At 50.3% G+C, this 113,997-nt stretch overlaps 1 protein-coding gene and 1 long non-coding RNA gene across 6 annotated transcripts; both read right to left on the reverse strand.

Annotated features, from left to right (window-relative positions):
• Nucleotides 1-994: 994 nt before the first annotated feature.
• Nucleotides 995-42,787, reverse strand: LOC120101602 (uncharacterized). Its single transcript, XR_015683663.1, has 3 exons — nucleotides 42,667-42,787; nucleotides 2,846-2,934; nucleotides 995-1,830 (listed from the first exon to the last, which is right to left on the reverse strand). It is a non-coding gene; the product is annotated as an uncharacterized LOC120101602 (long non-coding RNA).
• An 8,114-nt stretch (nucleotides 42,788-50,901) lies between these two features.
• On the reverse strand, nucleotides 50,902-95,291 carry Cd82 (Cd82 molecule). 5 transcript variants are annotated; one of them, NM_001429482.1, is given in 10 exon segments: nucleotides 50,906-51,745; nucleotides 52,040-52,123; nucleotides 52,325-52,525; nucleotides 53,613-53,714; nucleotides 61,241-61,315; nucleotides 61,431-61,555; nucleotides 65,162-65,234; nucleotides 69,126-69,208; nucleotides 74,415-74,490; nucleotides 95,265-95,291. In NM_001429482.1, coding segments are annotated over 8 exon segments (801 nt in total). In that variant the 5' UTR covers nucleotides 69,189-69,208; nucleotides 74,415-74,490; nucleotides 95,265-95,291; the 3' UTR covers nucleotides 50,906-51,667.
• Between the last annotated feature and the right edge of the window lie 18,706 nt (nucleotides 95,292-113,997).

Here is a 113,997-nt window from a genome sequence, read left to right on the forward strand (position 1 = left end):
TTCTCTCTCTCTCTCTCTCTCTCTCTCTCTCTCTCCACACACACCACACAAACACACAAACACACACACACCACACAAACACACACACACACACACACACACACACACACACACAGTGAGCACAGAAAGCCAGAGAAATTATGTCAGCTACATATTTTCTCCCCTAGGGAAGTGTTCTGATGGTGCTTTATCCCAGTGTCCTCATCTGTGACATGGGATGTGTTGGACAGACACACACCCAAATGAGATTACGGAAACAATCTGCATGATCTTTCAGCAAATACTGGCTGCTGTAGTTTGTACTCAGATTATCACTATAATGGTTATTCAGCCTGTGGGTTTTGAAGAAGGAATGTATAGAGTGATGGAAGGTTGACTGAATGAATTGATGATGGATGAATGGGTGATGGATGTATGGAAAGATGACAGATGATGGATGGAAGGCTGAAAATATGAATGGTGATAAGAGGGGAATGGTGACTAAAGGATGGATGGATGGATGGATGGATGGATGGATGGATGGATGGATGGTCTCAGGGTAGGTGGATGAATGCATGAGTAGATGAGTGGGTACATGATGGGTGGATGATAAATAAATGAGTAAGTAGATGAGAGAGTGGGTGAATGTATAAATAACCAGCACACGTAGTATGTACGGATGATGGATGGATTAGACATGCATGGATAAGAAGATGGGTGTGTGGATAGGTAAGTAGATGGGCAAGTGGATGAATGAGAGTGTGGTGGATGGACAGGTAAGTACATAGATGAAGATGGACAGATGGAAGATGGATGGATAGAGGAATAGATGAATAGGTGGGTAGGTGGATGGATAAGGTGCACACACGGGTGGATGGTAGATGGATAAATGTGCTGCATACTTGAATGGCTCTAGGGATAGGCTTGACTGGGGCAGTGAGGGAATGAAGAAAAAGTAGACATAGAGAAACTGGAAACAGATGAACTGGACTCTCTGATGGAGAAGCCGCAGCACTCCAGAATATCAGACATGTCTATTACATAAAGGGGGTGGGTTTACTTCATAGCGCTAAATCAAGGAGGAAGGGTTTACAGTATAGAGCTGAGTAAGAAGGCAGGAAGTACCCAAGACATTGAGAGCCACTCCAGATCTCCATTTCCAGCCTCAGGCCCTGTGGTTGATGGAAGAGAGTCTGCCAAGTCTCCTTCTGTCTTTGAGGCTCTGGTTATCATCCCAGGGTCCCTGGTCTATGGAGGGAACAAGATGGCAGTGTGCTCCTTCAAGGCTACAGTCACAAAATGCCTAGTGGAGATTCATGACCAAGCTGAGGATCCCACACTCCTCTTGTGTGTCCAGCATTGAACTCTGCAAAGTTGCTTCCTTCCTGCTGTCTTATGGCAGCAGAAAGCTAAGGAAGAAAATCTGAGTGGAAACTGGAATGTTATGATCACAGGAGGATGGGAAGAGGATTCTCAGTGTGTACGACCTACTTGGGGTTGTGCCTCTGCACCTTCCTCTGAAGCTCCACAAACACAAGAATTAGTCTGGAGGGAAAGAAAACACAGTAAGCTCTTTAGGTCTCATAAAGCACTGCTGGGGGCCTCCTATGTGGAGGACAGTGTCTGCTTGGGTTTAAGCCGCACAGATATCTGAGACAGTGCAGAGACAGTTCCACACCCAAGAGAGCCCAGGTTTGGAGGAGCCTGGGTGATGTCATCTCTCCCTCCCTGGCTCCGGAAATTAGGGAAAGTGATGCAGAAGAGGCAGGCAGCAAGTTCATCCAGGAGCTCAGCAACCCAGACAGTGACCTTTAGGTCAGCGCTCCAGGCTGCAGTCCTGAGCTGGGGGCTCTGAGAGAAAGAAAGAAGAGGTTTACAATCAGCATGTTGGAGGGCACCAACCCCCATTCCTCTCTGAAATCCCACACTGTCTCCTTCATGGTCACCCCATAGCAATAGCTGGCCCTTTTCCAAGATGAGTAATCCTCTCTCTCTCTCTCTCTCTCTCTCTCTCTCTCTCTCTCCCTCCCTCCCTCCCTCCCTCTCTCTCTCTCTCTCTCTCTCTCTCTCTCTCTCTCTCTCTCACACACACACACACACACACACACACACACACACCAGGGACTTGAAGAAAAGCAGAAGATGGTAGTTGAAGTATAGAACAAGGTACTCCCATGGACAGGATACGAAGGGATGACAGTTGGTCTAACCTCTTTGGTGACCGACCCATCAGATATGTGGGTCCCATGAGGCACAGCCAAGATGACAGAGAAGGGAAAGTCAGTCAGCAGCACTCTAGAAACAAATGGAAGCAGAAAGAGATGTTTTGAAATGAATGACACATTGAAAATAGAAAATTGTAAGCCTGGAGAGATGGTTCACTGGGGAAGTATGCTTGCCACCAAGCCTAAGGACCTGAGTTTGAACTTGGCAGGCTACACCGTAGAAGGAGAGAACCAGCTCCCACAAGCTGTCATGTGTGCCATGGTGTGCGAGCACGCACACACACACACACACACACACACACACACACACACACACACACACACGCCTTAATGCAATGAAAACTAAAAGTAAGACAATAATAAAAAGAGGCGCTGTAGGCTAGAGAGATTATCAGTGGTTAGAGCTCTGGTTGCTCTTCTAGAGGATCCAGGTTCAATTCCCAGGATCCACACTCACTGTCTGTAACTCCAGTTCCAGGGAATCTGGTACCCTCATGCAGACATACATGCAGGCAAACATCAACACGCATAAAATAAATAAATCTTAAAAAGAAAGAAAGACCAGCAAGCCACAGAGATCTTCTGGTCCCATCCCACCCGAGACCACTGTTGGGATCCCAGTGCACGGCACACCACTATACCTGACATTTTCATGTGAGTTCTAGGGGCTGAACTCGGGTACTCAGACTTCTGCATCAAGTGCTTTATTGACTTAGCCATCTCCTGGCTTCTGAAAGAGAGATGAGTGTGGCAGTAAGACATGGACTCTAGACCATCAGTATTCAGCACCACATTCTAATGAATGTGAGTTTGAGGCTAAAGGAGGAATTAGTGAGAACACCAGGCTGAAACGTCCCGGGAATGCGGCCTTGAGGGTCATGTGGGTTTTTTTCTAGAAGCCTATGATTTGGGGGTAATGGGCTACATGAGGTCCCAAAGGATGAAAAAATGTGAACCAAGAAATTGACCAGATGTGTTCTTTCAAAGAGACAGGCATCAGGCAGTGTTCTAGTTTGGTTTCTGTTGCTGTGATCAAATACTTTGATGAAGAGCAACTCACAGGACAAGGGTTTGTTTTGACTCACAATTCCAGGCTACAGACTATCATTGTGGGGTAAGTCAAGGCAGGAATTTTAAACAGTCACATCATACATACAGTCATACATACATGCATACATACATACATACATACATACATACATACATACATACAGTCAAGAGCCAATGAAATTAATGTTTACATGCTTACTTGCTTATTTATGCTCAGCTCAATTTCCTCATTCATTTCAGTTCAAGACCCCTTGCCTAGGGTATGGCTCCCCTCACAGTCTGCTGGGTCTTCCCGCATCAATTACCTTAAGACAACACCCCATAGACATGTTCATGGGCCAACTCAATGTAGACAATTCCTCAAGACTCTCTTCCCAGGCGATTCTAGGTGGTATCAAGTTGACAATTAAAGCTGACCATCAACAAGTGGACATGCCCATGAATGAAAATTGTGAGGAAAAAGTGGTATTTTGTCTTTCTACAAACAAGCATACTATTGGGCAAGAAAATCCAGTTGGCAATGGGATTTGTCAGAACAAATGGCAGAGGATGGGGGAGCTGGGTAGTGCATTAGTCATAAGATCAACTCCATCAATACAGAAGTGAGACTGTGAGTGTGGTGTATATAACACGTCGCTAATGTTATAAACATCAACACTAAAAGTCGTAGAAATGTGCTAAGACCCAGGAGACAGATGAGAGATGGCAAGAAGCAGTATGAACCTGCTTATTTCCTTGTTCCTCATGGTGACAGTCAAGCAATATGATGCCAAGTTGGGGAAATGTCATGTTGAAAATAACGCAATAATTATATCTCCTAATTCCCATTTTAAATATTAAATTTCTTACCTTTAAAGAGCCTGGTAGGAGGTCAGGTTGCTTGTGGTGAAAGATTTTTTTTTCAAATATTTACATGAAAGTTAGCAATTTCTTCCATTTATTTTTCCTTAGGCTTTTGATTTTGAAATAACTTTATTATTGAAGGGCTGAGAAGATGCCTCCAAGAGCTAAGTCACTTGCCACTAGGCCTAATAACATGGATTCAATACCTGAGACCCACATGGTAGACATAGAGAGCCTATTTCCTCAAGTTGTCCCCTGACCTCCAGATTCATGCTGTGTTAAACATTTATATAGTATAATAATGAAAACTAGTTTAAAAAGAAACATTGAAAATACACCCTTTGCTTGACTTCCTTAGTCAACCCACTGTCTAGATGAAGTTGCTGGCTTTATGTGATATTATGAAATCACCTTAATTCAGATTTCCCCAGTTCTTCCTTGATCTCCTCCAGTGAGTGTCAAGTCAGGAATGCCACAATATAGTGGGACTTTCTTGACCCACCAATAGTTAAATAAAGACACAGGGACTTATTAACAGTTATCACTGCTTAGGCCCAAACACCTCCACATCCCACTGGTGAATTCCACTTCTCAATTCTTCTCTGGAAGTCCCAGTCTCTGCCTGGAAGTTCTGCCCTCCCTTCCTGTTTCAGCTATTGGCCATCGGATCTTTATTATAGCCAATCAGCAAGGATGAATGCTTACAAAATCTGAGGCCAGTAATGGGCCATAGGAACAACAATACCAAGATCTGGCTAGGACTTAGCTCTCTGCTGGTACAGCAATCAACAATTGGCAACACAGAGATGGTACCTTCACACAGTGTACCCTAACACCACGCTGCCTCTGAGGTAAAGTCTCCTGGATCTCTTCCAATCTAAGACAGTCTTTTGGTGATTCCTTGTCTTTTGATGACCTTGGCCCTCTTGAGGATTCCTGGGCAAACATCCTGTAATGGTCCTGATGTTTTCAAATGACCAGACTAAGGTGAGTAGGGAAGAAAATATCACAAAGGCAGAAGAGCCCTTCTTGTTGTATCCTATCAGGAGAGGTGTGATGTCTATGTGACCCGCTATGGATGCCATTAGCCCTCTCTCCTTTGGTCAAGAGCATCTCCTGTAAGATCACTACCTTTCTTCCTCAACATAAGCCACATTCTTTAGCTACTTGTCTGTTCAGTCAGCCCCTGAATATCTGTAGGTTCTACACTCATGGACTTAACAAAACTTGGATCAAAGATATTCAAAAGGAAGAAATTCATCTCTTTCAGAAAATGTAGGCTTTTTATGTTGAGACCTAGGTTGACAAACACCACACAGGTCTCTGGTTGAGAAGGGCCCGCACGGGAGACAGCTACCGACTTTGTGCCCTTGGCCATACATTGGCTCTAGGGAGAGTTTATTCAGGGTTGGTGACACCAAGAGCCATGGCAAATGCATCAGAGTAGCCAGCCAAAACGGAGGCAACAAATGCCAACAGACCACAGAGATGGGTGAGGCAAATGTGACCAAGTTTTGGCAACTCCATGCCTGGCCACAGAGAGAAGAGGGACTAGACAGGCCTGCAGGCCAGCAACAGCAGCACCCCTCAGACCTCCCTTACCAGGATAGGGCCAGCAGACAAGACAAAGACAGCAGAGCTAAGAGTCAGTGAAGGTCCCCAGGACACATTCCAAATGTTAAAGCGTTGTGGTTGGACAGTGGCTGACAGAGATGCATGGCCTGGCTAGGGAATGATGGGGTTGGATGGCGACCCAACCTTGGCTTCCCATTGGCAACCTAACTCAGCCAGGGCAGAGACACGGTAAATCAAACACCACAGACAATGTCCCACTCTCATCTAGAAGGCAAGGACCAGCCAGGGCCTAAGGGAGGAAGGCAGAGGGACATCAGGACCTGGAGGAACACAGAGTAGAGTCAAGGCCTGAGTTGGAACATACCTTTATCTCCCCCATCCCCCTGCACACACACACACACACACACACACACACACACACACACACACACAACTTTCATCCTCTTTTCCCCTCCCGCCCTCCCTCCCTCACTCTCTGTAATACATACATGCTAACATGGAAGCCAGAGGTTGGCACTAGGTATCTTCCTCCGTTGCCCTCCACCTTTCTGAGATGAGGTCTCTCACTGAAACTGTAGCTCATAATCCAGTAACACTATCTGCCCACCTCTGCTTCCCGAGTACTGGGATTGCACCATGCCCGGCTTTTTATCTGGGAGCTAGGGATCCAAACTCAGGATTTTAGGTGTATTCAGCAGGCCCTTTACCCACTAAGTCATTCTCCTGGACCCTCCTTTCTTTAGAGGACTGGTGAGATGGATGGGTGGGTAAGAGCACTGACTACTTTTCCAGAGGGCCTAGGCTTGATTTCCAGCACTACATAGCAGCTCGTAACTCTCTGTAACTCCGGTTGCAGGGACTCTGATGCCCTCGTCTGGTCTCTACAGGCAGCAGGCATGAAAGTAGGGCACAGACATACACTCAGGAAAAGCACCCGTACACATAAAATTGGCGATAAATACAAACATTTAACATTTCGATTACATCTTGTGTAATGTGTCTTGTGTTATGTGCACATGCTACTGCACGTGTGTGGCCGTCAGAGGACAGCTAGTCACTTCCTCCTTCTACCCTGCAGTCCTGGGGATCGAACTTGGGTGGTGAGGTGCCGGCCCCTGCTGAGCTATCTCACTGACCCTCCCAGTGTTTCCTAAACACAACAGCCTAACCACGATTTACGAGGCATTTGCATTGCGTTAGGTGTTAGAAGCATCCTAGAGATAATCTCTGCAGGGAGGCGTGGCTGGTGTGCAGGTTACACGCAGATGTCCGGCAGTTTCTATAAGGAGCTTGAGTTGAGCATCTGTAGATTTTGGAACCTGAGGGTTTTTGTGTCCGTGGCAGGTCCTTGGACCGTTCTCCCAAGGGAGAAAAGTGCATTAAAACAGACATGACTTCATCGTGTGTTCATCTAGTGTTCCAGAATTCACCGCAGCCCCGCGCTTACTCGCTGATAGCTGCTCGCTGAGAGAAGCCTGGCTCTCGTTACCCACCATATGGGGACTTATTTGTTCAACCTAGCAGACAAATAAAGTCATTTTAAGATTCCTAACCTGGGCCGGCTGAGAAATGAATGAAGGAACTCAGTGTTTGCGCCTGGCTCTTTTCCTCTTCAGCTTTTACTGTATCCAAGCAACGCGCTGTCGACTGGTTTTCAAAGTTACTTACTTCAGCTCTTTTTCCTCCTCCAAACTTGGTCTTCATGCAGTTTAGAAAGACGATAGGGGCTGGCGAGATGGCACAGCAGGCAAAAGGGCTTGCTGCCAAGTTTGACTACCTGGGTTCGATCTCAGGAACCCACAGGATAGAAGGAGAGAACTGACACAAATTAGCTTCTGACATCCATATGTGTACAGTGTGGCATGAATGGGCCTGCTTACACTTACACACACGATGCAAAAAATTAAAAGTCTACAAAGTTCAATTGATTATCCCAATTTCCAACAGGCTATTGTTAGCCTATGATATTATGGCCCAGCCCTTTATTGTTGCCACTGTCTGTCTGCCTTTCCTTCTGTACGTCTGCCTAAGGCTATATTTAAAAGTATGTCAGTCAATCAAATGTTAGCTATAGTTTTTCTAGATAATAGACTTTGGTAACTTCCATTGTGCAGGTCCATAGATTATCATTCATTCTGATTACAAACGGACAGTTTTGCAGAAAAGAATACAGTGATTGTTCTCTATTGAAAGGGAGGAAGTGGCCATCAGGTTGAAGATTGCTGGGGTGGGAGCTCCTAATGGACTGAGTGATGTAAGGGTCACCTTTGGAGCCTGATGGAGCCAGACCGTCCCCTTAAGGACAGTGGCTTGGGTGGGTACCTCCCAAGAGGTCATAGCATCTTGTCTTTTTTCTTTTAAAGAAATACTGGGCATTTAGTCTAGAGCCTTAAACATGCTAGCATGCTCTCCACCACAGAGCTATATCCTCTGCCCTCTGTTTACTCTATGGGTAGAGGTAGACACAGGCGTGTATCTGTGGAGGGCAGAAATCAGCACTAGGTGTCCATCAATAGAAATGGTCTCTCTGAACCCCAAACTCACTGATTTGGCTAGACTGGTCAGCCTATCCTGGGGATGCTTCTGTCTCCGCTCCTCCAGGGCTGAGATTGCAGACTGAACATGCCACATACCCTGTTTTTATGAAGTTTGTGGAGAGATTTGAACTCAGGTCCGTATGTTTGCAAGCCAAGCACTTTACAAGCTAAGTCCTTTCTCTCTCTCTCTGTATCTCTGTCTCTGCCTGTCTCTCTGTCTCTCTTTCACACACACACACACACACACACACACACACACACACACACACACACACTTAGAGACAAGGTTTCACACACACACTTAGAGACAAGGTTTCACAAACTTACCTGAAGCAGCCCTGAACTTGCAGTCCTGCCTCAGCCTCCCTAGGATCCCACACAGCAGATTATTTTGCTCCATCTCACCTCAGCCTTCCCAGAAGTCTGGGAATTACTCAGAGCAGAGCCTGTTCCAAACGTTTCAGTTTGTTGCTTTTCTACCAAGACCCCAGATAACACTGGGGCTTCGAGACCTCAGAGGGCACTGAGCAAACCAGAGCTGACTAGTTCAGGTTTGGCTGTGCAGGAAGAAGGTGAGGGCAGCAGCTAAAATGGTTCTTTTTCTTTTAGTGAAATACTGGGCATTGAATCGTGGGCCTTAAACATGCTGGCATGCTGTTTCAATGATTTTTATCTTGAAACACATTTTTATCTTGAAACATTGTCTTTTCTGTGTACCTGATACTATATAAGCAGAGACAGAGAGTGAGAGAGAGAGAGACAGAGACAGAGACAGAGACAGAGACAGAGAGACAGAGAACAAAAAGAAACAGATAAACTATGCTTAGGTGGAGAATTTTAACAGGCGTATCTCAGTAACTTACTGAATAATCCCCCTGCCTCAGTATACACCACCGTGCCTGATTTGGTTCCTGCAAGCTCTGTAGGGTGATGGTCCCCAAAAGGTGTTTTACTTCTGCCTTCCTGGTGTGGGTAAAGAGAACCCACATAGTTAGGACTGGAATCTAAAAGAGTAGTGGAAAGGAGGGAAGAGAGGAACTCAGGCAAGTGGGGGTGACGTGCCAGAGGGAAGAAAAGTAAAGGACATCCCCCACCCTAGTCCCTGACTCACAGAGGACACTTGGAGCCCAGGGAAGCTGTCCTGGTTACCAGGAACCAGCAGCCAGATGGTGGCTGAGAGGTGGCCTTGTTGACACCAGTGGGCAAGGCCCATTTAAGCTGTGACAGCTTTCCCTGCAACAGAAGGGCTGACTGTCTCTGGTTTCAACCTTCCTTGGTTCCTTACACGCGTGCACGCTCACGCACAAACACAAACACACACACACACACACACACACACACACACACACACACACACAAAAGCTCTGTAGATGCTAGAAAGGACTGAGGAGAGATGAAGGGGTGGGTGGATGGATGGATGGATGGATAGATGGGTGGGTGGGTGGATGGGTGGGTGGGTGGGTGGATGGGTGGGTGGGTGGGTGGGTGGGTGGATGGATGGGTGGGTGGGTGGATGGATGGATGGGTGGGTGGGTGGGTGGATGGATGGGTGGGTGGGTGGGTGGATGGATGGATGGATGGATGGATGGATGGATGGATGGATGGGTGGGTGGATGGATGGATGGGTGGATGGGTGGATGGATGGGTGGATGGATGGATGGATGGATGGATGGATGGATGGATGGATGGGTGGGTGGATGGGTGGGTGGATGGATGGATGGGTGGGTGGGTGGTGGGTGGATGGATGGATGGATGGGAGGGTGGGTGGATGGATGGGTGGATGGATGGATGGATGGATGGGTGGATGGATGGATGGGTAGATGAGTGCCTGGGTGGGTCTCAGAGTGTAAAGGGAAGTCTGCCATCCTCCCAGACTGGTCATATCTGCTGAGCCCACCACAAGGGAAACTAAGAGGCCAGAGAGATCAGAAGTCCTTGCCCAGGGTCACACAACAGATAACCCTAGGAATTGCAACTTCGAAAAGATCAAGGGAGAGAGAAAGAAAGAGCTGGAAGAAAGCCCCCACCCAGTCTGGTGGGTGGGTGGGGCAGGGGAATGCTCCGGAGAACATTTGGCAGCCTGTTAATTTAATCCTCACCAGGATGGGGGCTGGCCTGTCACCTAGTTTCCCATTTCCCTTTCCTGACCAACCTTTCTAGGCTTCTGGGGAAACAGCTGGGCAGGCCCAGCTGTGTTTGCCTCTTTTCTCTCTGCCCCACCCCCACCTCAGCAAGGAAAAGGAAGAGGACAATTAAGAGGAAATCCAGGAGAGGCAGTTTTACAAGCCAGAGCAGGGGCGGCCCTGGGAGCAGAGGCAGAGGAAGTCCTACAAAATGGATGTTTATTTTAATGAGAGGTGAAAAGACCCAGGAGTGAGGCCAGGGAGTGGGAGGGCAGGTATGAGGGATACTACGATGACAGAGGTTTGTGCTCACCTGTTAGGGTTACGGTGGCCAGTGAGAAGGAATCAAGACCAGGATGTAGTAGGCACAGGCTTGGTACTGAGGCAGCCATCTGAAAATGTGTGGCAGGGGCACACGGCTGCATAGGTTGCCGGAGAACCAGGGCCAAAACTCCAGTACACACATACCCAGTGGTTGCATCTACCTACCTGGCCAGATGACCTATTCACTCACTCACAAAAGTATTCATTCATTCATTCATTCATTCATTCATTCATTCATTCATTCATTCATCTATTCAACCCACCCACATTGTCTTCCTAACTCTTTACCCAGATGACCCTTTACCCTTTACCCTTTAACCTTCAAGGCCCCTGAATTCTAGATACCTATCCAGCCGGCTGGGCAAGCACTGATCAAGTAGCCTCCTCCCTTCCCAGGGAGCAACGCACAGCTCAGCTGCTCAGACACGTGGAGCTCTCCTCCCAGATCCTCTGTCCTTTCCTGAGTCTGGTTCAGGGGTTCTTGTTACCCATGGTAGAAGTGGGGACCTTCTTCATAAGCAGCCAGAGCTAGACACACTTGAAGAAAACTCAAATCCATCCTCTCCTTTCATTCAAACCACAGCCCTTCATGAGTCCTGTAGGTCAGCTCTAACAAGGTCAAGGCCGAACGGCTACAATCCCTCCCTCACTGCTTGCTTCTTTCATTCATCCAACAAACTCTCACAGCTTCTCCTGTGTTGGCCACCGTGCCAGCTACTGTGCCAGGTCCTGGGGTAGTGAGAAAGCTCATGAGAAACCTTCCCGGGAATGTGTAGGGCTGTGGGTCCCTCGTCTGCTCCACCACAGGACTAGGCCTCTCCAGGAGGTAGGATGTGGGAAATTTAACTGTTTACCCCACTTCGTCCTGGGTGGGTGTTGGGCTCTAGGGAAGCCGCAGGATACGGTTCTGGGGGTGGGGAAATGCAGTCTGAGGTGCAGGACAGTCAGAGCTGGCTCAGGGGTCCCTGGGCCTGCAAGGAGGTTGGGGATGTTGGGTTCTCAGGCTCGCAGACACCCAGGCGCGGCTGGATGACTCAGAAGAGCTGAGAACAGAGTGGGGGCCCGCAGTCTGGATCTAGCCTGGGCCCCCACTCCGGGGAAAGGAGGAGAGTTGCAGCTGCTCCTTTGGGGGGAGTCCTTGGCTTGACAGTGGCAGGTTTGAGCTTGGTTTGGCTTGGAGCGCAGAGAGGCCTATTACAGGAGATTAGGCGGCAGCTCTGTAGAAGTCCTTTTCCATGGCTCCCCGTGGCGGATCCCGATGAAAAGAGGCAGTCCATGGTTTTAAGGTGTTTATTGTCATGGTGGAAAATAGATGTGTAAAGCCATATCCCACTTCTTAGGGTGGGCCTTAGATTAAATACCTTTTGCAGGGAGGAGTGTCTGGGAAGGGAAGCACTGGCTAAGACTCCAGACCTTTAGGTACCTCATTAAAACTGAGATCTGTCTTGAGCCTATATGACCTGTTGTCACGTCCTCTACCCATGAAGGGTCTTGGGGTATTGTCCTTATGTGACTGATGGCCCCTTATTATGGGGGACTGTGGCTAGTGACAGGGGCCTGTTGTCAGGGACTTAGGCTAAGCGCCTACCATCCCTTCAGGGTTACCAGGGATTCTAGCCTTAGTTCAACTAGGAACCAGGCTGCCTTTCACGGTCCCACAGGAATGTGCACAGAGAGATGAGGAACGGACTCAGGATGTGATGTGGTTCAGTTGGCAGGCTGCCTGCCTTACATGTGTGAGGCTGTAGGTTTGATCCCCAGCCCTATTGAAACTGAACATAACCCTAGCACCCTGGAGGTGGAGGCGGGAAGATCAGAAGCTCAAGGTTATCCTGGGCAACACACTAGGTTTGATGCCAGCCTTGAATATATGAGAGCCTGCCCTAAAACTCACGGTGTCCCACACTAACGGGCTGTGGAGACGAGGGAGGCTGGGGAGAGCTGAGGGGACGGTAGCAGCAATCTTATTTATGCTAAACCTTATTGAGTGGTACACCGGATGCCATCGTCCCACAGATTTGCCCCCACTTCAGCATGCCGGTCACCTGAAGCTGGCTCTGTGGTCCCTTCAGCTCTGTGAATGACAACAAGGCCATCTAAAGAGGTGCCATAGTTGCCAACAATGACAAGCCAGTTGGAGTACAGCCAAAGCTCAGTCTGCACCTACCAAGGAACGAGGTGTCCCCTTGCCATCAGGATCTTCCCTTTTAGGAGCCACCCATGGGTTCCTGCCTCAATTCTGACCCATGCTGAGTAGAACCTTGTCTGAGGAGGGCTCAAGTATTGCCTGTGTTCCAGGCTTCTTGCTGTGTGCTCAGGAGAGAAGACACTGCCTAGTGACCAAAAGGTGGGACTCTGGGCTCTACCCTACCCAAGTGGATAGGAGAGGATGCTAATGGTCACCTCTTTGCCTCTCACCCTCCTGAACTGTGGGTTATCCAAAGCAATCCCCATAGCCCCTGAGCATTCACAGTGTAGTGTCCCAGTCAACATGGGATATCTTGGGGACAGCAGATGATGATGGCTTCTCCTGTGAAGGCAGGACATCGAAGAGGAAGCTCTCCTGAGACTGTTCTCTGACTTACACACACACACACACACACACACACACACACACACACACACACACACACACGTTAAAGAAAGTTTTAAACCTAAGTCCTTCTATACTTCCTTTCCTTCCATGAACAGAAAAAAAATCTGCTTAGTAAGTCTGAGGCGCCTTACTTGATTTGGAGCCTATCGAACTGGTGACAAGCACTAAGGGCCTGGAGTGCACTCCTGTGAATGCTCCCCCAACCTGCTTCCAGCAGGTCCTGTGGAGCATAGAGTACTCCTCTGGGTTCTTCTGGAGAGCCCTCATCCAACCATCAGTGCCCAGTCAGACATGCACACAAACACACTTGTGTGTACACACAGAGAGATGGACACACACAGAAATTCCCAGACAAACAAGCACACCCCCTCATCCTCGGGGGCACTTTACAAATCCCTTAGCCAGTGCTTAGGACATATTTGCTAAATAGTAAATGGATGTAAATTCTCATATCCAGGAAACCAGAGAGCAGGGCTGGGTTCTGTCTGTCTGCAGCAGCCCTCCTGCCCAAGCTGCCTACTGTCAGCTCCAAGGGGGAGGGCAGCCGAGTCCAGCTGGAACAGGGGAAACCGCTGAGCTGGCCCATCTCCCGTGGGGTGTGCGTGTTTCTCTGTAAGTTGCTGAGAATGGCTGGTCTTAGAGGAGGGGGACTAGAAGGGAGGACACCGAGGGAAGCTCCTGGGTGATGATCTGTCTTGGCCTGGGAAGCCTCTGCTCCACATACCACCACCTCCAAGGGCCCTACATCTGTCTTTTGGGCCTGCAGGGCCTCAGTAGGTGGAAGGGGCTTCCCAATCATGTGTGAACCATTTTCCACATGTGTGAACATTCTCAGCCTTTAGTCTTGTCTTCTGTGGCCTGACCCACCCAGCCCAGTGGAGATTGAACTTAGGCTTGAGTCTCTCCAAACACAGAACACTCCCAGAGACCCGTCGTCAGCCCATGCTCCCTGTATGGAGCCGTCCTGGGGGATTGCTGTGTGGCTGGTTGTAAGATCCCTGAGAGAGTGGACATTGTCAGTTGAGCTGAGGACAAAGGAAGGGTGGATCATCAAATGCAGGGTTGAGACACTATGTGAGGGGCCAGGGACTGCACTGGGCCTGAGAGGACTCTGCCTGCACCTACATCCATAGGGCATAGAAACCTCTAGGGACAGAGAATAAACTCAAGAAGGACACAGTGGCCATCAGGTTTCCATCAGAGATGTGGGGACAGAAAACACTCTGAACGGCCTTTCAGAATTGGCTTGTATAGGACTTCATAATCGAAGGTTCTTTGTACCAGTCAAAATTTACAGGAAGAGAGCCGGAGAGCAAGCTCAGTGGGCAGCATGCTTGCCACAGAAACATGAGGATCTGTGGCATCCATGCAAAAAGCTAGATAGACAGTGTGGATGTGTAATCCCAGCACTAGGAAGGCAGAGACAGGAGGGTCCCAGAGGCTTGCCAGACAGCGGACAGCCAAATCAGGAAACTTCAGGTTCAGTGAGAGACTCAGTCTCAAGTAATTAATAATGATAATGATAATAATAATAATGATAGTAATAATGATGATGATGTTGGTGGTTGTGGTGGTGGTGGTGGTGGTGGTGGTGGTGGTGGTGATGATGATGATGATGATGATGATGATGATGATGATGATGATGATGTGGAGAGTTAACAAGATGGCTCAGCAGGTATGGAAGCTTGCCACCAACTTGAAAACCTGAGTTCAATTCCTGGAACCCACTTATCAGAGAAAGGGAATCGATTTCCCAAAGTTGACCCCTGACCTTTTTATTACAGTACAGTGTGCCTACCACTATAATCAATAACTAAATATTTTAAAAAGTAAGATGGAGAACAACTGATGAAGATGCCTGAACTTGACCTCTGACCTCAACATGTATGTGTGCACGTGTGCATACTCATGCACATTCACATGTGTGCACAAACACACACACACACACACACACACACACACACACACACACACAGAGGCAGAACCATCCCCCAGCCAACCCTTTTTCACAGAAGCACAGAGTACTGGCTATCTTAAGCATCAGCCTTGCAAGTAGAAGGTGGGCCTGACTCCCCCTTGGTGAGCAGTGCTTCACATTGAGCACCTTGGGTTTCTGAGCATCTAATCTCCATGCTTTGTGCTGTGCTGTGCTGCTAAGGACCTCATTACCAGCATGGAAACTGCAGAAGGCCTGGAAAGAAGGCTCTGGAGGCTGCATAGTATAGCCATGGTCACTAGGGCTGAGGGTCAGATCTCTGCACCCCAAATCATCACTCTTTTCCTTGGGCTTGATGGGGGAGCTAGTGGGAAAGAGGACCCTGTAAGTGATGGGAGCCTGTCCCTGCTGGTGGCCCCAGGACTCTGTCATTTCCCAGTAGAAGCTTGGTGACTGGGCTGAAGGCATTCTAATGATGTTTGGCTAGCCCACAGCCCTGTGGACAGACAAGCCTCCACCCTATTTCTTCCCAGCTCAGCTTCCCGCATGGCCCAACCCATAGCCAGGCTCCAGGCTGTCACTTCAGTGCTGCCTCCTGCCTGCCTGCCTGCCAGTTCCCTCCGGGAACGCTCTGTGCCCTTGACTGCCAGCATCTCCAGCATGACAATTCTCTGATGCCAGGAAGAGAGGGCCACATGTTCCCCATATGCCACTGGGATAGAAAGTTTGGACCAAACAACTGAGCTGGCCTCTCCTCCTCCTCCCTGGATGGAGACCTCCCTACTCTTCTTTTTGTCTTTCCCAAGGGACCTTCTCCTCTGACCAAGCAGGAGAAAGACTGTGGGATCAGGTCACGGTACATGCCATGTTGGGCAACACTGGGTCCAAGTCAATAGCCATCCCAAGACTCAAGCTAAGTATTCAGGCACCTCCAGTCAGGACTTGTAGACCTGGGAAGCTGCTCTGAGGGGTGGGGATGAGCAGCCTTCTCCTTCCAGACTATCCCACACTTACCAGTCTTTCACTGTTAGCCTCACTTCACAGATTTCTCCCTCTGTCTTTCCCCCAACCTGCCTCCTCTCTCTGCCTCTCCATCTTCCCCCAGGTTCTCCATTGGCTATGTCTGATTGTGCCCTCTGACATCAAGTTTATGTATTGGGGACTCTATCTCCGGGGCTGTTAGTATTGGGAGGTGGTTAGGTGGGGGCTCTGGAGAGCTGTCATGGATGAGCTGATGTGAACTCACTGCAGAGTGGCCAGCGACTCTCGCTCTCTTGCCTTGTGACTCCCCCAATCTCCGTTACAACACATCAGGAAGGCCCTGCCTGAACACCTTCTCCATATTGAGTCGAATACATATATGCTTGTTATAAATGACCAGCTTGCAGTCATTCCTTACAGCAGCATGAAATTGACCTCATTCTGCACCATCTATCTGCCTTTCGATATCTTAATCTGTCCATCTCTCTCAATCTGCCTTTCTGTCCTTCCAACAATTGCTTCCTCAAGACTCAGCCCATTACCAAAACCATTATCCAGCCAACAAGCTTTCCCTCCACCACCCCATATTACAACCATGCAATCAATCATCTACCCACTTGGCCATTCACCCATGAACACCCATAGCTCCATTTCTCCCTGAACCTCTCTATCCTTCTATTATCCCACCCAATGTCTACCCTTCCATCTCTTCATTCACCTCTCTTGCTCCATCTACCCCCTCTCCCTTCCTCTTTATCTTCTGTTTTCCTTCCACCTCTCTCTCCATCTCTTTGTCTTTCACCCAGCAAACAAACTCCATCTCTCACCCCCACCCCTCATCTCTCGTACCTAACAGAAGTAACTTAAGGAAGAAAGATTATTGGAGCTCATGGTTTCAGGGGATTTCAGTCCAACATGGCAGGTAAGGTGTGGTGGAATATCTCCCCATCTGTGCTTCAGAAACACGTGGCTGGGCTCCTCGCACGGTGACTGGGCTAGGAAGCAAGAGAACTAGACCATAACCAGAGGCAGAAATAACCTTCCCACCCATCCACCTCCCCACATTCTCTGTCTACTTAATGAGAATTCTTCTTGGCCTGGCCTGGGACCAGCATTGCCTCTTCTCAGATCAGCAGGTTTCACACAGTGGTGTATCCATCACGTTTCTCTGACCTCACGGTGCTGCTGCCTCCCAGAGCTTCTGCATCAGGGAGAGTTCAGCCTGCTGGTGAGTTCAGTGTCACAGGGTCTGTGGTTAGGATGAGATCTGTGCTTCGGAAGCAGCTGGACAGCAGAGAAACACCAGGGTGCGGACCCCGCTGCTGTGAGCACATGAAGGAGCTGGGTGTCTCACCCACCTCTGTCTGTGTCCTCCCCGTGAAGCTATAAGGAAACTCTGGTTTGTTCCATTCAGTCACTGAGGTACAAGAACAGAGTCTCTGGCATGGTGGGGTTTGTGTGTGTGCCTCTGTCGTGGCAAGGTGTGTGTGTGTGTGTGTGTGTGTGTGTGTGTGTGTGTGTGTGTGTGTGTGCCTCTGCTGCCCTGGCAAGGTGTTTGTGTGATGGGGGGACTGTGGGTGTGTGTGGGTGTGTGTGTGCCTCTGCCCTGGCAAGGTGTGTGTGTGTTCGGGAGACTGTGGGGGGGGGTGTGCCTCTGCCGCCCCACAGCCCCACTCACAGCAGATTTTTGTCAGTTACTTTGCCTGTATCTTAGACTGACATCCTTACAAGGGCACTTATTTGACCCCTGAGTATCTGAAGGCTTGATACATCATGGTGGGGGACAAATGAGAGTCTGGCTTTCTACCTTTGCCAGGGAAGTCCATGGCAGGGCTTCCCACATGGTTAATAGACCAGGAAGAAGTGAGCTCCATTATGACCTCCCACGCTGCACCCTAGTAGACCACACCCACAGCTAAGCTTCATATGCCAAGGGTTTCATAGCCTCCGAGTATAGCACAGACCATGCGTTTAAACTCAAAGTGTAGAGGGGTTCTAGCAAATGAAGTCATCAGCTTCACCTTTGACCTCTCCTCCAGCAAACAGCCCTGCCTGCACCTATGTCTCCCACCACTTCCCCAAGCCTGGAGTACCCCAGTCTCCTCCACCAGGAGAAATCTGGTCACCAACACGCCTCTCCAGGGACCCCGCCCCTGAGTTCTCCTCAAATTGCCTGCCCCTGTCAACTCCAGAAGGGGCCCTTATTTTGAGAACTCATACAGTGTGTTTGCCTTCCTTCATGCATGGCTCCTTCTCTGTCTTGCCTGAAGCTGCATTGAGTGAGGATATGTCTTCTCTCTCTGAGCAACACCAACAGGGTGGGGTTTCTCTGTCAGTCACCAGTCCCCTCAGATATGCAGTCTAGAGCCAGAATGAGCTCAGTGAACAAAACGACGATAAATACAGTGAGCTAGATTTATAGCTGGGAAGGTCCTAACGTCGTCTACCAGCCAGCAAAGCATCGACTGAGACCAGGAAAGCAATAAGGGCCAGATGGGCAGGGTCCCTGACTGCAAGTCTCCGGTCCAAATACTAACCCATCCTGACTCTGCTTAGCTTCTACTAACCAGACCCGCCCCTGCTTAGCTCCTGAAATCAGACAGGATCAGGCTTCTTCAGGGCAGTATGGCCATAGACCCTGTCTGCAATTCTCAAAGTGCACCAAGCTTGCTCATAACCCCTCCTGATCAGACACCCATTGTATAGGTATTTCCTCTGAAATTCCATTAAGGAATAAACCAAACTTCTGTCTTTAGAAACTCCTGAAACTTCTAAGATTCCCAAGACCCCACCCCAAAGTTATAATGAGCAGTAAGGGCTGCTGGGAAGGGGGCCTCTGAGAAGCTGCCGAAAGTCATCCAGGAGTCCCAGTTTGCAACTTTGTGAGGCTCTCTGTGCTGGGACGTATAGCAGCAAATTAGTGAGACCTACTACACACCACCACCACCACCACCAGCAGCAGCAGCAGCAGCAGCAGTTAATTTGTGGTATGTTGTGACTAGCTCAAAGGCTGGGCACTCCTAAATCTTCCCCTGTTAGCAAACACTCCCCTCTGGTACTCCTGAGACTCCTAAACCTTCCCCTACTACTACCCCAGACCCAGTCTGGGAAGTGGCTGGTTGGCTTTCTCTCCTGCAACTTACATCCCATTCTTTCCTCATGGTGAGTCTCTGTCTTTCCCTCTTCCCAATTCCTAGCCCATGCAAATCTAAAGTTCCCGCCTCAGTCTACCTGCCCAGCCATTGGCTATTGGCTCTTTATTGATCAATCAAAAACCATCTGGGGACAAGGCACTTTAGCATTTGGACACACAGATTCCCAATTTTGGAGACCAGATTAATTCAAAGCATTGGAACCGATCCCCAACAGGGGTGTGAGAGAGTGATGCAGCTGTCTTTGAGTCACCAAGTTCCTGTTAGTGACCCTTCACCTCCCCTCCTGTGAATAACCTTTCATCCATGTTCTGATTAGCAAGCACTCACCCAAACACCTGTAAATTACCTTCACCTACACTCCTGTAAGTAACCCCAATAAATTCACTGGTTCACTGAGTTAGGCTTAGGTGAAATCACTTCTTCATCTCTATTTGAAGTACATAGGTGTAGCATGTTATTATAAAAAACAACCCACATTCACACTAATGTCGGCTACTCACCGGCTATTCCCAAGTGGTAGTCTGCTTAATTTCCCTCATCCGTCCCCTGTGGTTAGTCTACCAGGACTGGCTCTAAACAGGAACCCTGGATAAAGAAACCTCCAGAGGCTTATAATTTATCAGTTAGGTTTATAACAGTAAATTTTTAACCCCCAAAATGCCCACACAAAGAACTCAAACCTCAATTGATACAAACACAAACTGCACACATAGATTTGGCGAATGCACCCTTCATCACTCTATGGTCCTTCTGTGACTCTTTCAAGCCACGTGGATCAGGTTCCTCTTCCTCTCCTACATCTTGTCTCTTCGTCTCTGTCTCTGCTTTCTGTCTCTCTGTCTCTCTCTACCCTTCTCTAAAACTCTCAGCCCGCCTTCTTTTTCCACTGCCCAATCACAGGCTCTAGCCTTAACTTCACCTGCCCTCAGCTGCACACAGACAGCAGCAATCTACAGAGAGGTCCTATTCACCTCTCCAGGTTCACCCGAACCTGCAGAAGAAGCTGATGATTTTTGTATCTGGGAAGGTAAACGGTGGGCACACGCTGGCTCTGAACTTGATCTGATCATCTCCGATCTGAGCCTTCCTTGTCTTGCCTTTCTTACCCAAGCCCAGCTCTGCCCAAACTCCGGAGCAGTCTAGGAAAGGCTGTGGGGAATCACAGGATGAGCTGATGTCTTACAGGTTAAGTGTGTCCTCAATGTGGAGCTGACCTGATCCATACCGGCCCCATGAAGCAGATAAGGAAAGTGGAGTCTAAAAAGGTAAGAGGATTCCCCAAGACTTCCTAGCCAGGACAGGACTGGGACTAGAATTCAGAAAGTCTCAGAATAAGCAGTAGCCAGCCACACCCTGTACACCTTCTTGAAAGAACTTACCTAATCCTAAGCGATGGGTGTGGCCTCCTGGAGCTGGATGCCAGGCTCAGGGTGATCACTCCTGGTTGTGGGGTTTGTGTTGCTTGTGGGGTTTGTGGAGCTGAGATGGCAAAGGCTGTTTGGAAAAGAAGCCCATGTAGTTTGCAGAGTCTGACTTTGCCAGCATTGTGTCAAATGATGGCATTGCTTCCCTCCCTAGCCCATGTTCCTGACTATAAGGTGGGCATAATGATAGTTACACTTGTTGAGAGGAGAGTGTGTGGTCAAGCTCTTGCTGGGACATGGAAGGATCACAATGATGCCAACCCTTGGCCTCCTGCCTCCTGGGCAGCCAGGCTGAGTGGACAAATGAAGCTATAAATGTAACTTCAGCCCAGTGTGCCTAGCAAGGTAGCATCCTGTGAGGTCCCTGGATGGCTGGAAGGGGCAGAGGCAGCAACAATCCACTGTGTCTTCCTAGGCTAAGCCATGGACGGTGTGTTGCCTCCGGTGCCTGTAAGGCAGCTCTCCTCAGGGGCCTGGTACATAGTACACCCTGGTCTGCCCAAGTGCCCAGGTAACCATTGCCTGAGGAGGGGAAGAAAACTTTGCAAACCATCCAAGGAACAGTGGGACACAGAGATGGAGAAGCGGTTGAGCCCCGCCCCCTTCTCCCTGAGCTTTAGAGCCAGCCCAGGCTCCACCTCTCCCAGTTTAAGGCCCTGTGGATCTCACAAGCAAAAAAGACAGGGAGAGCAAAGCTGCCTGAGCATGAAGAGGGCCCCACACCGCTCACTCTGATTCAGTCAGGAGCAAAAAGGGCATAGTCAGCAAAATCCTGCCCCTACCCCCTCCACCGGCCTCCGCCATGCACCTTCATGGATTGAACATGAGGCTCAGCATGGGGGTTTCTCTAGGAAGTCTTCTCTTGGCTGATTGCTCCCGGTGGTGTGGAGACACAAAGAGCTGGCCTTCAGCAATCCTTTCTTTCGACAAGTACTGAGTGTCTTCTTAGGGGGTAAGTAGTATGTGGGTGGGAGACCCCCACACCTTTTATACAGATGCCAAGATTCAGGTAGGAGTACCCAGCTGAGGAGGATAGGCTACACCTATACTTAAATGTGTGCCCCTAATTGGTTTGCACAAAGCAGTGTGTGTGTGCACATGCATACGTGCAAACATACTCAAGTACATGCACAAGCACACTGCACACATTGGAATATGCAATTCGTGTTCATGCTGCCCTCTTTTTTACTTTCCAAGTGCTGTCTGCTCTTGGCCCTGGAAGGACTGAGTGAGTTTGATGGCCCAACTTTGAAAGTCCCCACCTCACCCCAGTGCAGTTCACCAGCACCCACTCTGGTCCTGCGCTGTGTGGACTGCATAGGTGGCCTAAGCAGATGCTCCTGAGTTTAGCAACTGCTTGGCCTTGAACTACAGGTCAGAACCCTGGTTATTGGATGCTGGGGGAAAGCCCAGCCTAACCACCCATAGGCATGTTCTCCCTGTTATATGTCCTGGGGCAAGCAGATAAGCAGACGAGGCTGGTGCTGTACGTGTGAGATGCCAGTGTCACCGTCAGGACTTTTCTATAACCACACAAAGGAATTCGTGCTGGTGTTTCCTGGAGACGTGACTTGTTCGCCTTATGGACTCTCATTCAGGTACCCCACAATCTTCATGGCCCTTACTCTTCTCCCTAGCCTGTTTTCATGAGGAGGCTCAGAGACAGCACATCCCTGCACATCCCCCAGTCTGGTGGCGCCTGTGTCCTTTGTTCAGAAGCAGTCCTTGGTACTCTCCACATTAGCCATGACTTCTGATAGACTTGTGTATTTTTTTTTTAGGGTTGGGCTGGTCCCTGAACTCACCTCGGTACTCCGTACCACAGGTCTGCCTGCATTGCAATTCTGTCTGCATTGCAATTCTGTCTGCGTCACTTTCCTGCCAGAGTGCATTCGAGACCCTGAGCCATAAGTGCACTCAGGAGAAAACACAGCACATTTTATTCCTGTTCTGACAAATCCCCACCAATGGACTCCCAGGCAGCCAAGGCCCCAGTGTAAGACAGGGCAGGATGGGCATCTAAGCCTGGAAGCAGGGAGGAAGAGGGGAATGGACAATCCACCCCAGCTGTTCAAACATCCAGGCCCCCTTTCCTCTTCCTTCCCAAATCCCCAGTCAGCACTCCAGCCTGGCTCTGGGCCACCCTGGCTCCCCTGATCTCTACAGTAAACACCTTGTAGAGATTTCCTCCTACAGCCAGAAGAGGTCTCTAAGCCCCCCAGGCCAGAAAACCACCACCCCAGTGGGGAATGGCAGAGGGGAAAGGACCAAGTCAGGTCGTCAGAGCAGGGAAGAGATAGGATGTCTCAACTGAACTCTGAGGCCAGCATAGGGTGGGTGAACCATGAGAGAGCAGGACACTGCTGCCCCAGGCTCCTATCCTGTGTTCTCCCACCTGTGTGGTAGATCCCACCATCCATGACCATCCCTTTGGTGCAGACACTCCTCTGCATTACATTCAGCTGTGGTGGATACCAGTCCCTCCCTTCCCTCTCCTCCAGCCCCAGCTGTAAACCCAGCACCTCAAACCTCACCACCTGTTAAAGGCCCAGGAGCAAGCATCAAGTGAACGGCTCACCACCTATGACCCATTCTGCTGCCGTCAATTCTGCCTAATGTGATGATGTCTATGTGAAGCTTCTACCTATGCTCTTGGAAGTCCTGGGACCCAGGGACCTGAGTCTGCCCCGGTGGTCTCTCACTGTGTTGAACCCAGAGCTATAGGGACTGACCTCTGATGAGATGACCACTCTACCCTTGGGACAATTTACTTTCCCAAGTAAATTGATGGTCACATGGCCTGGGAAGTAGACATTGCCATTTAGTCTGTGGAGAGGCAGCCATTGTAAGCGTGGGCGTCTGTGCTCTCTGAGCTTCTCACCCTTGGTACTGAGGCTTACAAATATGGTTGTGTTAATTCCATTATACTTTCGGCCCTTTAAAAAAAGAACTGGGGAGGAAAGCTGGAGAAACGGCTCAGCAGTTGACACACTTTCTGTTCTTAGCATCCACATGATGGCTCGCAACTGTCTGTAAATCCAGTTCCAAGGACACCTGACATTCTCTTCTGGCCTTTGAGGGCACTGCACACATGTGCACACATACACACATACAGGTAGAGCATTCATATACATAAACTTAAAATAAAAATAAAAATAAACCAGTCTTAAATTTTTTGTGGGTTTTTTGTTTGTTTGTTTGGTGGTGGTGGTGGTGGTGGTGGTGGTGGTGGTGGTGGTGGTGGTGGTGGTGGTGGTGGTGGTTTTTTGAGACAGGTGGGGTGTGTGTGTGTGTGTGTGTGTGTGTGTGTGTGTGTGTGTATACATAAGAAAGAGAGTCAGTTCTTCCAGGAGTCAGTTCTTCTGTCTTATTGTTTGAGCAGGGTCCCTCTTATTTCTGCTGTGCTAGCTGATTTATAAGCTTCCCAGATACTCTCCTGGCTCCACCCCCCATCTCACCTGAGGACTGCTGGGACTACCAATGCACGTCCCTGTATCAGGCTACACGTGGGTCCTGGGGATTGAACTTGTGTTCAGGTCAGGGTTTGACCAGCTAGTGTTTACCCACAGAACTACCTCCCTGGCTCTTAAATTCTTTTTTTTTTTTTTTTTGGTTCTTTTTTTTTCGGAGCTGGGGACCGAACCCAGGGCCTTGCGCTTCCTAGGTAAGCGTTCTACCACTGAGCTAAATCCCCAGCCCCTTAAATTCTTTCTTAATCCTAACCATACACCTATGGATTCCTTTGAACTGTTCATGTAGTCAATCATGCTGTTTACAAATCAGATTTTTCCATTCCCGTCTTCTGCTGTAATCATTTATTCTACGGCATCAGACCTGGAGTGAATGACATCTTTTGTCCTGAAGTCAAAGTAGCCTTGCACTCCTGAGATAAGTTGACTTCAGCCATGAGAGAATGTGGCTTTCATGAATTCCAAGATTCATTTGGTCTACACTTTACCCAGAATATTTTGTCAATTTTGGAAAAACAAGAAGGGTGTATGTGTTCTTTCTGTGCTTATGGCTTGGACATTAGGGTTATGCTAACTCAGCACCGTGTGTGGAGGGGTCTCCTCTTCTGTTCTGACCTCTTAAATGTGTTACATGTGCTGTGTAACATCGGAATCACCCGGAGCTGCGGTGCTTGGCGGAAGTTGTCTGTGAAGCTGTCTGAGCCGGCTACCAACTGTGGAAATTTTGAAACTTCTGATTAAGACCTGAGATCATTGGGTCATGATTCCAGGTGGGACCTCCTAAGGAGGTATTTTTATATCATATTACTTAAGTTTTACTTTTATTTTTAAATTTTAATTGAATTATTATCATATTATATTATTATTTTGGCCTTTTGAGACAGGCTTTCTCTGCGTAGCCCTGGCTATGCTGGAACTCACTTCATAAAATAGGCTGATCTCAAACTCAGAGATCTGCCTGCCTCTGCCTACTGAGTGCTTGGATTAAAGATGTGCACCACTACACCCAGCAATTAATATTTTATGTGCAAAAACATTTACTTACAAGTAAGTCTATGGACTACATGTTTGTCTGGTGCCTAAGGAGCCAAGAAGGAGGCATTGGGTTCCCTGGAACTAGAGTTACAGACAGTTGTGAGCCACCATGATGATGCTGGGAACTGGATCCTCTGAGAGCAGAAAATGTTCTTAACTAAGCCATCTTTCTAGAACCTTTTTAAAATTTCTAATTAAACTGTATTTGGGGGTTGCACTGGCTGGTTTTATGTGTCAACTTGACACAAGCTGGAGTTATCACTGAGAAAGGAAACTTCCTTGAGGAAATGCCCCCATGAGATCCAGCTGTGAGGCAATTTCTCAATTGGTGATCAAGGGTAGGAAGGCCAAGCTCATTGTGGGTGGTGTCGTCCCTGGGCTGGTAGACCAGGGTTCTATAAGAAAGCAAGCCAGTAAGTAACATGGTCTCCATGGCCTCTGCATCAGCTCCTGCTTCCTGACCTGCTTGAGTTCCAGTCCTGACTTCCTTTGGTGATGAACAGCAATGTGGAAGTGTAAGCTGAATAAACCCTTTCCTCCCCAACTTGCTTCTTGGTCATGATGTTTTGTGCAGGAATAGAAACCCTGACTAAGACAGGGGTGTCCGTGCCCCAGCAAGTGTGTGGAGATTTGAAGGTAACGTTTAAGAGTCAGCCCCTCTCCTCTCATGTGGGTCATGTGGATTGAACTCCGGTCATTGGCTTGGTGGCAGGTGCATTACCCACTGAACCAGGCTGCCAGTCCTAAGTTTCATATGTCTAAAAATTTATGGAAGTCACGTACTTTGAAAAGCATGTTTGGATAAAGTTAATAAAGTCCTGATTATTGTAACAGCTCAAACAGAATCCCCATGCTCTCTTGCCTCTCTCTGCCTCCTGTTCTTCTCTAGGTCACTTCTGGTCACCCTTCCAGACTTCAGTCCTTTCCACGTGGCTTGCATTCTCCAGCCGGTCATAAAATAAATTCATACAGCTCTGCGTCAGGCCAGCCTCGTTTAACCTTCTGTTCTAATCTATCCTGTTATCTTACTCTACCCTCAGGGCTTTCCTACAGAATGGATGCTACATTTGACACTTTTCCTATACTCGTTCGGATGATCTGATGGCGTCCTTTACTCTGTTAGTACAGTGGATTCCTTTGATGGGTTTTGTGTGGTGCACTAACTTTCCAGTCTGTAAGAGAATTACGTGGTCATGAGGCACCATCAATCCTGCTGTATTGTCATGTTTTCTTTCTTTGGTGGGACTTTAGTTAAGGCTTTTGTACCTGTGCTCATGAGGGCATCTGCCTGTATCCCAGATATAACCTGATTCTCATGTCTTTGGCTTCCAGTAGCCTCAGAGTAATACCAACCCACCAGAATGAGTTGAAAAGCTCATTAGTTTGTGTGTGTGTGTGTGTGTGTGTGTGTGTGTGTGTGTGTGTGGTGTGTAAGAGTCTATGTATTATTCATAATAATTTTTTACTTTAAAGTTTTTGTAGAATACCCCTGTGAAGCTACCTGAACTTGGCATCTTCCTTGTGGAACATTTTAAATATGCATTCTTTCTGTTGTTGTTGTTGTTAGAATTTGAGTTATTCAAGTCATTTTTTTCTGGAGTGAGCTTCAATAGTTTGTGTCTTTGAAGGAATATTCATTTAATTAAAGTTGCCGGATATATTGATGTAAGGTTTATAATATTCCCGTCTCATGCTGGTAGCCAAGGAGCTTAAAGCGTTGCGTCTTCTCTGGTTCCTGATCCTGGCAGTGTGCTTCTTCTCCGGGTGGAAGGTTATTGATTTGATTTGTCTTCTCACTGACTCAGCTTTGAGTTCACTCTTCCCCATATGCTTTTTCTATTTTTAATTGTTATCACCTTTCCCCCCATCTCCGTTATTTCATTTCTTTTACTTTGAATTTAATTCCCTTTCTGTTCCAACTTTCTCAGGGTAAAAACAGGCGATTTATGTCAGACTCATTTTAACTCACATATGTCCTTAATAGAATAAATGATTGCTTTTATTTCTGTATTGCATGCATCATAAGATATTTATCATCTTATTTAAATACGTATTCAACTCAAAGTAATTTCTAGTCCTCTTTTTTTTAAAACACTATTTTATTTTTTTAATTATGTGGAAGTATGTGTGTCTGTGAAGGGTTATATTCATGGGTATAGGCACATACAGAGGCCAGGAGAGGATGTCATATCCCTTGGAGCTGAAATCACAGGCAATTGTGAGCCGACTATTAAGGGTACTGAGAATGAAGTCCGTTAGAAGAGCAGTACATGTCCTTAACTACTGAGCCATCTCTCCATCCTCAACCCTCCCTTTTTGAGAAAGGATTGTATACAGCCCAGGATGGCCTACATGCTATGTACTTTAAGATAGCCTTGAACTTCTAATCCTCTTGCTTCCAACTCCTGAGTATTGATATTTCTGGGATGTGCTGCTATGCTTGGCAGCTGTCTTAGTTAGGGTTTCTATCCCTGCACAAAACATGACCAAGAAGAAAGTTGGGGAAGAGAGGGTTTATTCAGCTTACACTTCCACATTGCTGTTCATCACCAAAGTCAGTCAGGACAGAAACTCACACAGGTCAGGAACTTGGAAACAGGAGCTGATGCAGAGGCCATGGAGGGATGTTACTGACTGGCTTGATTCCCCTGGTTTGCTCAGCTTGCTTTCTTTTAGAACCCAAGACTACCAGCTCAGGGATGGCACCACCCACAATGGGCCCACCCACCCTTGATTACTAATTGAGAAAATGCCTCACAGCTGGATCTCATGGAGGATTTTCCTCCTGGGAGGCTCCTTTCTCAGTGATAACTCCAGCTTGTGTCAAGTTGACACACAAAACCAGCCAGTACAGCAGTTTTGGAGATTTTACGCAAGACTTCATGCATGTTAGGTAAATTCTACCAATGGAGCCACAGCAGCCTACCTTTGCACCTTTTGAAATTCTCATTATTAAATTCATAAACATTTTGGATTACCTTTTTGTAATCAATTGACTTATTGTTATAAATTTACAATGTTACACAAGACTCATATATGGTCTTTGTTCTGAAATATACTTTAAATTAGTATATTCACTCTAGTTTTTTTAATTAATACTAACTAGCTTTCTCATCCTTTAAATCTATTTGTATATTTACATTTATAGGCAATGTATTACTGGGTCTTGATTGCCTCTCCATCTCTTAATGTCTTCATTCCTTTTAACTGGTATGTTGTTATGGGAGTTTTTGGCTGCCTGCTCTGTATTCCTGGCTGTTCACAAGCTCACACCTACCCAGGAGCTATCTCAGATCCATGAATAGAAAACACACACACACTCCAGTTACTCTTAAAATGCCTTTGCTAACTCAATTACTGGGGACTCCTAAATCTTTCCCTGCTACCCCAGGCCCAGTTGGGGAAGTGGCCAGAGGCCACTTACCTGAAACTCACATGGCTGTGTCCCACCCTGTGCCCAGTCATTGGCTATTGGCATCTTTATTGCTAGATAAAAATCCAACTGGGGGCAAGGACCTTCAAGGTTAGTAAACATAGATTCCTGGTCAAAGCATCAGAACCACCCTCTACAGAATGTTTAAGCCATTTACGTTTAATGTAATTATTGATGTGTATATTAGAGTTTCCCAGAAAAACAAAGCCAACAGATCTGTCCGTCCGTCTGTCCATCCATCCATCCATCCATCCATCCATCCATCCATCCATCCATCCATCCATCCATCTCCATCTCTATCTCTATTCATCTACTTACTAAAGGATCAGATTAGCTTACAAGATCTGAGGCTTAATAGTCTACAGTAGCATCCATCTGTCAGTAGTTACTCAGGCCAAGAAGATGGAAGCCTCAGGATCAGAATGAGGTGGGTGAGACACCCCATCTTGGCTGAAATCCACTAGTATTTCCACTGGACTAGAAATCACACTTGATCCACTTGGCTGTGCCTCTCCAACACAGTAAGTTTGAAGGAGTGCACCAGCGGCGGCGGCAGAGCCACCAGTACACGTGTATCTTCAAAGGTCCTGATGGTCATGATCAGCCGCAGAAACCGCACCTGGCCAAGCAGAGGTCGTGTGTTCCTGCCTGTGTTTTCCCTTCCTACTCCTCATCCTAACCCTTACTCAGGGGTTCACCTCAGTTCACAGGCCCGTATATCTCATCTGGAAATACCTCACAGAGAATTCAGAAGTACATTAGATCGACAGCCAAAGTAGCATCACAATAAGGTTCAAACAGCACCATCTTTATTTTCTAAATATCTTTTATCCTCTTGCTTTTCTGTTTTTTGGGGGTTATGTTTATCTCACTTGCTGAACTTATTCAATATTTGCCTCGTCATTTAGTATTTTCTATATTTGTGTGTGTTCATGTGTACCCATATGCACTTGTGTCACGGCATGTGTGTGAAAGTCAAAGACTAATCTATGAAGGTCTGTTCTCACCTACCATGTGGATTTTCAGGAATAAACCCAGTGGTCAGGCTTGAGAGAACAGACTCCAGAAATTTGTTCTCTGGTCTCCATATGTGTACTGTGGCAAGAATATATGTACACGTGTTACACACACACACACACACACACACACACACACACTAAATAAAAAATAAATAAAATATAAATTTAAAATCTGTTATTAGAAAAAGAAACAGGTAGACAAGACAAGCTTGAGGGTTCAAAGATCAAACCAAACCAGCTGGCCAGGTATAGGGGTGCACTCCTTTAAACCTGCACTGGAGAGACACAGGCAAGTGGATCACTGCGATTTCTAGGCCAGCCTGGCCCATATAACAAGTTCCAGACTAACAGGGGACACATGGTGAGACCTAGTGTTAAAAACAGTAATAATAATAATAATAATAATAATAATAATAATAATAATAATAAAATTAAACAAAAAAACTAGCTTAAGGCTTAAAGCTGGGTATTCATGTTGAATGGATTTATCTGTCTGAAAAGCACACTAAAGGAACGCACAGCCAGCAGAGTAGAGGGCCATGCTGACCAGTGATGCTCAGTGACTAGCAGCAGTCATGGCCATCTGGACTGAGATGTGCCTGCCCCATGGGGCTCGTAGGCTTGGACGGCCAGTTTGAGACAAGGTCGGAGTTTGCATGTGCTTGATTTCCCTCACTCCCTAATGGCTAACAGCTTTATTTTTCCTGCACGGCCTTTTGCTGCTGTCTTGAATATCTCTCTACTCTTACCCAACAAGGTTGAGGTCAGCATCATTTTACTTATCCGCTAAACAGTGTGAAGAGCTCCTGCACTTTCAGTCCACCTGTTCTGCTTCCAACATAAGTGCAACTCTCGCCCAGCACTTCCCTTCTCCTTCATTAGGCAGCCCCTCAGCAGCCATCATGACTGTGGGGTAGGCAGTCATTGTTTGGATCTTAACCACATGTGTACAGTTACATTTTCCCACCATGCTCTTGCCTCTCAGGCCTTCTAAATGAAATGTTTTCTGTCCTCTGTGAAGAACAAATAAATGCCTTAAAAAGCCAACAATTTTATTTCTCTGTCATTTTAAATTCATGAAATCCACGCATTTAAATGGCATGGCCCAGTGACTTTTATACGTAATAGCCAACCTATGTTTTTAATCACCTGCCAACCAACTACAGAACCATTAGCTGCTCCACAGTGCTTTCTGGATCTCTCAGCTCCTGGCAGCCAGTAACGACTCTGTTTTCTACTTTTTACAGATTTCCCTGTTTTAATCATACAATCTATGGTGTGATCATATGGTATACAGTTTTTAGAGGCAGTGGTCCATTCTAGTGGTCCATTCCTGTAGTCATAGCACTCTGAAGGTAGAGGCAGGAGGATTGGGAGTTCTAGGCCATCAACAGCTAGATCATGAGTTCAAGGCCAGCCTGGGTTACATGAGACTTTGCCTAAAACAAAATAAAAACAAAATAAGGCTCATTATCTTGTCCCATGTAACTACCCTGATATTATTTTTATTAACAAATAGTTTTCCAGTGTATGAAATATACCACTTATTATTACTTAATCATTTTTCAACCAGTGTTCAGGTGTCTGTTAAGAATAAAGATATTGAGCAAAGGGCTTATCTGGCTTACTCTCCTACATCACAGTTCATCATCAAAGGACGTCAGGATAAGAACTCAAGTGTGGTAGAAACCTGGAGGCAGGAGCTGATGCAGAGGTCATGGAGGGGCGCTGCTTACTGGCTTGCTTCACATGGCTTGCTCAGTCTGTGTCCTTACAGAACCCAGAACCACCTACCTAGGGATGGCACCACTCACAGTGGACTGCGCCCTCCCCCATCACTTAATGAAGGAAATGCCCTACAGGCTTGCCTATAGCTCAAGTTTATGGATACATTTTCTAAATTGAGGGTCTCTCCTTTCAGATGACTCTAGCTTGTGTCAAGTTAACATAAAACCAGCCAGGACATAATGTTCATGTGGTTGTGTTTTCATTTAAATGAAATTTGTATCCAGGAATCCAATTGCTGTATCACGTGATAAATTCTTGTTTAGTGTTTTGAGAAATTGCCAAACTGCTTTCCAAAGTGGCTGCATAATTTTGTATTACCACCAGTAGTATGTGAGCACTCCTGTTTCTCTATATCTTTGCTAATAATGTATTTCCTGATCTTCCTCCTCTCTTCCTCTGTCTTAGTCACTTTTCTATTCCTGTGACAAAACACCATGACCAAGGCAACTTACAAAAGAAAGCATTTAACCTGGGGGTTGGTGGTTCCCAAGGGCTAGAGTCCCTGCTGGGAAGCATGGCAGCCGGCAGGCATGGCCCCGATCTAAAGCTGAGAGCTTTCCATCTAATCCACAGGAAGGAGGACAGATAGAGAGCCAACTGAACCACCATGTATTTTTTGAAACATTAGAGCCCGACCCCCAGTGACACACCTCCTCCAACAGGGCCACACCTCCTAATCCTTCCCAAATAGTTTCACCAACTGGGGGACAAATATTCAAATATATGAGCCTATGGGAGCAATTCTTATTCAAAACACCACACCCTCCTACCTCTCTTCCCTCCCTTCTCCCTGTTTCCTTCCTTCCTTCCTTCCTTCCTTCCTTCCTTCCTTCCTTCTTCCTTCCCTCCTCCTCTCTCTCTCTTTTTTACAGCCATCTTACCAGGTGTGAAGTAGTAATATCTCATATTAGTGTTGATTTGCATTTCCCTAATAGCTAATAATGTTAATCCCCTCCCCCATGTGCCCACGGACATTCATACAGCCTGGTCAAAGAAAAGGATCTTCAAATCTTTTGCCTGGCCTTCCAGCACACCACCCTGCACACACCCATCACCCCTCTGCCTGCTTGTCAGTCTGGTGGTCCCCTCCCTGCTGTCTGGCACTAACTCTTGTGTGTCTGCAGACACATTTTTCAGGAGCTGCAGTCCCCTGAACTGTCTCCTAGTGTTTGTCACGGCACAGACATTTTTGTCTGCTTTTCCTTTTGATATCCTTTTGGGGTTAGGGTCTTCTTAGGATTTCATCTTCCCTCCTACGCATTCTGAGGAGGGTTAACATTTTTGGTTGATATAGGCTTGTGATCGATTTTCAGATAATTTTAGTACTCAGTGTGAGGAAAGAGCCCGACTCCATTCTTCTGTGTGTTGATACTCAGTTGCTTGAGAACCATTTGTTGAAAAGAATATTCTTTGCCCACCGAATTGTCTTGGCACCTTTTCTGTTCCTGTCGGGTTTATTTCTAGGATCTCAGTGCTGTTCCATTGATCCAGGCACTGCCAAAGTCATATTGTCTTCATTACTTAAAAGTGTCATGGTTGGTTTAAACTCAGGGAGTGCCAAGCCTCCAACTTTGTTCTTTTTCAAGTTTGTTTTAGTTCTTCTTTTTCCCCTAAATTTCCATATTCATTTTAGGATGAGCCTGTCACTTTCTGTAAAAACAGCCTGCTGGAATTCTGATAGGAGTTGCACTGAGTGTGCAAATCAATTTGCACTGTATCGTCCTCTGAACAACGTGAAATCTCCCAGTGGATGGAGAAGGAGACATTTCCATCTATTTATGCTCCCTTTAATTTATGTCAGCAATAACTGATGGTTTTAGGAAGAAATCTTTGCCTTTCTTTTGTTAACTGTATTCCTGAGTATTTTACTCATTTTGATGCCACGGAAAATGGTGCTGTTATCTTAAGTCCATCAGGGTTAGTGCTAGAGAAACAAGAGGGGAGTTGTACACTGATCTTAGCCCCGGCATCCTTGATGAACATGTTTGTTGACTCTTTTTAAAGACTTTTAAACTTTATTATAAAAGACTAGCAAATGTAAAAACATCGCACATCAGAGTCAACCAGACTCAACGTCTATATTCCTCAACGAGCATCTAAACAGTTAGAATAGCCATTTGGAATGGAAGCTGTAACACTTCACATTGTACCTTACACTCTCACTAGCAAATGTAATTTTGGACTTATCCGCAACTACCACAAAACAAAACAAAACAAAACAACAACAAAACAAAACAAAACAACAACAAAACCCAAAAAGCAGACTCAGAGCTAGAGGAACACTATGCCCAGAGAACACAGGTCCCTAACAGAGGTATTTACAGCCTCGTGCTTGTGGCTGCCATCTTCCCAACAGCAAAGAACTGGAATCAACCTTGCTGTCCACCATTAATTTTTCAGGAATTAAGTGAGTCACATAATCGCAGAAACAAACCACCTACTTTCCCTCATATGCAGAATCTAGCCAATAATATATGTAGATGTGTAAATAAGTGTGCATGTCGGAACGTCAAAGCAGGTAGAAAAGAGAGCAAGGAAGGCTGAATGTCAGGGGATAATAAAGAAACAAAGGTAGGATGACAGACATGATTTATGAAAAAAGATATAAAAAGTAATTGTTAGTTCTTTTTGTTTTATTTTATTTTATTCGAGGCATGTGTGGCACTGGCTGTCCTGGAATTCTCTCTGTAGCCCAGGCTGACCTTAAACTCACAGAGATGCACCTGCCTTTGCCTCCTGAGTGCTGGGATTAAAAGAGTGCACTGCTGACACCTGGCCTATTAATACTTTTTAATATTTTATTTTTATTCATGTGTATTCCCCCCCCCACTGCTTGCATCAGTTAACAGTGGAGGCCAAAAGATGGCATCAGATCCCCTGAGGTTGGAGTTACAGATGAGCCACCATGTGGGTACTGGGAGTTGAACCCAAGCCCTCTGCAGGCATAGTCAGCACTCTCAGCTACAGAGCTGCTGCTGTCCGAGTGCCCGGAGCACAGTCTATTAGTTCTAAGATAATCCTTAGGATTTTCTGACAGTGTCAAGGGGACATCTACACGTACAGCCATCTTCCTCCTTTTCAGTCTAGAGTCTCTCATTTCCTCTTACTTGATTGCCTTGACTGGAATGCCCAATGCCATGATAAGTAGATCAGGACTATGGGCATCCTGGTCTCGCCCTTGGCCTTATGGAGGATAACTATGTCCTCAGAGTACCTGTCAGTCTCCTTCTCACTACACCTTTACACCATAAACCTGGGTTCATGAGATAGAAGCTTCTAGATTAACAGTTATGTTCTTTTAGCCACACCAGTTTCTGAAATGTTAAAACACCACTCCCCTGTCTTATGGATTGGACTAAGCTGTTAAGAAGCCACTGCCTACTGGCTGTTGGGTGATGAGGCAGGTAGTTCTGGCCACTCCCACCAGCTCTGTCTTGACTGTTGCTCATTGGGCTGTGATGTGTGCACACATCCACATGTGTAGATGCAGTTTCGTTGATGTTTGTCTGCTTGTTTGTTTAAGACTTTCTATCATTTTCCTTTTTCTTTTCTCTTTCAAGAATTAATTTTATTTTATGTGCACTGATGTTGTCTATTGCTGTGAAGAGACACCATGACCACAGCAACCTTTATAAAGGAAAACATTTAGTTGGGGTTGTAGTTTCAGAGGTGAAGTTCACTGTCATCATGGTGGGGATCATTCACCATGTAAGCAGACATGGTGCAGGAAAGATAGCTAAAAGTTCTACGTCTGGCTCTGCAGACAGCAGGAAGAGGGATGCTGGAATAGACTTTTGACAGTCTCAAAGTTCATCCCCCAAGTGGCACAGTTGTTCCAAAGCTATACCTTCTAATCCTTTCAAATATCACCACTCTCTGGTGACCAAGCATTCAAATCTGTGGGCCTATGGGGGCCATTCTTATTCAAACCACCACAGGTGTCTGCCATGTGTGTCTGTGCGAGTGTGTTGGATCCCTGGAACTGGAGTTATGGACAATTGTGAGCTGTTATATGGGTGCTGGGAATTGAACCTGGATCCCTTGGAACAGCACTTACTGTTCTAACTGCTGAGATGTCTCTCCAGCCCCAGTTTTTGTTCTTTGTTGTTTTGTTTTTTAATTGGTTGGTTGGCTTTTGTTTTGAGATTGCCTCACTGCGTAGGCCTGGCTGGTCTGGAACTTACCAGGTAGATCAGGCTGGCCTCAAGCTCATAGGGATCCTCCTGCTTCTGCCTCCAGAGTGCTGACTGGGTGACCTGTTCTAAGAAGTGTTGGGTTTTCTGGATCTAAGGTCTGATGCTTTTCTTCAATGTTCAAAATCTGCCAGTTGTCACCTCTTCAGGTATCACTTCCTCCCTGGGCCCTCCCTGCTGTCTCCTTAGCCCCACCTTACTTCACCCATCCTTTCTCTTGGACCCATGGTCAGGACAGCTTTGTTCCTGTTCCTTTGACCTGCACTCTGAGTCCTGACAATGTAAAGATTTTATCCCCAGAGCTCAGTTCCCCAAGCCATTTTGTTCGTGTGACCCCTTGTTAAGTGCTCATTTTTCAAGTCTCTCTTATTTTTTTTTCAAGAACACCCTGAGCTGGGCACAGGGGTGCGCACTTGTAATCACAGCACAGGGGAGGTGGAAGCACAAGGAACAAGAGTTCAAGGTCAGCCTGGGCTGTATGAAACGTGTCTCAAAAAACCCCCACAACTCTATCAATTCTGCCTCCGAATCTAATCACAGCGCCATTCATTGCCCCTGGTCTGCTTCTGCTACCCATGCTTCTTCTGCGTTTGTTTGGACTGTTTTCTCTGTGTGTTTTATGATTTCTTTTTTAGCAGGATATCATATTTCTTGACACACTTTCTGTGAGAATCTTTAATGCTATATTCTTCCAGAGGAACTATTTCTGGTTTCATTATTTTCTTTTCCCCCAATACCAGGGATTGAACCCAGGGCCTCACGCATGGTAGACAAGCACTCTACCCCTGAGGTTTAGTTAACCCTCTTTGTTTCATTTTCCTAACTTTTTTAAAAAAATGTTATTCTGAAAGTCACATTTGAGTGTTACCAACGATGGACCACATGCTCCTGGCATCTCTGCCAAGCTCATGGTCCAGTGGCTACATCCATGCTAAGTATGCTTACCTCAGGCTGGCTTGTGCTTCCACATGCTTGCTTCCCCTTCCCGTGATCAGTTCCCCTTAGTGTGGTGGGCTGTTCGTCAGCTGCTCTTACATGAAGGGGACAGCCTTGTGAGACACCCTTATGCCAGGCTACTTTGTGGGTGTGCTCCCTAACAGACCCCCCATGTTGGGGAGCCGAGTACCCTCAGATTCTACTCTTGGTGCTGTTGGTGAGAATAGTGTTTGCTCTGTGACAGGCCTTGCTGCAGCAGACTTCTGGCCAGCACACCTGAGAGAAGTGGCAGCTGTAGGGCAGCCTAGTGGTCATCCTATGGGGATGTGGACAGAGCCCTCCAGCAGGGACCACTCCTGTTCTGGTCTCCTGCTTAAATGGAGGCAGACTTCTGCAGGCAGACAGCCCTCTAGGTTCTGAACTCTGTGCTCTCAGACTCCAGGAGGCAGCGGGTGAGGTGAATAGCCTGGTTAAATTCTGAGGCTGATCCTCCATAAACCTCTACCCAGAAATGTTTTTGGCTGAGAGGAAGAAGAGCTCACATTGGGAGTTGGGGTGGGAGCTGTTGACCATACTGAGGGCGCAAGATGATGCTGGGAGTTTTCATGTGGAAACCTGGGACCTCCGTCCCAAGCTTTACCCCACTATAGGGGATGACCTTGATGGTTCCTGGAAGGCAATGCTGACCTTGTATGGTAAGCATATTACTGAATGGTCTTTTCCCTTAAGTGAGCAGGACAGCAGTAAGAAGGCAGGAGTGAGCATCTCACAGGCAATCAAAGTAAACAGAGGGGTCCATGTACAAATAGAGGCAGAAGCTAGGCTCCTCCTGTCAGTCTGGAACCCACTCAATAAGGACCTATTGCTGCTCCCTATTATACGAGTTCAGGAGGTAACCTCTCCCATCCAGCCATTCATCCAGTAAGTGAAGGCATCCAACTTTGCATTTGGACTGGATATGATGGCTGGAGCCTAGTTACTCCACTGGAAGAAGGCAGCCCTTGGTCTGCATGTGCTGAGCTGAGAGAGGGGACCTTCTGTAAATGCCCTAGGGAAGGGATGGCCCCTCCCCCACATGGGATGTGTCATCCTCAAAGGGTCAGCCAAGAGTGAAGGGTAAGCTATAAGGGCGGTGGGGACAGAGAAACATGACGTCACCACAGCTTAGTAATTCTTTGGCAGAGCCTGGGTTCCCACCTTGGGAGGGGGAGGGAGGAGGAAGGGCAGTTCGTAAGCTTCAGGCAGGAGGCTGCCAAGTCCGAATCCTCAGACATGGCTGGGCAACCAGCCAGGACTACCTCAGACCCTAGGAGCCTCCTGAGTGAGGGGTGAGGGGGAGTGCTCCAGAGAGGACATCCCCCTGGTGTCTCAGGAGGGGACTCTGGAGAAAGGTGACCAGATCATGCTATGTAAAGAGTGATACTCAGACTGTCTGACTGGCAAGGCTAGTGGCCAGCCATATTCTAATCGATGCCCGACTGACTGTCTGACTGTCTGACAGTTTGTTGGTTCATTCCCTCATGGCCTCAAAGATTGTCTAACTGATTTACATGATTGACATATGGAGATGCCAGGAAAGATGGGCTGAAAGCTCCTTCTGTCTAAGATCTTGGCCTACCCCTGACCCTCAAGCCACCTCCTCAGAAAATGCAGGGTCAGTGGAACGCAGGAAGATCATGTATCTGGCCCTGGACCCTAGGAGTGCACACTGGCTGGAAAGGCACTCACGTGTCATCACTGAGTTGGTTTGTGTTGGGTAAGCTGGACCAGCAAGCAGCTGGGGAACATCAAGCTGCTTTCCAGTGTCTGTCACCTCATCAGTCCACCTTGGGAAGTTCTCATCCCTGCTCAGGGTGGAGGTCAGCAGTCCCAAGATGCTTCTGATCACTGTGAGATGACCGAATGTGTCAGGTTGCTCTCAGTCGCCTACACTGACTGACGATGAAAAGTCTGACTGGTACCAGGGAATGGGTATAGTGCCAGTACTTGCTGCCTCTGCTGTCCTCTTCAGGCATCCATCTGAAGTAATGGCTTTATACATGCATTAGCTCCTCTTCCTGAGGACACTGGTAGCAGGGGAGAAGGCTCACACAGTTCCTCAGGGCCTAGAAATATTGAGCTATAGTCACACTGAGGATCATGTGTGACCTCCCAGGAGCTTCTCCCCCCACCCTCGAGCTTCCCACAGCCACCCTGCACATGGTCTGTTAGAGTGCCCTCAAATATGCTTGACAATGCAACCCTAGGTTATGGGTGGGGGACAGAAGGAGCAGGAGAAGGAGGGGGGAGAGGAAAAGGAAGAAGAGGAAGACAGTGAGTGGGGCAGAGGGGGAGAAAGGAAAAGGAGGAAGAGGAGGTTGAAGAGGAGGAAGAGGAAGAGGTGGAGGAAGGAGAGGAGGAGGAAGGGGAGGAGGAAGGGGAGGAAAGAAAGAAGGAGGAAGAAGAGGGGAAGAGGAGGAGGAGCTGTGTTTGGGGAAACAACTTGGTAGGCCAGGCTCATCTTTGAGCCACAGAAAACCATCCATGTCTTGTACTCTAACATGCTCCTGGGGATCCTAGTCCACCCTCCCTTTGGAGCCACTTTCTGGTCCTGGATCTTTTAGATGTTGCAAATAAGTACCAGATCTGTCCATTCCACCATATCCTCAACCTGCTGACGACACATGCTGTCATCTTCCACAGTCCGCGGGGAAACCTGACCAAATCCAACAGAGAGACAGGTACTCATGTGACTCCCTCTTCATGGGGCTGGACACTAGTCACTTCCTGGGGGGTACCCCAGCTCCCCCAACATAGACATCCTTCTGGCCATCCTTCCTTTCCTGTTTGCTAGCCGTGGGCCCCATACATCTGCTCCCAGAACTCACTACGAAGTTCCTCAGCCCAGACTTCTCTGGGACTCCTGTGCCATGTGGCCTCTTGTCGGCCAGCAGCTATGTTCTTCCTTCAGGGTTGCCGAGCCCTAAAGGAGTCCCAACATTGCTGGAACTTGGGAGCATCCTCAGAGCCCAACTTCCTCATTGATGCCCCACTCTCCTTGATGAATTCCTTTATTCAGGATCGCCAGCCCATCGCATGGTCAGGTTCTAGTGGTGATGCCTGGTCTGTGAAACTAAACTCACTGCCCTGACTCAAGCCCCACCAGGAATCACAATATAAAGATGCTCACTGTCCCCTCGCCTGCCCACACCTCTGAACTCTCTTCCTCAGCAACTAGCTTCTATTCCTCCTGCTTTGAGCTCACTTGCAGGAATGGATCCCAGAAGTCTCTTCACCTCCAGGGAGAAGAGATATTGCTCCTTACCCTTGGAAACCCTTGTCAGTGCAGAACAGCTGTGGTCTCTGTCCCCTCTGTTCATGAGCTAGGAGTGAGAGTGATCCAGTACAGAGCCCAGAGGCTCTCAGTGAGTCCTCCAGACCCAAGAGTTGGATGGTTCTGTGCAGTGCACTGGACACTCTTGATTGCTAAGCATCTACTTAGGTTGGAGCTGTGCCGGGCATTCACCACACAGAAGTATCAATATTTCTGCACAGATTCAAGAGCCATGTGACACACATATAGACTCAGGCTCATGGGTACACCTTGCACACGTGCACGCATGCGCACACACACAGACACACAGACACACACACACTTTGGAGAAGTTTTCTTAGATGCTGTACTCCATGACACTCAGGTTTATAAGGGATGTCTAATGCTCTCACACTTCTCTAACACTTTTCTCTGCCACGTCCACAGCCTCTTTCCTTTCTGCAGTCTCAAGAGGCCTTCACTGAGTTCAAGCTCTAAGACTGTAACTCCATCTGTGGCTTTAGCCGACCAGCTGTCTCGATAGACCTCAGAGGCCTTCTGCATGGCAGACCTGGGCTGGCCACAGGTCATGACTCTGTTCTAAGCTGGGTTAGCTGGGAAAGTGTTGCCCTCTGCTGGACCTGGTTTAGGGTTTCCCTTGGGGTACCCCAATACACAAGACTCTGAACTTCTCTCTCCTCTATCTCTTCATTCCCTGGCAGACTGGCACCTCTCCTCAAGGCTGACCCTCCATGACACATCCTTAAGAAGCCCCCCAGGTCTGTCTCCTAGCCTCCCACTGAGGCAGGAGGGCATGCTGGCACCAAGCTTTGAAAGTGGACAGAACCCAGGGCCTCTCACATGCCAGGCGATTGTTCTACCACTGAGCTACATAACCCTTATCCATTCAAACATTTTAAAAATACATATATTTTATTTTGAGATAGTCTTACCAAGTTTTCCAGGCTGACCTTGAACCTATAATCCCCCTGCCTTAGCTTCTAAGTAGACTAGCTGAATTTATGGGCCCGAGCCACCAGATCCATATGGTGGCATGTCTTAAAGTCACCTGTATGCCTATACCGATGGGTGCTTATTAAAGGCTGCACTCCCTGAGCCTCTCAGTCAAGGACACAGATCTCTAAGAAGAGGCTGAAGGGTGATTAGGTCAAGTACAGGACTACTCCACAAGAATTCCCTGGTGCCTCTGCCTTTTCTGAAGTACCTTATTCCACTCTGGGACACATCTCCTCCCTCCCTCCCTCCCTCCCTCCCTCCCTCCCTCCCTCCCTCCCTCCCTCCCACTCTCTCTCCCACTCCCCTCCCTCCCTCCCTCCCTCCCTCCCTCCCCCTCACTCCTTCCTTCCCTCCTTTCCTTAATTCTACAACGTGTATTAAATGCTCACCACATGTCAGTCCCTGTGCTACAAGCTCCGGACAGGGCATAATACAAACCACAAGCCCTTTTAGCCTCCAGGGAATCTAGATTCCAGCAGAGAGTACAAACCTCCAGAGCAAGGCATGAGGAGAGCATGATTGACTGGCTTTGCCCTGAGCCACTCTTCTAGACCTTTCTTGGCCAACAGCCTCAGGAACTCACAGTGTCCTGTGGTAGCCCTGCAGGGCAGGGCCAGGGCTAGGCCCAGTTTTGAAAGGAGAAACCAATATGCAGAACAGAGCTTGGATGTGAACCACTGGCCCACTGGGCAGACAGACTGAAGGCACTCACCACAGGGAGGCCAGGCCATGCTGCTTATATACTCAGGGGTAGACAGGAGCTCCTCAAGGCTAATCTGTAAGAAGGAAACTGAGGAAGATTGCTATGGAGCCAGGGTCTGACATGTGGCCCAGGCTGGCAGGAAGCAAGACTTGAGCACTGTCTGCTCATTTACAAATGTGGCCTGTTGGGGAAGGGAGACTGGCAGGCACAAGGCTTAGACGCTGAAAGGGGGTCAGGATGGCTAAGCTCACAGTCTGTGGGTACTTACTGAGCTGTGCAACCTTTCTCTCTCTCATCTATAAGAAGTGAAGGTTGCCCAGAACTGTGCAGGAGTAGATTAAGCTGTCATGGGGAGTAACTACAGCAGTGTGCATAGCTCACACTGGGAGTGCCTGCTGCATACCATGCTTGGGAGTTTAAAGATAAGCTAGCTGGGTGTGTGTGTGGGGGGGGTGTTGCTCACATCTCTAATCCCAGCACTCAAAGGCTGAAGAAGGAAGATTGGTACAGAGGATTTGAGGGCAGCCTAGATGTGTAACAAAGTTCCAGGCCAGCCTGGGCTACATAGTAAGAGGCTGTCTCAAAAATGAAATGAAACAGGAACGAAGGTCAAGAGTACAGTGGCTTAGCTGAAGGCTCTACACTACCCAAAGGCCCCAGCATCCCAGGGTAAGGTGACAATATGTAACTGGGACTTCCCTCAGTACTTAGAAAATCCTCAAGCTCCCAGCCTCTTCTCTGCACCTCTTTCCTGCCCTGGTACAATGCCCCAGGGACAGAGGCCAGATTCTTATTGGCAGGGCACCTTGGGCAGGGGCTTTAATTGGCTAAGCACTCGGGGTAGGCACTCTGGATCCTTAGAGGTTAAGGGTTAAGTACCACCCCCTAGTCTCTCTCTCTCTCTCTCTCTCTCTCTCTCTCTCTCTCTCTCTCTCTCTCTCTCGATGTGATCACCTGGAAAGTGAAGGCAGCCTGGACACCCTCTGCATCTCCCACTGGTAAATCATTGAGGCAGGAAGGAAGGGCTGGTACCTGGGCCTGTGGTGGAAGGTGGCGGTGAGAGCAGCTGAGCAGCGAGCTGGCGTGCAGAGGGGATGAAGGATCGCTCTGTGTGCTCCTTCCAGCTGGCAGGCTGGAGCATCGGCTACTTCTCACTCTTCCTCAACCATGAAGCTCTCTGTGCCACCCTGCAAGTCAGCAGTTTCACAGATGGCCAGCTGGCACTTGAGGTCAGGAGACCCCGTCCAGCAGTGTCTTCTCCTCTCAGCCTTCCAGCCATCTAACCGCAATGCACACAGTCTGGGGAAGTTTATCTGTCTGTCTATGTATCTATGTATCTATCATGTATGTATGTATGTATGTATGTATCTATGTATGTACCTACCTACCTATCTGACACAGGGTTTCTTGTAGCCCAGGCTAGCCTTGAACTTGCTATGTAGACAATCATAATGTTACATATCTGCTCTTCCTGCCTCTTTCCCACAGGCATATGCCATCACATCCAGCTTATACAGCACTGGGAATCCCACCCAGGGCCAGACAAGCCATTTACCACACAAGCTACATTGGAACTACAATGTCTTTTTCAAAAGCCATAGCTATGATGACCGGGGGAAAGACACCTCCCTGAACTCAGCCAAGCTGCAGGTAGAGCCTGGGATAGCCACTTTCGTTATGAGGGCTCTGTACCTCTCTGGAGCATCCCTTTTCTTACTTGTAAAGCAGAGCGATCCTAACCCGCCCAGCCTGGCTGGGAGGACCTCGGGGAATGAGAGTGGGCGTGGCACATATTCGGAACACAGCAAAGTCATCACTAAAGAAGGAGCTAGGTCTGGTGCTGCGTCCTACAAGCCTGTAACATGTGGAGGCAGGATGATCACACCAATGTGAGGCCAGCCTGGATTACATGGCTAGTTTCAGGCCAGCCAGGGCTACACAGTAAGATCCTGTGTCAATTCTCTCCTCCACCTCCCTGCTCTGCTAGAAAGATTAAAAGCTAATAAAGACCATTCTAGCAATGAGCCCTGGATAGATAACCTGCTATCAAATAGGAGGTGGGAAAGGGAGCAAATGGCCCTGTGTCTCCCATGCTTTCCCCACAGCATTAGAGGCCCAGGCTGGCCACTGGAGTGCAGGAGGTGACTCGGAGTGGCTGGGGAGCAGGAGGCTGAGAGCACTCCAAATGACGTCAGCTCCCGTGTCCAGAATGCATCCACTCCCACACCGCTGACATTAAGGCTTGTCAGGAAGGAGACAGACAGTGAGTCTGTTAGGATGGGCGCCTCGGCTCCACGCTGCCTCTGTCCCCCAGTCTTGCCCTGGACCACGGTCCCCTGCCTCCATCTGCCTTTCTATTAACTGAGAGGATGTGCCTACAAGGCTGAGATAGATCCCCTCTGTCAGGGCTCAGAAGCTACTGTCAGTTATGTGTTGTGTGAGGTCACCATCAGATTGGTTCGTGACCAAGGTGGAGTAATTCACATTCCAGTTCTAGGCACAAAAAGAACCACAGTTTATGCGGATTAGCTGCAGGCTCTGCTGGCTTTCACTTGTACCTGTGCTTAGCCACAAGTGGCTGTGAGTGAGCTGGTAGCTCTGTGGGGGTGGGATGTTGCTGCCTGGACTGGGTGATGGGTACCCTACCTCTAATCTTCTACCATAATGACCTAGGTTTCATATAGCAATGCCTATAGTGCTCTCTCTCTCTCTCTCTCTCTCTCTCTCTCTCTCTCTCTCTCTCTCTGTGCATGTGTGTGTGATATCTCTGTCACCATGTCTCTGTCTGACTCTGTCTCTGTATGTGTGTGTGCATGCGTGTGTGTGCATGCAAGTGTGTTCACAACCATTTGAGACTCTGGCTTAGGGTCGGCACACTGTCTCTTCCCCATATCCTGATACCCAAATCAAGTCACAAGCCCAGTCAAGCCTCAGAGGAGCTGACCAGAGTCATTGTGCTGACCCGAAATGCAGAACTGTTAACTTTTGCCAACAGCTGAGCACAGTACCTGACACAGGGTAAAACCAGGTACCTGGTCCGCAGGGTAGACGCCCCACAGTCTACCCTGAGACTACCCTTTCTACCCTCTAGTCTACCTTCTCTGCCCTTTCTCTCCACTGCCAGTAGAACCCTTCTAGTGCCTTCCTCCATAGGAGGTGGAAAGCAGGTAATGTCACAGGACAGACATGAGCAACCCCCAATGCAGTGGTGCAGTGGTGGGGACCCGCTGACCCCATCCCTCATCAGTCAACTCCAAGCTCCAATCCTCAGAAGCAGGATGTCTATACAGCACTCCTGGATGACCCTTGTCCCTAGTTGCTGGATAAGTAAAGCATTATCCTGGGTTCATCCTGAGCTAAGCAGTTCCGCCCATCAAGCTGCAGACAGCTCCCCTGGCCTCTTGAGGAAGGTCTTCCTGCCAGGTGCACAGAGGGGAGGCCCAAATCAGGAGCCAGCTGGGAATGGGGGCAGGGAGCTGGAGAAGCAGTAGGAAGTGCCTCATTTGCATTCACATTTTGATTGGTGCATGCTCCCCCATCCCCATCTTGATAGAGTAGCCTGAAATGTCTTAGGCCACGGGGCGTCAGGTGACAGCAGCCAGTCCAGGGACTGGCCTCCTCCATTTATCATGCACACTTACAATCAGGGAAGGATAGTTTTAATTCCCAATGCTGCCTTATTTGTCCCCAACACACGGGCACTTCCTAGTTTGTGTTTGTATTCCTCCTCGTGTCCTTGGCTCCACCAGACTGTGAGTTCAACAGCTTCCTGGACCCCGCTCTTCTGGATGAGCTGGGGTTCCCTCCGGGCTGGTCACAAGTAGGCACCTAGCAACAGTTACTGCCCCGGTCCATGGACGGAGAGCTGGACCTTACTAGGTGTGCTGCCTCAGGAAAGGCCTAGCCTCTCCGCTCTTTATCTGAACGAGGTCTTTAATTCCTGCTGGACTTGAGGCCTCATGAAAGGGGCAGTGACCCTGAGTTCCAGTTACCAGGAGTCAGTCTAGCTGGGATGGTGGGCATAGGGCTATCAAATACCAAAGCATGGCTTCTCCAGTCCCTAGCTTCCATCCACCCCAGCCCTGGGCTTCAGACTTTAGCTGTTCTTTCTCCCTAGCATCTTGCAGAAAGGTCTATCCTGCTCCAGATATAGGCTGTTGCCCGAGCCATGTGAGGTGACATGGGGAGGAGGGCTCTGTTCCATCAGAAGCCTTTGCCTCTGGAACCAGGGCTCCATCTCATGAAGGTCCACAGCTCCATCTTCTCCTTGTAGACCTTATCCAGTCATGGGAGGGCCACTTGCAGGAGATGAGCCACTGGTGCTGAGGCTGGCCATGGGGTTCCTGGGAAGCATGTGTGGGACCTCATGCGCTCCCTCAGTCACACTGGGTTACAGCTGTTTTCCTCACAAGACCCAAGCAAAATGAATCTGCTTTTCCTGTGAGCTCTGGGAACGGGGGCTCTTTTGACCTAACTGACTTGATTTCAGTATGGGGACGGCATAACTTATGCTTCCTGCTTGTTGCTATTCTCCATTCTTCTATTTCCTTCCCCAGGATGGCCTGAGGTCTCCCACTGTGCACTTGGCTTAGCCTGTGCTCACAGCGTTTGGCAGTTGCATGCTGAGGTATATCTTTGTTCATGTGGGTGGCTGTGCCTGTCACACACTTGTGACATGTGTGCATGTGCTTGCCTGGGTGTGCATGTCAGGGTCCTTCTGTGGGTCAGGACGGGGCCATGTGGGCTGGGGTAGGGCTTTTTGCTTCTGTGGTTTGTTATTTTGTGGCATGCTGGGAAGGGGCCCAGGGCTTCCTGCTAGGCAGAGGCTGTCACTCTACAGCCCTGCACCATCTCACAGCACTGAGGTTTACATTTATTTTATTATTTTTACGTGTGTTTTGCCTGCATGTATGTCTCTGCATCTTATATGTGCAGTGCCCTCAGAAGCCAGAAGGTGGCACTGGATCCCTTGATACTAGAACGGCAGACAGTGTGAGCCACTGTGTGGATTGAAAAGAGCAGCCAGGGCTTCTCCCCCTCCCCCCAAGATATTTTTTATTGATTATTTGAGAATCTCACATCACGAGTGCACTCAGATCACACTCACTTCCCAGTGCTCCCAGGTCTGCTCCCCAACCTTATGACCTCCCCCCAAATAGAAGAAGAAAAAAAAAACAAACACCAAGTCCAATTTGTGTTGCCCACATACTCACTGGAACATGGTCAAACTCCCGGTAGCCAGCTGCTTAAAGAAAACTGAGCCCTTCCCCATCTGCACACCACCAGAAGCCATCAGTTGTGGAGAGCTACACTCCAGCATCTTTATCCTAATTTTTAAGGGTTTTCTTCTATGGCTTCCTGTCTAGGCTGTTACTTTTTGGGGTGGGAGGTAGGGGTTGGCACAGAAGCCTTCTATGTCCCTCTCTCTCTCTCAACTGTGAGTCCACAGTGAACAACCACTGCAAAAGTAGCTATGTTGCTTTTTATAGTCAGCAGCGGCAGGGATCCTGGACTTCGACATAGTCCCAGGTAGCAGCCTGGCTCACGACATCAGCATGGCCATTGGCTACATAGGGTACAGGCACAGGTCCTCCGTGGCATCACAAGCCACAGACATCAATATGGCTTCCTGCATCAGCACAGACTGTGGACAACTGCAAGAGCAGCCAGTTCTCTTAAGCACTAAGCCAGCTCTCCAGCTCCTATGGGTTTTGTTTTTTAACATAAAATGTATTATCAGTGTGTAGGGGCACGCACACAAGGTGGCATATTTAATGCCAGAGTTCAACTTTATGGGATTTACACTTTCTACGTCTGTGTGAGTTCCCAGGGATCAAACATGGGATTGCATCTTTGTTCAGTCACAGGTGTGGAGACATCTTGCAAGCCCAGTGACTATATTCTTAAGAGACTCAAAGCTCTATTAGTTTTGAGAAAGCACTCATGGGGTGAATGGATTCATGTTAGTTCATGGGTTTGGAAAACCCCTAAAGAACAGCCAGACACTCCTGAGGCAAGAAGAAGTGCCAGCCAGGGAGATGGCCCAGTGGCCTGACGGCCCAGGGCCTATGTCCCACAGGTACCCTGTCATCCCTTTATGAAAGTGACTGCCTGAAGAACCCCTAAACTAGAGCAATCTGGGAACTGAGCAGCATCTGGAGGAATCTTCAGCAGGGCCTTCCCACCCCCATCCACAGCTTGGTCTGCAGGGAGGCAGGCTGTGACTTCACCTAGCCGAGGAAAGACTAAACCCTTATGGAATCCGCGGCCTGGCACACAAGTGTGGTATGTGTGCACACACATACCCTGGCCTGGTATCTAGAGCAACTCTTTCCCACTTCAGCAGTTAGTCAAACTGAAATAACTCTGTACTGGCTACTGAATTTCCCCCAACACTCTCTCTCAGCCCCTGCATCTCCCTCCTTGTATATGGGTTATATACAAGAGCCAATCCTAGATTGGTCATTCTCTGTGCCTATCATCTCACCAGTCTTTAGGTAGAACAGGTAGGTAAGAGCTACCGGCCTGGACTGAACCCCTCTCCTGCGACCTAGGCCTACTCTAGTGTTTTTCATTGTAGAGCCTACCATAATCTACAGTGGCTCTCAGCTCCCTGCTAGCTGACAGCTGCCACTCCCTTGTGTGTGCTTGCGTAGGTGGGATGGGCATGGGGGTTGTCTTAGCTCCCTAGTTCAGTACCTACACTTTCCCTATACTCAGGCCAAGGAGAGATTGCAGCAGGGAGCAAGAGATTCACCCTAAGTACTGACTCCAACCTCAGGGGACCAAGGGATTCCTGGCAAAGACTCCAACATGGAACCCCTTCCTTCCCACAAGCACTGTGGGGAGGAACACTCTGCCCACCTGGCAGCTACCCTCCAGTAACCCCACAGACCCTAGCAACTGCTATGTCCTACCTCCCACAGACTGGACTGGTCTGTTCAGCCTGGGGAACTGTAGGATGGGTGGAGTCAAGGGAAATGGGTACATCCTCTGACTGGGGTTGCAAGCACCCCACTGAGGGCCTCACACTACCCTACTAAATCCAAAGCTTCAGGGGTAAAGAGAACACCTCCCCCCCCCCCAGGACTGAGAACCGTGCTCAGGGTCCTGTAGCCTCCCAAGTTGAGTCAGCCCCTTGTCATGGCATCAGTGGCTCTTTCTCTGAGTGGGATGGGCTACCCCCAATCTCCCAGAGGCCCCTAAATTGATAAGATGCTTTCCAGCCCCACACAGACCTGAGACCAGCTTAACACTCTACTCAGTTCTCCACATCTGATGCAGGTCCCTGACGCATGCAGCTCAGGACTGAAGGTGTGCCGGTGGAACTAACACCCTGCCCTGCATGCTCTCTTACAGAATGGCCAGTGGGCAGGACACAGGCCCCAGACACTCCTGACTAGCCTTCTTTCACCTGTTACAGGGGACAAGGCTAGATGTTCTTGGTATGACTCCACTATGCAACAACTCCATCAAAGCTCCTGCCCCATGCCCCCAGCTCAGGCGGTAGGCGGAGCTATTCACCTCAGGCTCCTCAGTATCTGTGAAACCGGGCTCCGAGCACATGCTATTTCAATACTAACTGCTGAGTAAAATTGGGACCCATTGCATTAGACACTGGCTTCCCAGGTCATCCTTAGGAAGCTAAGGCCACAATGAGTGATAAAGACCATTAAGTATGTCCAGAGAGTGCCTAGGCCAAGAAAAATGGGATTGGTGATTGATTGGTGATGTCTGCTGAGGACGTAGCTGTGTAGAGTAGTCTAGGTATGCTGTATGCATTTGCTACCTAATGGGCCACTCAGGCTGTTTATTCCACCCCAGCACAGAATTCCTCAAAGATATAATTTGTCTTGTAACATTTTATGGCTTCTGTTTGTTTTGTTTTTTGAGACAGAATCTCACCATGTAGCCCTAGCTGTCTTGGAACTTGCTATGTAGACCACTTTGGTTTCAAGCTCAGAGATTTTCTCGCCTCTGCCTCTTGAGTGCTGGAATTAAAGGGTGCCACAGGGGTTGGGGATTTAGCTCAGTGGTAGAGCGCTTGCCTAGCAAGCGCAAGGCCCTGGGTTCGGTCCCCAGCTCTGAAAAAAAGAAAAAAGAAAAAAAGAAAAAAAAGGTGTGCCACAATGTCCAGCTTTATATTTTAATATGACACTTTCTAGGGCAGCAGAGGTGGTCAATGGAAAAAGCTAGGACAGCATTACTCAGAGATACCAGCCCTGGAACATGGTAAGTGCTCATTTCAGGTCTTAGACAGGGCCCCACATTGCATGGCTAAACCACTGACTTGGAGGAGGAGGAAAAGGAGGAGGAGGAAGGAGAGGAAGAGGAAGAGGAGGAGGAGGAGGAAGAGAGGGGCAAGTCCTAGTGGCTGATATTCTCAGGGAACCCAGGCTTCCTGGGGCCCTAGCCTGGTGCAGGTTGCCATGGTGGGCCTAGCAGTGAGCTTACACAGATGGCCTCGGACCACAGAAAGTCTCTTGACCGTCTTCTGTTCCAGGAGCAGGCCCTCTGGCTGAGCTCTATTCATTCGTACCCTCTTTGGCTCACACCATGGCTCAGTCTCACCAGATCCTGTTAATCTAAATCAACTCAACTCAGGAATCACTCCTTGATTTGCACGAATGCAGACTCCTTGTGCCCTCCAGCCCTGCAGCCTCAGTCCCACCTCAGCCCCAGCCCAGTCCCAGCCCCCTCCCACACTGCTCTTGTACTCTGGAGTTTGCATCTTCTCAGGTGTCCCCACTGACCAAGAGTAAACAAGAACCACTGATTCCCTGGGCTCCGAAAATGGGGCAGCAGTGCCCCCTGGTGGGTACTGTTGAAGCATACCCCTCCACAGCCTAGAGAGCCACTCACTAGGAGGGAAGGAAGGTCTTCCCAGTCCTCCAGGGCCCCACAGGGGAGTGGGAGAAGTACCCACTGGCCGTCCCTCTGTCTGCTCCTGTGTGAGTACTTCCATCACGTCATGTGGCTCTGGGTTCTCCTGGGCTAAATGTGCAGAGGCTGTGAGGGATAGTCCATTTCAAAAGGCCTAAGTCTGCACGTTCCACTGGCCTTGCCTAGTATGAAAGTTTCCTTCTGGCTCTCCAGCCCCCTTCTCAGCACCTGTACCCAGGCCTCTGAGGAGGAAAAACAGCAATTATGAACTGGCATCAGCTGTAACAAGGAACCCAATGTCAAGCTTTGAGGTTCATCGAATGGCTCCCTGCTGTCACCCCACATCCTCTCCACCCCATAGTTCAGGACACGACCTCTTCAGGCTGGATTGTTACAAATCCTCCTTTAATAGTTGATTTCAGAGATGAGCATATGGAAACCCTCCCCCACCCTGCAAGGCACAGCCTCACCCACCCTTAGCCCAGGGGACAGGGGACAGCTGCCAAGAAATACCAGTCCAGATCCTCCTTCTCTTGTCCAGACAACTCAGGGTCTTATGCCAGACCTGAGGGACCCATGCCCCTAAGCTGTCAGGTCCCTCACCAAGGAAAAGCTCACTGGGGGCTACCTGGGCCAGTCCCCCAGGCAGCCTCTCCGTTCAGTTCCCTGCTGAACTGAGCTTGGGGGGAGTATTCCAAGTGTGTACAAGAACTGCCTACCCTGTCTCCCACAGAAACATTGAAAACCCATAAAGAAAGTGTCACAGTGGGGAAACCACTAACCTTTCCTGTGGCCTTTCCCTGGGCAGCCATGGGTGCTAGCCCACCCTCCCTGGTTTTTAATATTATATTGTTATAATATGACTTCAGGGTGGGGACCCAGCTATCCTGTGTACAGTAATACTGGGAGCCATTTCAAGCTGTTAAAAATATTCCAGGCAGTAGGAGGAAGAGCTACAGGACAGTAAGGGCCCCATATTGGTGGCAGAAAGGCAGGGAGAAGGGCCCAGGCCCAGAAAGTTCCTACAACCTTCCCAGGGTGGGCCAGAGGCCTCAGTAGTAGATGGAGCACGGCTCATGTGGGAAAGCTCTAGAGGCCCTGTGGGAGACTGAGGGTGGAGAAACACAGGACAGTGGGGACGTCAGCAGCCTCAGTACTTGGGGACCTTGCTGTAATCTTCAGAATGAATGTACCGGCACAAACATATGGACAGGAACAACCCCAGCAGCTGTGAAGGACAAATCAAAGTCAGAATGGCCAGCCCAGGTCCTAGAACCCTGCCATCCAGCTCTACCCTGGGTTCCAGTTACAACCATCCTGACAAGACAGGCAGGCTGCTAAACGAGGCCCAGAGAGGGACAGTGTCCAATCTGACATCACACAACCAGATAGACTGAAGTCAGGGCAGCTCTAGAAACACATGGACCACTCAGCTCACAGGACAGCAGCAATGCAAGGTCAGTGGGGGAGGGGTATGTGGGAACCCAGGGGAAGGAAGGCTGAGTAGGAGGGAGGGACAGACCTCAATGACAGCAACACCAGCACACACGCCCAGAAGGATGCCGAAGTTCTCCTGTAGCCACGCCTGAGCCTTCTCCATGCACCCCTGTGGAAAGATCACGTCAGCCACTACCCAGCTGCAGCGAGCCTGCCCAGAATGGTCTCATGAGGAGACCCCATGCACCTGTAGAGGAAGGTGTGAGCAGACTGGAAGGAGGGATCTAACAAAGGAAGGAGGCCTGAGTGACAGACCACCTGCCTCTCTGAGAATGGTAGAGTCCAGCTCCCGGCTGCCAGCCCCACATACCTCCGGGTGCACAGGCCAGTCCTCAGGACTGTTTTCACTTGCGGTGCTGTTGTCAGACTCACAGAACCCTTTCTTCACAATGAGCTGGTTGTCCTCCTCCTTCGTCTTCTCACAGGAGCATGGGTAAGTGGTCTTGGTAGAGTTCTTGAGCACCGGGTTACGTGTCCAGTTGGAGGGGCTGACCCAGCCACAGCACTTCACCTGTGCAGTGGGGACAGGTTGCTTGACCAGCCACTCAGCCTGTCCTAAACAGCCCACCTCCAGGTGGAGACTCAGGCTGGCCACTTCCGTGCCCCACTGGGGTGCAGTAGATGCCCATCACCCATGGTCTGAACTTCAGTGCTGTGCATCAGAAGGGACTTCAAGAGGCCTCTGAGACACAGCAAGAACTACCAACATAGTAGAGAGCCAGAGTTGGAAGACTCAGAAGCCGTTAGCATATGCATAGAGGGGAGGAGGCAAGTTCAAGTGAAAGGCTAGTCAGCATGTATACAGAATGCATGCAGGGCTGTCTGGCAGGTGGCAAAGGCTGAGCATGGGGCTCTAGGGTCAGGTGCTGGGTTCAAACCTCAGTTCTGCCACTTCAAGTTGAGCTGAGCTTTCCACAAATGAAGACTAGGAACTCAGGTCCCTAATAGGGTGAGGCAGACAGTGTGCCACATGGGTCCAGAGAGCCCAGGGACAGACTGGTCAAGGCCAAGGCTACCTGCCAGTGTTGAGCACCAACTCTGGGGCAGAGCTGCCTGGTCGCCAAAGTGAGGAACAAGACAACATCAATTCCACTGTTTCCAAAGACAAAATACTCTATCCAGAGGGCAGAAAGGCCTTCTGGGATGGAAGCTAACACTGCTCTCCATGAGTTCCTTGGGTAATCGAATCACACGTGGGGGTAGGGGTAGGGGGGTATGAGCCATCTCCTGTGCCCAAGCTTCATCTGCAACAGCCAGAAGGGGGCGCTCTAAGCATGTGTAGGGAAGCTCAGCTCCAAGCTGTTACCCAGCTGCCAAGAGCTCAGACTGAAAGGCAGAAGTGTAGGCACCACAGGCTCTGCCCCAGTGAGTGAACAGGCAAGCCTCACTTGCTCTGTGACACCAGGAAGGGACAACCTTTCCAGGGCCAACAAAGAAAAGGCAACGCTGTGAGCCCAGGAGCTGTCACCAAGGCTATGCTTAGGGGCCAGGAGCACTTGTGTCTTGTCTCCAAGAGTAGTAGCACAGCCACACCACCTCACTGTCACCCAGACCTAGGACTGTAGATGAGCCATCTTGTCACCAACAGCCGTCCTTACCTGCGCCTGCACATAGTCCCAAGCCTCCTCGCGGCTGCTGCTGGCATTGACGCTGTAGTTCTGAATAATGTCCATCACTGTGTTCCCCATCTCCTGCTTCAGCTGTAGAGAGAGTGTGAGGGTCGGGGCTGGACTTGAACCTGGGCCTCACGGCTGCTCATGCTCACACACCCTGCCTCCTCCACCCCAGCACTCCGAGGCTACACTCATGGCTGCAGAACATCCACCATCCTGGTAATCCCTAGTGCACATTGCTCAGTGCCAACCCTGTCAGCCATGGCCTACCCCTTCACCAGGCATTTTCCCTTTCGATGTGGAAAAGCCTCCTGTGGCCTCCCACAACTTTCAAAAGACATGTCAATGTCTTCTCAGTGACTTACAAGGTCCCATACTGTTTGCCCAGGTCTCCCCGGCCCTGGCTCCCTGTTCTTTAGAGCTGTGCTACACCACACAAGGCCTCTTGCTGCCTCTATCCTGTTCCTGCTGCTCAGAATGCTGTTCCCCTGGATGTGGACGTGGCTAGCTCCTCTGTCAAACTTCGTCTCCTCAGAAAGGCCTTGTGGCCTCTCTACAGAAGTGTTTCTCCTACCCCTCTGTCGTCCTTCCTTGGCCATCCTTGCCCAGGACTAAATGATGGCACCATAGCTCATTCACTATTTGGGCTTAGGTCTCTTCTCACCTGGGCTCTGGGTGTTGGCTAGGGGGCAGCTAGGTGCAGGTACAGATAGTAAACACACTTTCCCCATGGTTAGCTATCACAGAGGCTGGGCATGAGACCCATCTCCTAGGGACAGTGAAAATAAGAGGCAGAGAGTGTCAAATTTCTTGTTTTAGTGGAATGGGCTGTGGTCTCTCAGGAAAGCTCCAAGACTGAAAGGCAAGCAGCCCAGGAAGTCCAACCAGAAGACCACCTCAGCCTCAGCCATGTGACCAAGCTGGCTTTCCCTAGAGTCAGTAGCACCACATGAGGCTGAGGTCCTCATAACTGTTAGAGGGGGCAGGGTGAAGATCTGTGGGAGCTCTCCATGGCTGCCCTCCATGGTTGCCTTTCATGGCTGCCCTCCCTGGGATTTAATAGTCCATACCCTGACTAATAGTAGTAGTTGCCACCAGCTGGGGAAACTTGTGGTACCTGTTCTCTGAGGGTTTCAGAGAACAGAGGACATGGCCTCACTGCTTCTCACCAACAGCCAACTGTGAGGAGAGGAAAGATCTGCAGCTAGGCCCCAGAGCGAGGTGAGACTCACAAAGGTGGGAACATGGCCTCCCCCTCACAGCCTAGACAGGCTGGCCACCATCATCGCTTACCCATGAGAACCAGAAGGATCACTGTGTACAGGAAGGCCACACACTTGCCTCTCTTCCTGACATAACCATGCTCTCCAGATGCAGGATGATCTTCCTTAGCCTCCCAAGGGAGCCTTGAGCAGTGTATCCAGGACGCTCACCTACTCCAGCTAGGCCAACTATCTGGGCTCCTAGCTACTTCCCTGCTTGGCCTGGGGAGCCAGTGCAGGCCTCTCAAGTCAGCCGAGTTCCTAGCATCATCTTCAAGAATCCTCATGGGCTTGGGTGTGGCTCACTTAGTATACAACTTGCCTAGGTCAACTCAAGGCCAGTCACCAGCCCTGCATACACTGGGCTTGGCAGGACACACCTGTAATCCAGCACCCCACTCAGCGGGTGGGAGGGTGAAAAGTTCAATGTCATTTTTGGTTGTATGGGCATCATGGGACCAGCCTAGACTACACAAGACCCAGACTAAAAGACAAACCCAAAACTCCCAAGCAAACAGAAAACAGGCAAAGATAAAGCAAAGAAAAGCATCATCGAGTTCTACAGCTCCCAGATCTTTCCAATGGACAGCTCAGCAGTGGCTGACTTTCACAGACTGCCCTTACTGAAATATCTCAACTGACCCTCCCACCTGACCTGTGGCCCAGGGACTGGCCCTGTTCCCTTGCCACAGGCCTAGAGAGGCTTGTGAACTTAGCCAAGCCACACAGCCTTGTGCAAGAACTAAAGTTTGAACTTGAGCTTGTCTGCTCCCCAACTCAGATTGCCATCGGCCTGTAAAGTTCCCTCAGAGTTCAACCACATGCCCATCAGAAGAATTTTAACTGGGGCCAGAGAAGCTCCCATGGTTTGCACACCCCACAACTGGGCTGTCTGCCGGCAGGTCTTGGGTCTGGCTGCCCTGACCATCTGGGCCTAGCTTCTAGTCTCTAGTAAGCAGGAAGTCCCCAGGCCTTGAAGACACATCTCCCCATCACTTCCACATCTGCCCCTGGTAGTAGGTCCCTCTTTTGTAGCCACAGGGCACTGTATTTTCCCAGTGTGGTTGTCATGGCAGTTGGACTTCCCTACCTCCTCCACAACCCTGTCACAGATACCAACAGGTAAGAGGCCCTGGGTGATTTCCACCAGAGTGGGTGATTCCCACGGAAAGCACTCAGCATCCTGTAGTCCAGGATGTGGCTGACACAGCTAAGGTCAGAGACCCAGGCTGGCACCTGGTTCTGTACAGCCATATATGTGGGTTGACAAGCTCCCTGGGGGACAAGTTTCCTGAAGAGGAAGACCAACAGAGGAGTAAAGCCAGCAGTCAGAGCTTTAGAGACTGAGATTCATGGCTGATTAGGGGTCTCTTGTCCCCTTGGTCAGTCCCTGGGATGGTGTCAACTCCACCACCCTCCCCAATTTTTCAAATTATCCCTCCTAGTGAAACCTCAAAGGGCAATATCCCTGGCTCCCATCTTCCCAGGGTATCAGACCAGGCACAGATCATCTGAGAGCTCAGATGACTCCACAGGTCCTACTTTCTAAGAGAGCAAGCCTCCTGGTCACACAGCCAGACAGCAGCAGATTCCATAACCCAGATCCCTGTGGCTCCCAGGATCCTGGAGGCCTCTACCTGGTCAGTCCCACCTCACCTGAGGCTGTCCTCCGCCGAAGCCTGCACTGTTCTTTTCCCAGGTTCAGTGCTAAACATTCAGAGTGTGAATGGCCCAGGACCTTCAAGGGCAACACAGCATCCCACTTAAGACTCTTTCTGGGCCTCTCACGGGAAGTGCAGAAGCCCGCAGAGGCGAGTCACAGGGTGGGGCCTCTCAATGCCAGCAGCTCTCCACAGCTTACTAGTCCACACTGTCTCCTTGGTAACGGTACCCTTAAGCCCTAGCTTAAGTATTTCCTGGACCAAAGATGGCCGGTGTCCTCTGTCTTCCTTTCTGCAGTCCCTCCTCATTTCTGCAGGACAGTGCAGTCTTCTCTAATGTGTTAGAAGAGTCAAGCACTGCTCCCTAGGGTCCCACTGAAGATGCTGCCTGGTACTCCTCGAAGGGCTTTCAAGAAATGAGGCTCTCCACCTGGGGCCACAGGCGGGGCCTGTCGCTTCTAATCGGCACCCGGCACCCCGAGTGATTCAGGAAGCCCGCTGCTCCAGTCTGCAGGAGTGTCATGCACCCAGCCACCATAGACTGACATTCAGCTTGTATCCCTGTGCAGAGCACAGGGGCTCTAGAGCTCTTGGCTCCCTAGAGAAACTCCACCCACATCTCTATGACCCTGGGCAACCAACAGCCAGCTGCCTTCTCCCTTCACAGCTGGGAAGAAAGGGCCATCTGTCCTATAGCTGAGACATTCCATCCCAAAGGAGCAGACCACTCACACGGAAGGATTTTGTCTCTGGGAGCCTGGCCTACCACCTCTGCCACACAGGCCTGAGCACACTCGTGACTTCAGGCTTCCTTAACACCATCTCTGAAACAATCTTCCCTCCACGTGAAGCCCTTTGGCCGCAGGCTGTAGCTCTAGGCCCTGCACTCCAACCTAATCCATGTTCTTAATACCTCTGTACATGTTAATGGGAAGCTAGCACACAGCTGTCATTTGAGGTCAAACTAGCATGCCAACAGGGAAGCAGGAGACCTCATTTCTTTCCTGGCTCCCTCACTCCCTGCTGCCCTAGGAAGGATCAGCAGAATCCTTCCTAGACATCTACACAGCTCAGAGAGTGTATATAACTTCACCTAAGCCACACAGCGACCAGCATCGGAGCTTGCCAAGGAGCAGGGCCCCTGAAGGCCAGACCTGGTCTCTTTATCCAGCACTGGCTGGGTGAAGGCACAGCAGCCAGCAGCCCATGGATGAGGACTGCACCCCGCCCGAGTCTGTGACTTCACCCTGAGTCCTGTTCACTCAGCCTATCCTAACACTGACCACGGTGGGTGCAGCTACCCACCATGCTTACCTGTTTACCCCGGCCCAGCAAAGTCTCCACAGCAGTGATGCTTGCTTACCAGCCAAGGGCCTGGGCCTTGCATCCTCTACCCACCACTGCCCAGTGTCCACACGGCACTGGGAAAAGGCCTTTGGGGGTTCTGACGCATTCAGATCTTACAGAGGGACTGGGAAGTCTGAGGATGTGGTTTGGTGACTCAGTGCTTTCCTGGCACACACAAAGCCCTAGCTCTCATCCCCAGATGGAACAAAACTCGGGGGTGGAGGATGAGGGGTGGTAATGACTGTACCCCTAGCACTTGGGAGGGGGCAGTAAGAAATACCCTAAGTTCAAGATCATCTTTGGTGACGTAAGAACTCCAAGGCCAGCCTGGACTGAAGGGTCTGGGGTATGATTATGTGCACTGATTTCCCCAGGGACACTGTCTACAGGGCACAGGGGGCCCAATGTCCTGCTTGTGGGCCACACTGTCACTGAGTGGCTGCAGCTGCTGTCTCAGAGGACATTTCTGCTAGACACACAAGGCCTGAAGCATCCCTCCACAGAAGAGGAAGCTGAGGCAGAAAGAGACTGCCTTGCCTGCCCAGAGTCTCAGAACCAGTTCTGAGAGTGGGTCTTTGAGGAGTTGCCAGCCATCCTCTAGAAGGCTTCTTCCTCTGCCCTGAGAAGCCCTGCCCGCCCCTGCCCCCTCCAAGTTGGGCCTCTCTGCAGAAATAAACATCACCAAGAAATGTTTAGTCTCCTGCTGTGATTTACAAAGTGCCTGGGGGCCGTGGGTTCTGTTTCTTCCAACTCAGGGGTAAAGGGAAAGAACCTCACCAAGCACAGGGGATCCCCCATTCTGTGCAGGAGGAAGGAGCGGGGTGTGGAGCCTGAGGTAGTCGGGTGGCAGAGGAAGCACTGTGGGGCACACAGCACTGGAAAGAGTCAAGGTCTGACTCTCCCGCCAGCCCTATCAGGGGCTGGGGGCACCCAGAGGCTTCTCCTGAGCTTCTACCACAGATGAGCAGCGGCAGGCAGAAAGACCCTGGGGAAGTCACTCAGAGGCTGCTGAGTGTGTCACTTTGGCCAAAGTCACTTGGCTCTTGTGAGTTTCTGTTTCTTGAATGGAAAGTGTAAACCTAAAACACGTTATGCTCAAGCTTGGCCCCTAATGTGGGGTTGACGCCAACCCAGAGGGTGGTGTTGTCCTTACCAAGGGATGATGGCTCCACTAGGGCTGGGGGTGGCTCTGATCCCCTGCAAAGACCACCAGCTTGGGGTTGGGGATTTAGCTCAGTGGTAGAGCGCTTGCCTAGGAAGCGCAAGGCCCTGGGTTCGGTCCCCAGCTCCGAAAAAAAAAGAACCAAAAAAAAAAAAAAAGACCACCAGCTTCCTACCTAATGACATTGCCATGTACCCTGACTGGGTCCCCAGAAAAGCCACAAGGGAGAAATGAGTACCTGACCCTACACCCTACTGGGTAAGGAGTTTCCCTCCCCTAACCACAGGCTTCCTGCCTGACATCCAGGCAAGCTTCCTTTCATCTAGTAACTCCATCATTTCCTCTTTTGCCTTGGCCACTTGGAAGCTCAGGGCTCAGGTCAGGTTCAGCTATCATGGCGGCTCTGCTCCCGGAGCAGGCTCTCTTCTCACTCATTTTGATTGCAGCTCATGCTGGGAGCCAGCCCAGCTCACCTGGAGAACAGGCTGGGTGTGCGTTACAAACCAAAGTAGACTGAGGGAAGGAACCACTGCAGTGAGTGTCTTATCAGCACGACCAATAAACCAGGATGCCTGGGCTCCCCTCCTGCCTCTGCTGCTCATTGGCTGTGTGAACACAGGTAAACTGTTTAACTTCTCTGTGCTTCAGCACCCACATCTGAAAATAAGATTCCTCTCTGATCTCCTGCATGGTTTCAAGAAATGACCAAACTCGGTGTGTGACTAGCACAGCACCAGGCTCTTCAGTTCTTCCAAGGGCTGGCTGATGTCGGACCAGAGTCTTAGTTTCCAAGAGGAGCCTATGGCTACACAAGCCAGCCCCATTCTGTATAGCAGATGGGAGAGAGGCTCCAGGGCTCATCTGGGCCCCAGTGGGCCTCTGAAGGCAGCAGGGGAGCCTGGGCCTCCCTGACTCTTCCACTAGCAATAAGAAGGCCTGAGTATGATCCTGCCTCTCACATGACTGGGCTGGTGACTGTCGATGCCATGGGTGTGACGGGTGAGCACTGAGCTTGGTCTATGGCCTGTGTGTGGACCCAGCAACAGAGACACTGGTGTCTGGGTGACTGTGACCAATGTTCTTTCTCAGCATCCACTTCTTCAACATGCTGGCATACGCCTTCAATCCCAGCATTTAGGAAGCAGAGGTGGGTGGATCCCTGAGTTCTCAGCCAGCCTAGGTTACAAAGTGAGCCCCTGTCTCAATAAAAAGCATTTGTTCTTGTCCACATGGAACTCACCCTGCAAGGCTACTGTCCAGAGCTCACGTGTGTGAAGCTTCTAGAAGGTGCCACACAGCAGGTGCTCGGACCTGAGCAGTGGGCAGTCATAGTTCCCAACAGCCAGTCTGAAGGCTCCGTGCTAAGCTTTCTCAAGTGCCTTCGTGATCCTTCCCTAGCAAGAAGAAGGCTATCTTAGCAAATTGATGACCCTGGCTGGCACTGCTCTTGCTTCTGGCCACAGCAGTGCAGATGTTCTGCTTGGTGCTGTGGTAGCCATCCTGTGACCACGAGGTGCCATGCTATGGAAACTCCATCCCAGTGGGAGGGCTGACCAGACTCCAGGCTTCTACAGGAGGCTTATGGGGAAACCAGCATCAGACATCCTTTGACCTTAAGCTACAGTAAGTCTGACTTTTCTATCCTGAGAGCTGAACAGTGCTCTGCCTACAAAGGACTAACATCTGTATTATCAGTTTCTTCCCTGGGCTCATCTGTGGCACTTTTGACATACACTCAAGAGCTTTAGTAACGAAAAATGCCTCCCATGGATCAGATGCTCACCGAGCCATGTACTGGTGTTCCCCAGAGTCCCTGTTTACTGAGGGTAAGGCAGGTTCAGAGAGGGAAGTGGTCAGTCTAAGGCCACACAGCATTCTGATTTCCATCTCAAGCTCTAACCCTCCCTTTACTGGTCCCACTTTCAATTACAGGTGCCACCAAGCCCCCACAAACACACTCCCATACACACCAGGGGCAGAGGGCCAACCCTGCCCCGCCCCTCACTAGGGGAGACAAGTCTGGCTGGCCACTCTCACTACCTCAAACACCTTGGTGTCCTTGTGCAGAAGACTTTCCATGACCTCCCAGGCTGTCTGTGACAACTGAGTGGCTTCCTGCCTGCCCCAAGGATCCTGCCTTAGAGGACCTCACCTGCTGGAAGCAGGAAGAAGGGTGCTTACCTTGTCAGCATTGAAGTAGAAGAGGACCCCTACAGTCACCTGTGCGATAAGAATCAGCAGAAGGAAGACGAAGTACTGGGGACAAAGAAGTACAGAGTTAGCTATGGGCCTTCAGGTGTCTGCACCCATCCCAGGAAGAACTCCCTACCCTGGAGACCTGGGTTAGCACAGGTTCAGGGCCCTGACTCACCAGACCCAGCAGGCAGCGGACCTCATTGACAGCACCAATACAGCCCAGGAAGCCCATCAGCATGGTGATGGCGCCCACACCAATGAAGACGTATGCCCCCACCTGCAGCGAGCTGGATGAGGTTTCTAAAGATAAAGAAGGATAATGTGCCCAGTGAGCCATGTACTGTAGGACAAAGGCCGACTGGCTCCAGGTCTACTGCCTGACTCCCCAGAGCTAGGGTTGGGGCAGCCATGTTCCTACCCTTGCCCTGTCCTGGGTGCTCCCTCCCCTCCAGCCTAGGGCTCTTCTTTCCCCTTTTGTTCTCTACACCTCATGTCTGATTTTCCCTGAGATTGAATGCAAGAGGGTGGAGCTGGGGTTGTATTTCCTAAGGTGCCCTGCAAGCCAGGCCTGACATCAGGAGGAGGTGTGGGTTAAGAGGCAGTCACCACAGAGGTTCTGTTGAGGGCCCCGAAGACCTACAGGTACCCACGCTACCAGGGACTGGGGCGGGGAGAGGCTGTGGGGTGGGTAAATGTCAGCTGGTGCAGGATCTTGTGTACTTTAGGTAGCAGAAGCAGGTGCAAAGGCGAGAGGGAGGAAAGTTTGGAAGACTGAGCCTGTGGAGAAAGGGAGACCCACCAGGGAATGGCACTGGGGGGGGGGGTTGGGCAGACCACATAAGGGACTGTGGTCAGAAGGTGGAGGGCAATAGTAATAAAGGGCGTTTTGTATCTTGTTTTGTGTTTTGAGATGGACTCTCTCTTATGTAGCCCTGGCTGTCCTGGGACTCACCATGTAGACCAGGCTAGGCTCCAACTCACAGAGCTCATCCTGCCTCTGCCATGCTCACCAAAACAAGGGGACTCTTTCTTTTTTTGTTTTGTTTTGTTTTGTTTTATGTTTGAGAGAAAGTTTTCTTAGAGCCTAAGCTAGATTAAACTAGCTCGGTTTAATTCTAAGTGCTGGCATGCACTAGACCCTCTCAGGGATCCAGTTCTTAAATGGCCTTTGGGGCCAAGCTCTGCTGGAGCGGAAATGAATCCTTCATGTGTTTCCCAGGGATGAGGCAAGCCAGGGTCAGCTTGGGCCCTCCAGCGGGGGTGACACAGGCCTACTTGGTCATTTTCACTGCTTGCTCACCAAGATGGTGGCTGTGGGGTGAGGTGGGGTGGGCTGTGTCCTTGGATAGGCACAGATGGGAGGTGACTGACAGGAGGCCCTGTTCCAGAGCTCAGGGAAACCCAGGGCCACCTTCCTTGCTGCCAGGCTCTCTGGCACTGTCCCGCTCTGCTCAGCGCACTCCTGGAGCTGAGCTCCTCATGCTGGCCTCACATTCTGGGGATAAGAGAGATGAGGTGAGGCCAGATGCTCCAGTGCCATACACCAGCCCTGAGTGAGGCCCTTGGACTAAAGCCTTTTACACACTCCAGCACTCTCTGAAGTCATATCCAGGTCTCCCTTGGAGCTTTCCTGAAACTTAGGGAGGCTGCGGTGCAGGGAACCTGATCTGTGAGACCCCAAGACCTGCTGTCCCCAGGACAAGGCCTCAGGATACTTGAATCTGTCACTGATTAGTACCTGTCCTAGGGAGTCCCCTGTACTGTCCACAGCAGCAGAGTGTATCTGACTTAGCCAGCAGGGAAACAAGAAGGTAGAAAGCAGGCCACAGAAACTGAAGGGACCCTAGGCAGGTGACCAAGTTCTGTCAGCCTGCCATGACCAGTGGCAAGTCACTTCCTCCTTCCTCCTCTGGAAAATGGGACTTTGTACAGCGTCTCACAGTACTGCACAACTCACCCAGAGCAGTCCTAAAAGCTTCACATGGAGATGAGAGATTCTTTCTGGTGTACTTGTTTGAGGCAGGGTCTCATGTAGCTCAGGCTAGCCTCAAACTTTCTCTGTAGCAGAGGATAGTCTCGAACTTCTGATCATCCTGTCTCTAACTCCAAAATGCTGAGAGTACAGGTGTGTGACTTCTGTGCCCCACACAGAAGTGAGACTCCATGGTTTCAGTCTCATGAGGAACACTGTGGTCATCTCTATTTTGTAGGTGAAGCAGTACAGAGAGGTAAAGTAACCTGCTGAGGACCACACGGCTGGCAGGCAGCACATCTAGGATGACTGACACCCCTCCCCCAAACTCCAGTCCTTCTTAACCAAGCCTGTCTGCTTTCTCTTCTGAAGATCCTTCCATGATGCCACAGAAGTCACGTGGTGCAAGGGCCAGGGCTCCCATCTCTCCTCCCTTGCCTTCTGTGTGCCTTCAGGCAAATTACCCCTCCTCCTTATGCTTAGGGCTTTCTCCTCTGTAAAGGCAGATGATGGAGGGAAGAGTGGAGCCCAGTATCAGGGACCCACAAGGTGCCTAGGTAAGGGGCAGTTGTGGCATACAGAAAGTCCGGAGCCCTGGGTCCCATTCTGACACTCCCTTACAAACAGTATCTCAATGGGCCTCAGCTTTCCAAGTGCCTGGGGAAGGTTTCTTTTCTTTGTATTATGACCTAGATTATTGTCTTGCTTGTATGAAATCAAGTTTTACCCTGTAGCCCACGCCGGTCTACAGCAGTTTACCTGCTCTAGCCTCACGGATCAGTGTTTCTGGGCCCTGGCTGTCTGGGAGCCCCTAGAGGCTGCCATAAACATAGAACAGGCACTCTAAGTGGGTGTGTGATGGGTGTGAACTGGGCCTGGAATTTACACAGTCAGAGCCTTTAAAGCTTGCCCCTACAGGGCAGGGTACAGACAGGAATAAGGTGGCCAGCAGACTTTGCACCCTGGCACGGTGCCTGCTGGATGTCAGCTGGACCCATCAAGCCAGAGTCAGTTCTAAGGAGGGCTTGTCCCTGTTGGAGGGCACTGGAGTGTTAGGGTGGGCACAGAAAACCCACTCAACCCTGATCCAGATACTGAGAGCTCACGGCAGGATCACCCCCTGGAGCCTGGCCCTGAGGACCTGGACAACAGCTGCAGACCCTTCTCTCTATGTCCCAGCCAGGTTCTGTCTTATTTAAATCAAGCAGCTGTCAGAATGGCCAGAGTCCAATCCAGCTGCTTGGGACAGCTGCTGGAAACGAAGAGGGTCAGGGCCTGCCACTCACTGGGGAATGGCTGGCACAGAGCGCTCCTGGCAAGTCACTGCACTCCTCCCTGCCCAGAACTAGGATGGGAGGGCAGTCATGAGGCGGGGCTCCTGAGGGAGGAGGCAAGGTGGTTAGGCCCTGTGCCCTCAGTCAGACCATGCTGGTCAGCTCTACTTCTGAAGGACAGGAGGGAAGCTCATCCCACCCTGTGTTGTATTCAGGACCAGAGCTCCTGGAGCTGGGTCTTGCAAATTACTATTCAGGATCTGTGTGAACTTCAGCCAGTGTCTTAATGGCTCTATTCCTTCACTGTTGCAATAGGCATAGAACAGGGTGACTGGGATTAAGGGCCCAATGTGCACCTGACTGTCCATCACTCCTGGCTCTCTGAAGTGGGAAGCGACTGTAGCCTGCATTCCGCTGCACAGTCAAATGTGGGAACAGAGGGTATGAGACACTCTTCTGAGGGTGATGAGAATGAGTCCCTCCACCCCCATCCCAGTCACCCAAGAATCTGCAGATAATGGTGGCTTTGTCTCTGGGCAGGAATTTGTCTGTCCTAGAACCCTGGCAAGGGCCCCCTGTGTAGCAGTCAGCAACAGGAGCTGGCCATGTCCCTCCCCTCAAGAGCAGGTTGTCTGTGGGGCGGGGTGGGGGGTGCCTTACGTAGGACGGAAATGAAGCTGCTCTTGTCTGCAAGAATCCACACCCCAAAGCCCAGGATCACAGCACCCAGGATCTGCAAGGAAAGAGGCAGTCAGTCAGCGGGAGCCCAGGAACAGGGAGTCAGAAAGCTGCCGAGGCACAAGCAAGGGAGAGAAAGGTAGGAGGACACATAGGTGTTACTTCCATCCTGAGAATGTCTAGGGAACCTCCTCTGCCACACACACACACACACACACACACACACACACACACACACACTCTCACACACACTCACACACACACACTCTCACACACACACTCACACACTCACTCTCACACATACACACTCTCACACACACACTCACACACACACACACTCACTCTCACACATACACACTCTCACACACACACTCACACACACACACACTCACTCTCACACATACACACTCTCACACACACTCACACACACACTCACATACACACTCACACACACACACACTCACTCTCACACATACACACTCTCACACACACTCACACACACTCACATACACACTCACACACACACTCTCACACACACACTCACACACACACTCTCACACACACACTCACACACACACTCACACATACACACTCTCACACACACACTCACACACATTCACATACACACTCACACACACACTCTCACACACACACTCACACACACTCACACTCACACACTCACACACTCTCACACACACTCACACACACACTCACACACACACTCACACACACACACTCACACACACACACACACTCACACACTCACACACACACACTCTCACACACACACTCACACACACATTCACATACACACTCACACACACACTCTCACACATACACACTCTCACACACACACTCACACACACATTCACATACACACTCACACACACACTCTCACACACACTCACACACACACTCACACTCACACACTCACACACTCACACACACTCTCACACACACTCACACACACACTCACACACACACTCTCACACACACTCTCACACACACACACACACACACTCACACATACACATACACACACACTCTTACTGCCCCCACTGGCACCCTTCTTCATGTGAACTCAAGTTTGTAGGAAAAAAAAGCCACACTGAGCTGAAGTGCCTCCAAGCTTAATTAGGCCGTGAGAACTGTGGTGAGGCAGAGTTGGAATGTTGCAGGTTGAGAGTAAATTACTGTGTTGTCTTTAGACCTCTAAATAGCCCTTTATTGCATACCGTGTGTGTGACCTAACGTTCTTGTGACTTTTAGGAAAGTCTCTTTGGAACTTATAAAGACTAGCTGCCGCCAACCCAAACACTAAGAATGTCATCAGATAGCATCTGAGGCCTACAACAGAGATCCCCACCCTCTGGTTTACTGTAACCTACCTACAAGATGTTTCTACCAATAATTTTGAAACGTTTCTTGAGCTTGCCTCATGTCTGCTGGTCCAGTCCCCCTCCCTCCTCCATGCTGCCAATCAGCACCCTAAAAGTTCTATGTATAGGAGCCTCTGAATACCAAACCTGGGCTGACCTTGGGCACTGTGGCCTTCTTGACCCCAAACAACTTGAAGAAGATGTTTCAGAATGTAAAGGAAGAAATGGGTTGAAATAAAGTTTGGACATGTGTCCTAGTTAGCGCCATCAACTTGACACAGCTTAGACTCATCGGAAAGGAAAGCTCCATTGGAGGAAATGCCTAAATCAGATTGGCCTGTGGTCATGTGGGGAGGTTGTCTTGGTTGTTAGCTGATGCAGGAGAGCTCCGCCCTCTGTGGGCAGCCCCATTCCCCAGGCAGAGCATAAGAAAGCCTGAGGGGCAAGCTCTATGAGCTCGCCTGCAAGCAGCATTCCTCTATGGTTTCTGTTTCCAGTTCTTGCCTTGAATTTGTGCTCTGGATTCCTTCAGTGATGGACTGTGACCTGAACGTGTAAAGGTTAAGGAACCCTTTCCTCTCCTAAGTTGTTTTTTGTTTGGTCATAGTGTTTATTAGCACACTTGCACCCCATCCTAATATACCCATGCATAATTGCAATGTGGCCACTGTGTGGACAGCATTTCCCATGTCAAGTGTCAAGCATGACAGGATATCTAGGGATGGTTTAAAGTGTAGAGGTGGCTGGTGTCCCTATGAGAATGTTCCATATGGTGACCACATCTGGACCTGAAACTCTTTTGCTGTGAACATTCTAGAAAACTTCTAAATCAGGTCAGAATTTGCTTTTTATATCATTAAATGAAGAAATAAAAATACTTGGGATTTTTAAAAATGTGCTTACATTTATGATTTTCTTTGTTCTTTTACTACAAAAACCTCCTGAGGGGAAGATGGATCAGTGGGTGGGTGAGCTTGGTCTGTAAGGTGAGGACCCGAGTTCAAATCCTCAGCACACACATAAATATCTGTGCTGCAACCCTAGCATTTGGAGGCAGTGATAGGATAGGGAGATCATGAAAACTCTCCAGCGCAGCAGAAACTAAGCGTTTACCTCAGTCACAGACCCTCTCTCCCCAGCTATGGGACCACAGCCTGGCTGGCCCTCCCTTTCCTTTAGTCCTTTGTGGTTAGGACCTAGCACTCTACCAACCAAGGCCAACCCCGCCTCACCCCTACACTTCAGTCACCTCTGCATGCCCTGTCACGCCTGACACTCCACAGGGGGGTGCTGTTCATATGCCATATTGTGATATCTAGGGGACGGTGAGCAACAGCGCTCTGCACATGCTCAATAACAATACAGCATTTTGGAGACATTTTTGGCCTGTCCTGAGTAGAAGTCACAAACACAGAACCCTGTGGCCTTGTGCTGGAGAAGGAACGAATAAACGCTGTCTCCATTCGCTTCTCCTGCCTGGCTGGACAGATGGACTCTGAGGCTCGTGCCCTTATTGCAGGGGCCTGAGGCCTGGTGAACCACATGTTAGCCAGAGGTCCTTGAAGAGGCCTAAGGTGGGGCATGCCAGGACAGTCCACCTGTGTGTGCATACATGTGTGCATACATATATGAATGTGTATCATGAACAAATCTATAAGTATCATGTTCTAAACCAAAGTTCAGAAAGGGAATTTAGAATGATTCTTTTCAAATATTCCAAGTGCCTATAAGCCTATGCACACATGTAACATTTCTCCCTATAAGTAACTCATTTATACCTCAGAGAAACCCCAGTGCAAACAGCGAGAGGATCATCTCTTGTCTCTCAAAGATACTCATGTCTAGACACTATAGAGCATGAAACCCGGTTGTGGCAAGTACCTGCTATATAATTTATGTCTTAAAACTATTTAGGGTGAAGCAGTACAGGGAAGCTATAACAGCATTCTGAGGCAATGGAGGTCCATTCAGGCTGCTCACACCCTACCACATACAAGCATGCACACACCCAAGCACACACCCATTGTACACACATAAACACACACCCATGTGCACACACTCATTTATACATGAGCACACCAGGGATTTGGCAACACCAAGACAGGACTGCTGATTCCAGGCCAGAGGGGAAGCCTGGGGCCCCAGGAAAACCAGCTCCAGATGTGCCAGGAAACTCACATCTGGGAAGGTGGAGGGTGGTGGGGGGACTTAGTCTGTAGGGGGTTGTGGGGGAAGAATGTCCCCTGTGGCCTCTGAGAGGTCAAGGTGGGGTGTTGGGGGCCTGTTCAAACTGGAACTGTAATAGGCAAAGGACTATGTGGTGTGGTTGAGAAGAAGAACAAAGCAGAGACACTAAGGGGCTGTCTTCTACCACCTTCTTTAGAGGGAGGGACAAGTCTACCCCCAGCCCAGGCTGCAGGCTCTGGGGAGGAACTTTTGCATTTTCAGAGGACCTGCTGGGAGAGGTGACTCCTTTCCACTATCCCTGATCCTTTTAGGGACTGTGGCAACCACAGCTAGAGCCCCTGGGCTAGAGAGGTTAGAGCCTTCAGGATCCGCATACTTACAAAGAACAGCAGATTGAAGAGGAAGAGGAAGTACTTGGTGACTTTGACACAGCCTGCCCCCATCCTGCAGGTCCTGGAGCTCCCTGGGGAGAGAGGGAAGGGTAGCAGATGAGGGAGACAGGTTAGGTGGAGGGCACAGCGGGGATGGGGGGGTTGACAAGGCCATCGTCCCCAGTCATCTCACTCACAAGGAGCAGCTAGCACTGTGCCTGCTTTACATGGTGATGAGGCACAGGGAGGTTGGATGCCTAGCACAAAGTCACACAGCTAGGAGACATGATTCTCTGGTCCAGAGAGATGTCACTACCCAGGGCAGGGAGACCTTCACCTCTATAACATCAGGCTGGAGGTCTCACACGGGGAGACAGTGGCAGAAATTACAGGGCCAAGAGATCAGGGAGGGGCTGACAGACCAGACTGAGACGGGGCTAACTCCCGAGCTTGGTGCGCCTGTCTAGGACCAAGGTTGGGACTTTTAGGGATGCTGAAGCTGGAAAGGTCTCGGTTTCTCACAAAGGAAATAAATAGACATCACAAAGTATCCAACAAACGCAGAGACACAAACATCAGACATAGAATCTTACTCCTGCAGCCCCAGAACAACCACCACCATCTTAAACGGCTACTTCCTGTGTATGCCTGTGCTTTGTAGCAAAACTGTGTTCATGCGGGGGTGGGGGTGGGGGTGGGGGTGGGGGTGGGGGTGGGGGTGGTGCTGGTGCTGGTGGTCGTTATCGTGGTGGTAGAATAATCTCTGCAAGACACGGAAACACAATCTTAGACGTCTCGTAGGAGCAGCACCTACTCATATTTGGGGGATATACATTCCTCCTGAGAATTCATGTGTAGGTAGCATTTTTAGAATTTGGTTGGGGGAGGTTTACAGATCCCGGGAAAATCATTCAAGAGTTCCTGTGATGCCTCATTGCAACCCCTAGATCATGAAGCACGTGGTTGGCAGTCTACACTGGGATGCCCAGGTTGTTGTCTAGTGTTCACAATGGTCACCCTGACCCAGCCACACTTCTGAAGTGACAGAAGCCAGTGTGAGGCGCCATGCCCCTCTTCAGCAAGGGCCCCCAACTCCCTGGGAGCAGGAGGGCTCAGCTGGGGCAGGAAGTTGGCCTCCCTCTCCTCTCCAAGGCCAGACAGGACCCGTGGGATGCAGGGGCCAGCGCCAAGCAGCTGGGCTAGGACAGCTGCATGGGTAGAGCCAGGCTAGGGTGGGGCAGTATAGGCCCGACTGTGTTCCTGCAGTCCTGGGGAGGGGAAGAGGGGGACCCAGGGTAGAAGGAAAGAGGGAGTGGAGACTATTCACACCCTTTCTCCTCAGAATCTCCACATGCACACATGGGTCCCTCACTCTTTTCTGGACACGTTTGCACTCTACCCTCCATGCCAAGTGGAGCTCCACTTCTTCCTTGCGGGTTACACAGACTGGATATGGGATTGGACTAAGAGAAAGGCGTATGGTCTCCCTAGAGAACCCCTTCAGCCATGTGACAGCTCTGCTAACGGAAAGTTTAGATGCCCTTTTGAAAGGGCAGCTTTGGGCACAGGTTGAAGCAACACCATCCAGGGAAAGGAGAGGCTGCTTGAGGGTGGTGGCCTCCCATCTCAGGTAGCACACAAACAGTGGGAAGTAATGCTCACCAGGACATAGGGACTCTAGAAGATGAGAGGAAAGGAAATGGCTGCTCTGTTGACTGAGGTGTCAGGCCCGGGTGTGAGAGGGGCAGGAGCCTTCCATTGTGAGGTGCTTCTGGTCTCCACAGCTCCCACACAGTCTCCACAAGAGGAAAAACAAACTTTGCATGCTTCAGAGAGCTGGATCTGAGATGTCACAGCCCGGGCCTGGCCCAGGGAAGGTCTGCCCGGATACTACAAGGGCAGTCATTGTTTCTCCTCCCCCGGGCCTCCCAGGACAGCCTGCCACCTCCACAAACATGGTAGAAACTGCAGGGTAAACAGCCCAAGAGTAAAGCTAGCTCCCAGAGCAGGGAGCTGCTCTTGTCTATCAGGAACTGCTTTGCTCGGGCCTGTCTATGTTTCCTTCCCAGCACATTCCTAGGAACAGCTGGGCCTAGTCAGGCCAGAGACATTCCTTCCTTCACAGGAAAAACGTAATGTAATTGTGTCCAGAAAGCAAAGTGTCAGGTGCTGGTACCCACTGCCTGTTACGTTAGGACTCCTGGCGGTGCCCCTGAGGGAGACCTATGGTGCAATTCCAGAGTCTCAATTGTCTTCTGTACTGTTTGGCTCTCACATTCTGTAGGAGGTGGGGTCTCCAGGACAGGCTTCCAGGGGGCAAGAGTGAGATCCAAACAATGGGGCCTGCTAAGGGACAAGGAGCGGCCACAGTAAACAGCACCTGCTGTGGACAGCCACCCTTGGTTCTCATGCCCTTTAATCCTCCCAACAGCCCTGGAGGGCCTGGGTCAGGCAAGCTATGAATGGCGCAATGCCCAGGACTGAGTGAGAACTGAGCTCCTCCCACTGAGAAGCACTCCCTTGGGGAGGAGCCCAACTAAAGAATTAGTTCTCACACTCAAAGCATTCACCTGCCTCTACTTCTGGGTATTCCAAGCTAGCCAGAACTTCGTCCTTCCCCAAAACAACCAAAATAAAAACAACAACACTACAAAACGACAATAACAAAAAAATGCACAGTTCTATGTGGAACAGATTTCACACAGCCAAAGACTAGAATGCATGGGCAGACAGGGCAGCTGGCTAACACCAGTGACCACTATGACAGTGACAAACCTAGCTGAGAACTGCCCTGTGTCCCCTTAGCCCATCGTGGAACCACATGACCACCACACCAGTTCTCACCAGGCCCAGGCAGAGGCAGGACAAAACTCTGTTACTTTGGAGCTCCGTGCAGAGTAGGAAGCTGTAGGGCCTGAGAACCTACTCCCTCTCCAAACGTTCACCCGGAGGAGATGGCCCTCCCCTCAGGTGCCTGCCTCTGCCACCCACCACCTTGGCCTCTTTTTCAATGGCTCTACCTCTGCTTTCAGAGTGGTTCAAGTCTGACTGCTACCCTACAGGAGACAAACGATTACCTGGGTGCTGACGGGTGGTGAGCATCCAGGGTTGCTGCTTGCAGGAGCTCTGGATGGGAGACCAGGACTAGACCTCAGGTTTAGAAGCACAGGACCACCCTAGGTAGGAGGCTGGCTGGCGTTCCCCCAGTATCCCAGCCTTAGAAACTGTGGCGGCCTCACACACTGGGCTGAGTCCTTCAGCTTTCTTCAAGGAAACTGAGACCCAAAGGAGTAAAGGGCCATGGCCAAAGTCTCCAAGAGCAGACAGGCAAGGACAGAACTCACTCTGGAGGCAGTGGGTTCCAATCCTGAAACAAGAGCCAGGCTGACTGGTGGGCAGCTCAAGCGAGTGGGATTTGGGAATCACCTTAGGAAGTATAGAAACTGAGAAGCAGCTTTGGGGCAGAGGGTGTTGGGCGGCCCTAGCATGGCTGTCACAGGTCCAGGCCACAGGTCCTTGTGCCTGTGCAGCAGGCAGCAGAGCAAGATCACTCTCCATCCTGTGCATGAGACAGGCGAGACTCTCCGTAAGAACAGACAAGCAGTTCAGCTCTGGCTGGGGATGGGCAGGTGGCCCCATGACGGGAAGTGGTACCAGCTTCAGAGAACCCACAGTCACCATGAGACCTGGAGAAGACCCCAGTGTCTCATTATGGCGGCACGGGGTTCTATCTGGACACGCCTGGCCATTTGAGAGGGTGAGCCGCAGTTATTGCCCAGCAGACAGAAATAAGGGTTGGTGACAGGCAAGGCCTGCCCAGCCCCCGCTAGACCCCATAACAGCTGGGTTCTGAGTACAGACTGACTGCTTTAAAAGAGTTAAAAGGAAAAAAAACCTGGAATATAGTTTAGTTGGTAGAGTGCTTGCCTAGAACATGAGCGACACAGCAAGTTTGAAGCTAGCCTGAACTTGAGGAGACCATGTCTCAATAGAACAAAATGAAAAACAGAACAGAACAACACAAAAACCCAAACAGACATTTTGGCATGCACAAAATGACATATGAAATTCAAATTCACACCCACCAGCCCAGTACTTAATCTCTGGCCCAGCCTGGCCAGGAGATCAAACAGCAGGATCTGTAGGAGGCAGCAAGGGGCATGACTTAGTTGAGATCTTAGATAGGAAGGGAGCAGTGGGCTGGGAGAAGACAGGCCCGGTCCCTAGATGAAAGTTTAGATCTTGGCTCTGCCGTGGTCATGGGGAGGAGCTTCCTGGGGGTGGCTCTCCTCTATGCAGCAGGCCCTTCATGGTGCTGCCTGACAGGAAAAGAGGAAGTCAGGACCTAGAAGCCCTGGGGCTGGCACTCTGGATACCAGGAATGGATGTGGAAGTGATACAACACTTGAAGGAGTCAGGGTGAAGGTCACTTCCCAAATGGACTACACTCAAGATTAGATGCTTTTCTGAATACTTTAACCATCCTCCTGCCAGGGTGTGTTAAACAGGAGTACAATATAGGGACAGAGCTGCAAGCACATCCTATAGGAAAGTTCTGGAGTGGTTGTGGGGAGCCATGCCAGGGGCCTACAGCAGGCCCATTGGCCATTTCTAAGCAGGTATAATTTAACCTGATTGAATGCACAGTTTTCTACCAAGTCAGTTTATATAACAAAATGAACACACCAATATTTCTCCCTTCTGCTGTCTTATGATATTCATCTTAGACCTCTCCAAAAATGATGAATGATGGAATGGGGTGTTGGATGATGGATGATGGATAGATGGGATGGATGGATGAACGGATGAACTCTGAAGAAGGAAGGGCTGTCACGAAGAGTACACAACCTCAAGTGTCAGACACCTGAAAAGTGTCTGAGATGCACTATCCCGGAGTCACCTATTTTCACACACACGCTATGTCTCTGCCATGCCTGATGGGCAGTCTGAGCCAGCTCTGAGTATGTTCCATGTTCCTCTCCACTTCCCCAGAACCCCTGGTGTGGTAGTCGGGGCAGGGAAGGACAGTGTCTCCAGGAGGACATTTCTGTGTCTCCCTCTCCTGTGCATTTGCACTGTGTGTGGGGAGGGGGTTGTCACACACTGGGGCACGGGAGTGTTGCCCTCTAGCCTGACCCGAGGGCCCACACCTGTGTTCCTGAGTAGATCTCAGGAGAATAGTGTGTAGGGAGCACAGTGCTCTGTGGTCCAGTGTTGGGAGACTGAGTTCCAGGGTTCTACAGGGCAGGCCATGCATGACCTGCACAGGAGGCTGCCCAACCCCCACTTCCTCCTTACCTTTTCAGTGACCAGACTGGAGCAGAGCAGCACTTCCTGTGGCAGTTTCTCAGATGAGTTCTGGACAATGGACACACTGTGAAGAACAAACAGCTCTGCTCTTACCTGGCCTGAGGTCACAGAGTCTCTCTCAAGACTCACTGTGCACTCACAACCCATTCCCGTTCCCAAGATGCCCAGCAATGGACAGACACCTCCAGCTGAGCCACTCCCAACTTCCATGAAACCCTCTTCGTTTAATGGCTCTGAATGCCATGTCCGCCGCCTCTCAGAAAGTACCCAACTGTAATCCCAGCTTGACTTTCCCAGGTCCCTTTGGGGGCACACTCCTGTCTCTAAGTGCTGTGGGATGGAGAGAAGAGGAAATGGCCCCTCACTGAACACTTAAGAGTCACACAGTTCTGCTACCCTGCAGCTTCCCATTTTCCGGAACCTTCCTGCCTGGGCCAGTCCAGAACTGAGCTGGGACTGCCCCTAGTCTGCATTTGTTTATCCTCACTGCAGAGAGACGCGGCAAATACATTGTCTGTGCTCTGCAGGCAATGCTCCTGCTGACACACTGGCTATAAACTCCAGATGATGCCTGTGGCCCTGGGCCCTGTCAGGCCGCTCTACCTCACTCTTGTCATCCTGGTCTTTCTCCCACATGCTTATCTGATCTCTTTACTGTTGCCCCTGTACTCTGAGGCCTGTCTACACTAGGACCTTTGCACATGCGGTTTCTGTTAGGATCCCTCTTTTCAGAAATCCCTAGTGTGAATTTCTGAGACTCTCCCTCTGTGGGTCTCACTGCTAGTGCACTGCACAGTCAGCCATTACCATTGCCCAGTCCCAGCACTGCCCAGTTTGCACCATTAGAGGCTCTAAGGGTGAGCTTGGGCCCCCAGGTGACTCAGGAATGGCCCACGTGTGTCACACACCTTCCCACTGCAGTTTCCCCTCCACATCCTCCCTAAAAGGCGTGTCCTTTGTCGTTATCCTGAAATTGTCATTTTCTGCCCAGGACTCTAAGAATGCCTGTGGGCTCCTGGCACACGATCGTGAGAACGAAGTAAGATCTGGCTGTCTGGAGAGCTCAGGAAGGTCCCTTACAGACACTTGGGTTCTGCAGGGGAAGCCACTGAACACCAGAAATGACATCACTGAAGCTAGCATGGGGCACAAGCTTGGAACTCCAACACTTGGGAGGCTGAGGCAAGAAGATCACATGTTCAAGACCAGCCTCAAGTTACATAGCAAAACTGAGGCCAATCTGAGCTAAATGAAACACTATCTTTAAGAGAAAAAAAAAGCCGGGGAAGGAGGAGGAGGAGGAAGAGGAAGAGGAAGAGGAGGAGGGAATGCTGGGTTATTGCAATGGGAGTCAGTTGACTCCCACCAGACTTAGCATTGAATTTCCTTTGAGTCTGAAAATCTCAGAAAGGTTTATTCCTGTAAACCTAACACTTGGAGGCGAGGCAGAGGCAGGAAGATCCAGAAGCCTGAGGCCAGCCAGCTCTACATGGTAAGTTCTAGGCCAGCCAGGGATACATAGTGAGATCCTGTCTCAAAAAGACATACACAGGATCCGTGCTTAGCGGTTAAGAGCGTGCACTGCTGTTGCACAGGGGCAGTGCAGTTCCCAGCACCAATGTGGGGTGGCTCACAAATTAACGCCAACTCCAAGGGACCAGCCACTTCTGTTCTCTCTGGACCCTGGCACTCCCATGCAAACATTCACACCGAGATAAATAATGAAATATAAAATAAATCTTCATACATCAGGAAATAAAATAACGTGGTGAGATGACTCACTGGGTACAGACACAGGCTGCCAAGCCTGACAACCTGAGCTCTACCCCAGACCCACACAGGAGGAGGAAAACCTGACACCTGGAAGTTGCCCTCTGACCTCCGTGTGAGTGCATACAGTGGTGCTTGCACACACAATAGAAATAAAGAGATGTAAAATAAATCAATACTAACTGTCTAAAATGCTTGAAGGCACACTTCCACTCACTTCCAAGGGTTGCCAGCCCTGGGAAGCCCCCAGGCCAGCTGAGTACCTGTCCTCCCTGTCACCCAGGTCCCCTGGAGCTCTGTGTGGTTCCATCCTGGCTACACACTGGAACTGTCCTGGAGCACTAAGCTCGTGGGCATTTGATCACCGTGGCCAGAGACCCTGATGAGCTGCTGCTCAGAGGGAAGCAGGAGCTAGGGTTTTAGGCTCTCAGGATGGGACACATTGTGGGGCTCGCTAGAGGCCAGCAGAGACATTCTGCTTCTTGTGGTCCAAGCCTCAGTTTCCAGTGCCACAGAACCTGGGCAGGAGCAGGTGACCAGAGAGTGTCACATGATTCTCTCACACCTCGACTATTCCATACCCTTCCAGAAGTTCTTCCCCTCCTGTCACCTACCTCAGGGCATTGTCTGACATGGGGGCTACTTAGGAGATCACTGTCTTCACAGCAGCCAGACAGAGTAAGAGATGACCACATAGGCCAGTGCACAGCAGACCATCAGAGCACAAGTCTATACATGAAGAGGCCACATGGGCCTCCTCCTGCCAGCTATGGAGCCTAGGCCAGTCCTTGCTTCTGCCATAGATTTCCCTGTGAAATTAACTGACTAGTGGGAGCTACTGTGAGGTGCCTGACACTTTGTCAAATTGAAGGGCACTGCCCATTGGTATTGGGAAACAATCAGAGGCCATCAGACACCTGCAGAGCCCCACAAGTTCACACTGCTAACCCTGCAGGATTCTGGCCTGCTCTGAAGCAAGGCCATGGGAGAAAGGTTGGGCCCGTGGGGAGGGGGGCCTCTGTCAATGAGGTCAGGCCCTGAGTGTCACCTTGAGGCATCTGGAGGCTGGGAAGTCTGGCAGTATGGCAGGTAAGCATGGCCTGTCACACAGGGCAGGGTGTGGAAAGAGAACTGCCTGACTTCAAGGTTCTGGAGACCACCTGGCCCAGCCTGGTCCAGCGGGCTGGCAGGTGACACAGATCTCCAGCCTCCAGACTTTGACCTGATCTTGCATAAAAGGAGGCTGACCATGGTGGCTGCTGTACTCTCCTATGCCGTAGCCGTCTATGACAGCCGACTGAGGACTGCTGGATTCTTGACCTCACACTATCTTATTTTCAACCTCTGTTCCTTCTTTCGGTTTGTTGTTACTATTGCTAAAGAAAGGGAAAAACAAACAAACAAACACCCGTTCCTCTGGCAACAGGAGAAGCGCAGGGCCATCAAGCAGCCTGGGAGTTCAAGGTTCCCTGGGAGACCTCTTGGGAGTTCTGCTCTGCTTCCTAGCTGCTGTGTGACCTTGAGCAGACATGTTGCCAAACAGCTCTGAGCCCTCATGGGCCTCACCTCCGGCAAAGTGGAGCTGGTGGGAGCCTGTCCCATTGAATTGCTGGAGGACTAGGATGAAGCAGCCGCAACCTGAATACAAGTTACAGTCCCCCTGTAGCATCCCACGTTTAGTCACAGGATTTCCAAGTCTAGTCACATGACCTCATCAGCTGGCTCAACAGGTTCCTACTCTCTGGCACCTCAACACTGTAGCTAGGAGGTGACAAGCTTTATTTAGCCTGTCACCTGCCATCACCCACAATTTCTTATTGAAGCTCCATAACAAGCTCCTAGGTAAAGTACCGTCCCCATTGAGCAGATGGAAAAACTGAGGCTCAGAGGCTCAGTGACTTGCCTAAAACCATTTCAGCATTCTTTCCTTAGCTCATGCTAAGTAACACGTCGGTGGAGGCCACCCACTTAACCTTTCTCACTGGACTACCGACAGACCCTTTCTGTCCTGACCCAGCCCCAAGGTGTGACTCTTGGCTTCCTGTCAGGGTGTCCCTTCAATTTGGCTGATGTACTTACAGAGGTTTCCCTTCTTACAATTTTTCATGAAACCCAAGCGGCATGACTGGAAAGGGTGACTGAAGACTGGTGGCCACCTTGTGAGAAGCACCACAGTGGGAAGCAGAGACACTGGAGCCAGCCTCCCGGCCTGCCCCAGGCACTGAAAGAAGCTGAGCCATGGTCCCTGAGCTCCCCAGGCTTCTGTTACTCCCACACTCAGATGCACTGTGCTAGGGAGACCCCGCCACCCTACTCCAGGCCCCATCTCCTGGGAAGAAACTGAGGCCCAGATGTCTGCATGCTGAGGTGTGTGTTGGGGCTGGAGTTGGCTAAGGTGGCTTCATACCCTGATGGATGGGAGAAGTGTTCACATTTGCTCCTGACATAGGGATCTGCAAACTGCTGGGCATGGCCTGGAGCGTCCTACCCAGGGCTCCGCCCCATCTCAACCTAACTGTAGCTCATGTGGAAAATCAGATAGGAAGCTGTAAGTCTGAGTGACATTTAAGATGCCTATTCAGAAGTCTCAGATTCTGGGGCCTCATGTCAGGACCTAGATACATCTCAGGAAGCAGCTACCTTTTAAGAGCCTCTCCTCACCCCAGTAAGCCAGGTCATAGTGTGGATTCTGAATTGAGAGAGACCTTGATTATAACCTCACTACTCAGAGCTGTGTGACCTTTGACACACAGTTGCCCACTCCGGACCTCAGTGCTCGCTGTAAAGTAGACTATCATGGATGTCCAGGAAGAAGCCAGTCCTGACTTGCTGACACCTGAGGCCTCATGAACTGACTCTAGGAGGTCCCTTGGTCCCTTGAGAGGTGGGACAGGCCTGGGGTTTCTGGTCTGTAAAAGTCAATAAGTCCTTGGAATGAGTTGGGCAGAGGACAGAAAAAGAGACAAAGGGAATGTGCTCACTGCAAATGCACCTCATCCAACCCAAACCTAAGTAAGACCATGGGGGCTCAGGAGGCAGTCAGGCAGCACTTGCCCTGTCTGTCACACAGGGATGGTGGCCTCCTGGGCCCACAAGACTCTTTGACTCTGCAGCCCAAGGTCCTGCACACTTTATGATGGGAAACCAGGGATGACGGGGTGAGTGGTCCCTGAACCTCTAGAATCTGAGCAGATGGGAGTTCTGTGCAGCACCTTCAGGGGCAATGGCACAGCACCTCACAGTTCCTGCCTGCCCTGTCCCCTGACACACAGGGCTTGCTAAAACCCCAGCATAAGACTCAGAGGTAAAAGGCTCAGGGGTCTCAGGGGAACCCCAAATGACTTCCATCCTGAGCCACTGGAGTCTACCAAACCCTACCATGGGCTAGCCTCAAGCAGGACACAGGACACAGATGGGTGGAACCCCTCCTTGCCCGCAGGAGCTCACAAGACAATGAACCATTAAGTAACAGGACAGCTGGGCGGTGGGAACACAGTCTAGAGACTGACTGACCACAGGTGGAGCTTCTGCAGCTCTCCTTGCTGGAGACACCTGCCACCCCCTGCCCCATGACACAGCTGGCAGACTGTACCCCAAGGGCTGATCCAGACCCCCTATGCTAACAGTCACGCTCTGTGGCCAGTAGAAACTGTTTTTTTCACAATAAGGAAGTGAGATAACCCAACCAAGGCCAAGTCCAGTTAGGGTTACAGCCCTGGCGCCAAACCTAACCAGCAGCAAAAAATTCAACAGACACCGTGAGGTCTGGGGAAGAGACTCGCTCACCCATGCATATGGCTGGCAAACTCTCTGGGCCAGAGCCAGGGTTCCTAAGACAGAAACTGGGTGTGGACCCTGAGTGGGTGATTAGGGGGCGGGAGGGGACTGTAATCAGAGAACCCACATGGTAACAGCCAGCAGGCTCAGGCAGCTCTGCCCCCCCCCCCCCCATGCTGAGCTCAGGAGGGAGGAGAGGTCCAGCTACAAGGCTCCTTCTTGGAGGCAGTCCTCCCAGACCCTTCCTACACAGCCCCACCATCTCCACAAGGGTTCAGACAGGCTCAAACCCAGCTCCTTCTGCACTTCCCAAATGTTACTTTTATTAAAAGATAGGTTCTCAATGATCTGAGCCCTGCTGTCTTCAGACTCAGATGACCTTGAATTCTAATCCTTCATTTTCTGTGTGCTGGGAACTTGGGCATGAGCTTCCACACCTGGTCTATATGGTGCTGGGGACTGTACCAAGACTCCATGCACACCTGAACTCTACCAACTGAGCCACACCACCAGCCCCTGTGACTTATCTGAATCTCCACTTCCACCCCTGCAAAAGGTCCAGAATCTCTGCTCCCCCTCCCTTTAAGAGGTGTTTGGCCTGTTGGCGGAGACACAAGGGGACACAGCATTACACACAGGGAGCTGGGGTGAAGGCTGGGGTGATCCTTAGAGAAGATCTTCCTGACATCCAGCTCCAAGCACTGGCCTAGGCTGGGAGAAGAGGAGAGGATGGAGCCCACTCACCTGTCCCCCCTGCCTCAAACCCCCCTCCTGTCCACATACAACCACCTCCCCCCGCAGCTCCTGTATACCTGCCTACAGGTTCTTTGAGCCTCCTCTACCCCTTGTCTCTGGGACCTCCTCTCTGGCAACCACAGAGCCTGTGAATACATGGGTCAAAAGCCACCTCACCCAGCAGATGCCTCAGAGGCCATTCACATCGGTTCTCTGCAGGGCCGGCACCAAGCTCTAGAGAGGTGGTGGCCCAAGACACCTAAGGGTAGCAGGCTGCCCACTCTGGAGGCTTGAATGAGGGCTGTCCCCATCTCCAGCAAGCAGTGACAACTGACACAGTACAAGCGCTCAGCTGTTAAGGCAGAAACACCGAGGAAGCTAGCACTGTACTTCCCCACCGGGACCCCTAGGGCTCTTGGGTTCTGTGGGACAGCAGGGGCGCCAAGGCCAGGAGACTTATCAAGGGTGGCTGTAGGGTTAGCCAGGATAGCTGGACACAGACAGACCTCTCCTCACACAGGTACAGAGGAGTCACTGCTAGGGATAACCAGGAAAGTAGGAGGTTAATGAGGCAGAGAGGTGAGCTGGGAAGAGTGGGGAGGGAGGGGGAGGGGGAGAAGACAGACAGACAAAAGCCTCCTCTTTCAGACTTTAGGTACTTGTAGTGCTTGTGGGAGTCACTCAGAGGGAAAGCATGCAAATCCCAGGCCTTGTTGGTCTACCAGGAGTCAGGCCCCAGGCCTTGAGTTCCCATTTGTACCATGTCTTGTAAATAGGGGCCTGTGTGTCTCCTTGGGCTCCTAAGGGCCTTGTGCCTCTGGCTCTACCTCTCCTCTGCTCTCCCCCATGACTACAGCAGCTAGCTACCTGCCCCCCCCTGCTTGTTCTCCTCTCTCCAGCTTCCTGAGTAGTCCTCTGGGCTCATCTTTATCACCAGAGAGGGCAGAAGGGGCTTGGAGCCTAGCCATCTACCACACCCAAAGTAAGGAGAAACAAACGACAAGAAGGAACGTTTTTTCGGGGTCAGGAAGTTAGGACAGGATCTTGTCAGACTGCCTAGGCTAGCCTCAGACTTGTGGCAATCCTCATGCCTCAGCCTTCCAGGTGCTGGGGTTATAAGCTTATGTCATGTGCCTGACTGGAAGAAGGAGCCCAGTGTCAGCCAGCAGCAGGAAAGACAGCAACACCAATCCTAAAGAGCCTGTGGGCTCCCTTCCATGCAGCTGTCAGGACTCCAGGGAGGAAGAAAAGACCAGAAGCCAGCTGGACCAGCTCTTCCCTTCATCATTTGTGGTCCCCAAACCTTAGTTTACCAATGTGTGACACCCTCTACTGAGCTCCTAAAATGGGTGGGAATCCAGGCCCTCCACCCTTACTTCCATGCTCGTACTCTGCTGTCCTCACAAGACCACTGCTTCCCTCCCGCCTGCTGTCAGGGTGTCCGTGCTCTAATGACCAGCATAGACCAGAACACTTCCTGTCAGCCTGAGAACACCCCTCCCCACTCAGGTCTGTAAACTGAGGCCTGAGAGGTCAGGACTCGGCCTACCAAACTCCCAGGTTAGAACTGGCAATGCCAACGCACAGCTGTAGGGCTAGCATTCACCCTGTCCTTCTGTCCGTGTCCTGACTCCAGTACCAGGGAACAACATCCTGTCCTAGGGTAGATGCAGGGTAGGGAGCCACTGGTATTTCCAGAGAGCCTGGACAACTCAGGGGTTGTTAGTATTCACCAGTGCCCCAGGGGCCTGCAAGTCACCAGAGCAAAGCATCCTCTTCCTTAAAAGATAAGCGATCACTCAAGGCTAAGACTTGAGAGTCACAGGTCTGAAGCTGACAGTCCCTGGAGCACACTCGACTGTAAACACTGAGCCCCAGGCCCTGGCCCAACATCTGCTCTAATGCTGTGCTCAGGCCTGGCTGGGGAGACCACTTAGACTAACCAAGTAGCCAGGCTAGCCTTGTCACCAGCTACTTGTGCTTGGGATTAGAAGCTTATGCCACCATGCCTGGTGAGGAGAGAAATTCAGTTGTCAGCCTACAGTGGGGACATTGTAACAACACCAGGTCCTAAGCTATGGACTCTCTTCCACTAGGCTTCAGGGCCCTAGGGAGGAGGAACAGGAACCAGTTTGACCAGCTGCTTAGTCAGAGGAACAAGGTTTCCTCTAGGGAGGTCAGTGGCCTAGAAGGAGGAGGACAAGAGGTGACAGACATTCAGGCAGAGCAGTAGGCCCCGAACCCTGATGTGTGAAAGTCTGCAAAATCCTGTTTACAGGACACACAGGTTCTAGAAAAGGCCATGGGTAGAGGGTAGCCAGAATCCTGCCCCCACCCAGGGTTTCACATGCCAGGTCTGGGGACAGCCAGGACCATCACCTTCCCTCTACATGATTTCCACACCAAGTGATGATCCTAGCCTGGTTCTTCATGGCCTCTTGGCTCTCTCACATCCCGGCCCTACCAACTCAGTGCAGAGCAGTCTCTGGGGCTGAAGAGAGAGGGTCCCAAAGTCCTTCCTTCTTCAGGAGGCAGTGTGGTGGGGGAAGGGCAGGTACCAAACAGGGTTGGCAGCATAGCCAAGTCCTCCTGAGCTATGGGATCTGGGCAGCTTGCTCAGCACACTGTCACTGTGAGAACAGACTATGTAACACCTCACCTCTTTGTCCGATTCCCAGGGAGTCTGAGGGAGTGTGTGAGAAACTATCTGTGGTCAGCAGCTATAAAACACAGGGTATCATTATAAGAAAAGGGGAGTGGGCGCCCCAGGGGAAGTGTGGGATTGGAGTGCCCAGCCCCACCCCCTTCAGTTGGTCACCTGAGCAGGCCCTTCCACTCTCCTCCCTCAGATTTTTTTTTTTTTTTTTTTTAGGTGAGAAATGGGCACTGGTGACCTCTACCTGGGAGGTTGACCAGGTACAAGAATTTCCTGAAAACAGCCTCAGGCAGGCCTGGCTTGCACCAGATGCTTACAGAAGCTCAAGCCTCCTTCTGCTGCGTGTGACTGGCAGAGCCCAGGCTGAGGGAAAGTTTCTGGCTTCCGGGAGCACATACCAGCTGGGGAACAGGAGACGTGGACTTAGATCACATTACTGAGGAGTCAATGGGGAAACAGAATAAGGCCCTGCCCTAGAAACAGCATGGAGATTGGCTTTTCCAAGTATGGCTGGTGTCTCCCTGGGTAGGCAGTGCTGGGAAAGGTATGGCAGCTTTTTCCTACCTAGAAAGAGAAGGTCAAGGCAGGTGAGTGAGGGGCATGACAGAGGTTAAAGTGTGCTGTAAGCCAGTCTTCATCAGGCTTGTGTCCTTACACAGACGCCCCACCAGCATTGGGCTCTCTGGGGCTGAAGGGAGAGGGCATGTGCCAGGGCCTCAACTCTCCTTTCTGTAAAATGAGGGCTCTCCTGTTTATAAACTTCCTCACTCACATAGTGTCCATATGGGAGAAGGGATGGGGGAGGGCAGTCATTAGGCATCACTGGGTGAGCCTTTATTAAACAGGACACAAGCCCCACCATTCCACCAAGCTGGCTTCAAGGGCTGCCCTGCAGGATCTCCTGGGAGGATGGTGTGTTAGAAGTGTCTGTCAAGTGGCAGAGGACTTGTCGGGCATGTGCAAGTGCCTGGGTTCAATCTCCAGTGTGAAATGGGGGTGGGGAGAAGCTGAAATGCATATTCTCAGTCCAGTGAGAAGGTTCAGCAAGTGAAGCTGTTTGCGGCCAGGCCCCATGTGGTGGAAGGAGAGAACCAGATTTCCACAACGTATCTATCCTCTGACCTCCACACAATCCTCCCAGCCTTCATACACATACTAACAAACAAATTATAAATATGTAATAAAAATTAAAATGTACACTCACAGACTATATCCCATCCCAGTCCCACCAAAAACAATGAAGCAAAGCTCTCTCAAACTTTCGAATGACTGGCACACATACCAGTGACGCTGTGAAAACTACAGCACCTGTGGAGGCCCACCTCCCTCTCCCAAGACGTCCTGCCAGGGGATCCCTTCCCGGAGTCCTTGTTTCCAGAAGGAAACAGAAAGGAAGAGTCACTGCAGGGGCAGGGCAGGGCATAAAATAGTAAAGCGATCCCATGATTAGTCAATGATATCACAGGCTCCATGGGAGGAGGGTCCAAAGTCGCACCAAAGACACCTCTTGCAGTCTCCTGTCTGTCCTTTCTAAACACAAGCCAGTGTCACACACTGCCCTTCCTGTGACCTTGAATCCAGAGACCACCAGGCCCAAAAGCCACCTGGAGGATTTTATTACTCTGTGGTGGTCAGGAGGGCTGAGAACACAAGGCAGGTAAGCACAAGGTGACTACCTCAGCCTCAGAGGTCAGTATGAAATATTCAACCGGGGCCGGACAGGCAAGGACAGCCTCTCTGCTTCTCACTTCCCAGACCTGGAAGTCAAGCTGTGGCCAGCGCCCCCCTCTACGCCTAGGCCAAAGCAAGCAGGGGCCCAGGCTCACAGGAAGCCACTCCTCACAACCTCAATCTGAGGGTGTAAACACTTCTTTTAAAAGTGCTTTTAAAAGCCAAAGCACCAAATTGTTCACAGTGGTTATCTCTGAGTAATTATTTCCTTTAGTATATGGTTCTGTGCACTGCAAATTTTTCCAGAAAAACCTCTCTTCAATTATTAGAAAAGTTTTCCAGTTTTGTTTTCTACTTGGTTCTGACAGTACCAAAGTTCTTTTTGTTTGTTTGTTTGTTTGTTTGTTTGTTTGTTCGTTTGGTTGGGTTTTTTTTGTTGTTGTTGTTGTTGTTGTTGTTGTTGGTTTTTTGGGTTTTTTTGCCACTGTTGTTTTGGGGACACATAGGTGTACTATGTTGTGACTGTGTGTATGTGTCTTCACACGTTTATGGGCACACGGGTGGAAGCCGGAAGTTGAAGTCTGGTGTCGTTCTGGAATCACTCTCCACTTTATTTACTAAGATGGTTTCTCTCTCCCCATTTCCAGCCAGTCTACCTGACAGCTCACCCGGGGGATCCTCTATCTCGGTCTCCATGTGCCGTGGTTACAGGCAGCTGCCATTCCTGCCTGGCTTTTACATGGGTCCTGGGAATCCTCACACTTACAGGGCCCATGTTTTATCCATGGAGCCATCTCCTCAGCCCATGAGATTGTTTTGCTTTGGTTTTTAAGTCTACACAATCATCCCCACCCCTTTTAGTGTTAGAATAATTACTGGGATCCTCTCCACACCTGAGTCCAGGCCGGGCTTACTCAATCTGAACACTGACTGAGTCCACGGAGGTTCAAATCCCCAGCTGGCCCTTGCCATTTCCAGCAGCCGTAGTGAGCAGCCTCCCTCCAGCTCAGGGCTGCCTGGCTCAGCCCTCATTTGCCACTGTCACCAGCTTACCAGCTCCTGGGTCATGAGGGTGGCGGCATTCCTCACTCGGCTCACCTGGAAGCCAAGGCTACATATTGCCAAAGTGCTACAGGCAGGCTGGGTATGACAGGCCGAGGCAGGAGGATCTCTGTGAGTTTGAGACTAGCCTTGTCTACATAGTGAGTCCCAGGACAGCCAGGGCTATGTAGAGAGACCCTGTCTCAAACAAACAAACAAACAAACAAACAAACAAACAAACACCAACCAGTCGCCTGGCTACCATTTGGGGTCCCAGGGTCTGGAAGAATCCCATCGTGGTATAGGGACCTCCTAATAGTTCTCTGCTTACTTCTTACAATGCACACGAAGCAAAGAACAAGGCACCATGGTATACCATCTCCTGGTAAAAAAGAGGTCTCTACTCTGCCCATGATGATACAGCAGAGAAATGGGCCTGGGGATCTTTTGGACAGACTAAAGCAGAGCACATATCCTCCTTTTCCTGGCTAGTATACGTGTGCGTGTGTGTGTGCGCGCACACACACACACACACACACACACACACACACACACACAGGCCAGGGTTCAGAGAAGTAGACTGTCTGCATGACAGAGCATGACTCAAGGCCTACACCTACTCACTCACTCTGTGACTTCAAAGACATCCTCTTCAAATGAGTCTGCCGAGTTTCTCTGCGTTCCCTCTATAGTGAAGCCTTGGCCATCTCCCTGTAGGCACACTGATAATTCATCTCCTGAGACAGCCGGTGGGAGATTATTTGGCTCCCCACAGATGTGCAACTGCTAACTGTTGTTACTACCAACATGTGGTGACTATGTGTGCACCAAGTACTTACTACACACCAGGCACTGTTTTGAAGGGCCATGTATGCCTGTGTAGGAACACAAATCTTCTCGCCACTTGTTTCACTGTGGAGAGACCTCTATTGAGCACACACTTCTAGCCTTGCCCCCACCCCCACCCTTCTTCATTCCCTGCCCCAGCTCCAAGGGCTGCTTATCTGATGGGCTCCTCTAGGAGACACACTAGGTCTGCTAGGCCAGGCTTCACCTGGTGCAGAGCCAGTGCGCCTGCAGAAAGCTGCCATCCTGCTGTTGTCTGCAATACCACCTGGTCCTGCAGCGAGGCAAGATCTGGACAAGTGCCATCTGGGGTCAAACAAGTGACTCCAGCAATTCCATAACAGAAGTGTGCACGGCCCTTGCCCAGATCTGAAGTCAGTCCTATCTTAGGTGTGCACGCCTGTTAAGCTTATTAGGCCCTCACTTGATGCCCTGGTGTAAGCTTTATTAGCCCCATCCCCATCCCACAGGTGAGCATGTTGAGGCTTACAGAGGCAGTTAAGCTGTCCTTGTCAGATGCTGGTGACAAGCTCTAGGAACAGCACCTAGTTGCTGGCTGGGTCACATCTATGCTACCTAAGACACTCTCCCATATCTGTTGTTGGTTGCCCAATCAGGCTGTGACCCAGGCACTCCCAGGGAGTCTCCTGGGCCTTGACAAGCTGATATGTACTTCAAACCAACACTCCACCCCTCCTCTGAAAGCACAGGATTGGTTTATAACCAAAAACCCAATGTTCCTCAAGTTTACATAATCCATTTTCTTCAAATATGTTTCTTTTGTAACTCTTGTTGTGTGAGTGTGTTCCCTTTTCAAATTAAATATCAAAATAATTTGGGCTTCTGGCATAAAGTTCAGAAAAATAAGGAAACTTTAAAAGACAAAAAATGTCTCTAATTTGCACATTTGATTATAGTAATGTACATATTTATTGGGGAGTTTGTTTGCCTTTATGTATATAAATGTACTGCGTGTGTGTCTGATGCTCGCAGAAGCCAGAAGAGGAAGTCAGAACCCCTTGGAACTGGAATTACAGGTAGGTGCAACCTACCATGTGGGTGCTGGGAACCAAGCCTAGGTCCTCTGTGAGAGGAGCGGGTGCTCTTAACTGCAGAGCCAGCTCTCTGATCCCTGGTTGATGGTTTTCTTCTTGCTATTATTGCATCTGTCTATCTGTCCATCTGTCCGTCCATCTGTCCTTGTGCGTGTGCATGCATGTGCATGTGTGTTCGTGTGCGTGCGCGTGTGCATGCATGTGTGTGTGTGTCTGTGCATGCTGTGGCATACATGTGGAGGTCACAGGACAACTTTTGAGAGTTGGTGGCCTCCTTCCACCACGTAGTTCCTGGGGTTTGAACTCATGTCATCAAGCTTGGAAGTGAGCGTCCTTACAGGCTGAGCCACGTCTGGGTCGTCTTGCACACATTTCAGCAGGTGTTTATCTGCACTGGGCCTTGGCGAGGAGCCAGGGAGAACAGCCCGTACCATTCAGTGCCTGCAGAGCCCCTGGCAGCTGCTGGGCACTGACAATCTCCATCTTCCTCCTGGGCTGGCTGGATACAGGGTAGGTCCAGCACTCACATGTCCTCTCCCCAGGAAAAGCCCTCATCTGCCTGCCCATGGGGGCCTCCCATGTGCCTGGATGCCAAAAGGCACACACGGCAGCTGCAGGATGACAGTTACAGCTCTGCAGTCTGGGAAGGGCTGTAACGGGTCTGAGGTTTCACAACAGCACTGAAAGACAAGCTGAAGTAGGAGCCCGGATGCCTGGACTTGAGGTTCAGTGCAGCCTCAAGGCTCCAGCCTCCCAGGGACGAAAAGCCTGTTTCTTGTCAACAACAGCGGCCAGAAGCAGCGAGTATGTAGACAGCTCGTATGTAGATGCCCAGGACTGTCAGAAATCTTTTCACAATCATTAGCTCCTATGTCACTGTCAGACAGCACAGTGGTCCCTTGGTTCTTGGAAAGGACATCAAACCTGGGGATGGCCAGAGTCCCTTATGAACAATAGTGTAATGTTTGGACTATCTAAGTACTTCTGGTGTGCTTTGAGTCATCTCTAGTTGTCACTCTACGTCATTAGGAACTAATGACAGCTCCACAAAGCCTTTCCACATGACAGTTTTCCCCCAACCACACTGTGTCTATAGCTTACTGATTGCAGATGTGGAACTCCTACTTGTGGGATGGCTAATCCTAGCTACCAATGGGACATGATCTAGGTCATCTAGGAGACCAGCCTCTGGGATTACCTGTGAAACATTAGCTAGACTAGGTTAATCGAGGAGAGAAAATGCACCCTGAGTAGGCAGCTCCAATCAATGGCCTGGGGTATCAGACTGTGCAAAAGGAGAAAGCTAGCTGAGCATAAGCAATCTTCTCTCTCTGTTTCCCAACTATAGATATAATGTGACCAACCACCTTAAGCCTCTGCCCTCACAGTGTCCCCTACCACAGCAGACTGTGTCCCTTCAAATTGTGAGCCAACACCCCCCCACACACACACATAACAAGTACTCTGCTTATCAAGTATTCTGTCTCTGCAGTGAGACAATAATGGACACACTGTGGACAAGGAGAGCCAACTCTGTGGCTATCTCCTTCACAGGATCTGACACTGGCACTAGGGGGTACAGAAGCTTGCCCAACCATGCATTCAGTTGGCAAGCAGCAGCAGTGGCAAGCATCCTGGGGAAGTTGGATTCCACAGTCTCTGACCTTGCCTAAGATTCCTGAAATCCCCCAAGGGTTCTGGGAAGTTTCCAGAGCATATGCTGCCTAAAGTAAAGAAATCAGTTAGAAGTTCTCTCCCTGCCCCAGATTCCTCAAGAGTCCCATACCAGAGCTACGATCTAAACCTATGCCCAAATGTCCACCCTCCAGCACCCTGTTCAGAGATTGCAGGCCCAGAACTCAGAGCTGCTCCATTGTGGGACTCCTAGCTTAACAAGGAGAGTCCAGCTAGGGTCCAAAAGACACAGAAGCTACATCACAGGCCAAGAAGTTGGGAGGAGCATTTTCCAAATGTCCAGGTGGTCTGTGGATAATGCCTGGCCTAACCATCCTGGAGGGCATCTTTGCCTCGTCCTGGCCAAAGACCCACATATAGTAGCTGCCAGCTGCTTCCAGGAACATGGCTGCTGCTGAGTAAGGGTTCACTGAGGGATACAGAGGTCCCTCACCAGGCTGGGACTGTAGGAAGTCATTGTTTCCCTCTCTGTAGAGTAAAGGCCAGGCTTTATGGGGAAGCAGAAGCCCTGTGTGAAACCATAAAAGTCTAGGCAGCCTATTTACCTCCTTGTGCAGGTTCTAGGCCCCGCTTCCTCAACGTGTGGTCTCTCAAAGAAGTCACCAAGGATCTCACAGGGAGCTGAATCCAACTGAACCCCCCTCCCCCGCAAAAAAAAAACTTTATTCAGTCAGCTGTCATTTTCTGAGTGTGCACTGTAGGCTAAGATACATAAAGGGACAAGGTAGTCCCTCCCGGGAGGTTTCTTTTTACCACAAACCAGCAGGACCAAAGGGAAGTTAAGTCATGGGGGGACCCAGGTAGAAGAGCCAAGAATCACCCAACAGTTAGAAATGACTGGTGTCATGGACATCTCATGCATGTATATCAGAGGGGCACAGGCGGCGAGGCAGAGGGCACACTGAGGGAATGTCCTTGGTAGAACTGTACAAACCAGTCAGATGCAGACCCTGACCATAGCTTTCAGCCATTGAGCATCTGCTCTATGACCAGTATGAAATGCTGTTTCCCATGCAAGTGTTTGTGGTGTCTTACACCATCCCACAAAGCCATAACCACCATTACCACCATTTTCCCAATTCATAAACTGAGTCTCAGAAACGGTTACAGAGCTAGGAAGTGAAAGTCTAGAGTGCAATGTTGGGCTGCATGCCATACATACTATGGGCTGGGCCATGTGCCATACTATGTGCTCAAGCTCTATTGGGCAGACTGAAGGGACAGAATAGGAAAGAACACAATTACTCACACTAAGGGCATTGCTCGGCCCACTGCACTGAGTCCCATGTGTGCATACGCGTGTCACCTGAACACCAAGGAAACACTGGCTAACAGCAGAGCCAGGAAGGGACTCCTAGAGAGAAGAGGGAACTTATCTACGTTCACACAGTGACAAACGCCAGAGCTGGACTTTGTGACAAGATCAGAACGCAGGTCTCTGATCCTCTCAGCTGTTTCTGCGTGTCTGTCCTGTGTGTCTGTCATCAGCTGTAACAGGAAGTGCGCTGTGGTGCAGGGGAATCCCAGGAGTGAGTCAGGAGTAAGTCAACTGGACAATCCCAGCTGGACCCTGCGGGGCACTGGCTCCAGGATTGACTCCTCTCAGGAAGACAGCATCAGTAGCTGAGGGGAGGGGAGGAACACATCCAGACCACTGGGCCCTGTTTACCTTTGAGCTTTCCCTTCTGACTTCTCAGACCCAGGCTGGCTCTTTCCTGCTGAGATTAAACAAGTCACAACCCCATCTTGTACCACAGAAGGGTCCAGGCTGAGCAGCCTGGGTTCTACCCACCCTTCCTGCTAGCAGCCTTTTGCAGAGCCAAGTCCTGGCTGTTTGAAGCTACTGATTATATCATGACTACAACCCAGTTTCCCACACAGGAAGTGGGCATAAGAGTTTAGAGCAGAGGCCTAGGCTAAACTCTTGATGCAGGAGAACCAGCAGGCTTCAGATCCTCTAAATCCCAAACAATGCTCAGGGCTTAGGCTGCTGGGTCAGCTGCCACTGTCTTGAGATTCCCCCCACCCCCACCCCCATCGAATGTGTGAGGATCTGACATTGTTTGGCCCTCAAGGGAAAATGGGTAGGTCTCCAAAGTGAAGGGAGTTGCCAGCCAGTGGGAACTTCCACTTCTAAAATAAGGGGCTCTCCTGCATGTCAAACTTCAGAGTAGCCTCAGGGAACCAAAATATACCCCTTGTGGGAATCTTGTGCCCAAATGATCAGTCCTTCACTCCAGCCTTTTCTGGGCTGAACAGGGAAGCCTGGGTACTTTTCCTGCCCATCCTGATCAGATACTCACAGCTAATTGGCACAGTCTCCCTTGACTCTGCCCAGACCCCACCCCTTCATGGTGAACATAGGTCATTCTTGGAGGCCACCATCCTGTCACTCAACAGCATTCACCCTCCCTATGACTACCACCCACTTAGTGTGGTCACCTTCTGAGCCCTACTTGTGTTCCACTGGCAGGGCATAGCTGGATTCCACCACTTTTGGCTGTCTGTCATTCCTAACCTGTAGGAATGACACCAAAAGTCCCCTGGACTTCCTCTACCCCTGCATATCTTGCACACACAGTGTCAAGCTGTGCACCACTCCCCTGCCTTAAACCCTTCAAGGCTCCTCGATTCCCAAGACACAAGCCCAAGCTTTTCCCTCACAGAGCTCTTCTGGAGTTCATCCCTTCTACCATTTCTACTTTAATACTCTGAGAGCCTTAGCTAGACCAGTGGTTCTCAGCCTGCGGGCTGTGACCCCTTTACAGTCAAAGCGGCCCTTTCACAGAGGTTGCCCATGGTCACGGAAAACACAGTTATATTTACATTACAATTAACAATAGCAGAATTGCAGTTATGAAGTAGCAACAAAAATCATTTAATGGTTGAGGGTCACCATACAAGAGGGATTGTATTAAAAGTTCCCAGCCATTAGGAAGGTTGGGAACCACTGAGCTAGACCAGCAACCCAGCCATTTTTCAAGAGCTCCATGGACAAGCTGACCTTGCCTTTGAGCATCTCCCTCTGTCCAAAAATCCTTCCGGCCCACCTTTCTAGTCCTTAAGGCCCCAAAGGTCCCTCTCATCCTTTCCTCAAGTATCTTGTGTTACATCCCTGACTCAAGCTCCTTCCCAGATGCTGACTGAATGGTGTGGACCCATCATTGTGCCATTGCTTGACATTTCATGTCACAGAATGGGAGGGGTGATGGAAAGGTCCCACATACACTAGGCAAGTTAGTGCTGAATGTCTCCTCCTAAAGGTGCTCCCTTCTCACTGTAGCAAATTCTCATCTAATGCCACTGAAAAGCTGACATTCATGGAGCAGGCAGTGTGTGGGTCAAAGATTAATCAGGACTGGGGAGTCCAGGCAGAAAGTCCTGCTCAAGTCTAAACCCCATCCCTGCTGCTCACTGGTTCTCCAGAGTATCCTCAAAGATTCTGTGCTCCACCCTCACCTCCACACGCAGTCTTTTCTCCACATGGTCCAGCCTTCAGCCAGGCTTTCCAGAGTACTTTACGGCAGACTCTACAGCACGGTCTCACCTCTCCCCAAATTTCACATGTAGCACCTTCAATGCCTTCTGTGCCCAACCCTCATCACACTGAGTTTGCAGTGAAACAGCCCATACCAGCCTCACAGACACTAAAGCCTCACAGACTACTAGGACTTACCCTGAGCTAGCCCAGGCTGTGGGAGAGCCTCTCCAGGAGGGGGATGGGATCAGGGAGCCTCACACACCTCAGGATGAGGGTAATGCTAGGCCCACGTGAGGATGGACTCCTTAAGCAGGTTTTCTTGGGGGGGTTGTTTAAATTCAATACCCATCATCCCCAAGCAATGTTATGGACTCAGACCTTCTTTTGTCCAGGTAACATACTTTCTGACCCACAAAAGAACAAGATGACGTTGATGGCTGGTGTCAGTTTCCGACTCTGATGAGGTCAGGGATGGGACAGCTGCAGCTACCCGTCAGTCATCTAAACCAAGCCAAACCCCAAAGATGGGTTTATTTCCCAGAAGGAAGACAGCACCACCTGCCCACTGACATCATAGGACACTTTAAGTAAGGCTTCTGGGCGCTCAGTGTCCTGTCAGGCATGGTACACACATTTTCACTTAATTCTTGCTACTACTGTTAGGCCACTGCTCCCCAAGTCACAGATGGGGAAACTAAGGTTTGAAGGGGAGTGGAATCCAATGAGGCTGAGTCTCAAAGCCTAAATCCTTGGCACAGCCAGGACCCAGGACACCACCACCCCCAATCAGAAGTGGAGCCCCTTCTGCATGAATGCCTATTCCCTGGCACAGCAAGGAGCTCTAGGGCTTGTCTAGATTCTGAGCAGGTTTGGAAGTTTCCCTTTCTTTTCTCCATGTACCCCAAAAGAGAGTTGCTTCTTCTGCTAACCCTCTAGGCGCCTCTTCCACCAGCTCACCTGGAAAAGTTTGGCTAAGTTTCCACTCCAAGTCCATCCAGTTCAGTGGTGTGCTCAGAAATTGAAAGGAGGGAAAGAATGGAAACCACCTTGCTTTGGTGTCCCTTCCAATAATCTAGGGCAACTTAAATCTTTCTCTCAGTGACATTTTACAAAAATCTCTGAGGTCTAGCTATGCAATCTGAAAGCGAGTGTCCTCACACACCACATTGCCTGTCACCTATTAGCCCTCACATTCCTGGCTTTTGTTGAGAAAGGTCACTCTCGGGTGATCGAAGCTCATCTCAATCAACTTCCTCCTTCTGGAACCGGAGGAGCTCTGGACTGGGGGCAGGGACAGGCCCAGAGTCACAGGGCTGGTGTGTGGCGCAGCCAGATCTAGGGAGTTCGGGACTGGAAGGTGAACGATCCTTCTCAGCTACTAACTGTTCTAATCTGTTACCTGTTGTCATGCGGGGCCCCACAGGCTCGGCGGAATAGGTCCTGCTCGGAAGTCGGGGCAAAGCTAAGTTTGCTTCCGATTATCCTGTCCCCTCCCCCAGGCTTCTCTTACCTGCTGCCTGGGTTCTGGCTACGCGCTTTTAAGTTGGCGTCTTCAGCTGCCGCCCCAACCCGTGTTTGACTGCGCAGCTTGGCTCTGTCCCTTTGCTCTCCCCGGCAACCCCCTCCCGAAGTCAGTCCAGAAGCTCAACGGCCTTGTCAGGCCACGCCACGCCCCCCGAGACCACGCCCTCGACACGCCCCCTACACTGCTTCTCTCCGGGCCCTGCGGGAGGTAGCACCAGACTCCGCCCATCACAGACTCCTCGTTCAAACGGCCACACCTCTTAGCACAACACTGGGCTGCCCTTTGCCAAGTCTCCAACTCTGCCTCCGGCCCTACAGCTTGGCTCCAAGAAGGACCCATACCGACCTACTCCATCCTAGCGGCGAGGCCAGGTTTGCGCCTTGCTCCTCCTGCTTTGGGCTTCCAGTGGATGAGGCCGGCCCGGGACCCTGATTTTCTGCCCTTCCAGTCTCTTACATCCTTGTCTAACTGTCTCACCCGCTGCGGTCTCCCTCTTCCTTTCTACTTCCCAATTAGGCCGCCGGCGGTCCTCCGAAGCCCTCCCGTTCACCCCTTTGCCTCCAGCACTTTCCCCAAAGGGGCTTACCCAACTGGGAGGCAACTCTCTGGCTCCGCCCCTCCCGTGGATTCTCTGCGCCGCCCCGATCCGCCGGTTCCCCTTAGCAACCTGGCTCAGGGCCGTAGTCCTGGGGCCCCGAAGCTGGCATTCTAGAACGGGCGTATCCTGGTGCAATCCGGGAATGGCGTGGGAGCGTTCGCGTTCCAAGACCAGGTCTCCATGTGGAGGCGGCTGGAGTCAAGCACTTTCTGAAAATACTAACAGCTACCAGTGGTTGAACTTTCGCTCGAAGACCGGCAGAAAGCCAAGAGCTGTGAAAGCCCCGATCTTTGAGTTCCTACCACTCATGGGCTACTTTCCTTGCGCCCATTTTACAGATGCACAGCCCAAGCTTTAGAAAGGGGAAGTCGTGGGCTAACAGCGGAGTCGTTCGTGAACCATTCCAATATCTCGACTCATATTTACGCTTGTCATAGCTTGTCTGGATTTTGGCCCTCGAAGAAGTGGCTCGGGTCAGCCAGCTGTGCTACAGCAGGCTGGTGTGGGTGTGGCAGGAGAGGGCTGAGGGCCGTGGTCGGCTTCTTCTTTGAGAAGGTGGGCTGCCAAAGATCTCCAGATGTCTGCACACACCACCCTGCACTTCCAGACTGTGGACCAGCCTCAGGCAGGTTATCAGGTTAACAACCAGGGCCATTAACCTGTGAGCTGCCAAAGTTCTTTAGCATCACACTATCTCACTGCATAGCAGAGCAAGCCACTGAGGGGAGAGTAGGAAGAGCTTGCTTTGCAGGTGGAACCTCGCATGCAATGCAGCCCAGTGGTTCTCAAAGCTGTTCTCACCCTAGAAGCCCCACCACTGCCTGGGAACTTGTTAGGATCATGTTGGGGGTTTGAGGCGCCCCAGAACAACTCAGTGAGAAACTGCAGTGGTTTGTTTTCACAAGGGTCCCAGGTGACTCTGAGTCAGCTTTGAGATTGAGAGCCACTGCTAGGCATAGGTGAAGACATTAGGGTAGGCTGAGACTCACTCACAGGACCTAGACCTGGCAGCTCTGTAACCCAGGGCAAAATAAGGTAATTAGAATGAGCCTTTAAGAAGGGACTCACAAAACCAAAGCCAAAACAAACATAAAGACCCTACCCTAATAAAAATCATATTATTGGTTTATTAAAAAGGGGTGGGTGGAGACTAACAGCCGGGTATGGTGGCTCACATCTGTAGTCCCAGCACCCAGGAGGTAGAGTCTGGAGAATCAGGAATTTGATGCCAGCATGAAAAGAGAAACAATCCAGAAAGATTAATAATAAAAATATTTTGAGGGTAGCCATAACGTTTGGAAATAATGTTTTATTTACTTTTGTTTTTTGTGTTTTTAAGACAGGGTCTCATGTAGCCCAGGCTGACCTCTATTTCCTGCTGCTGCTCCTCCAACTTCCTGAGTGTGGAGATAAGAAGGGATTGCATTTACCAAGAGCTCAGCCTAGTGAAGGGACTAAGCCTGGGATGATAGTACAGACTGAAGTCCCTGCACTTGGGAGGTAAAGGTGGGAAGATCGGAAGTTCAAGGTCATCCTTGAAAATGGGTTTTCCACCAACGAAATATAGGCCAGATTAAAATAGATAAAGGCTTCTCCTAGGCAGGTTCATCTGCCCCAAGGAAGGGAGGCCGGGGAAATCAGGCAGCAGGGCTCTCACAAGGGGCTTTTTTAGGTGAGGGATAAGGTCAGCTAGGAGCTAGGATCATGCCCATATATGGTCAAAAGCTTAGCTCCTGGGTGGGATATTCTTGGGTGGGTTGCAAGAAATGCAGAGTTGAAGTGTGATGAATTGGGCCAGAGTTTTCTCCGAGCAGGTGGGGTTGAGGAAAGAGAGCAGACAGGCCAGGGTGAGCAGGGGTTCCAACCACACATTTAGCGATAGGATAGTCCCGGGCCACTCAAAAAATAGATAATGAATTAATCAAACAATTTATATCTAAGTTTAGGAAGCAGGCTAGAGAAATGGCTCATGGGATAAGAGTGCTTGCTGCTCTTCAGAGGCCCAGAGTTTGTTCCCAGGACCTAAGTTGGGAGGCTCACAATAGCCTACAACTCCAGCTAAGTTCAGGGAACAAAAACTGTCCTCCTCAGATGACAGCCATTTATTCCATAAGATGCCAAGATCTCGCCTTGTTCCCAGACACTATGGATGCTCGGAAAACAGAGCCACGGTGAGAGAACAGGGCAACAGAGCTGCTGCTGTGTCCTGGGCAGGGCGCTAGATCTTGACCTTGTCCAACTTTGGTCAGTCAGCCATAGAATACCTTCCTCCCCACCCTTCTCTGAGTCCTCCTTGACCCCCAAGCAAGGATGTTTGTGGTGGTGACTCACAGATGGCTCTTGTGTGACAAGACTTTTCCTGAGGAGATTCAGTGTACACGTCAACTCTCCCCAGATTGGGAACCCACAACAGACAAAAGCATGGATACAACCCAAGTCCAACTTGGTGAACCAATGAATCTCCAAAGCACATCCCAGGTACAAGTGAATCTCACAGTAGCTGGGAACCTGAAGCACAAGACACAGCTTCAGTGAGCTCGGCAGGTTGGCCTTTCCAAGTGATTTAGTTGGTCTAAATCTCTTCCAGGCATCTCAGCCTGTTTCTTGGTCGAGTCTTCTTTGTAGTCAGTCAACTTGTGTGAAACTGTGAAGGTTTATTGCTTACTCTGGGAGGAAGGGGCTTAGTGAATCTGATCGGTTTCAGGGACTTCCTGAAGCTATTTTGAGTTGCTTATCTTCTTGCTTAATGAGGTTTCCTGAAAGATGGGATGTTTCAACCTCAGAGGAAAATGCCTGGGTCACATCAGCCCCACCCTAGCCGAGATAGTTCCTCCTCCACCAATTGCCCCTCCAATTTAAATCCTGTTCATACGTACCCTTTTCCTGTTCAGGCCACTTCAAATTGGAGCTGGGGGGTGGAGGGTGGAGCAGCGGTGGGAAACAGGGAAATAGCATGCAGCTTCTAGAATTCCTGCCACACAAGGCACACTATCTTCTGCACTCCTGCTGAGGTTTTCCCCAAAGGCACTTACAGCCTGGGGTTTTGGTCCTATTGTACAGGCCTCATTTAGCATAAGAAACCCAAGTTTAGAGCACAGTTTCAATGTGCATCCTCTTATCCGGAGCAGTTGACAGACCAGACAACAAAAGATTCAACCTCCATCCTGAGTGTCATTTTTGTAACCGTCAGCAAGACTCCAGTTTGGACTTCCTGGATTCTGCAGCTTTGGGCTGAAGTAAGAACATGTGAGGAGGTCAGTTTAGGTCCATAGCGAGGCCCACCCACCTGCTTCTCTTCCTGTCCTCATCTTGGTCTAGTGTCAAAACAATACAAGACTCAGTCATAAGAACGCCCCAGCCCATCTGTCCAAATTCGCTCTACACAGCCACTGCCTCCAGGAGTTGAACACCTGTGTCAGAGCCAATTATCTAGGGACAGAGGAGTCAGGAGGCTTGGGTTGCCCTTGAGGCTGTCTTTGGCTCAGCTAGACAGAAACCCCTGGTGTTTCCACACTGGGGCATGGTCAAGATGACCCCATAGATATGGGTGCCCCTCTGAGTCTTAGAACTTATGCACAGTGCCTGAGACCTTAAGGGCTGGGCCTGGGTGGATATAGACCCAGCTACTTGCTAGCTGAAATGGACGGATGTCCTAGGAATGTCGACTCCCTTTCTTCCAGTCTTACCTGGGGGCATTTTGCCAGGAAGAAAAACAAACTTCTAGTGAGAGACTCCCATCTGGTGGGAAATCCTTAGGCCATTCCAGAGGCAAAGCCAAGGGAACTAAAGAGGGGCTTGGGAGCTTAGCAGAAGCTCTCAAATGGCCAATTGGAGGGTGTGGGGTGGTGACTAAACTTTTAAAAAAGTATGGCTCTGGGGTTTCCAGGCCTTAGAAGATTCCACTGTCCTCAAGGTAGCAGAGGAGCAGAGCAGCAGAAGGCCTGCAGTCATGGACAAGAGTGTGCATATCAGGTTCTTTTCTAGGCCTGGATTCAGCAAAGAACCCCCACCCCGCCCAAATTCTGCACAGCTCAATATGAGAGGAAGAGATTCTTTGTCTCTCATTGCTATTACTCCTTTAGCATTACTATATTAGTATTATGATACCTAAGTCAGGAAACTTATAAAAAACTGTTTTTCAGGACATGGTCCACATCTAATGATGTTTATTCTTGACAGGGTTTCCACTAACACAGGGCATCGCGGTGCAGGGCAGAAGATGCACTGCGTGTTGTCTGGGTCAGTGTTCTACTGCTGTGAAGAGACACCACAGCCATGGCAGTTCTTGGAAAGCCTTTAATTGGGGCTTGCTTTCAGTTTCTGTCTGTTATCAAAATGGCAGGGAGCATGAAGGCACACAGGAAGACATGATGCTGGAGAAGTAGCCAAGAGTTCTGTACCTGGAGCCACAGACAGCAGAAAGAGAGGGATACTGGGACTGGCTCAGATTTGTGAAACATCAAAGGCTACTGCAGTGACACACTTTCTCCAACATGGCTATACCTCCTAATCCCTCTTAAGTAGTGCCACTCCTGATGACTGAACATTTAAATATAGGAGCCTGTGGGGCCATGCTTATTCAAACCACCTCAGTACACTTAGTCACAGTACTTGCGGGGTAGAAGCTGGAGCATCCGGAAGTCAAGGTCAGCCTCAAGAAAGGTGGGAAGGGGAAGAGAGGAAAGAAAGAAGGGAGAGAGGGAAGGGTGGGACAGTCACAGTGCACAGCACAGGCCTCCCTTCCTGAGGCCTCCAGGCAGTTTGGCTTTCTCATAGCAAGGCTTCTGGTTTCTGAACACTTGAAGGATGAGACTGAAGCCTGTGAGATCCAGCCTTGGAAGTCAGGTGTGTCTTCCCAACCATGCCACAGCCGAGATCGGACAGGAGCACTATGTTCAAAGGGAGAAGATGGTGAGCCTCCTCTGAGAAGGCAGAGTTCTAGGGTAGGTGTTGTGAGAAGCTGCTGCAGGCTTCAAGTGTGTCCTCAGCGAGACGGAGTGGAATTTCCTTTGACGAGAACTGCGAATTGAAATGAAGTTCATTTAAAGCAAGAACAGTCTTCAGAATTTTCTAGACAGAGGAAACCCCTCCTGCTCCTTGGCCAGCCCTGTTGCCTTAACATTGTGAACTTGAACAAATTTGTTTTTCAATCTCCCTAATAATGTTCATTCTTAGAATGCGTGCATCCTGTGTGTGGGAACAGAGGTACAAAAAAGCATTTGCCCAATGTCAAGATGATGAAGAAAAGGGAAAGGCCAACTCTGTAGCATCTCACAGACTTCTGTCAGTTTTAGCTGCAGAAACTGTACCCCAAGAAGAGCTTTGAATTGAGCCCTATCCAGAGATCCAGATTCTGAGCACTCAGTACAGGATAAACACCCTTCCCCAAAGGTCCACTTGGACTAGAGAGCTTCCCCAGGGGATGCCAGCAGCACCGAACTGTCATAAAGGATGCTGGCCCCAGAGCTCGCAGCATACCTCTGTTGCACTGCTTCTGTGCCTACCCCACGTCTGAATCTATGAGTTCCCACCACTACCACCTCCACCTCCAGTCTGTGGCATGGGCCTGCTCAGCTGAGACACTGACCTGTATTTTCTTGGCCTGTGGAACCATAGCATTCTGACCTCAAAACCCGTCCCAGCTGGGTCACAGCCAGGGCAGCAACCTTGTGTGCACTGAAGAGCCTGGGTGCACTCTAGCAGCAGTGATTTAACCAAAGCTTACCCAGACCTGACTTTACCTACTGTCCCTCTGAAGGCCCAGGGGAACCACCTACCTTGGCCTGAGGTGTGTGGTTATTAGCAGTTCCAGGAAAGTGATTGTGGCAACTGTGGCTTTAAAGGTGACGAGTTACAGAACCTAGCAGCCCTGCTTTCTGTCTGTACAGGGGTGGAAGCCTGAACCTACCACACACTTGACTCCCAACTTCTGCTGTGCTTTGGTTTTTCCTATTACCTTCTTTTCTCTTTTAACTTATTCTTCTCCCATATATACCTGAGCGCAGTTTCCCCTCCTTCCCCTCTCTCCCCTCCCCCTAGTCTCTTCCCCATTCTGTGGTCCACACTCCTTCCACCTCTGCTCAGAAAAGAGCACCACTCAGGAGCCATCAACCAAACATGGCACAACAATCACAGTAAGACCAGGCACATGTTCTCACATCAAGGCTGGACAGGCCGCCCAGTAGGAGGAAGAGTCCCAAGGCAGGCAGAAGAGCCAGGGAGAGCCCCTGTGCCCACTGTTAGGAGTCCCACTAGAATGCTTTACAACCATAGCAGAGGACCTAGGTCAAACCCATGAAGGCTCCCTGATCTCTGTAAGCCCTCATGAATCCTGGTCAGTTGATTCTGTGGGCCATGTTCTTATGGTGTCCCTCATCCCTGTAGCTCCTCCAGCCCTTCTTGTCCTTCCTCTGCAGGATTCCCCAAGCTCTGTCTAGTGTTTGGCTGTGGGACAATGCATCGGCTCCCATCAGTTGCTAGATGACATCTCTCTGATGACAATTATGCTAGGCTCAGGTCCCAGCACATCCTGCAGACATAACAAACCATAGATCAGTGTTGTGTGACTGGGTTTGTGTCCCAGTCCCTCCACTTGAGGCCTTGGTTGATTGACGAGAATGGCCAGTTCGGGCTTCGTGTCCCCCATTAAGGGAATCTTCTCTAGTGTCACCCTCATAGATTCTATGAGTTTTCCATTGTACTAGGTTCCACCTCACTCTGGAAATGCCTCCCATTTCCAGTCATCTCTCTCCCCCTCCAACCTGATCCCTCCTGTTCCCATCCCCTTCCACCCACAGTCCACCCTGGAGTCTATTCTATTTCTTCTTCCCAGGAAGATCCTAGCATCGCCCACTAAGCCCTCGCTGTTACTAGGGTCTCTATCTGTGGATCGTAGCATGACTGTCCTATACTTTACAGACAAAATCCACATATGCGTGAGTACACAGCGTGTCTGTCTTTCCCACCAGGGACTCTTGAATGCTTAAAAAAACAGAGGCGTGTAATAACCGGACGCTACTCCACATTTCACATTTCATTATTTGGCGATCTCTGCATCGAGGTCACTAGATCATTAATACTTCATTCACAATTTCCTGTCACAACTGTTTTTTCCCTTTGCAAGCATCAGCTCCTCTCCAAGATGGGGGATGGGCACTCCAAACATGCATGAACCTACACCATAGTAGCTGTGAGTTTATTTATTTTTGTTTGTTTTTAGACAGGGTCTTTCTATTGTGAAGCTCTGGCTGTCCTGGAACTCAATACATAGATCAGGCTGGCCTCACAAAAATCTACCTTCTAGATGCTATTCTTTTCGTTTTAAAATTTATTTATCTACTTTGTTATTTTATTTTATTTTATTTTGGTTTTTTTTTTGAGATCTCACTACATGGATAGAATTAAAGGCATGTGTTAGCATGCCTAGACAAGATCTGTTTTAATTATTTTTATTTAATACTTTCGTGTGTGTGTGTGTGTGTGTGTGTGTGTGTGTGAATGCTGTAAGTGTGTGGGCTCCCAAAGAAGCCAGAAGAGGGTGTCTGATCCCTTAAACTGTAGTTTTAAACAACTGTGAGCTATAAAGTGGGTGCTGGGAACTGAACTGGGGTCTTCTGCATGAGCAGAACAAGGTTTGAACCCAGGAGCCATCTCTGCAGCCCCCTATGTACTTGTACTATGTACTGTGCACTTTTGTAACTGACATTCCTATGATACTTTAATGGTTAAACAGCTGATTGTGAACCATGCACCAAAGTGAGTTTTAAAAGTATCTGTAAAATCATGACTCCAAAAACCCAGATTTATTCAATAACTACAAAGAAGTCCTGTCGTTTTCTGCAGTAGAGCACACCGGAGGCCATTACCCACAGCTCCCATGCTCCCTTGTAAGGGCTGCTGGGGAGGCCAAGCCCACATAGAGGAGACCCATGGTTCTGTGTGGCTTTTTGTGGGCCTGTGTGAGCAAGCGTCTGTTTGCCTCAGTTCAGGCACACACAATAGCAGACTAAAGAAACAGATCCAGGTGTCTAGCTGGGTAAATCCGTGGGTCTCTTGGAGTTACTCCAGGGAGCACAAGTGACTCTCAGGCACCTGGAGCAGCAGCCAAGCCCTTCCCAGCAGGGGAGAAGTCTCATGAAGGCTGCATCCTGGAGCTCCTAACACATAGGCAGCTCTACTGGAGTCTCCTCTCCCTGGCAAAGCTAATTTATAACCGTGGGGAGGAAGGGGCCCTGTGAGTCCTGTACACTGCGGAGCACCAGGAGCCTTGAACGCTTCCTTAGCTTTCTGAATCTTTCCAGCCTCCTTCCTCTCCTCCCTCGTATACCCCCTTCGGAGGGAATGTTTCATTTCAGAGGAAACAGCTGCACGAAACTCCTCTAAACAATGTCATGTCCAGTCCCCATCCTCCCAGAGGTGGATGAGAAGGTACGGGAGAGGGAGAGGTGGGAAGGACAGTCCCCACACCTGAGCTGGAGTGCACAGGGCAAGAGAGTCTTCGACAAGCTAAATCCAGGGTCAAACAAAATCCCCTCAGCCTCAGGCTGGACTTGCTAATACTGGTGCTCCAGAGGGGGTTTGCCAGCCCGGTTTACATTGGGACTTTCAGGCCAATCAAAACAAAACACTCTAATAGCCCCAAAAGTCTGTGGTGGGGCCATATAGACGTCCTCTCCCTGACTCTTGAGTTGGGAAAGTTTTGAGTCTGTTGCCAGCGTTTAAAACCTGGGAAATGTCACATTAACCTTCAACTGTATGTTTTCTGCTGTGAGAACAAAGAAAAGGAAGAAAAGGAAAAGGAAAGAAGAAAAGAAGGAAGGAAAGAAGGAAGGAAGGAAGGAAGGAAGGAAGGAAGGAAGGAGTCTCTTGATGTGAGTTGGAACTGGGTAATACCTGCAACTGCTTAGTAGACCCGGGCTGCAGCTGGACAGACAGAGGGGGCTGCAGTTGCCCACCCCAGTTGCAACATCCAGCATCCAGATGGCCACAGCTTCTGACTCTGTCACTCACTCCACCCATGTCTCCCCTTTAGTTCCTATAGGAATGCATAGATACAGGCTACCATTCATACAGTGTTCTGGTGTGAGATGGCTCTAGCCCAGGCTGTTTTCTTATCATGTTACCTTGGTACCAGCCCCTTTGAGGACCTCTCAGTGCTGGTTTTCTCACCTTTGAGCTCTCATTTTACGCATTTTACGGGAAATGTGAAGGAACAAGCTTACTCCTTGCTCTAAAACGAGGTCATCTATCGCCCCCTAATGTCCACACTTGCCGGTGCAGCCAATCTTCGGGCCTGAGAGAAATCAGAGATTGTGTGTGTGTGTGTGTGTGTGTGTGTGTGTGTGTGTGTGTGTGTGCATGCGCACAAGAGAGAGATATGGGGGACAGACAGATAGAGAGACAGACAGAAAGACACAAAAGAAGTAAGACTGAGCTTGTTTCCTGTGTGCATTGTCATCTCCTCAAACCAGTCAGGGTCTCATGTTAACTCCCTGTGGTTGGGGACCTGAAGAATTATTTGGACCTCACCTAAGGCCCCAACTGCAGACATTCTCCTGACTCAGACCTTGGTCACACAAGTCAGTGTTGGTCGGTGCACAGGACAGTGACCTGTGCCTGGAGGTAGCTGTAGTAAGGGGACTGCAGTTACAGAGTAATAGAAGACACTTTGGAGTCACTGAGGGGAGGAGTGGGCCTGGGCAGGAGAGGGAGTAGGTTCAAGCTTAGGGTTCAGGAGGAGCTTCTCAACCACAAGACCACAGTGCAGAGCAGATGTGACAAATATTGCTGTTCCCACCCTTTGTTTGAAGTCCCAGGAGGGAAGCATAAACTGCAGCGACCACTGCCTGGCCCAGCCCCTTGAAAAGCCAGTTTTTTCCTGACTGTCCCTTCTCAATCCTAGCCTGGGCAGACAGTCTGTGGGGGTAGGGGAAGTCTAGGTTACTGCACCCACAGCTCTCCAGAGAGCCTAGAACTTGTTATTCTCCTGCCTCAGTCTTTCACATGCTGAGATGACAGAGCTAAGCCTCCATGGCTAGCTAGATCCATATTTAAGGACCTTGCTTTGCAGAGGAGAAAACAGAAGAGGAAGGTAGTTCAAGACACTTGGCTCCGATGGAGGTGGCTCAAGTCCTGTCACCTTGACTCCAGGAGCTGTCAGCCATGTCTGGTCAACTGATCAGTGCCCACTGTGGCTGGTGTCTGACATCTTCTGGGTCCCCAGAGAGGAGATATTTGCAGGACCAAAGAGCAAGCCGTGAAATACCAAAACTGTTGAATAAATAAACAATTTTCTCTTTAGAGAGAACTTCATCTCAGGTATTTTGTTAAGAGAGACAGACTAACACAGCAGGCCTGACTCCAGCCCTCAGAAAGCCTGAATCAAAACCTTTGTCATGCATGCCATGTGCAATGGTCTATTACCATCCAAGGTGCCTCCCTCTTTGAGCTCCAGTCTTGTAAAGCATGGTCATATTTTGGGTTTTACTGCTGTAAAGAGACACCATGACCAAGGCAACTCTTGTAAAGGACAACATTTAATTAGGGCTGCCTTACAGGTTCAGAGATTCAGTCCGTTATCATCATGGCAGGAAGCATGGCAGTATCCAGGCTGGCATGGTTCTGGAGGAGATGAGAATTCTACATCCTGTTCCAAAGGCAGCCAGGAGAAGACTGTCTTGTGGGCAGCTAGGATGAGGGTCTCAAAGCCCATGACCATAGAGACACACTTCCTCCAAATAGGCCACACCCACTCCAACAAGACCACACCCACTCCAAATAGGCCACACCCACTCCAACAAGGCCACACCCACTCCAAATAGGCCACGCCCACCCCAACAAGGCCACACCTCCTAATAGTTCCACTCTCTGGGCCAAGCATATACAAAGGAAGAATAAACTCAGGCATAGACAGATGAGTGAGGCCTGGCCAAGGCTTCAGCTTTGTAAAGAGGATATGGTTCAAAAGAAGAGACTGATGAAGACCAAGGTGGGGTGTGTGGCTATGGTGAGGGTGGTGACAGAGTTGCTGGTTGTGATGCTAGAGATGCTGCTGCTGCGTGAGGAAGGAGAAAGTGATGGTCGTGGTGTTAGCGACAGATGTGAGGGGGCTGGTGACGGTGGCCATGCTGAGGCACAGTGCACAGTGGTGGTAGTGGTGACTGCTGTGTTCACCGTGTTGTAGTAATAGGTAATAAACGGTGTGAGGGACTAAAGGGCGCCACGATGATGATATTGACACAGAGTGTTGGTTGGGTGATGGTGTTGATGGAAATGATGGGGATGGAGGTGATAGTGCTGATGTAGATGGTGCAGACTGAGGATGTCATCAGAACAGCGGTATGGCCGAGGTGGAGGTGACGAGGGTGATGGGGATGACTGTGGTGATGGGGATGATGGGGATGATGGTGGATGGTGATGGAGGTGTTAGTGATCATGGTGGTGAGGGCAGTATGGCAGTGAGGGATGCTGGTGGTGATGGAGATGGTGGTGATGGTAGTGGTGGAGTGATGGTGGTGCGGAAGATGGTGGAGACGGTTGGTGGTGGTGGGTGTGATCATTGTGGTGGGGATGACGGTGACTAAGATGACGAGGATGATAGATAGGATAGTGGGGATGGAGAGGGCAGTGGTGATGGTGATGCTGATGATGCTGATGGTGGTGATTGAGGTGACTGAGATGATGGAGGTCATGACAGTGATGGTGGGACTCAGTGGCTGGGTGTGTAGACAGGAGATGGAGGTATGGTGGATTATTTTTGTTGCTGTTTGGGGTTTCTGCTTTTGCTTGTCTTGTTGGTAGCATCGCCTGAGTTCTTTCATTGCTCTTCCAGTTCCTCAGTTCTTTTGCTTACTAATGACGTTTGATGTCTCCCTTCCGGCTGTTCTCAGGTAGGCAGGTCCAGTCATGTCTCCTGTTTACCGCCTGTTTCCCTCATGGCGGCTCCTGACAGCCAGTCTCTTTCTGCCCTCATCTTAGTCAGCCACAGCACCTGCCACATGGCCAGGCACCCATCCTCATCTGCGCTGGAGCTGGGTGGCTGTGCCTGCCTCCTAAGGCTGTCAGAGAGCTGAACAAACTCACCATGAGTGGGGCACATGGCAAGTGCTCAGTTGTACCGGCCTCAGCTCTGAATCCCCCCTCAGGGATGCACTCCCAGGACCAACAGGAAAGCGCGGAGAATGCTGTCTGCTTAAAAGACGCTTCAATCACAACATTTTCAGACAAGACGTACCACTTTCCTCGTCGCTGTGACGGAGCACCCAGCACAGGTGTCTTGAGGAAGTTTGAGGGCACAGCATGGCAGCCCGGGTGTGGCAGGTCAACATGGCCTCCGCAGTCAGGAAGGGAGAACTGCTCTGCTCAGAGCTGTTGTGTGCCCTATAGCTGGTGAACCTGTCTGTGGGATTGGTGCCGCCCACGGCCAAGGAGGGGCTTCCTTCCTCAGTTGTTCTGGAAACATCCTCATAGACCTGTCCAGATTTACATTTCCTGTCAGGCCGACATCGAAACGCAAGCAGCAGGTGCCTATGACGTACTTGGGTCATTTGTCCCCCTCACCTCACACCTATGCTTGCCCCCTCCCACGGGTTCCTTTCCTCTTTCAAGATAGCCTGCGATGTTTTGTGGGGTTTGTTTGCTGTTTTTTTTTTATTAAGGTAGGATCTCATTATGTAGCCCTGGCTGTCCTGGAACTGGCTGCATAGACCAGGCTGGCCTCAAACTCCAGAGATCAGCCTGCCTCTGCCCCTCTGCCCCTGTGCCCCTCTGCCCCTGTGCCCCTGTGCCCCTGTGCTCCTGTGCCCCTGTGCCCCTGTGCCCCTGTGCCCCTGTGCCCCTGTGCCCCTGTGCCCCTGTGCCCCTCTGCCCCTCTGCCCCTCTGCCCCTCTGCCCCTCTGCCTCTCCCGAGTGCTGGGACTAAATGCATGTGCTCCCATAGCCCGTTTTTATGGTTTTAAAAGCTATATTTCACATTTGAGAGGAAATCAGTAGTGCTTGTTTTTCTGAATCTGAATTTTGCACAACATGATGATCTCCAGTTTTCAAGGCCAAATATAAACTCCATTGTGTCCCTGAACCAATTCTCTTCAGCCCGGAGCCTTTTCACTTCATAGTGTCAGAGGGACAGAGGGACCTAGGGACTGAGGGCCTAGCATCTTCCTGGCAGCCCACAGAAATATGTAATGCTCATAAATACCACCAGGTGGCACCCAAGCCCTTACAAAGCGGTGCGCGCACACGATCCAGACTGAGGAAGTGCTGGGACTGTTGCCAGATGGTCACTCGACTTTTTGAGAGAGGTGTGGCGGGCTCCACACAGAGGCTAGCAGTCACACAGGGGCTTTCAGTCCCCAGGTGTGGGTTCTGGTCCCAACTGTGATCCCAGGTCAAACCACTCAGGTTTGAGCCTCAGTTGAGTTTCGGTCACTCTGGACAGGAAGTAGGTGAGCTGCCTGGCTAGGCCTGGGAGTCTATGGCGTTTGGTTTGGTTTCTCAATTCCTAGTCTGTTTTGAGTTGACACCAACTGCTAGGGAAAGCCTGGGGCCTTGACGGAGATCCCCGCCTCACAGATTCTCTCTCTCTGAGTGGAAAGGAAAGGAGATAGCCAATTCTTCAAACTTGCGTCTAGAAAGAGAGACCAGGACTGCCGGTGGGCAGTCAAGGCCATGCCTATTCTTGCAGAAGATGCTGGCGGGTGTCTGTCTGTCTGTCTCTCAGCCCGCCCTCACCTCCAGCTAGCCCTAGCCCTGCATCTTGAACTTCTGACCCTCCCGCTTGCATCTCAAGTGATAAGATTACCCCCAGGTTTCTGTGGTGCTGGGGATGGAGCCAGGATGTACTTAGAGCGTGCCGGGCAAGCAATCTGCCAGTGGAACCCCAGTATGAAGAGCATTCTCTGAAGAGGCACCCAGAGCTGAAGGGATAAGGAACATGTGGTCCCTGGCCTTCTCTCACCTCTATTCTCAACTGTACAACCCAGGGGACAGCCTCCCACCCCCACCCCGCCATGAGACTGTTAAGTCCCCCCATGCTGTGGAATGGCCAAGAGCAGGCCTCTCCAGGATGACCTTTAGCCATACCTCTATCCCCACCCACATTCTACGTAGAAGCTGGAAATGGAAGCAGATAATACAAAGCCCAAATTGGGTGGGGGACAAAGACCCGACTCTCAGTGAGGCCCTCCTGACTGAGATCCACAGCATGTCCAACAGTGGTGAACTGGGCTGCTGCTCTGGGCCCTGATCAAATGCAAGTTTTGTTGACTCAAGTGCTCCATGCCAAATCCCTACTGTCCTTACAGGCCCCAGGGTCCCCCTTACACACTACGCACACATGCACTCATGCACACACGCACACACTGTTCCATCCCTCTGACCTTGGAAGGAATTCCAAAAGGGCCATAGACTCTGTCCATCCCCACCAAAGTTGGGCAATACAGTTGACAGGAGCCAGTGGGCTGGTCCCAGGTTCTTAGGCTGTCCACCCATCTGTAGTCCACCTTCACCTGGCTCAGAGCCACTCCCTAGTCCCCTGATAGTGGACCGGATGTTTGTGGAGGGACACTAGCCTGAACCCCAAGGTCACCCTCATATGGTCCTCCCACTGGTAATTAGCTCTGGGCCAGGCCTCTGTAGCTCCCAGGACATTCAAGCTGGGACCTCCCCCACCACCCCCTGACTCCAGATTCCAGAAGAGGGGTAAAGCCAAGCTCCTGAGGTCATTGCTGCCTGTGCTGGTCAATGCTGTTCCCACACACTCTCTTCCCAAGGTCTTTAGCCCCCGGAGAAGGAGCTGGAAGTTCAGAAGGTCTGAATCTGCTGCTGTCAGCTTTCAGCTCTTTGGCCTAGAGAAAACAACTTCCTCTCTGACCTTCAGGCCTTTCCCTGAGACCCCCTGACTTGTTAGTGAGGTAGCAATTCATCCCTCAGTGCCTCCTAGTGCATCGCATGGCATCGATAGATTTGTTATTCTTTCAAGTGTTCCCAAAGGAAGAAACGGACTTTTATTTTCTGGAACCCAAGGTTCCTCAATCTGATTCCAACTCTCCCAGGTCTGGCCCCTCTGCTATTCTGTTGTGTGATACCATTGTCCCCACCTCTGTTTGCCCCTCCCTCTTCAGCCATCCATCCAGCTCCAGTAGGTGAATGGTCTTCAGCCAGGATCACTCCTGTGTGCTGCTGTGTCCAGATCAGGGCTAAGCACGGGGTGACCTCTACCTCTCGTGCTTGCTCTGGCTGTGCCCTGCTCTTTCTCAGCCATGTTTCCCTGGCCTTGGTTCCCTTTCCTGTCGAGAGGCAATAGACCTTTTGATAGCTGAGACCCTGATCTACACACTCAGGGTGTCAGCTTTTCAAGTCAGTCCACCAAGCCCATATGGATGGGGAAACTGAAGCATAAGGAAACTGAAGTAAGTTTAAGGTCATGCTACTAGCTGGTGGTGAAGCCAGGTAAACTAGCTTCGAATTCTGAGTTTGGAGGGAGATATTTCAAAAGACTGTAATCCCAGAGTGTGAGAACCAAGAGGCAAGACTATTGCCATGAGTTTGAGGCCAGCCTGGGCTACATAAGGCATTCCAGGCCATCCTTGGTTGTAGTGTGAGACTCTGTCTCAGAAACCGAAGGTATTGGGTGTGGGGGTACACACCTGTAAGCCACGCTTGGGAAACTGAGTCAGGTTCGAGGCCAGTCTGCTTTTCACAGCCAGATCCTGACTAACAAACACCAGATAAGCAGATGATAAAATGTAAAAATCCAAGGCTAACGAAAGCTCCAGGGATCCATCTTAAGCACAGATCAGCCCTCAGTTCCTGGTGGTCAGTGCCACCAGGCTATCAGGGGCTGTCGCTCAAGGAACTCTGCCCTCCTGCCAAGGCTGCCTGGTGCTAGGACAGCTGCTGGGGTTCTGCCACCTAGTGGTCACATTGGGAATTGCACCACTCCAGCTTGGTCCCACCCCACCTTTTTTTTTTTTTTTTTTTTTTTTTTTTTTTTGGTATGGTCAGGCCTGATCCAGGAAATTTAAGATTTAGCCCCACCATTGAGGCACCCAGACCCCCCTGGTAACCCATCTACATGAACGCAGGTGCTCACATCACTCCATCTTCTGCACCTCTCCAGCTGAGACTCTTGGAAATATGTGGCTGCCTCCCTCCCTTGAATAAACCTTTTGTCCCTTTCTCAGGCAGTGTCTGGAGCCTTCTGCTGTGGGTGGAGACACAGTTCTGTTCTACCTATAGGCTGACCCTGGTGTTCTGGACTGAGACTGCTCCTTTCACCCCATTGACAATTCCTCCTTTCTCCTCACTGACCACAGCCCAGCAGCTCTGGACTTACCTCTGTGGCTCACATGAACCAGGTTGGTACCAACCCAAGCCCAGGGCCCTTGCACTGTCTGTAGGATCTCCCCTCCAAAAGGACAAACATCAGGGTGTCTTCTCCAATATCCCTTCGTGTGTGTGTGTGTGTGTGTGTGTGTGTGTGTGTGTGCATGTGTGTGTGTGTGTGTGTGTGTGTGTGTGTGCGTGTGTTCACCCATACGTGCCACAATTTATGTACAACACAGTTTGGAGGACAACAGTGCTCTCCTTCCATCATGAGGATCAAGCTCAGGTCATGAGGCTCGGCCACAAGCACAGTTAGCAGCTGGCCATCTCACAGGCACTCCAGTGACCTCTCTGAATTTATTTACTGCCCTCACCTCTCCGCCACTATGGAAACTCAATAAGTGCATGGCTGTCATTGCCTCCTTTGGTTGGTGTTGAACCTGGCATGGTTCCACCCTCAACAATCACCCAGCAACATCTGTTAATTGACTAGATGGATAGAGAAAGAAGAAGAGGTGAAGGGAAGGAACAAAGGAATAGCAGAGGGAGGGAAGGAGGGGGAGGGGAGGGGAGAAAAGGGGAGGGAGAAGGAGGGGTGACTAATAAAATATTTGGTGTCATTAGAAACATCTTGCTCCTTTGGGTTGCTGAAAGAGGTAGAGTCTTGGACATGAGCTCAGACTCAGAGGGACTGACCCTGTTGCCATGACCACACCCTGTTGGAGGACAGAGCTGTGTATGCAAGTCCCACATCCCACACTGGGCCTGGAGCTCCTCTGCTTGCTGACTTGAAAACTAGAGAGTCATGTGTGTGGGCTGGGCCTTGAGTCTCACCCCAGCTTATGGCTGAGTTATCAGTGGAAGATTGTGGGCTGGAGCTAGGACTCCGTTTCCCCCTTTGCAGAATGGGCTGGGCTCTGCAAAGTCAAAGGTCAGTTTTAGGTTCCTGTGATCTCTTAGCTGTCACATGCGCCTCTTCCTGGGGACACCTGAGGACGGGGATGCTGTTCTTGCCCACCTGAACACTTGGGAAGTGGGGCTATAACCCTGAGTTTCTGTGGAAACACTGGCCACTCTTTCTCAGGACTTGCCGTGGGAGGATTCAGTCTGGCTGCAGAATGGCCAACTGCCAAATGTGCAGATTTTGCTTAAGAATCTGGAGGTATCAGGAATGCAGCTTGAGGAGCGGAAGGGACTGCTGGACTCGTGTGGGTGGGGCTGCTCTTATGAGGCTACAGACCTGCAATGGTGAGTGCTGGGGAGAATCTGTGTTTTGGGGTCCTTCCACTTCATCTGCCCCACCTAGGGTCTCTGGGACAGCTGAGGGCTTGTTCCCAGGGAGTGGCCACCAGCACCTTCTCTGTGGTTTCTGGAATGACAGGAGAGGTGTCTATCATGGGAAAGACACTTCCATTGTTTACATGGAGGACCAAGCACAGCAATGTGGTCAACAGCAGCTGGAGAGAGGGCCCAGCAGTTAAGAGGACCTGAGTTTAATTCTCTGCACCCACATGAAGGCTTGTCTGGTCTGCGACTCCAGTTCTAGGGGGACTGTTCTGGCCTCTGTAGGCACCAGGGACACGTGTGATACACACACATATATGCAGACAACACACTCATACACATACATACATTTTAAAAAAGTGAAATGTGACCAACAGCAGCATGGCGGCTTGGGACTATGGTCCAGGTGCACAGGTCACACTGCAAGCCTCCTGATCACAGGGACGGCCCCGTCAGTTACTTATCTCTTGAACAAAGCTAGGTGCAGAAAGGTTGAGGTAGGTAGTGCCATGGCTCAGCCTTAGGGCTGCCCAGCATCTCTGGACTCTCAGCTTCTGCAGAGCGAGGAGGCTGTCCCAGGAGGAGTGGACTTTTGAGCGCACGGGTGTGATAGTTCCTAGGTTAATGGGGATCTCTGCGTAGCAAGCCTGACCAGCCCACCGGAGGGACTTATCACTGCTCTCTCAGGGAAAGATGGTCTGGATGGAGCTGGGGTGACATTAGGTCTGTTCTATACCCAGGGAGGGGCAACAGTTTGTGGAAGCAGTGGGTCTGAGCTCACAGACTTCAAGCCCTGTATCTGACTGTCTCAGACTTCATGGATGGTGGGAGAGGTGGTAATGAACTACCTTGGCTAACACGCAGTCTTGGACTGTCCCCTCCCCACCCCAGCCTTACCATCTTAACTGCCTCTGACACAGCCTGTCCTCTTCTCCAGGAGCTCTGCCTCTTATACCCAGAGTGCAGTGTAGATGGGGCGCCGGTGAGGAACCCCTCACAAATGTCTGAAAGGGGCCAAGTGGACACAGGGTTCAGGGGTGGAGGGGCCAGAAGCACAGGTGTCGGGTATCTTAAAGACCTACCAGGTGAAAAGAGATGGAGTCCAGGGGGCAGA

This window comes from Rattus norvegicus, chromosome 3, assembly GCF_021556685.1.
Source record: "Rattus norvegicus strain SHRSP/BbbUtx chromosome 3, alternate assembly SHRSP_T2T, whole genome shotgun sequence".
Lineage (NCBI taxonomy): Eukaryota > Metazoa > Chordata > Mammalia > Rodentia > Muridae > Rattus > Rattus norvegicus.

What these genes read in the sequence shown, in the direction of transcription:
- Cd82 (XM_087654698.1), bottom strand. Translation starts at nt 69,188, where the DNA reads ATGGGGGCAGGCTGTGTCAAAGTCACCAAGTACTTCCTCTTCCTCTTC. An exon ending in CAGCTTCATTTCCGTCCTAC is followed by an intron (nt 61,556 to 65,161) that starts GTAAGGCACCCC and finishes CTTTATCTTTAG; the next exon opens with AAACCTCATCCAGCTCGCTG. An exon ending in TCCGCTGCCTGCTGGGTCTG is followed by an intron (nt 61,316 to 61,430) that starts GTGAGTCAGGGC and finishes CTTTGTCCCCAG; the next exon opens with TACTTCGTCTTCCTTCTGCT.